The sequence below is a fragment of the Ursus arctos genome, unplaced genomic scaffold (genome assembly GCF_023065955.2).
Source record: "Ursus arctos isolate Adak ecotype North America unplaced genomic scaffold, UrsArc2.0 scaffold_1, whole genome shotgun sequence".
NCBI classification, from domain to species: Eukaryota; Metazoa; Chordata; class Mammalia; order Carnivora; family Ursidae; genus Ursus; species Ursus arctos.
Window position 1 is genome coordinate 100,910,036 of NW_026622763.1, and position 129,969 is coordinate 101,040,004.

Here is a 129,969-nt window from a genome sequence, read left to right on the forward strand (position 1 = left end):
CAAGTCAGTGGCATGGCTCCATGTGGGTTCAAACAAAACAACCCGAGGCACCTAAGGGCAGAGAGCATGTGATCATCCGAGATGTAGTATTTAATCCCAAAGTAAATGCTAACGAGGGCTGGAGCCCTCATGCATGATTGAATGTGTAACTGCCATTCAGACAAGTCTTCCTAAATGTTGTTTAATTCAACCGAATGTTTGCTAAGTATCAACAAGAGTGAGTTTGCGGTCGTGGCTCCGATCTGACAAGGACCCTTAATATTCTATGTTGCCAGTTAAGTGCAGACCTCAATGTTTAAAGAGGCTTCTGAGCTGGGGGCAGGGTTAACAACCACTTCTGAAAGTCAAGGAGTCTGAAAAGAGGTCTCCTCCAGATGTCCCCCCACAGAGGGGGGCCAGGCAGGACCAGGCAGGGTCACTTTGGTTTCATCCTCACACACAAATTCTTAGGCTAGTATTCCTGACCTTTTCAGGTCCAAGAACCATTTTTAATCCACCCCCCTGGAACATGTTTAATAATTATAACTTTGGAACTGGTTGATTGAAGAATATATAAAATAACAGACTTCTTAATAATTATGCATGTAATAAGATATAGGAAAAATTTGTAACTATGTATGGTAACTGATGTTAACTAGAATTATCATGATTATTTTGAAATATATACAAATAGCGAATCATTATGTTGTATACCTGAAACTAATATGTTACATGTCAACTGTACCTCAATAAAGAAGAAAGAGGAAAGAAGGAGAGAAAGAAAGAAAGAAAGAAGGAAAGAAAGAAAGAAAGAAAGAAAGAAAGAAAGAAAGAAAGAAAGAAAGAGCCTAACTACATAGATAAGCAATAAGTGAAGATAAAAATCACCAATATTTTGGCTGCCCAGCCTCTATTCCTCTCTATGGAAGCCAAAGGTGAATCAAATATTCTCTCATTCAGCTTCTTTATAACTAGTACATCATCCTGTAACCTAAAGTTAGCCAATTAGGTGCTCCTGCCAAGGACTTTGAATTGTGAAGGAGTGATGCAAAGGCCCTGTGGTCAATCAGATAATATTCACAGTGACTGCAGCAGAGTTCAGAGTTTAACAGCATAAGCCTAAGGGGCCAGCAGCAATAATGCCAGGTCCACCTTCCCAGACAGACTGTTATTGAGAGGATACTGCCATCAAAGAGGTTTCTCTGATTTCAGCAGAAGGTCCCAGAGTGGCAGAGTGGCTTCTCTGATGTGTCAGTTCACAGCCCCTTGAATTGAATGGAGACTGGGTCCCCTTGAAAAAAAACCATGTGATAACATCAAAAATGTATTCTGCCTATCTTACTCCTGCTTTCCCTATAGGGGATTTGACCACATGTCAGGGAAACTGTGCCCTGGAGAAAGGAATGAATCAGAACTTTCAGGGGATTTGGGACACGGGTCAAACCAACAGTAATCCTAGGGGGACCAGAACACCACCAGGTTGAGTGATAAATGGAGTTTTGGTTGGAGACCTACTCATAGTAGGACTGTTGGAATCCTGGACCCATTATTTCTCCGGTGTCTCGGGGTTGGATTGGAATAGATATTCTAAACCTCAGGCAGAATCCACACATTGGTTCTATGACCCAAAAGTAAGGGCTATTATGATGGGAAAGGCAAGGGAGAAGCCCCTGGAATCCCCCTTCCCAACAAACAGCAGATCTGAAGGGAAATAAAAGCCCAGAAGGGAGTACTGTTATTAGTATCCCTGAGAATGAGTCAAAGGGGTGTGTGTGTGCGTGTGTTTGTGTATGTGTGTGTGCATGTGTGTGTGCGTGTGTTGGAGGGATGATTTCTCTTACAGTCCTACATAACTCTCCCATCGAACCAGTGGAGAAGAAGTGGACACAGCAAGTCTTTCCCATTTTGCTTCTAGACTTTGGGCTGGATGGGCCTTGACCATCTCACTGCCCTATGGGACATCATGGTGGTTCATTGCATTGATGATATTGTGCTTAGACTCAATGAGGTGCCTTAGATGCTCTCATAGTACACGGGTTCACTGAGTTTCCCCAAATATTATCAACAATTCATAGAAAGATATTGATTGTCTTGGCTTTTCCCTCACAATGACAAGATGGCTGCCACAGGTCCAAATATCAAATCCACACAACAGTGTCCCAAACAAGAAGGAAGAGGATGGGCTAAAAAGGACTGTTGGCTTTTCCTATTCAGGAAAGAAAATCTTCCCCAGAAGTCTCTCCAGGGGACTTCCTCTTGTGTTGGAGTGGCTAGAATTGAGTCACACACCCACCCCAAGACCAATCAGCAACGAAGAGGAGTGGGGGTGTCATAGGTGGCTTAATCTACTATTGATTCAACCTCCATCCCTTTGTAACAAACTCAGGGCTCAGTGAGCATGGAGTGGCAGTGAGTCCTGGCTGTTACAGCCAGTACCCTTGTCCTGTCACTGTCTAGTTCAAAACCAACCTAAATTGTCCTTGAAGCCACAGAAATCATCCTTGTAAGAGAATGATGGCATAACTTCCAGATCTGTGCTGCCCAATATGATAGCCACTAACTACCTGTGGCTATTTAAATTTAACTTAAAATTAATTAAAATTAAATAAAAAATTAAAAACAGTGCCTCGGTCACAATAGCCACATATCAAGTGCTCAATAACCATCTATGGCTCATGGTTACCATCCCGGACAGCACAGACTTAAGGTACTTTCTTCATCACAGAAAGTTCTATTGGCAAGCACTGCTTCTGCCGCCAGTGGTTAAGTGATAAGAGGCTTCTTCTAAAGCTATGAGGTGAGGGTTTCACTGTCTCCCCCAGTGTCATGCCACACTCTCAAGTCATTGCAACACCCCCTTGCCTTTGCCCAGCACAGCCTGAGAATGGGGAGCTGAGCAGTCTTGAAGCAGGTAATCACAGAGCTTCCTGACCCGCGGAACCACACTTAACATACAGATCTGGCGAAGAAACCCGAGTTTTGGGGCACTCACTAGGATCCTGATTGAATCCTCCATTCATGTCTCTGGGCAGGAGAGGTGCTGGCCAGGAGCTGATCTGAACAAATAATGTCATCATAAGATTAATATTTAATGGTGACCCTGTCCTACTCCAGGCCCCCTGTAAAGAGCAATCACGAAGTCACCCACTGCACATATCCCCAACACACATTCTTTCTAGATCTCATCAGCCGGGGATGAAGGGGCGGTAGAAGGTGTGCAGAATGAGACATACAGGTACCCGGGCAGGGAGTCCATGGTGAGCGCTGGCTCTCAGGCCCACCGCAGGGACACAGCTGACATTCTACTGGATTGTCTATAAAGGGCTGTGCATGCTGAGCTCTGGCTGAGGAAGTGGGATGCCTCCTGCCATAACCCCCCATCCACTCGAACCTTAAGAGGCCTGACAATTAAGGCGCCAGCTTGAGTGAGGTTGGTACATTCATACCCTGGGGGAGGTGAAGTCCCCATTCAGCTCTCAGAGACCACAGCCACTTCCCGGCCATTCTCAGCCAGTGCCATTCTCCTGCAAGATGGGATCTCGGGAGACTCATGCTCAAACTCTAACTCGCCCTGGCCAGGGGAGTTTTAAGGGAGGACCAGCCTGAGTGGCTTTGAGGTCACCCTACGTCATTGCAGCCCAGGTCAGCTGCCGCTCCCCTCCCTGCTGCGCCAGAGGCTTGGATGCCAACGGATCCCCACAAAGTCACCTTGAGGCCCAGGCCGGGGCAGAAGGTGCAGACAGCCTCTCCGGGGTCACAGGCTGAAGCTGCATTTGGCCAACGTTGCACCAGGGGGAAGATGCAGACACGCTGGCAATGCTCAGGCGAGCTTGTCACCTGCTCCCGGGTGCCAGGCAGAGCTGGCTGGTGTCCCCGCTTTTGCAAGGATGTTCTTTCAGCTGTTACTCCCAGGTCTCCCACCTGTGCCCCAGAAGAGGGGGGGATGGGGTCGGATGCTCGAGCACAGGCTGAGTGCACGTTTCTGCAGATGGAGGATTGCCTTTCTGCCCCCCAATTCCCTCAGCCTGTGCAGGTGTGCCCTGCGGGGGGCTGCCCACCTCCGCTCCTGACGCCACTGACCCATCCTGGGCCCAGCGAGTGTACAGTGGGGATTAGAGCTAGGGCCTTTCTGCCTGGCCATCTTCACAGACCTTCATTAGACCTTCATTTCCCTAAAGTTCAGGTGAAACTGAGCTGCTTGACCCTCATATGAGCACCAGCTGTCACAGAGATCTGCATTCCCAGTACCCCGATAGGAACCATCAGCCAGGTAGGCGATGAGGGGAGCAGAACACATCACCCCAAAATGTGCCACTGTGGCCTGTGGATTGTTTGAGCTGAAGGCAATCAAGATCCAAGACTCAGGAAAAGCCTGACCCAGAAAGAGAGCTATTACCAGAGATCGATCTTTCTTTCTTTCTTCCTTCCTTTCTTTCTTTCTTTCTTTCTTTCTTTCTTTCTTTCTTTCTTTCTCTTTCTTTCTTTCTTTCTTTCTTTCTCTTTCTTTCTTTCTTTCTTTCTTTCTTTCTTTCTTTCTTTCTTTCTTTCTTTCTTTCTTTCATCAGAGAGACTTAACTGCATGGCAGGGCCAACATCTGGTTACCAAACATCTGCTCTTCTCATCTTCCTGTGAATTATCCTCCTCCCTTTGGAGCCCAGGCCCCTGTTCCGTTCTTCAGCTCAGGATGGCATGTGAGCCTCCATTGCCCCGCTGCCTTTGAGTCTTATGTCTTTGCGGGGTGGCAGTATGGATGTAATTAAATTTATTTTGCTCCTGTTAATCTGTCTTATGTCAATTTAATTATTAGACCAGCCAAAGAATCTAGAAGGGAAGAAAGGAAACTGTTCCACCCTTGGGGCATCTATGGTGGCTCAGTCGGTTGGGCTTCTGCCTTCGGCTCAGGTCATGATCCCGGGGTTCTGGGATCGAGCCCATGTCGGGCTCCCTGCTCAGTGGGGAGCCTGCTTCACCCTCTTCCTCTGCCTGCCCTGCCTGCCCTGTCACTACCCCTGCTTATGCTCTCTCTCTCACTCTCTCTGTCAAATGAATAAATAATATCTTAAAAAAAAAAAGGAAATGTTCCACCCCCAAGAACAAGGAAATGAAGTCCGAGTACAGCGGTGCCCTAGGGGTCATCCAGCATCCAGGACTCAGCACAGGGGACGGGGGCTGCTCCACCATCCTGCCCACAGGGCCCTGTCAGACCCAGTCTGGAAACTCCCTCCCACCCCAGACTCGGTCCTCTCTGGGTCCTGGGGACTCCCCCCAGCTTCCTTCCCCTTCATGGTCTTCCTCACACTGAAGATCTTTCTCCCCCTATAGGGCTCCCCGGGAGCCCAAACACTGTCCCCAGGTCCCACCTTCCTCAAAGCTCCAAAAACAATTGTTTTAGTGGAGAAGAGGGAAAAGGAAAGACAGTGAAGGAAGAGCGATGGGAAAGGGGAAAAAGCGAAGGGGCAGGGGAAGGGAGAAGAGGAGTGGAGGGGAGGAGGGGAAGGAGGGAGGGAGGAGGGGAAGGAGGGAGGGAGGAGGGGGTAAAAGGCAGAGGAGAGAAGAGGGAGGGAAAGGTAGAGGGGAGGAGGAAGAAGGAAGAATAGCATGAAAGACCAGGAGAAAAGAAGACAAAGGAGGTACCCAAAACCAAACCGAAATCACTCCTTCTTTTCCAAGTCAGTATGTTTCTGTCACTCTTCCCACCAAGTTCTGCCTGAGGGACCACAGAGAAGCAAATTGTTTCAGAAATCCCAGTTTCACTTTACATCTTCATCAAAAACCAGAGAAATCAGAAAAAGCCTATTTGTTTAATGATATTTTCAAGGGCGTGGGTACAGAGGAGGAAAAAACCCATCTTGGCCTCCTGCCCCCCCCCCTTTTAACGTCTTTGTAGTTTCCTGTTAATTTAATACCTGAACCTTTGCCATGTAAATAACACAGGTAAAGATAAACTGCACCGGCCCTGGACTCCGACCTTTGTTGAACACCCACCCCCTCTCTGATTCATCCTCTATCCCATCATTGGAAAGTTTGAAATTGTTACCTGGAAACTTAAAACCTGGAGAATAAATAGCTCAAGGCAGAGTGTGTTGGTTTTATTTATTATTATTATTATTTTATTTTAATAAGAGAGTGAGCACAAGCAGGGGGAGCTGCAGGCAGAGGGAGAAGCAGGCTCCTCACTGAGCAAGGAGCCCAATGCGGGACTCAATGCCTGGACCGTGGGATCATAACCTGAGCCGAAGGCAGACGCACTGAGCCACCCAGGTGTCCCAGGTGCTGGTTTTAGACAAGCCTTGTGAGACAGTCCAAAACTCAGAGCGGTTCTCTGACCGGCTGCTGTGTCTTCCCCTCTACCTCAAAGAGGTGACCTAGATGGGCTCAATTCCCTTTCCATTCACTTGGGAGGATTCCCAGCAGCTCTGTCACCTCTGCAGCTTGTATGTACCAGGCTGTGCTCTCCCGCCCCTGCCCTGCACCATTTACTCAGACAAGAGCGAGTTAAACAAGTGATTGAATCCCTCTTACTCTCGTTGGGCATGCCTGTATTTCTTTCTTTTCTTGTTGGAGGGCTTCCTCTAACGGTGTTTTTGAAGAGGGGCTTTATGTGAAACACCTTCTGATCCTTAAGTACCTGATAATTTAGCCAGAAATCAAAATCTAGGTTCAAAGTTCTTTCTCTGTAATATTTTAAAATATTATTCAACTATCCTCTTAAATCCAGTGTTACTGTTAAGAAATCTGAGTCAATCTGATTTTTGTTCCTTCTTCAGCCCTCTGCTATCCAGGTGCCTGGAATACAGATGTGATGACTGGTGCTTTCACTGCCAGTTTGGATTATGAAGATGAGATGGGGGAATAGTGATCTGGATTGAAACCTGAGGCCTCAAAGAACTGGTAATACTAGAGTACTCTGTCAGCCATGAACAGTCCACCTCCAGAATTTTACAAAAGGGAAAAATAAATATTCATCGTGTTTGGAGTCCGTTTATTACTAGCTGTTTTTTGGAGTCTGTATTATTGGTATCTGAAATGAATCTTAATTCATGTATTATGTAAATCTGCTTTGTCTTAAACTTTCCAGAATTCTGATTTATTTTCCCAGTGATCTATGTTCTCTGGGGTATCAGCTACCTTGGCTACCTTCAAAGAGGCTAAAGCCTAAATTCTACCTTGTGTCCTCCTGGGGAGCTCTAAGAAGGGGGAAAGGGTGGTGGGGACAGGGGAATTGCCTCTGGCATTACAGCGTAAATTGGGCTACCCCCAGGTGCCTCTGACCCCCCAAAACTTACCAGACACCTTTCTCAGGGAACTTCTGGGCACTCTCCCCTGACCACTAGTCTTCATGAGCTAGTTCATGGGGTTGGAATGCCCTGATCCAGGACGGGGCAAGAAGGGCCAGGACTTCTAGGGGCTGCCGGGTCCAGGCCTTCTATGTTTCTAACCCCAGCGTGATGTTACCGTTCCTGGCTAGTGCAACTATTTTCTGCCTCAGAGCACCATGGCAGTGATGGCGATAAGGCTGGAGCTGGGGGGCTGGGGGGCTGGGGGACTGGGGCTGCGGCTGGGCAATGATCTATCCAAGCCAACGTAGACAGAGAAACGTACATGTTCATTACAAGACACTCACTCAGCCTATCCCCTTCTATAGCACCCAGGCCTCATGTGTGAGGGGCTGCTGTTTACTTCCCAAACTCCATGACCTAACCACCTGCTGCTTCACTGGAGGTAGGATATGGGGGAGGGGGGCAGGTTCTCATGGTTTTTACATTCATTTCTTAATCCTCATCAAAGTCCCTCTTGCTTCTGTGGCATCTTCAGGACTGTACCCACAGGAAGGGACCAGCATCTCCAGTACGTGACCATTTTGTCAGCCACGCATTACTTTTCTCATAGCACCAATCACCAACTGAAGTTGTTATTTGTGTGTTTATTTGTTTGTCTCTCTGTCTCCCAGCGCTCCCTAGAACAACCCCTCCATGAAGGCAGGAATTTGGCGTGTTCCCAGCTGTCTCCTCAGCACTGGGCACAGTACAGGGCAGAAATGTTCAATAAATACAAGACGAGAGCTGGTGTTAGAACCCAACCCTGATTCTGGCACAGGGCTTCTTGCTCCAAATCTGGGGCTTTTCCCACCCAAGCCCCTGGATCTCTGCCCTGAGCAAAGACCATACACAGAAGGAAGAGGTTTATATTAACTAGACTCGCAACAAAGATACAGGGTCCTTACTCCAAACAGTGGCTAAATCACCTGCTGGATAACTAGACTTAGAGCAGTGCTGCTTGTACATCTCCAAGCCCCACTGCTTGCACACAGTAGGTGCTCAAAAAAGGTGTGTTTCTCCAGGAGGAGATATTTCAGCATAATTATAGGGGACAGGAGATAGGGTAACTGAAGAGCAGATTGGAGGTTATATGGAGAAGGAGAGAGCTGAGCATGAATGTGCTCTTGACCCAAAGGGGTCTTGGGTCTATACAGTGTAACAGAGCAGAAGTAAAGAGCTTTGACCAGCACTGCCCAATGCTGCACGCATGAATCACATGCAGCTATTTGCATTTAATTAACATTAAGTCAAATGCAAAATTCAGCTCCTCAGTTGCACTAGCCAGATTTCAAGTAATAATAGCCACACGTGGCTTGTGGCGGCTGCATTGGACAGTATAGATAATATAAAACATTGTCATCATCAAAGAATGATGATGACATCAGACGAAGCTGACCTAGACCCTTAGAATTAAAGGAAACGCATCTCTGCTTCTAACATGGCTTACTGACATCCTCTTGTCACCCCCTTTACCACCAGTTCCCCCCCCCCCCCAGATCTGAGCACCATCAGTGCCCCACATCTGCCTTCCTAAGTTTTCTGCTCTACAGGGAGTAATGCTGTCTGTCTTCTTGGTTTTCACCCCACCCCCCCCAGTGCCCAGGGCACCACCCCGTGGGTAATAAGTATTTGTGGAAATAAGGAGCCCTCGATTAGCTTTTGTTAAATGCTGAAGGGCCAAAAGGTGAATTAAGTGATAGAAGTAAGAGAAGAAATCCCTGCTTCCCCTCTTTTCTCACCTCCCTAATCCTTCTCTGCATTCCCTTTTCTGGTACCCCCCACCAACACTCCAAAGCAGCACAGTTAGAGGCAGCCTCCCCTCGCAGAACTTCCGGTCCCCAAACTACACGGACTCCTCGGAAGTCTCTCTGGGTCTCAAACCGATCTAACCTGTTCGCATAATTTTCTCTCTTCCTTCACCTTTGGCTGCCCTGTACCTAGTAGGTGCTCAATAAGTGTTTGTGGAATGGATGGAGGAACCGGTGGGTGGATGGATGGATGGACGGACGGACGGACGGACGGATGGACGGCTCAGTGTCCCTGCGTCTGCCACAGAGCGCTTGGGGGTAAAGCCCCAGGCCCCCGCCCCACTGCCGGCTGAGGCGAGGAAAGCCCGGCCCGCGGGCCAAGAGTCGGGCGGCGCTTGGCCCTCGGGGGCGTGTCCTCCCGGGCCCCAGCGCCGGCGCCCCGAGAGGCGTGCGGCTGGCGCTGCAGGGCCTGGGAGGCCGCAGAGGACGCGCGGCGACGAGCATGGAGCGCGAGCTGGAGGAGCTGGCGGCGCGTCCCGCGCGCCCGGCAGAGCCGCCCTTCCAGGCGCTGGTGGAGGCGGCGGGCGGCCGCGGGCAGGTGCTGCTGGTGGGCGAGCTGTGGGAGCGCGAGCAGAGCCGCGCACTGCTGCGGGACTTCGCCCGGGCCGTGTTCCCGCCCGAGCAAGCCGCGGGCAAGCCGGGCGGCGCGGGGGCCGGGACGCCCGGGGCCGGGGCGCCGGGGGCGCAGAGGGCGCCCGGGACGGCGGGGGCGCGCGCCATCCGCTCGCCGCTCGTCTTCGTGCTGTGCCGCGCGTCCTCGCTGACCGCCCGGGAGCCGCGGCGCCGCTTGCGGGAGATGCTGCGGGACGTGCGCGGCCGCCGGCGGGCCGGGGCGGCTCTGGTCGGGGTGCTGGTGACCGAGGCCGGGCCCGAGGACACGGTGGCGCCGGGATTGCGGCTCCTGGAGGCGCTGCTGCGCGCAGTGTTCGGCCGCCAGGCGGGGGGCCCGGTGCAGGCGGCCGCCTACTGCCCCGGCCACCCGGCCTCCAGCCTGGCCGTCCAGGCGGCCGCCTGCAGAGCACTACAAGCCGCCGGGCCCGCGCGACCAGGTGAGGCTACGAGGCCCAGGAGGGAGTGGGCGGTGGACGGCTGGGGGGAGGCCCCCAAGTTGGAACTCTTCAGGCCAGCTTCCCTCCTGTGCACCACTGTAAACTGAGGCCCAGAGAGGGGAGGTACCTAGCACTAGGCTTTCCAGCTGGCGTGGAGCGGGCACTGGGCACGGGGTCCAGTCTGTTCCGGAAGGATCCAGAGAGGGTAAGAGACGCAGGGGCTTGGGAAAGCCAAGCAGACCAGCTCAAGGCAGGAAAGTTGGTGGAGAGAGGGTCGGCCTCGGAGAGGGGAGCTGGGGCGAGGGAGAGGAGGTGAGAAAGCTTCAGGAAGCCCAAGTTTCCAGGTGGGAAGGGGAACAGGACTGGGAGCAGGGGTGTGGTGGAGCCAGGAGCTTCTAGGACCCTGCGCAGCTAGGGACGCGTTGGTGGAGGATCAGCGTGGAAGCACCACGGGGTCATAGGAAGGGGGTAAGGAGTAGATGCCAAGACCCGGAGTGTGGGGAAAGGGGTGAGGGACTGAGGGCCCAGAATTTTCTAATCTTTCTTGGCTACCCACTCTGGTTGTGCACCCACTGCTGCGTTTCTCTCCACGTTCTCCGGAAGCGTGGGGAGGGAAGTGAGGGTCTTTCCCAGCCTGGGTTGGGAAAATGCCATCAGCAGAAGTGTCAGAATCTCTTGCACCCAGGAGGGAAGGTTTTACAAGAGCTTTTCAGGATTGAAATACTGACATTAAGTATAGCTGGGTCTGGCAAAGCTGACAGATGCAGGATTGTTCTTTGCACTCCAAGATCCCTTTCTGTCCCCACCTTCCCAGCACGTGCTGCCCTCCAAACCCTCCAGCCTTCCCTTCTTGCTGAAGAGTTAATGAAGGCAGAGACCGTGTTCTGTGTCCCTGGGCATTGGTGTGTTAACCAGAAACCGGGGTGCCAGGCTTGCAGGGGGGCCTTTTCCAGCAAGGAGACCTGGTACCTCTGATGTCACAAATGTCCCAGACCTACCAGCGAGCTTGGCCTGCTTAGGTGAAGGTGAAGGCCCAGCATCTCAGCCCTAGAGCGTGCCCCAACCCCCACCCCCACCCGCACCAACTCCTTTCTGTTGAATCTGTGATCGCCAGCCAAATTTGAAACTCTATAACCAGTATCCTGAAAGACATGGGAAATGTTCTGAGGCGGATTGTGATTGTGATTGTTGATGCCAGTCCTTTCACGGATCCGGCCCCATGGGGGGAAGGAGGGAATTTACACAAACAGATTTTCTGCTGCTAATGAGCTGGTACCTAGAAAATTCTGAGTTCCTACTCTCTTAGCCCTCTCCCATTCTCCAGGAACACCTTCTAATTCCCAGAACCGAGTGTGCTCTGGACTCCTAAGTTTTTGTACACCTTGCAGTTGCCTCCAACGAAAACCTGTTTCTCCCACCCTCCTCTTCACCTGACCAATCCCATCTCTCATCATTTAGGACTGGATTTCCTCCTTCAGGAAGCCTTCCCTGACCCTCTCTCCACACCCACTCGTAAATTTGCAAGTGAAATCCCAGAACTCTTAACCACCGGGTTTTGTCACTTTCCCTTGTGAGTTTAACCACCATTATATCCCCATTTCCCAACACCTTGCCTGGCATGCAGAATCCTTGCCTCCTTTTAAATACCATCACTTAAGAAATCTTAACACTTTGCAAAGGAACCATTCTCTACCGCTTAAGCTTGTTTCTCTTTTATAAAAACATCCTGAACAACATGAAACCTTTCATTGATGACCGGGAGTCATGAGTGTAACTCACTGTCCAGTGGTTTCTTTGGGACTTTTGCAGTGGACAGCACCATGGACTGCTAGCACTAAGCAATCCTGTTGCTAAGATTTTGCTAGCAACTGTATCTGGCTTTTTAAAGTTTCCAATCTCTTTCCTCACTGCCTGATGACTATTCTTAGGCTTTTCGGTTGCCCGGTCTTGGCGGTGGCCTTTTACCTAGTTTCTGCTTAATCCAGTTGAGGATCCGAATCCTAATCCAATAAAGGATCCAGTCTTATTAGGAGTGGGTGCAAATGAAGAGTAAATAGGTCCTGAGTGACGGTTTATGAACAGGACATTCTGTGTTCCATTTGGCTGTATTCCAGGGAGTGGGGGCTCTCAGGCGCTGAGGTGGTATTATAATAAGGAAGCTAGACTCAACATGTAATTGTTTAAAGTAATTATCAAAAAAGATTAAATCTATGCCCATTAAGAAATAGTTTGAACTAAAACTCAGGGGAAATTTCTGCTCGCTCTTTGGGGCTATGTAATTGTTATTAGTTTCATGTCATTTTTGTCACTACAGCTCCCCCAACATAAGTACTTATATCACAGGGTTTTGTGAGGAGAAGTGACAAAATCTATAGCAATCTTTTGGGGGGGGTCAATTTTTTAAAAACAAAAACACCCCACTTTGCAAATCAGAATCTTTGGGGTTTTTTCATCTTTTTTTAAAGATTTTATTTATTTATTTGAGAGAGAGAGCACAAGCGAGGAGAGGAGCAGAGGGAGAAGCAGACTCCCTGCCGAGTTGGGAGCTCGATGTGGGCCTCGATCCCAGGACCCTGAGACCATGACTGGAGCCGAAGGCAGATAGATGCCCAACCGGCTGAGCCACCCAGACACCCCCAGAATCTTTGTTTTTTAATCAAACAGTTGAAACTAGGGCAGTTGATAATTGAAGCTCTCGGTTTGCTGAACAGAAAATCTCTCAGTCCTGTCAAACATACTCACCTGCTGCGTCTGGGACTTTGTGTTCTTTCTAACAGCAGGACCCTGGGAGAGACCGGGCCTTCCAGCACTGCTGGCGTGCTTTTCCTGGGGTCCCTGGAGCCGAGGGAAGGATCCAGATGCCACCTCCCCCAGTGACCCAGCTCAGGGTGAGTGTGCTGCCTTCCTGCCTTCTGGACCCTGAGGGCCAGGTGCTTGGGATTATGGGGGTGATCCTGTACACACAGGGACCTAAGGGATAGAGCTGACCAACATCCATGGAGCACTTGCTGTGTGCAGGGCACGGAGGTGAGTGACGGGAGGTGCTCCTGCCACTGGGCAACAGGCACACGGGCCCCCCAGTAAGGCCCTAGCGCCATGGGTCTGTCACTAGTGAATGCAGGTGGTGTGGGCAGGCCTGTAATGCAGTTGTCCGCCACATGCATCGTGGGGTGCTTGGAGCCGATGCATTCCATCTTCCCCTGAGGATCCAGGGAGCATCAGGAACCCATGACATTGGAGCTAGGGGTTAGAGATTGTCCTAGGCAGAAACGGGAAGACTTGGAGTGGAAGCAGTATGAACACAGGCTCGAAGGCATGATGTCAAGCTCAGAAAAGAAGCCCCTGTCAGGAGTGCCGGGGGTGAGGAACAGGAGACCAGGAGGGCTGAGGCCAAGGAGGAGAGTTGGGACCAAAGCAGGACCCTGGACCCAAGCCTCCCACGAATAGTGAGCTGCTGGCCATTTCTGAGCAGGGGTGTCCAGATTAGGGGCATTTTGGAGAGGTGACAAGGCTGTGGGGCAGGGAGAGACTAGAGGCAGAGCCAGTTAGGAGGGGACTGTCGAGTCCCAGGAGGGACAGTGAGCAGCCTGGACCCAATGCTGGCAGTTTGGGAATGGAGAGGAAGGAACTCAGCCGGAAGCCTCTTCTAGGGTAGGGTCCTCAGGCCGCTAAAGGGAGAAAGGGGTAAAGACAGTTCTTCGAAGTCCACAGGAGCACCCAGTGGGCATTGAGGCTGTTGTGAGAGAGCTAGAAAGTGCTGGGGAAGTAAGTTGTAACCAGCTCAGTGTATGTGACCCACACCCCCAACGCGTACTGAACAGCCCAGCCGTGTTACAGAAGCAACAGGCAGTGTTTTAACACAAACTTTTCTTGTGTCCCTTATGTTTAAAAAAAAATCATTAGGCAAGGTATCAGCCTTCCCTTGGCACGTACAAGTTACCGCAAACTCAGTGCCTTAAAACAACACCCATTAATTCTTCACGATTTCCATGGGTCAGGAGTCTGGGCAGGGCCTCACAAAGCCGCAGCAGAGTGTCAGCCGGGCTGCATTCCTTTCTGGAGCCTGAGTCCTTCACGTCACGTGGCTGTGGGCAGAATTCACGTCTTTGCTGCCTTCTTGGTGGACATTAGCTGGGGCTGTTCTCAGCTCTGACAGCCGTCCCTCTACATGTCTCCCAGCACAGCAGCTGCTTCTTCAAGTAGCAGGAGACTTTCTGGTCTCTGATAATGTCACTCCATCACAGGAGGAATTCGCCCTGTTGTCATACATGGTACCCGCATCAAGGGAGTGACTATCCCATCATAGTCACAGATCCCACCCGCACTGAAAGGGGATGATTACCCTGGGTGAGTACACCGAGGGGTGGGAATCTCGAGGGTCAACTTAGAATTCTGCCTATCACAGGTGAAAGCTCAACGAATTTGAAAAAGGAAAGCAAGTATGAAAATCATTTGCTTAATTCCATCACTCAAAAGTAACTATCGTCTGTATTTTAGCACAGACCATTCTGTCCATCTGTCTGCCTGCCTATCTGTATATCTCCTTGAGCTATTTAAATTGTAATAAATACGCTTCTATCTGGTACGTGAATCACGTGCCAGATGCATGACATGTTTAAGGCATTCCACTGCAAAAATGTTAACTTCAGCCTCTCCGTCATCATTTTGGATATTTCTGGAAACCAAAGGGAAAAAACCATAAAGCAAAGGAATCATAAACATTTTTAAATAAATCTTGGATAACTCCCCTTTCTGTAGCATATAACAATTTTTTTAAAGTTTTATTTATTTAATCTCTACACCCCACGGCGGGGCTCAAACTCACGACTCTGAGATCAAGAGTTGCAGGCTTGGGACGCCTGGGTGGCTCAGTCAGTTTAAGCATCTGCCTTCGGCTCAGGTCAGGATCCCAGGGTCCTGCGATCAAGTCCAGCATGGAACTCCTTGCTGAGCAGGGAGCCTGCTTCCCCCTCTGCCTGCTGCTCCCTCTGCTTGTGCTCTCTCTCTCTCTCTGACAAATAAATAAATAAAATCTTAAAAAAAAAAAAAAAGGGTTGCATGCTCTTCAGACTGAGCCAGCCAGGCATCCCTGTTCAGCATATAACAAATTATTTAATCTCAAGTAGAAGCAAATGTATTAAAATGAAAATTGCATTCAAGGACTATGCCTATGCATTTTAACATACACAATAAAATGGGATTAGACAGACAGACAGACTGTTTTGGTATCTGCTTCCTTCACAATAACATATTGTGAGTGTGCAATATTCCCTGGCAGCAATTACATATCAATAACGTCTTCTCTCTTTCGGGGGAATGGTGGGTAATTGTAGATTCACACGCGGTTGTAAGAAATCGTACAAAGAGATGCTGTGTGTACTTGGCCCAGTTTCCCCCACTGGTAGCATCTTACAGAACTATAGAATAATACCGCGACTGGGATATTGACGTTGAAACCATCCACAGATCTTATTAAGATTCCCCCAGTTTTACTCGTATTTGTTTGTGTGTGTGTTTAGTTCTATGGAATTTTATGCATCTTTTTAAAAAGATTTTATTTATTTGGGAAAGAGACTGCATGGGGGGGGCTAGGAGCAGAGGGAGAGGGAGAAGGAGACTCCCTGCTGAGCAGGGACTATGCATCACTTTTAATGCCCGAATCCCATCACGTGGCTGAGCCCATCACGTGGCTGAGCCGTGGTTAACTCAGCCGGTCCCTTCTCTGGACGTCGCACAGGTTAGGATGCTTTCAGCTGCCGGTAGAGAAACCACGCCTCAAGCAGGCATAGCAGCAAGGGCACTCAGTATCTCACGTGAAAGACAGTCTAGAGGTAGAGTCAGCTTCCGAGCTGATTGGTTCCTGGGGCCCAGTGACCCCATTGAGGACTCCTTCTCTCCGTGTCGCTTCATCCTTGGGCTGGTAGCAAGACGGCAATTCCACTAATTATTCCTAATTATTTCCTTAGGATAAAATCCTAGAAGTGGAATTGCTGGGTCAAAGGGTATGTACATTTTTAAGGTTCTCCATATGTATTTTACTGTGGTTTTTAAGTAGGTATTTACTGGGGCCAACTTCCTCCCTTTCATTCCTAGCGTGCTCATTCCAGAACTTGACCTTCTGATCAGCGATTCCTTCTCTTGTGTTCCAGATCACCTCCAGGACCCTGAGGAGGGGTTGGCACTGACTGCCGTATGTCCCAACGGAGACTGCGAGGACCCCGGGAAGGGGCCGAGAGCCTGTGATGGACTTGTCCATACTCCTGCTGACCCCGCTGGAGACTCGAGATGAAGGCTGGACCGCTGGGCCACCCGCGCTCTAACCTGCACACCGGGGACTGGCTCCTTCTCACTGAGCCCCTTGCCTCCATGTTGACCTTGGAATGGTGGTAACTACAAAGGCCCCGCCTGTCAGAGGGCTGCTGCATCGAACCAGCTAGGAAAACTTATTTTCCTGGAACCTGCCCCCCACCTCACATTTGCTCACAGTGAGGTTAGTTGGTCTTTCTGTAGCTCAGTTTTTCTATGCCATTGGGACAGTTGGCTGTCGACTTTGAGGCTCTGTGGTGCTGTGGCAGCCCATGGTGTGTTTGCGTGAACATCCGTCATTTCAAGTGCAACTGGAAAGAACCCTGGACCAGAAGTCATCAGATCGGGGAGGGATGGGTGGCCTTGGGCATGTCATTGAACCTTTGGAGCTTCTGCTTCTCCAACACATGAGGAGGCTATGAGCCCAGGGGCTCTCAACCAAGAGCCAGGCTGCCGTCCAGGCAGCACTGGAAGCTTGTCTGTGTGTGAGTGTGAGAGTGTGTGTGTGTGTGTGTGTGTGTGTGATTGTGTGTGCGTGTTGTGGGGGAGTTACTGTGACTATGAGGTGCCCCTGGCACCTAGTGGGCTTCTTACAACATACGGGAAATCTCCAACAGCAAAGACTTGTTCCACCCAAATTGCCCATCGTGGCTCCTTCAAGAAACTGGAGGAGCCAATCCCTTCTCCCTGTGAAATTCTAGGAAGAGTCCCCCCCGAGCAGAGAGGGCTGGGCTTCCCGAGACCTTGGCTCCCAGAGCAAGCCAGAATAAAGACTGCACTACTGCCCTGGGGGCCTATTGGGTCAGAGCCAAGAAAGCCCCCTGCTTTGCTTGCCCCCTTTCTTCCTCATGTTGACACTGACTTCCTGTGCCAAATCCTTTGAGAATACGGATGCTGGGAACTGCCCACGTCACCAAACAAGAAAGGTAGGAGTATGGATTACAAGGACATGGGACTTTCTCTCCATCTCAGGCCCTTGTCCAAGGTCAAAGCAGACCCAGCCCAGAGGTGCCAAGTTCCTGGACCCTTTTCTCTGTTTATGAGTCAAGGTTGATGATGATATTCCCTTAAAAGCCAGGAAAGCCATCTGTTCACTCGTAGAAGGCACTCTGCATTACCTCCCTTGCCTTCCTCACCTGCCCCTGGAGAAATGCTGTCTTTGGAATGGCAATAGCAGCTCCTGATTTTCCCTGGTAGGAAGCACTATCTAAGGGAAGTAGCTAAATTCATTCATTCGTGCACGATTGGCTCGGCAGATGTGCAGCTGGGCTACTCTCTGCCCAGGGTTCCACAAGGTGCCGCGTACCTTCCAGTAGTTACTTTGGCTTTCATCTGTGGTACCAAAATGTGGAATTGGAAACCTGTGGCTGAGGGGCTGTGTGATATCAAGGAGGGTCCCCCCTGGCTCTATGCTTCAATGGATTCTTCATAATCAGCAGCCTAATTCCATCCCTTCTCTGCCTTGTGGGGATAGCGTGAGGGCAAGCAGGGTGACATCTTATTTGGGGCTGGTTGCTGCGGGTGTCATTTTAATAATGCAAAGCTGTCTCACCAATGGGTAGACCCAGCTGACCTCCTTCTACACAAGAATGAACTAAATGAATTACCTTTGATTTTGTTTTAAAATGGGAAAACTGGTATTTTCAAAGCTGCTGTATTTTTCTATTTCTCTGTTAATTTCTTTGAAATAATTGGGTCAGAGTTTTATTATTTGGTTGGGGGAGGGAGCTTTTATTAAGGTAGGAAATTATCTAAGGCAGAAGTTACAAGGCACTGCCTCTGCTGTGCTTAAAAACCTTCTGGATTTGTTGCCAATATTTGAAACTTGAGAGATTACACATAAAAAAGCTAGTTTTCTGGGTGGAGGATGGGGCCTGCCATCATGTCCAGGTCGCTGCAACCCCCCCCCCCCATTGGAGCCCTCCTCCCACCCATCTAATCCACCTCTCTACTTCACTCATGCATGCCACCTGCCTCGTCCCGGTGGACATTCGAGTTTGCAAGCCTGTGGGGGTAAAGTGGGGTTTACATATAACTTTTTCATTATTTTCAGTATCTCTGGTGACTAGTTGAAGAGAGGTCTTTCCTGAGATTTGTGTTCTGCTTCCCAGCCAGGAAACCTGGGACTGAGATCCTTTGGGACCCAGGTTGGCTTTCTCGACACACGGCTACATACGATCTTTTTAGGAATAATCTAGTTGGTATTTTCTAGCAGACTGAAGAGTTAGGTACTGGAAGGGATGACCTTGGTGGTAGGTCTCTTGCCCAAGGACTCTCAGAAGGCATGAAGATTGCGGTGGGCCTGTCTGGGGATAGATGCCCCGAATTAGGTCAGTGGTACTGGAAGCCGTTGGCGAGGGTCTCGTCAAGTCACAGTCTGGGCTGGTGGGTATTAATCCTTCTAATGTGGCAGTAGTTGTGCTATTTCTGACTTGAATCAATAATTCCTTATATCTAATAAAACCAAACAGTACCTCATTGCTGCCTAATCAAAACCAGAACGGATCTTCCCCTTTATTCTCAGAAAGTGTTCCTCTCAGGAGCCCTTGGCAGCAGGGCACCTGGGCAAAAGGTGAAAGACTTCCAGACCTGCCCTGGGTGACATCTCCACAACCCTATCGGCTGAAATTGGAAAAAATGCAGCTGGAAAGTAAATGTTTGAAAAGAGATTTTTCCAAAGATAGCGTTTAGCTTGGTGTTGAATAGGATGTGTGTGTTTGTGTGCACATATGAGCATGTTTAATGAGACCAAAATGGCCTTGCCTAAGTCTCAGAGAGCCCTTTATAATATTGCTGTCATGGTTTCTCTCCTTGCAAAGTATTTGACGCCAAGACTTACCACGCAAGAGGAGTCCTTTGGTCGTCAAACCAAGAATAGAGCACGCCTGCAAAGGGGCCAAGGGCCGAGGCCCCCGAACCAGTGTGCTCTCAACAAGCCCCTCTTAGCCCAGGCAGAGAACCCAGGACCCAAGCTCACTGGAAAAGGCGATGACAGCCGTGTTAACCCGATAGTCTACACTTCAAAGTGTAGCAGCACCACGCTGCGGGGCTGGTTCCCCGTGGTCGCGAGGCCTGCACTTTGTCCTGTTTGGATGGCAAACATAACCAACACGGTGGAGAGAGAGCCTTTTGTTTTGTACCCAAGGGCTGCACAACCCCCTTCTGACCTGGTTTTGTGCGTTAGTGGATCGAGGATTGAGACAGCGGTCGCTTGTGTAATCTTAGAGTTCAAAGGAAACGAGGTGCAAGGCAGAGTGGATGACCAGGGTCCTGCATGAATTCTTCAGATGCCTTTGGCCCCTGAGCCAGAGCCCTCAGGTTGCATTATACTTGGGATTGCCTAACTGGGAGCAGAAACAGAGGCTAGCCCCTGGGCCATGCCATGGTTCACAGAGATTCCAAAGGGACCAGGGTGTGGAATTGCTCACGCCCAAAGTTGGCCTGGGCACTAGGGCCACTGTGGGTCCAGGGCTTTGGCAAGGGCAAGAGCCCTGTCTGGCTTCCTCCCTGAGCTCTCTGAGCTCCCTGGCCAGGTCTCCTGATGCAAGGGCAGACCCACACCTAACTGGTGAAATTCAAGTTCAGATTAAGACTAAGTCTTTAGTCTGGCTTGTTGTCCTGTTCTGCAATTATTCGGAGTAGTTAGGCGCTTAGTGCTTGTGACCAAGCCCTCATTTTGAGTCCTGGTTACAAATACTGGGTCTCTTGTCTTGCTGCCCTGCGTTTCTTCTTTCCTTCACTGGTTAATGAGGGCTTCTCAGATCATTACCCCAACTCTAGACTACCCTAGCCACCTGCCATCCCAGGGATATTGCCCGCTCCAGAACCCCTAGCTGCCAGGGCAGCCACTCAGAGCCCCTTGATCCCTGGCAGGACAGGGTCTCACCTTTAGCCTCTGCTCCTCCATCTGGTCTGGTCGGGCACATGCTAGCACCAAAGAGCAGGGCCAGGCCTGAATGGGAGGTCAGATGAAACAAGACCTCTGGGTAGGTCTAGACCAGCCCTGCCTAGGAGAAATCTTAACACCAGACACATAAGTAGGTTTAGATTTTCTAGTAGCCACATTAGGGGAAAAAATTAAACAAATGGAACTAATTTTATTAATATATTTTATTTAGCCCAGTATGTCCAAAATAGTATTATTTCAACTTAAATATAAAACATTTGTAATGAGACATTTTTCATCTTTGAAATCCTGTGAGACTTTTACACTAACAGCTTGATTTAGACACTAAATTTTTATCCAAAATACTTGATCTGTATTTAGATTTCATGAAATTCATAGTTGAAAAAAGAGATTCACGTCTCAAATTGCTCCACATGTACTTAAAAGTTTCCCAATAACTAAATTGAGTGTTAGTCTTTAAATTTTAATGAAATAAAATAAAATTTAATTTAAAAATCAGTTCCAGGATTTGCAATAGCTGCATTTCCAGTGCTCAGTATCACCTGTTGCTAGGGGCTACCTGATGTGAATCAAGAGTCTAGAACACTGGAAACGGGAGTTCTCTGTGGCTCTTCCCACCCCACCCCGCAGACCCTCAGCAAGGGAACGGCAGTGGCTTCCAGCATCAGCTTGCCCGCTTTCCGTTTGCCCAGGATGGGAGCCCTCCTAGACACAGTCCTTAGGGAGAAGAGTCCAGCATCTCAGATGGCTTTGCGGGTCTTTTTGTGCTTCAGTTCACCTAGGGCGATTCTGGCTCCATCCAGGCCTTTCCCTTCCACCAAGTGCCCACCCACCGGAGGCCCGTGTCACCCGATGCGCTTGCGGTTCCGCTCCCATTCTCAAATGCTTTCACTCGAATAGCATGTGCCATGCGTGCTGTACGTGAAGCATCCACCAGCCTCGGGGCCAGGCCCTGTGACATAAGATCTGAGGTTTCTGCTCTATGCCAAATCCTGACTAGAGCACGTCCCCTCACTAGTGGCCCTACCAAGCAGGAGTGCCGGTCCCCTCTGCGCCCGGCTTTGGTGACCGCACGACCACAGCGCCGCTAAGTGGCAAAGCCGGGATTTGATCCCGTGGTTCCCGGCTCCGACGACGCCTGCCCTTATCAACTCAGAACCCTGCAGCTCCAAAAGCAGTCAAGCCCGGTTCTTGGCAGGAGCGGGCTCTCCTAGGACCCCAGGATTCAAATGCCAGGAGGCTGGGCATGGGGGGGTGGTGGGAGAAACGGGTAGGGAGTCGGGGGGAGATGTGGGTGGTCACAGGGCGCTCGCCCCTTGCGGAGTTCTCCGCCTTCTGAGGAGCACTGTGGCCACTAGAGGGCGCCGCGAGGGGCGGGGAGGTGCTCCGGGCAGAGCTAAGCCCTGAGCCCCGAGCCCTATTTAAGGGGGGGGCACACTCGCAAAGAGAGAGCCGGCTCTGGTTTCCTCCCTTCACCTTGACAGACGCCCCGGCCCGGCCAATACCTGTGTGTGCCCACAGATGACCTTGTTTGGACTTTGAGAATTTTTGCGTCACTCCTAAATTTGGAGGCTGGTAGTTGTTTATGAACAGAGCACTGGGGAGGAATTCTTTCTGTGATTTTGGTATGTCCTCAATCTTTGAAGATAAATACATCTCATTATAAAATCTGGGAGAGGGAAAGGGTTTCAGAGACATAGGTGTGAGTTGCAGCATTGTGCCAATAACTGGCCCTGCATTCATCCATTCATGCAACAAACATTTATTAAGCACCTACTGTGTGCCTAACATTATGCCAATTACTATAGGGGATACTGAGATGAATAAGATGTGGCTCTTGCCCTTGAGAAGTTCCTAGTTCAGCTGGGACCTGGACAAGGAGACAGGACAATAGCTGTGTGGAGTAAAGGCTGTAAGGGGCACATAGTGGGGTGATCAAGAAAGGCCTACCCGGAGGAGGACCTGCTTGGTAGCTGGAGGGAGAGGGAGAGGAAGACAGAGAGAAGAGCAAATACCAAGGTCAGAGACGAGGTACGTGCTGCATGACCACTCTGGGAGCCGCAGTGGTTCCAGATGGCTGGAACGTGGCATGCCAGGACAGAGGGTTGGGACGTAAGGATTGAGGATAAGCAGGGTTGGGTGAACATCTTGGAGGAGAGAGTCCTTGTCTTCCTTGTTTTTGATTGTGTTTCTCGTTGGCTGTGAAGGACGGACTGGAGAATCCTGAGATGGTGAGCAGAAAGTCAAAGTTGTTGGAAGCTGTTGCAGCCAGGAAAGAAGAGGGGGAGCCGAGACTGCTGGGAAATGGGAACTGGGCTGATGCGGCAGACATTAGGTACAGACCAGGTGAGTGGAAGTGAATAGTCAAGTGTCCCCGGGCCCTGCTTCAGTAGCTGTTGGGTGCCCTTCACCACACCCAGATCAAGGCAGTAGACAAGCATGGAGCTTTGAGGTTGTTGAGTTAAGGTGTATCAAGCAGAGATGTATGGTAAGCATGTGAACCTGGTGCTCCAGAGAGAGGATGGGGCTGCAGGATACATTTTAGGAGCCACCATTTTGTCCATAGCAATGGGAGGCATTGATCTCTCACAGGGAGAATGGGGAGTGAGACAAAGGCTTTGGACAGAAACTCAGAAGAACAAAACATAAGAATAGAGCCCAGGATGAGGGCTGAGGGTTTCAAGGAGCAGAGGCAGTGGTCAGAGTTGAGTTTTGAAGAGATCACTGTGACTAAACAGTACTCAGTTAAATGGAGAGGAGGAAACCTCAGGCCTGGAACAGCCATCCAAGTGGAAGAGCAGAATCCACAAGAAGAGAGGGGCCCCTCACAGGGTTCCCATGGGGCTTTGTGGAAGTTAAAAGCACAGTATCCAAGCCAGAGACGTGATCATTCTCTCATAGAGAATGTCTTCCCTCTGAAGAGCACACATGGCAATGGGCCTTCTCTTGTTTTAAAACATTTTGAATTAATTCCCAACACTTATTTATTTATTTATTTATTTATTTATTTATTTATTTATTTATTTTAGAGAGAGATTGAGAGTGCATGCAGGGGGGAGGAAGAGAGAGAATCTTAAGCAGGCTCCACACCTAGTGCAGAGCCTGAAGCAGGGCTCGATCCCATGACCCGAGATCATGACCTGAGCCGAAATCAAGAGTCGGATGCTTAACTGACTGAGCCACCCAGGCGCCCCCCCAACATTTTTTTTTATTGAGATATAATTGATACATAACATTGTGTTAGTTTTAGGTGTACAACATAGTGACTTGGTATATCTATATATTGGAAGATGATTACCACAGTACGTTTGGTTAACATCCATCACTGCATCACTACAATTTTTTTTTCTTGTGATTAGAACTTTTAAGATTTGGGGCACCTGGGTGGGTAAGGAGCAGACTCTTGATTACAGCTCAGGTCACGATCTTGGGGTCATGGGATGAAGCCCCATATCTTGCCAGGTCTGCTCTCAGTGGGGAGTCTGCTCGAGATTCTCTCTCTCTCTTCCTCTGCCCCTCCCCCAACCCCCTCATGCGCTCTTTTTCTCTCTCTAAAACAAATATATAAATCTTTTTAAAAAGAACTTTTGGGGCATCTGGGTGGCTCAGTCACTTAAGCGTCTGCCTTCAGCTCAGGTCATGGTTCCAGGGTCCTGGGATCAAGCCCCGTGTTGGTCTCAGCAGGGAGCCTGCTTCTCCCTCTCCCTCTGCAGCTCCTCCTGCTTATGCTCTCTCTCTCTCTGCGTCAAATAAATAAAATATTTTTTTTAAAAAAAGAACTTTTAAGACATTCTCTCTTAGCAACATTCTTATATATGCAATACGATATTATTAACTGTAATCACCATGCTGTACATTACATTCTCAGGACTTTTTTATTTTTAATTGGAGCATAGTTGACACACAATTATACATTAGCCTCAGATGAACAGAACTATTTATCTTATAACTGCATTTATACTTTTTGAAGTTTATACTTTTGACCACCTTCATCCACTTCACCCAAGTTAACCACCATTTAAAATTCAGAAGATTTCACGTAAAATTCTGATTTCTGGCTTTTCTTTGAAAAATCATAAGACTTCACAACAGTAGTCCTACTTTTTTTTTTTTTTTCAAGAGAGAATCTCAACCAGGCGGGGCTCGGTCTCATAACCCTGACATCATGACCTGAGCCAAAATCAAGAGACAGATGCGTAATTGACTGAGCCACCCAGGTGCCCTGGTAGTCCTACAGTTCTGCACAGCAACACTGCAGGAGAGGAGTTTCCACTGCTCTCTTTCAGTGGGGCACTCATTCTTCATTTTGGCACTGTCACCACCACACCCTCCTGCCTCCCTGACACTTAGTTGTCACTCACCATCCTGCTGATCTAGTATTTCCTTACCCTCTGCCTGCTCCACTCATTTCCATCACCTGTTATGTGTGAGTCCTCTAGAAGTTTCAGGCATACAAATGTCTTCATATGAGGGATTGGCCAAATTGCCTCTGTAAAATGATACTCCCAGATATCTGTTTAATTTCGTGCACACCTCCCAGAGCAGTGCCTTTCAATCTGAGCTACAGGTTCTTCAGAAGTGTTTAATAATTATATTTGATATATTTTAACCACCTTAGCTTTAGAATACTAATTTTAAAAAAATTCACACATACACTCCAATGTGTTATCAACAAAATTTTAATTCAACCACAAAATATTGCTTCCACCAGTAGGTAACATTGTTTTCCCAGGGTCTCAGAAATAATCTTATTTTTTTTTTCAGAAATAATCTTTAGTAATTGCTATCCAATCGATGAGTAGCTTGATGGCGCAAGGCTAGTGGCTTAAAAACGCCACCATCTGTCTCTAATCTTTGTCAAGACTTTCTCAATACTGACTATTGAAGTAAATTGGCTATTGAAGCTGGTATACCACTGCAAATGGCCATCACAGCTGTCATTTCAAATTAGATGTATCAAAACCCAAGAGGGGTGGCTGGGTGTCTCAGTTGGTTGGACATTTGCCTTCAGCTCAGGTCACAATCTGGGCTCCTGGGATCCAACCCTACGGAGGGCTCCCGGCTCAGCAGGGAACTTGCTTCTCCCTCTCCTTGTACCCTTACCTCCCACTCGCGCTCACTCTCTCTAGTGCTATTTCTCTCTCTCAAAATAAAATAAAATAAAATAAAATAAAATAAAATAAAATCTTTAGGTAAAAAAAAAGAAAAAGAAAAACCAAGAAGCTGTTGCTGTGGGGGGAAAGAAGAACTAGACAAGTGAAAGGCAAGAATGAGAAGCTCTTTTTTTCCTATGGAACACTTTCACTGTATATAATTTTTTTGAAGATTTTGTTTATTTATTTATTTATTTATTTGAGAGAGAGCGCACAAGTTGGGGAGAGAAGCAGAGGGAGAGGGAGAAGGAGAAGCCGACTCCCCGCTGAGCACGGAGTCCCAGGACTCTGGGATCATGATCTGAGCCGCAGACGTTTAACCGACTGAGCCACGTAGGCGCCCCTCAGTGTCTTTTTACACTTCTTTTAAGCGACATACAGTATTAACTATTCCAAATGTAGAACAAAAATTCTCATTGTTCAATTTTATTATAAACCAGTGATTACTTAGGGTTCACTATGATAATAAAGCATTTCTGTGAGGATTTCTTTTGAAGATGGGTTCTGCTGTTTTAAAAACTTGAAACTCATATTTCTAAGAAAACTCTCTGCCTTACTCCTCCCCCCAAGGTATTTGGCTGGCGGGCGGGCGGGCGGGGAATGGTACAGAGAGACCGCCCAAGCAGCAGGTGGCGCTGCGACCACCACGAGCACCTGCCCGCAAAACCTGTCTCTGAGCAATGGCGGGTGATAATGGGGTCCTCCCTCTGGGGGTGGCTATTTTGAAGCCTGGTCGCAGGTGCCCAGGAGTGTCCGCGCCGCAGCGGGAGAGCAGAACGTCGAGGAGGGTCAGAGGAAACATGGAGCTCTCCGTGCAGCCTTTTGCGAGGGCCGAGGAGGCGGTGGCGGCGCAGAAAACCGCAGGCCGCGGACAGAATTCGCGGCGAGCGGCAGGCGGGGCGGCGGGCAGCCCCGGGGCGGGCGGGGTCCTGGAAGAGAAGCGAGCCGGCGGCCTGAGGAGGCTACTGACTGAGCACCGCACCGGGGGAGCGAGGAGGCGCGGCGGAGCGGACAGGCCCGGAGCTGACAGATACACGGCGCGGCCGGGACGGCGAGCGAGCGGGCGGGCGCGTGCGGGACGCAGCCATGATCACTTCAGCTGGTGAGTGCGACCGGTGCCGGCCCCGAAAGGGAGGAGCCGCCACGCCGGCTTTTAGCTGAGTCAGGGCCGGTGACTGGGCACCTCCCGGCGGAGCGCCGGCCTGCGCGGCCCCTCGCTGCCCACGGCCCACCCCCGGCCCGGGGGCTGGCACTCTGGTCCGGCCTCTCTGAGGGCCCGGCGACGACCTTCGGCTCGGGGGCATCGCGCGGGGTGGGCCGCCTGGGCATCTCTCCCCAGTCACACCCCCGCGCCCGGACCCGAGGGGCTTTTGGGGCCCTTCTCCGAACCCCGGGGAGGGGCTTCCTCAATTCTGTCCCTCCCGAAGTTGGCCCTGTGGGACCGTCTGATCCCAGCGCTTCTTCACAGATGGTTAGGATGGGATGGCCCCCTGTGCGGTCGGCCGGTAAGGCAGCCTGACTACTACATAAGTGCTCAGGACCTGGTCCTAGCTCCATTCTCCTTGGAGTCAGATCTGAAATTACATTTGAGGCGGGTTGTTTCTAGGGCTATTCTAAGAGTATTCAGCTCAAGCGCCCAGAGAACTTTTGTGTTCGGTGAGGACAGCGCCCAGAGACTGCATTATACTGATAATCTATCTATGGTTTGGAAGGCTAGGTGTTCAGTAAATAGTCTGCATTGAAGAAAGAATTCATGGGTGTGCGGAGCAGGTTTAATACACTTAACCATTGCATATGTAGTTTCGGGTAATGACATTTGAAAGGGGATAAGGTGTAAAGATCCAGTGGAGATTTTTTCAGCCCCCCCCCCCCATCGATTTGCATATAGCTGTCCACAGCCTTGGTGTTTTTTTGCTTTCCTGCTCACACACCCTTTTCTCATCCTGTTTTATCTACGCTTGTCCCACAAGTATTTTGTTGTGAACACACTAGTGATCAAACTAACTGGTAAGGAGCTGAAACCCGTGTATTTGTGAGGATTGCTGAAAGGACTTGATGGAGACCCTACAGACATAAAAGCCAAAATTCAAAGCTGTCCACCTGTACCTGGAATTAAACTTTTGTCCCCGAGGAATATAAATGAGATGAATTTTAGTTCAAATAGGAAGGAGGTTTACCAGTCACAGCTCTCTAAAGGTAAAATAAGTATGAAGTTTCTTGCCACTTGTAAATGTAGGCCCCATTCTGTTGCGTATCCAACCATTGCTACAGCTTATTAGCCCAGGCCACTTTATCTTTTGCCTGGGTTTCTGTAACAGCCTCAAGATTTTGTTTTTTTCCACTGTTATCTTCATACAGTCCATTCTTGTTGTAGTCAGAGTAATTTTTTTCAAACTTTAATCACATGTCATTTTTTTTTGCTTAAAATCTCTAGGGATTTCATTTGTGTTTAGAATAAAATCCAAACTTTTAACCAAAGACTTAACATGATTTTAAGTTCCTGCTTTGTCTTATACTACTCTCTTCCTCACTTACTACATCCTATTCATACTGACCTTCTTTCTGTTCCTTGAATATGTCAGTTTCCCTCCTAACCTCAGGATCCTTGCACATCCTGTTCCCTCTTTCTAGACTCTTTTTCCTTAAGTTTTCCCTTAGCTTCTCAATCTTTAGTTCTAGTTCCAATGTTACTCTTTCCTGATCATTTTTTTAAAATATACTGCCTGCCTCTCTTCCCCTTAGTTGTTCCCTCCCTTCATCACAATCCTGTGATCACAGTAATCCTGTGATTACTTTGTTTACTTACCTGATTACTGTCTTTCTGGTACAATTTTGGGCAGCAGACTTGTTGTTTTCATAATTCTTAGAGCACTGTCTAGCAGATAGAAGTTCAAAGTATATTTAGAACGAAGGACTCAACTAATGAAATCAGTAAATTAATCCCTAGAGTATTTTAAGGAGAGGCTGAAAAAGCACTTAGTGGGAATATAATAGAAAGAATTTAAACCTATTGAGAGTGGCAAGACTAATGATCTTTGAGGTCCTACTCTGAGACTCTGTGGAGATTTAGTATATTTGTGGCGAGTGTGTGTATTTGTTATATTTACTGGATTACTTACCAGCCTTTGCTTTTTGTCCTTTTGTCACCTTGTTTCCTGTCCTGTGGCTCACAATGGCTTAGGATCTGTCCCAGGTGCTTAAAAGGCTAGCTTCACAGTTTTGGTGTGGATTCATCAGTTAATTAATTCATTTATTCTCTAGTCACTTGCTAGGCACTAAGAACACAGTGGTGAATAAGGTGAACACGTACTGTTAAGTTTTTCAAAAGATTTGTCCACAAAAGGGAGTGGAGAGATAGAGATAGGTGGTTACAGGAGAGAGATGTGAGATTGAGTGGGTTTTTGTGGTTTTTTTAAAACATAATATAGGCACATAAAGGGAAATTATGCTAAAAAGCTTTAAAATAGTAATCCCCCACTCCTCTTTCCTCTTCCTCATCCCTGGAGACAGCCATTTTCAACTTTTAAGCTGTTTCTTCTGGAACATACTTTCATATTTATAAATAACATCCAAGTATTACTGTAAACTGATTGAACAAGTTTAGATAATGTCTGCTCACTTTTTATTATGGCAGAAGAGATTTTTCTAGCATCCTAAACTTTTCACATTCTTTGTATACCTCCCTCTTCCCCCATCTGAAGGAAAGTTCTATTTTATTTTTAAGATGGGAAATAATTGTGAATGGAGTTTAGAGTATTTGATTTAGTTGTGTTCCATGAAGAAAGGCTGCATCTCTAAGCCAGGTCCATGTAACCATGTAACAAATTAGTCATAAGTAATACCAAACAGGAGAGTGTAAAAAAAATTCATCATCTCTTAAAAAGTAAAAGCAGTTCAGACACACCATTGATTGATGATAGGCAATGGGTGGCATTTTTAGTATGTTCATGAAGTGTTCTGCTGCTTATGATCTGTTCCACATTTAAAGCATCCTTGTCTATCAGCTATTCCGTATCACTAGCTCACCATCCCCCTGACCCCCCATTACATTTTTCAGTCTGTTTTCTCTGCCTTCTGTCAGTTTAGCCTCTTTGTTCTGGACTTGTCATACCAAACTGGAGTACCAAGAAGTTCTTTCTGTCTGCTTTTATGCTTTCAGAATAGTAGTATGCCCTAGCCAACACCATGGTGTAGTTTTGTTGGCTTAATGTATCCTTTCCTGTATGGCTCTTTAAAGACTTCTGGAGCTACTTGGCAAACCTACACTTACCTATTAAAAATGGCTACATCTCCTAAGTAAAGTTGTCTTGACACTTTTTAATCTACTCACAGTTTCTTTTTTTTTTTTTTAAGATTTTATTTATTTATTTATTTATTTGACACACAGAGAGAGCTCAAGCAGGGGGAGCATCAGGCAGAGGGAGAGGGAGAAGTAGGCTCACCTGCCAAGCAAGGAGCCTAGTGCGGGATTTGATCCTGCGACCCTGGGATCATGACCTGAGCTGAAGGCAGACACTTAACCGACTAAGCCACCCAGGCACCCCTCAACTCACAGTTTCAATTCAGTGTTGCAGAATGATGTTAAGAGCTATATGGAAAACATGTATCTGAGAAACAGCTTAGTTTTCTTTGTTTTTTTTGTTTTGTTTTGTTTCTTTTGGGTCTAAGTACAGTAATTTCCCATATATTTTTTCCAATAATCCCCTTGGCATATGACTATATTTCAAGATGTCTTCTTTTGGAGAGGATAGTTTCCTTCACTTTTCAGCGTGTGCTGACACCTCAAGGTCATGTGGGAAACATTGTGCTTGGGTAGTTAGAAGTCAGAACAAGTAAGATTACTCATCATGTAACATACCTTTTAGGTTACTTGTGATGTAAAGGAGGTGCCTTAATATAGGCATCTTGAAAAATTTGATTTTTTTATGCTGTTGAGTTGATGATTACACCCTTTTTTTGGTAAATAATTTTATAACTCTTGGTTTATTTTGTGTGAATAAATGTTTTCTAAAATTATCTGGGAAAGTTTCTCATTTTGATCAGTAAACTAGGTCAAAGATTCTCAAACTGTAGTATCAATATCACAAGGAAAACTTGTCGTCCCATAACTGGACCCCCTCCCCACAGTTTCTAAATCAGTAGATCTAGGACGGGACCAAGAATTTGCGTTTTTAACAAGTTCCCAGATAATGCTAATTCTATGGGTTCAAGGACTGCACTTTGAAAACTATTGAATTTGGCAAATAATGTGATTTTGTGGTGTCATGAGGGTTTGATAGCACAATTTGTAAACTTCCAAATATAAACATTTACAATTTTAAAGAATAATCATTCTTCTAGTGAAATCACTCCTCAAAAAATGCTTGTTTTTTTTCCAATTGTGATGTGTTTTTGACTAAGCAGTATCTTCTATCTTAGCATATGCTTCATAATCATGACACACCTTTTGTCTTATAGCTGGAATTATTTCTCTTCTGGATGAGGAAGAACCACAGCTTAAGGTATGAGTTGAAGAACAATTAACTGGGATTAATGAGTGCTGTGAAACTCTGAATTTAGTCATATTTGTGTATTTTCCATCATTTAAAATAGCTGTCTTACCCAGTCTATACCCATTCAAATCTAGCCCCAAAGGACAGTATTTTGGCAATAGCAGTTGGTTTTCCCTAGAGTTTTACAAAGCGAAGGTAAATAATTCTCAGTATGGCACGAGAACACTCACTGCCCACCCTTGTTTCTTCTGCATCACATATTTTTAAATTATTTGTATTTGACTAAAATTTGGAACATGCTTAAAGTGGCTCTACACACCTGAATTCATTTATATCCGGTAATTAATCTTGTATATACAGAGAAGAAAGATGTTCATTATGATAAGGAATGAACTATGGCTAGTCTGATGTTTTATGATTGAAAACAGAAAGGAAATCTGTAAACCCAAGAGAAAACATAAGTCAGTAATTTTTTGTATTTCTTATAGATTAAAAATTTTAGTAATGATTGAGAACTTGGCCATTGATTTGTCAGAAACTTGTAAAAAATTGTAATGGTAGGTCAAAATCAAATTTTATTTTTATCTTCTACAGGAATTTGCACTACACAAATTGAATGCAGTTGTCAATGACTTCTGGGCAGAAATTTCTGAGTCTGTAGATAAAATGTAAGAAATTATTTTATTTCTATAAATTGGATTAAAGTAGATCAACTAATTCTCTGTGGGTATGGGTCATGTAGCTTGTTGGTTCATTTAGGAATTTGCTGCTATTAAATAGATTTGGGATTTTTAAGGAAGACCAGTTTGAGCTAGGCTTATACTTCCTAATTTCTTTCAGAGAAGTTTTGTATGAAGATGAAGGTTTTCGGAGTCGGCAGTTTGCGGCCTTAGTGGCATCTAAGGTATTTTATCATCTTGGGGCTTTTGAGGAATCTCTGAATTATGCACTTGGAGCTGGTGACCTCTTCAATGTCAATGATAACTCTGAATATGTGGAGACTATTATAGGTAATTATTTTCTATCTGGTAAAGCTTTATCTTGGCTTCTTTCTTGCTATAGTGCATATAACATTTTTTTTCTGAATTCTTGCTGTTGCCAAATTTAATTTTAATTGGAAGTTCACAATCCTATAATCTTGTGCAAGCTGAGTTTTTAGATCTGCCTTCCAGTTTTGTGATTTATTATTTTTTGACATGATGAACAGTAACATTAGTAACAGTAACAGTGAAGACACTCGCCCTCACAAAACAATCTAAGAAATTATTCAGAAACAGCCTAATCAATACAAAGGTAGTTACCTTAGGTTATGGTTATTGTTATTCCAATGAGCATTCTGTCCTATGAAAAAATTAGATTATGAGTAACAAACTAAATGACAGCAATTTATAGAGTTGTTTCTAATACCAGAAACCACTATTGATTATCTCCATTGTGCTAGGCACTGTGCCACTCAATCCTCATGGCATGCCCCGTGAGGAAGGCGCTATCCCTGTGAGGAAGGCGCTATCCCTGTTTTACGAATGATAAAAACTCGGGTTTCGAGATGATAAGAGACACATGACTATTAAATAGGAGGGTCAGAATTTAAAACTCAGGCTTACTTCAAAATTCATATTGTTTCTACTAGCAACCATCATTTTCTCATTTGTTTCTTTATTTTTGAAATGGGGGATAGCATACTGGCAAGACTTTGGGCTTTCTATCTTGTAAATTAAACTGTAACTATGTAAGGTTTTGTTCAAAGATTTGTAGCTTTAAAAAATGTTTGAAAACTCCTGATCTAGTAGGTGAAAGAACGGACTACATACCCTTCAGACAAGTCTGTAGGAATATCAAGCTTTCAGTCATAGTTACAAAGAGCACAAGGGTGTGTTCTCTCAGTGGTGTGCAGTATCGATATTTTTTTGAATTGCTGATTTAGAAGAGGTCTGCATTATTCACCTGAACCCTTAAAAGGAGAAATTTGGTATTGCCTTTCAGAAATTGGGAAGTGCTGCACAGGGTGGTCCAAAGGGATATTTTCAAATGTCTCTGATGTTCTAACTAGAATTCTGCATTAGTGGTTTTAAAGTTTTTGCCGTGGTGGTGTGAAAATGTTGCAAGTAACTTACTGCTGTTGGGGGCTCATTGAATTGGAGTTTTCATCTATGAGTCCTATGGAAAGAACAAGTGGTTTTTAAAGAATGGGCCATAACATTTGAAACATGGAACACTTTCTCTGTATCGAGTTAGGAATGGAGAGTTAAATACACTTAACCTCTCTTCTCTTATTTCAAGGATTTTTTTTTTTTTTTGAAGAATACTGATAATTTTTTCAACAATGATGTGCAAGTGCTTGCATTGCTACTATTTTACAAATCATGTTTTAAACAGGACTGTTGGTCTGTAAGGGGCTATGAGGTGGTAAATGCCTTCCCTCTCTCTAAATGCTGTTTATCATTTTAGCTTGTAGAAGGCAGTTGTTGATAAACAGACCAATTCTGGTTGCTTTTCTTTGTGTGGCAGTGTGGTTCACCCTTCTAGTTTTGTAGGGACTTTTAGAATGGATTGTTTTGGGGGCACCTAACAGGGTTCAGTCAGTTGAGTGTCCGACTCTTGGTTTTGGCTCAGGTCTTGATCTCAGGGTCGTAGGATCAAGCTTGAGCGTGGAGCCTGCTTGAGAATCTTTCTCCCTCTTCCCCTCCCCCTTCACCACCTTTGCCTGCGCTTGCGCGCGCTCTCTCTCTCTCTCAAATAAATAAATAAAATCTTTAAAAAAGAATGGATTGTTTTGAAGGCTAGTGAAATTTGTGAGGGGATACACAAAATGGAATCTGGGAAAGGCTTCCTAGGATCTTAATGAATATTATACATCCAGAAAATTCAAGACTCGTAAATTTTGTCTCTGTTCTAAAAGGACTTCAGCTGGGAATGAGACTAGATTCTGGGATATAGTTATGATATAAACCTGGTAAGTGAAAGCATGAATCTCATTTGAAGCCTGGGAGGTATATTTTTTCCCCTTCATTTACAATTTAAGGAGAATTCCCCAGTTGTTAAAATTCTGAAGTTCCTTTCTGATAGGGTAGGTTTCCTATGTTTCCTCCCTCAACTACATTTGGTTTTAAAAGCTCATATTAGGGCCTGGTAAAGATTTTCTGCAACCAGAATTGTTTAAGGCCTACTTCGTGAGTGCCACTTTATCCTTATTAACTGCATGTAAACCTGCATAGTTCTTTCTGGATGGACCCTGACTGTGATATATTCCAATTTATAAAAGGATTCTGTTTCCTCCAAAATACAGATCCATTTAGCTTGGGCCATCTGGTGGGCCAGTAATTCTTTATGCTAGTTCAAATCATTTGTTTCCCAGGGCTATAGTTTGCAACTAATTAATCTTGCCTGTGACCCTTTCTTCTCTTTAAAAGGGAGAGAGACAAGTCAATGAGTTATAGAGAGTATAACTATTTTATGTCATTCACTTGGGTAGCTGTTTATCTTCCTTATGAAGGTGGAAGAAGGCTTAGGGGAATTCCCATTATTGGTTATTCCTAATAAGTTTAAAGTGTGATTGTAAAGTAGTGTGAATTGTAAAACAACTTAAATATTTCTCAACAAGTATGCTATTGGCCCCCTTCAGTATGTTGCCCTATCCTCCCCATGCAGCCAAATCATTGTGTAATGTGAAAGCCAAATCATGCATGTATATACCACTGTGTGAAATTTAAGGCTGGCAATGGCAGTGGGGGTGAGGATTTCACCCACCTTACTTTGCGAGAGTGTTTCAACAGATTTGCTACAGTTGCTGGAAATTACAGTTGCTTGTTTTTTGTTTTTTTTAAAGATTTTATTTATTTATTTGACAGAGAGGGAGATAGCCATCGAGAGAGGGAACACAAGCAGGGGGAGTGGGAGAGGAAGAAGAAGGCTCCCAGTGGAGCAGGGAGCCTGATGCGGGGCTCGATCCCAGGACCCTGGGATCACACCCTGAGCTGAAGGCAGACACTTAACGACTAAGCCACCCAGGCGCCCCATTGGAAAGGTTTTTGGAAATCTTTGGAATTGCCTTTAGAACCTGCAGCACATTTCAGGTCATTCACCAGTATTTTACAAGGATGATTTAGACATGGCCTCTACTGTCAGTGAGCTAATAGTTTAGCTAATTTGAAGAAGTCTAATAATTTGTTGCTCTGTGATCATTGTTACAAGAGGTCTTTTTTAATATCCTTAGTAATGGCAAGTATTTGTTTTTGAAAGTGAAACAGTAGCTATTTGTAGCCAACTCTAATAAGCAATCCAGTTGAGTAATATAATTTTGGTCAAAATATAATACAAAGTAGAAATGTTTTGAATACTGTCAGCCTCATTGGAATTAGTATGTCAGCCCTCCAGTACAACTGTTATGAAGGGAATAGTATTAATTTGAATGTATAACTTCTAGAATTTAAAAAGTTTGAAATTTGCTTATTATTACTCTATAGTTATTCCATAAGTTTTTATGATTAAAAAATGGAGGCATTTGTCTTTTCTAGTAGTTTAGCCCTATTTATAAGGTGATTCGTTATTTTATTTTCCTCATAGCAAAATGCATTGATCACTACACCAAACAATGTGTGGAAAATGCAGATTTGCCAGAAGGAGAAAAAAAACCAATTGACCAGAGATTGGAAGGCATTGTAAATAAAATGTTCCAGCGCTGTCTAGACGATCACAAGTATAAGCAGGCTATTGGTATTGCTCTGGAGACACGAAGACTGGATGTCTTTGAGAAGACTATACTGGAGTCGGTAGGTAGATGACGTGATTTTAGAGATTGTTATTGATGGGGAATTGGCAAGGCAAGTTATTAAAACTAAAAACCATGGGTAGTGAAGAGAAAATCTAATTTAATAATAAGGTGCTCTTTTGCCAGATTTTATTTTCATGTTTATATATGAACCTTGGCTGTATTTTGTGGTCATTAAATCCCTGCTTTTATCTTACCACATTCATTCCTTTGAAGTCTTGCATGGGGAAGTTGTTTTAATTATCCTGCCCTTTTTAAAAGCCTATACTGATAAATTATTTTAATGCATTTATTATGGCTAAAACTATAGACTAGATTCTTGGTTTGGGGGTGTTTTGCAATAATTATGACAGTTGTAGTAAGTCAGTGTAAGGAAGTGGTCAGGAAGGTACAAGACTGAGTTAAATGGACATTTGAGCTTCATGCCCATTTTGCCTGCCTCACCACCTGTCTATGAGCTGGCTCTCAGTACTGCGGCCTCGCCTCAGTTCCTAGATGTACCCTGCTCCATTCCCCTTACCAGAAATACTCTTTCCTTTCTTTACCTGCTTTATTCGTGTTCAGGATTGAGAGTTCAGCTCAGCAGTTACTTGTTTACAGATCCATCGATTCCCAGCACCCATACCCTCCTCTACCCCTACTGTAAAGATTAGGTCCAAATCTTCTGTTAATCTCTTGGAGCCTTATGTTTTTTCATAGGGTTTACCACTATAGTGATTAATGTGTTATTTGGTAGTTAACATCTGCGTTTAGCAACAGTGATAAGATTTAAATGAGTAAATAAATAAGTGACCTAATTGATAGAATTGGACCTTGTTTTACTCGGTTTCATTTTTGGGCAGTTGTAGCCTCTCCTTATCTTCATGTGAATAGAAATAAAATACTTGTTTTCATTCACTCAAATATTTTTTGAGTGGCTATGTCAGACACTGTTCTAGACTTTGGAGCTCTAGTGGCAAACAACACCAACAAAGTTCCTTCCCAAATGGAACAATCCGCTGGAGAAATAGGCAGTTGAGCAAAGAAAAATATAAAGTGAAAGGGTGACAAATATTCAAAAAAAGAACAAAGCAGAGTAAGAAATGCATCTTAGTTTGCATCCCAGAGCACATGGTATAACTTAAGTTTTATGAAACAGTACCTACCTTTGCTACTTCTGATGTAACTGATATTTTAAAATTGTATTTCTTCAAAAATGCTGGTCCCATAAAGTTGATTTCACTAATGGGTCACAACTTGTTTTTTTGAGAAATACTGCCGTAGCTCTTCAATATACTTGTTTATGTTGAAGAACTTTAATAGGTTGGTATCCCAGATATTGAATACACTTGGGAGAACTGCAAGATACACATAGTCTGGAGTCAAAATTTCCTCAGGAGGAGCACCAGCTAGATGTGACAGTGCTTAAAGCTTGAGAATAGTTTCAGTAGTTTCAATAGTTTCACTCAGAGCTGGAGAATAATTCTATCATACCATGTTCCTGGCTATCAAGTATAGGCAAGGCAGGAAGACATAAGGACTAGCAAGATTGGAAGCAGAAGGATGAAGGACTTCAGTAGTCAGTTTTCAGTTTTATGGAAAACATAGCCATTTGGTATATGGACAGTTGCATGTATCGTTTTTTTATTTTTTTTTATTTTTTTATTTTATTATTATTTTTTTTGTATCGTTTTTTTAATAATTAATAGCACCACTCTTTTATAGTATTCTGTGTTCACATAGTGAGGATTCAGGATCATCATTAACTATTGTTTTCAACCCATTTTTCATGAAAACAGGCAAATAGGTAACTTTCTTTTAAGATTTTTATCTAAAACGTTGATTTTTAAGTTCTGTTATTTAAGTTGCAGATAAATCTTCGGCTGCTTAAAAATAATTAAAGAATGTAGATTAAAATAATTTGATTTCTAAATAAATGCAGTGGTTCAGTAACTAGATAATGATGCATCTTGAAATTATCTCTTTCAGAATGATGTCCCAGGAATGCTAGCTTATAGCCTCAAGCTCTGCATGTCTTTAATGCAGAATAAACAGTTTCGGAATAAGGTACTAAGGGTTCTAGTTAAAATCTACATGAACTTGGAGAAACCTGATTTCATCAATGTTTGTCAGGTACTGACATTACATTATGTTACTCTCATGGTTTCATACATGTATCTCAGTTGATCTTCACCGCGGCCTGTGACGATTAAGATGTACACTTACGTTCTTTTTTACTGTTAAGAAACAATCTTACAAAACTAAAAAACTGTTTTTTGTTAATAATGCATCCTATGTATTCTTTTTACATTTTGAAAGTATTCCAAACATTTAAAGAAATTTTAGAAACTAGGTTAAAAAAAAATAAAAGGTAGAAGAGATAAAAACAGTATTATGTTGTGTCATTCTAAAAAGAGTTTCGGGTGTAAAAATGATCTTTGGTTTTATTACCCAACCACAACCAAAACATGTGGGTATATTTTATCTCTTTTCATGTATGAATTCGCTTGCACATTTTTAAAAATTAAGGTGTTCCAAAAAATGCAAAGTGTATCTTTCCCTTTCTCTAGGCCTTTTTTCAAAGATAATGCATAGGTGTTTTTCTTTCATTTATTAGCACATGTCTTTTTAATGGTTACATTGTATTTTGTTGACTGAAAGTGCATAAGTTTGCTTTTTAACAATTATACTGTACAAATTTTTGTATTCTGCTTAGAGCATAGCATTGTATCACAGGTTTTGTTACTTTTTCACTATGATATGTTCTCATGTATTTTCTTCTGTACATTTTTAAAATTTAGAGTAATGCGTCCTTTTTTAAATGATTTTTGAAGCAAGTTTGAAACATAGAAAAGGCTGGAAGAAAAATCATTTATATCACCAAAAGTCAACATTTTAGTGTATTTTTTTTTTTCACTTTTCTCTATATACCTTTTTGGAGTTTTGTTTGCTTCTAAATATTCTAAATAGTTTTTAATAGGTTTTTTTTTTTGATAGTTGTGTTTTAAAACTTATATGAAAAACAGTAGTCCTCTGCTCACCTGTGTATTTCAATTTTATTCCTCAGAGGCAATTTTATTTCTTTTTAGCTGTTTCATTTCTTGTCCCTTCAAAACTTTTTAAAACTTCTACATTTTAAAATATATTTTTTTGAACAGGTAATAGTACATTCTTGTGATTCCAAAATTTTAAAAGAACCAAAGGGTATATAGTGAAAAGTCTTTCCACTCCTTAACTCCTCTAAGTTCCTTTCTCCAGAGGCAAACTATATCAGTTATATACGTCCTTCCAATTTTTAACATTTTCCCATGTTCTAAGTCTTCACAAACTCTTGTTCAAACTCTTTCTTGACTGTGCGGTAGTCATTTAGTGATTGTACTTTGCCTTACTTAACCATTTCCCTGTTATTGGTCATTTATTTTGTTTCCATTATTTCCTATTCTTAATTTGTAATAACTTTGATTAATGTGTTCATTTTGAAATTAGCTACTAGCTACTTTAAGGAAACAAAATTTAAATTGAATTCTTAAAAAATAAAAATCCTAAATTTATTGGATAGTCTTGTTAAAACATATGACCGATCATAAGAGTGATAAGAGAAATATTTTAAAATGGTCATTTTAGTGCCTTTTATTCTGGCCCAGCATGATACAATGTGTGTTAAATGAATGAATGACTCCTACAATTTATGGTTAAGCAGAAAATTCAAATTAAGGAACACTTAAGAATAAAACAGAGATAAGATTTGAAGAAGCGAAGATTCATTCACCTACCAGTTATTGAGTACTGCTCATTGCCAGGCATAGTGTTAGGAGCTGTGAGTATAATCTGTATGGGTTTTCTTGTGGAAGGCAGATGTCATTTTAAGGAAAACTTTGTCTAGTGCCAGGATCAGAATTGGAGTGCTAGAATTGGAATTAAAATTTAAAATTAATTTTTTTTAAAAAAGAAAGAAATGGAGTGCTAGAACAGTTTGTCTACCCCAGTTTGTCTGTGCTTATATTTTAAGGTTTCCTATATTATTAACTGTTTGTCACTAAGTATTTTGTAGACACAGTTTTCAATTACTATTTAATTAATTGTTCTTTATCTGCATTTCAGTGCTTAATTTTCCTAGATGATCCTCAGGCTGTGAGTGATATCTTAGAAAAACTGGTAAAGGAAGACAACCTTCTGATGGCTTATCAGATTTGTTTTGATTTGTATGAAAGTGCTAGCCAGCAGTTTTTGTCATCTGTAATCCAGAATCTTCGAACTGTTGGCACCCCTATTGCTTCTGTGCCTGGATCCACCAATACGGGTACAGTTCCAGGATCAGAGAAAGACAGGTATAAGTATCTTTTTCTGCATCAGAGCTCACTGAACAATGTTTATTTCATTTTGCAAACGTGGAATATTCATAGACCACATAGTCTAAGAATTAATTCCAGAATTAGCTTTCTTAGATTGTAATGTCTTACTAAGGCTGTTTCTCTGTTTTGCAGTCTGCTGGGAACATTAAAGAAATCAAAGGAAAGGGACCTTTCTAGAAAGAAATGGAAGTGATTGATAGGGAGGGCCAATTGCATATGTGCTATCTAACCAAGTAAATTAAAAATTTCAGATGGGTGGGGCGCCTTGGTGGCTTAGTTGGTTAAGCATCCGATTCTTGATCTCAGCTCAGGTCTTGATCTCCGTTTCATGAGTTCAAGCCCCATGTTGGGCTCCACACCCAGCGTGGAGCCTACTTAAATAAAAAGCTCAGATGGGATAGGTGGGCTAGATTTCAGGTATTTGGAAAGTAAGAAACATTTCCAGCTTTTTGTGCTTTTATTAAAACTACATATACATTTATCTTAGGCTAACACAGTATTAGATTTTATTTTCCTGTTTTTTCTTACATATTTAGACCACTTAACAAAATGGGTTAAGTGTGCGACTCTTCACTTCCTCTCAGGTCATGATGTCAGAGTCATGAGATTAAGTCCCATGCTGGGTTCCACACTGGGCGTGGAGCCCTCTCTCTCTCTCTCTCTCTCTCTCTCAAAAAAAAAAGAAGTGTCTTTGTTATACCGCCTTTTTCCTTTTAAAGTTATTTACCCAGCAGTGAGAGTTATTTTTCTGAAACCTAAATGTCACTACCCTCTCAACTTCCAATGCTTTACAAACACATTTTATATAAAATTCTAAATCTCGAATATGGCCTGCAAGGTTATACATGATGTGTCCTCTCCATACCCCTCAACTCAACTCTTGCTGCTTTCTTCCTTACTTACTGCTTTCAGATTTCACTGGCCTTTTTTTTTTTTTTTAAAGATTTTATTTATTTATTCGACAGAGATAGAGACAGTCAGCGAGAGAGGGAACACAAGCAGGGGGAGTGGGAGAGGAAGAAGCAGGCTCCTAGTGGAGGAGCCTGAGGTGGGGCTCGATCCCATAACGCCGGGATCACGCCCTGAGCCCAAGGCAGACGCTTAAGCGCCGTGCCACCCAGACACCCCTGGATTTCACTGGCCTTCTAACTTGTCCTCAAAAACACCAGAAATAGCCCTGCCTCAGTGAGGTTTTCTTGAATTTTAGTTTTTATTTATTTATTTATTTATTTATTTAAAGATTTTATTTATTTGACAGAGACAGCCAGCGAGAGAGGGAACACAAGCAGGGGGAGTGGGAGAGGAAGAAGCAGGCTCCTAGTGGAGGAGCCTGAGGTGGGGCTCGATCCCAGAACGCCGGGATCACACCCTGAGCCGAAGGCAGCCTATTAACGACGGTGCCACCCAGGCGCCCCTGAATTTTAGTTTTTAGTATTTGTTTTCTTCCCTTTATTTTTCTTTTTGGGGGCCTATTGTTATATGTAAGTTAGATTTTCTTTGCCCCTCTTCTGTATTTCTCACTTTCTTTTGATCTTTTTCAGCTCTTCAGTTCTTTCTGTTAATTCAATAGTATTTTATATACTATAAAATGCACATATCCTGATGATACAGTTCAGTGAGTTCTGACAGTATAAACAACCATATAACCATCACCTCTATTATCATCCCAGAAACTCCCTCTATACCCTTCGAGGTCAAGCCCCTGCCCCTGAGGCAACCCCTGGTTTGATTTCTATCAACATAGATTAGTTTTGCCAGTTCTTGAACTTCATAAAAATGGATCATATAGTGTGTATTCTTTTGTTTCTGCTTTTTTTGCTAAACATGTTTGTGATGTGTATCTGTTTTTTTGGGTGAATCAATAACTGCTTTTCATTATTAAGCAGCATTTCATTGTATGAATATACCACAGTTTGTTTATTCATTCATATATTGATGAACATTTGGGTTGTTTCAGAACAGGACTATTAGGAACATTCCTGTACAAGTGTTTTTCTGGACAGATGTTTTCATTTTTCTTGGGTAGATACATAGGATTAGAATAGCTGGGTCACAGGGTATATGTTTAACTTGGTAAGAATCTGCCAGACTATTTTCCAGCGTGGTTGCCCATTTTACTCTCCCAGCAGCAATGTGTTAGCATTCTATTTGTTTGTATGCCAACATTAGATGTTATCAGTTTCTTTAATATTACTCATTCTAGTGGTATAAAGTCATGTTTTGTTATAATTTTTTTAAAGATTTTATTTATTTGAGAGAGAGAGCACAAGCCAGGGGGAGGCAGAGGGAGAAGCAGACTCCCTGCTGAGCAGGGAGCCCAGTGTGGGGCTCGATCCCAGAATCCTGACATCATGACCTGAGCTGAAGGCAGATGCTTAACTGACTGAGCCACCCAGGCGCCCCATGTTTTGTTATAATTTTAATACAATTACTTTGTCAGGTATATTGTTGTGAATATTTTCTCCCAGTCTTTGGCTTATCTTTTCATTTTATTGCTGGTATTTTTGATGAACAAAAGTTTTTATTTTTGATAATCCAGTTTTCCATTTTGTATCCCAATCTAAGAAATTCTTTGCCTACCTCATGATTGTAAAGATACTTTGCTACACTTTTTTCTAGAAGCTATGTAGTTTTAGGTTTTATGTTTAGGTATGTGCAAGAACTCAGCTTAACGCTTTGTATGTGGTACAAAGTACGAGTAGAATTTGTTTAAATACAGGGATGTCTAGTAATTCCATTACCATTTGTTTAAAAGACTGTCTTTCCCTATTGAATTGCCTTGGAGCCTTTCACATGTGATATGTTGATAGATTTCTCTGTTCTTTTCTATTTATCTATTCATCTTTCCTTATACCAGTACCACAATATCTTTATTACTAAAGCTTATAGTCTTGAAATTAGGTCAGTGGAAGACCTGTAGTTTTGACCTCCCCCCTTTCCCGCTCACCGCCAAGATTGTTTTGGGTCTCTTGCATTCTGTAAGTCTGGGAGGATTCTGATTGGGATTGTGTTGAATCTCTTCAATTTGAAACAAATTGAAACCCTTAACAATATTGGTTTTATAATCTATAAGCATAGTATTGTTCTTCATTTATTTAGATTTTCTTTAATTTTTCTCAGCATTTTATAGATTTTATTTCAGAGATTTTATACATTTTTTTCTTAAATTCATTCCTAAGTATACTTTTTGATGCTATTGTAAGTGGTATGTTAAATTTCAATTTCTAATTGTTGCTAATAGGTAGAAATACAGTCGATTTTTTATATTAATGTTGACTCCCGCAGCCTTGCTTAGATCACTTATTAGGTATAGTAAATTTTTTTATAGATCTTTCTATAGAATTTCTACATAGGAATCATGTCATCTGAATAGAAACAATTTTACTTCTTCCTTTATAACTTTCATGCCTTTTTCCCCCCTTGTTTTTCTGCATTGGGTAGGATTTCCAGTGTTTTGGGTAGACCTTAGAGTGAACATCCTTCATTCCTGATCTTAGGGGAATAGCATTTGGTTTATTTCTTGTTAATTTAAAAATTTTCTTTCTTGCCTTCTCCTTTATTCATGTTGTGTTTATTCGCCCCTCTGAGTTAATCTTCCGAAATTATTATTTTTCTTCATTTTTAATTTTTCTCTTGTTTGATCATTTCATTTCTGAGTTTCCTAATTCTGATATACTTTATTCTTTATGTCTTGTGTGATTTTCTTAATTTTTTCTTTTCTTTTTTTTTTTAAGAGAGAATGTGAGCAGAGCGATGGGGGCGGGGAGGGACAGAGGGAGAGGGAAAGAGAAAATCCTAAACAGGCTCCACACTCAGCCCTGAGCCCAACATGGGGCTCGATCTTACAACCCTGAGATCATGACCAGAGCAGAAATCGAGTCAGACGCTTAACTGACTAAGCCACTCAGGCACCCCATAATTTTTCTTTTCTAATATTGTATGGAATTTTACTTCGATCCTTTTCTGTAGCTTATGTTTACTGAAATTAGCTTTCCTAAATTTTTGCAAGGAAGCTTATTTAGGATAGTTTTTCTAATTTCACTGCTCTCTGGAACTTCCTCTTCTGTTGTGTTATGGAGTTTTAACAAAACGGTGACTTACAATCTGAGATCTCCTAACTCTGTTTAGTTTCTCACTTTTATTTGGGCTTTCATTTTCCTTTGTTTCTGCCATATTAATTTGGATTCTGTGCCCAGTATTTTCTCCTCAGTAAAGTGCTTTGACCTAGAAGGGAGTGTTGGTTTTAAGAGCTGTTGGGACCCCAACTGCTTCACTTCAAACTGGTGTAGCTGGTGATGGTGTATCTCTAGCTGACTGTGTTTTGGGAGTTTGGAGGATGCTTTCTCACCTGGTTTTGTTGTATGCTAACCTGGTTAGTTGCTTTGTGTGTTTTTATGAATTTATTTGGAAGAAATTAAATCAGTGGGCTGCCTCCATCTTAATAGAATCTTGTGTGAAATACTTAAGTAATTAAATATTTTTTCCTTGCAGAATATTTAATTTGAACATGATTCAGACCTTCATTTTGATAACAAAAATGTATCACCCATACATACTATTCAAAAAAGATTTATCAGATTAGTAACTGTTGGTTCTCTTCATTTTAGTGAGTCAATGGAAACAGAAGAAAAGACAGGTAGTGTACTTGTAGGAAAGACACCAGAAGTGGTAAGTGTGCTTTTTGAAGTTGTGGTTATCATTTAACATATATTCCCACGGTATACTGTAAGTTATTTTAAAGTGATATATTTGCCTTTATGGAAGTTTAATATCAGAGTTATTTTATAAAAATAAGTCTTCTGTAAAAAAGTAAAATTTTAAGGACTGACCCTAGAAAGCATTTAATTTAGAAGAAATCAAATCCTTAGATGCTTACAAAAGATTGAATTCTATCTAGAATAACTGAATTACTTGTCATAGGGTGAGAAAAAAGTATGGCCTCTAACAAATAAACGGCACCTTATCATGGGGGGGCACTTTTAGTTGACTTTGTTGTTTTTAATATTCATGGTGTATGGAAGAATGAGGTAAGTATTAGAACAGTAGTCTGTTGGATGTAAATGTTCCCTCCAGCAAGACTTTTAATTTTTGATACTCAGGTATATAAACTTCAACTGTTCTTTACTTGGATGGCTTGTTAGTTCATGAGATCATATATATGTGTTGATTAAATGTGCTTTTGATTTTCTAGTTTGGAGTAGGGAGTTTCTCAACTATGAGTTGGTTCTGTATAAAAGAGTTTTCCTTGCATATCATCAGTAATCAGTTATTTTACGTTTTGGGTTTTTTTTTAATATTAAAATGTTTTACATTGGAAGCTTGTTCAGAATGAATTGCATTCTTCCATCAAACTGGTATCGTACCTCAATGGTAGCTTTTAATGAAATAAATCATTCTTTCTCTCAAATAAATGATCCATGAGTTTTCTAGATCCTACAATTAAAATACAAGTTTCGTTGTGTGTGTGGACTGTGAATTTCACTGATCTAGGGCTATTAAAATACAGTTGGCTTAGTGGATTTCAGTAATATATGACTTTTCACTCTCATTTGTTTATTTATTTTAGCAGAGTCCAGAGCCCAAGGACCAGACTTTGAAAATGATTAAAATTTTAAGTGGTGAAATGGCTATTGAGTTACATCTACAGTTTTTAATACGAAATAATAACACAGATCTCATGATTCTAAAAAACACAAAGGTAGGTAATTCATCTGATAATGGAAGCTTTCTTCTTGTATTTCTTTCTTTGTTGAATATTAATACAAATACTTATTTCTTATTGAATACTTCATTGCATTTTATTTTGATCAAGAAAATAACTTTTAAAAAAAATAACAAAGGGAGAAACCCTTGAACTTGTTGAGAAGAAAGGGAATTAATATTGATTGAGCTTCTGTTTTTGTGTTCATCTTCATTGGGAAGTTTAGTGGTGTTTTGTTTTATTTTCGTTTTTTTAGTTACGTTTTTATTTTAAAACATATATGTAGCACTTGGACAAATGGCACAATCAGAACGTTAATATAGTTTGTTTGTGTCTTTTTTCCCACTGAACTTTGAACTCCTTGAGTGCAGAGGTTCTTACCTTGATCTTTTATAACCTTTGTTGAGATATTGATCCTAACAATTACTAGTATTAATTTTAATCTTTGACCAGGTAATATATTTACCTGGTGCAAAAAATCTTTTAATATGAAAAGATTTATAGTATGAAAAATTTTCTTCATTTTCCTGCCTTGACTACCCAGTACCGTTTGACAAAGTCATTTATTCTTTTGTAGCTATATATTATTTCATTACTACATCGTTATTTGACTGAAACACGTAATCGTACTTCTCAAACTTCTAATAATTACAGATGGCAAATAGACACAGAATCACACAATGTGTATTTATAACAGTTATTTGAAGCTAATCTTTATAATATATTTTCATTATAAATAGAATCACTTTGGTGACTGCCAGAGGTGCAGAGTGAGAAGAGGTGGGGCACAGCTCTTCATGTTACCCTAATACCTTGGAGACTGTAGACAAGATGCTGAAGAGAAATGGCAAATTGAACTATTCAAAAATAGAAAATCTACTACCTAAATTTCTACCTAAAATCTGATCTCAAGACCACAGCTAAGACTCTGACTTGATTGTTTTTATAAACTACCTAGTCTTTATAAAGAAGTATCCAAGGTTCACAGTTTAAATATCAGTTCAGTTTATTAAAATTTTCTTCACAAAACAGGGTCTCTGATTGTATGTCTGCATGCAACCTTACATATGTATAAATACTTTATTATGATAAAAATCTGTTTGTTTTTGTAGGATGCAGTACGGAATTCTGTATGTCATACAGCAACCGTTATAGCAAACTCTTTTATGCACTGTGGGACTACTAGTGACCAGTTTCTTAGGTAAATATTCTTGAAGGTTTCCACTTTGGTTTAAAATCATCTTTAGTAGGGACTCTGTTGACATTGTTACATGGATGTTGGAGAGCTTCCGTTACCTGCTTGTCCTGAATTTTAAATTCTATTTTTGTTATTTTATACATTTTTTTCCCAAAGATGTATTTACTTACTATTTTAGAGGGAGAGAGGGCATACACGTGCGCAAGTTGGGGGAGGGGCAGAGAGAGGGGCAGAGGGGGAGAGAGAGGGAATCCTGAGCCGACTCCCTGCTGAGCACAGAGACCAACGCAGGGCTCAATCCCACAACCCTGAGATCATGACCTGAACTGAAATCAAGAGTCAGACACTCAACTGACTGAGCCACCCAGGCACCCCTATACATTTTTTATTGCACATGCATGCTTCTTTTAAGGTAAAATTCCCTTCATTAGTTGGCTTGAATGTAGGCTTTGGCATGAAATATATTAATATAACTCTGCTTTTGTTCATAATGAAATTACATATCATGCATTTTTTAAAGTCTTCAAATACTAAGAACTTAGGAGATAAAAATAGAATCAGCAGTAACTTGAGCTCCATAAACTAAAATGATTTGTAATAATTGAAGGTAAAATCTCAATGCTTTGACTTTAGTGTTATAAAAAGCCTTATGGAATTCATTTCAATAGTATTGCTGAATTTTCTTTTCTTACAGAGATAACTTGGAATGGTTGGCCAGGGCCACTAACTGGGCAAAATTTACAGCTACAGCCAGTCTGGGTGTAATTCATAAGGTAATATGCACTGATCAGTATGTACCGAAGCAATTTTTCTGGAGTTAAAAAAATAAAAGTTTACTGTAATTTATTCACAAGTACATTTTGTTAGATCAGTCCTCTTACAGGAAAAAATAAAGTAAATAAGAAAATCCCTATGTGTTTGTTTTTAATAAAATGGTGGAAATCCTTTTCCTATGAAGACTAAGACGTTTCTCAAAGGATGAATTGAAATAAGTTATTTGCATGGTCGAAGATGAATTTGGAGAAATGTTATAAAACAAGGGAAAAAATTGAAGCATTTGTTTCTAACAAGGATGTGATTGGATCTCTTAAAATTCTCCTCTCATTTGAGTTACAAAGTTGTCTAGGAGAGAGACGCATTTCCTCCTCTTTTAGAAAGTGAATTTTCTGGAGAGAAGACACTAGTCATAGAAAATATATATGTTTTCTCTCACTTTCTCTTAAACCTTTGTTGTGGTTCAAATTTACAGGGTCATGAGAAGGAAGCATTACAGTTAATGGCAACATATCTTCCCAAGGACACCTCTCCAGGATCAGCCTATCAGGAAGGTGGAGGTCTCTATGCATTAGGTCTCATTCATGCCAATCATGGTGGTGATATAATTGACTATCTGCTTAACCAGCTTAAGAATGCCAGCAATGATGTGAGTATTGGAATGAAAAACTAATTTCTGTTACTTAAGAGTCCAGGAAAACATTGTATTTGCCAAATTATTTTAGTGAATACAGATTTTGTAGGATTTCAAAATTCCAAAAATAGAACTATTCTTAAAGAATTATTTTTTAAGGTAATTTTCTTTCCTTCTCTATAAACTAAAATTGTGCTTCTCAGTCCTTTAAACCTTGGATGTGACAAGCAAAATGAAGTACCATATATTTGTAAAATATGTATTGTATTTGCACACTTAAGAGTCTTGGAATGTTATAACTATATGTGACTTTAGTGATCATTTAGTCTGATTTTATTATTTTATAGGAAACTAAGTCCCAAAGAAATGCGTAACTCTCAGGAATCAGAATTCTTGCTTATTTGCTATTTTATAATTTTTTAAATCTAATTCTTTTGGAAACTTATTAATTTATCTAATCTAATAGATAATAATCTAATTCTTTTAGAAACTTTTAAAAACTTATTAAGCAGCTTGTTCTTACTTTACGGAACCTTGAAATAGGATTTTAGACTTTAGCTTTTATGTTAGAGTAGACTTTTTTAGAAGGCTATTAGGAGAGTAGCTAAGTAAGCCAGACAACTTTGTCCTTCTATTTCAGTGAAAAGATTGAGGCCAGTAGGATCATCTCTCTTCGCTAATAAGCTCCTCATCCACAAATATTATGTACATTTATTTATATCTTTGCCTCGTGTCCTCTGGTCTCAGGTAAAAATTTTCTTACCAGACAAAGCTCTTTGGTTGCCAGCAATAGAAACTTCTGCTGACTGACTTAAAACAAGGAGTTTACTGGAAGTAGCTTATGTAATTAAAGAAAAAGCGGATAAACCAATTCTCAAAAAGCGAAAGTTAAGAGCCAGGGCAGTTCTAGGGATCTAGATAGCAGGAACTAATGGAATCATCTCTCTAGGGCTCTACTGTCAGTTTGAATGAACTTGAAATGTTTTTGGGTCATTTCACTGTAGAAAGATTAAAATTTCAGAGAAAGAGCATCTGAGTGGTCTGTTTTGGGTCACAGTCCCACACTTTGAGTTAGGGGAAGGTAGGTGCTTATTAAATGGCAATCGCACCAAGACTAACCAATGGGAGAAGAATATTTTCCAGGCAAGATTGGGGTGCTATCACCTGTAAAAGGAGACTGTGCACTCAAAAATGACACATGACCACTAAAGTGTCCCTCTTGAAATTAAGACCAACTTTTGCCCTTGACCCCATTTTTGTCCCACTTCTTCCCACTTCCTTACAGCCGTGTTCTGTTAGATACCCTTTTCTCCTCTCTTCAGGCTCCTTCCCCTCAGCCCATAAGCATATTCAGGTCTCACCTATCCTAAAAAAAGTCTGTCTTTGACCCTTGCTTCTCCCTCTTAGTTATCTCCCCTTCTCGTGTAAACTTATTGAAAGAGAGCTGTACCCTCTCCCTCCACTTTCTTATCTTTCATTCACTTCTTAACTTACTGTTATTTTGCATCAGCAAGCACCATTCTTTTGAAACTGAAATTGCTGAGATTACCACTGGCTGTCTGCTTCTCAAATACTTTGATCATTCTCAGTAGGTCAACTGTTCTGTGTGTTTAATATCACAATATATTTTTAAATTAGAATAGAAGCTTGGACTTGTAAGTACAGTGTTCCAAATCAGAACCCATGCTTTTTCCCTAGATTGTTCGACATGGTGGCAGTCTGGGCCTTGGTTTGGCTGCCATGGGGACTGCGCGCCAGGATGTGTATGATCTGCTAAAAACAAACCTTTATCAGGATGATGCTGTGACAGGTAAGTGATTCTTTCCAGAGAAAACAAACTTTAGGATTAACTAGTAACTTTCTATTTATATTTTGTAGCCCCTCAGAAATCTAATAGATTACTTGTAGAGGGAGTGGATTTTGCCCTGTTCGTCAAATTCGTAAACATAGGTTTTGTGATATATAGGTTTTAAAAATGATATATCCTGTGTATCTGTCTATATAACTGACTTTTGCAAGTAGAAATTAGAGTGATCTACTTGAATCTCAGAGCTATCTATACTGCTTGGTGATAATGTAGAATGATGTTATGTCGCCTTTGAAATCATTGTAGGATGCAATGATGCATTCTGTCAAGATTTAAAAGGAAAATAGCTGTAAATATATGGTTGTACTCTTTATCAGATGGTTTGAAAAAATGCTACCAGAAGCTAATTGTTGTTTTGATAGTTGATGATAAATGCCACTTCCAATAGGATATGTTTTATTGATTTTACATACATGATTTTTATTTTTTAATGTTTTACTTTTTACTCACTAGGTGAAGCAGCTGGCCTGGCCCTAGGTTTGGTTATGTTGGGCTCTAAAAATGCCCAGGCTATTGAGGACATGGTAGGCTATGCACAGGAAACTCAACATGAGAAGATTCTGCGTGGTCTTGCAGTCGGCATAGCATTAGTGATGTATGGGAGGATGGAGGAGGCTGATGCTCTCATTGAATCTCTGTGCCGTGATAAGGTGAGATGATACATTTTTTATCCTTTTCTCCCTGCACTTCATCACACCCTGTTTATCACCAGCATTTAGAGAAACACTTCATTAGAAATTATCTCTATTCCCCTCAGAACACCTAGCTACACTTGTTGATGAAACTACTTGCAAGATATATAAGGCCTAATGGAGGGGTGCCTGGGTGGCTTAGTCGTCAAGCGTCTGCCTTCGGCTCAGGGTGCGATCCCGGCGTTCTGTAATTGAGCCCCACATCAGGCTCCTCCGCTAGGATCCTGCTTCTGAATCCTCTCCCACTCCCCCTGCTTGTGTTCCCTCTCTCGCTGGCTGTCTCTCTCTCTGTCAAATAAATAAATAAATACAATCTTTAAAAAAAAAAAAAAAAAGCCTAATGGAATGTAGAAAAGGAGAGCACTGATTAGAACAGGTGAGGGGCACCTGGGTGGCACAGCGGTTAAGCATCTGCCTTCGGCTCAGGGCGTGATCCCGGCGTTATGGGATCGAGCCCCACATCAGGCTCCTCTGCTATGAGCCTGCTTCTTCCTCTCCCACTCCCCCTGCTTGTGTTCCCTCTCTCGCTGGCTGTCTCTATCTCTGTCGAATAAATAAAATCTAAAAAAAAAAAAAAAAAAGAACAGGTGAATAGGACTAATTTGAGAATTTTAATTTAATCAAGACTTCAGATCAGTAGTTTTTGGATAAGCAGATCCAGAAAAGTTCTTTAGAAATTTACAGTTGATTGCTTTTAGAAATAACATTTTTGGAATCACTTTATAATCATTTAATAAGATATAAAGTCTACCTCATTGTTTTTTCATCAAAAACCAGTGCCATCTCTATGCTTATTTACCTGGGTGAATTTTTTTCATTGCTTTTGTTTTGTTTTATTTTATTTTGACAGTGGTATTGTGTGTGGTGGGTAATCAGTGGTAGCTAATGCTGTCCTCTGTAGTCTGATAAAAAGAACCACTGTTAGTAGTTAAGTGATAAAACTGCTAATTGTTTTGCTCAGCTCTCAGACACCGTATCTGTTCCACTCAGTGCTCAAGAGTTAAGTAAGCAGGGGCGCCTGGGTGGCACAGCGGTTAAGCGTCTGCCTTCAGCTCAGGGCGTGATCCCAGCGTTATGGGATCGAGCTCCGCATCAGGCTCCTCCACTATGAGCCTGCTTCTTCCTCTCCCACTCCCCCTGCTTGTGTTCCCTCTCTCACTGGCTGTCTCTATCTCTGTCGAATAAATAAATAAAATCTTAAAAAAAAAAAGTAAGCAAGTTACAATGTTGAATTAGAAGCGAGCTTCTTTGTTATTTGTTTAATAAATGAAAGCTGAGTATCAGAGGGTAGTGAGTTGGTATTGGACTTGAGTTGATATAGTCAGTGTAAGGCAGTGCAGCCACGTTGCATAGAGCGTTGAGAATTAAAAGGAGTTAATTCCTCCTGTATTAGAGTCTGTATTTCCACATTCATTTAGAAAGTTACCAACTGCAAAATCGTTCTCCTTAAGCTTCTTGTTTCTTACCTGAAACCAACTCCCTGGTGGATGCAGCTGTGCCAGTTAGATTGTAGAAGTCACTGTTTGAAATGATAACTTGTCAATTGATGTAGATTATTCTTCTTAGGACCCAATTCTTCGACGATCTGGAATGTACACTGTAGCCATGGCCTATTGTGGCTCGGGTAACAACAAAGCTATTCGACGCCTGCTACATGTTGCTGTAAGTACTCTTTCTTGGGTAGAGGTGGAAAGGAAGGTTTGCAGATTGACATTAAATGTCTGGGTTGCTGCAGCATCCACACTGCATGACCACCACGAGTGATCTCAGGTTCAGAGTCTCACTCACTGAACACAGTCAGCTATAACCTAAGCACCAGGTATAGAACAGGATAACAATATGTCAGTACAAATAGAAGTCCTTAAAATAATTCAGGGGCAACTTCTGAAAACCTACTCCAAGGGGCACCGTCATTTATAAGGGACAAGACCACGTGAGTATGTGCAACAACCCTAGGATAGGGAAATCTATTGAACAATAAAAACCACTTCTTTTTACAGCCTGTGAATTTAGCTTCCAGGTACCTCTAGGGAACATGCTCTATTACAAGAGATACCTTGCACAGGAAAGCCAGCGCCCATGTTTTCCAACAGGCTTTTCCCATTCCTAGTCCTCCCAATCCAGATAAAGTTTATAAACAATAATGTTGCCTGATAACATAGTGGACATTGCACATATGTCTTAACTTAGTAGGTTTCTACCATCTTGGTTCCAGGAGAAGGTAAACCTCAGGTCATCTTCCCATGCAGAAAAGGTTTAGAACTACTAATGAATCATCGAGCCTTACATCGAAAACCGGGGATGTACTGTATGGTGACTAACATAATATAATAAAAAATCATTATTAATAAAAAAAAAAAAAAAAGAAAGAAAAGGTTTAGAACTATTATTATCTTTTTCCGAGAGATACTCACATCCCATAGTATTTATTATTAATTTATCTTTTATCAGTGAAGTATGTGGTATGTTGTAAATTGTAAATGTTTGTATTTTGCTTGAATTTAGGACACACTTTTTTGAAAACAACATTGAAGGAATGGTTAGATTTTCAGTGTAGCCCAGAAAAGCTATAGTGCAGCTGAAATAATCTTTAGAAGTAGCCCTGATTCTTAAACTTCACCAACCTTAAAAGGCTTGTAAACCCTGAAACAGAGTATTTCATTTGGGTTTTTCCTAAATTGAGGGAACACATTCTAATTAAAGAGTAATATATTAATAAGGTCTAATTTACATTTGAATGATGTGAGCCTCTCATATGAGTTAATTCTAGTAATAGAATGTATGGTATAATGTAATCATCCTTTCAAATTTGTCCTAGGTAAGCGATGTCAATGACGATGTCCGGAGGGCAGCAGTAGAATCACTTGGGTTCATTCTATTCAGGTAATAATTTCTAATCTCTGGTTCTCTTTAGAGTCCTTTTTTTTTTTTTTTTAAATAGTCAATAACTAAACGGAAACTAAATATCTGAGGGATATATCTAGGTTCAGAGTGAAAACTGTTTAACAAGATTAGTACTGGTGATCTGAAAAAGAAGCACGTGTGTCTTGAGAGTCCAAAAACCTATTTGAAAAGTAGTAAAATGACTTTACTATTTCTGTTTATTTGTTTCATAGCATTCTGTGTACTTGCTTAAATTTCTAAGTCCAAATAATGTGTTTATTACTCCTCTTTCCATACACATTGGCAATTCAAATAGGATGTTGTTCTTACATAGGGTTGTAGAGTTCTTGAAGCTCTTTAATGAGAATAAAAGGTAATAGACTTTGTTTCAGTGCAGAGGGGTGAAAAATTTGCAGATTTAAGAAAATTATTTTGGACTTGAGATTTGAAGATGCCCTTGACATAGGATAGTTGTGATTAAGAGGACATACTCTGAAACCGATCTGCCGGGACTGAATCCTGGCTCTTCCATTTAAAAGCTGAGTGACTTTGGGCTTGTTAGCCTTTTTGAGCCTCTAATTTCTCATCTGTAAAATGGGTGTAATAATAGTACCTATTTAAGAAGTGTGCTTTTGGGGTACCTGGGTGGCTCAGTCGGTTAAATGGCAGACTCTTGATTTCAACTCAGGTCATGATCCCAGGGTCCTGGGATTGAGTCCTGAGTAGGGCTTCCTGCTTCTCCCTCTCCTTCTGCCCTTCTCCCTGCTTGTGCTATTTCTCCCTCTGTCTCAAATAAATGAATAAATCTTGGAAGAAAAAAAAAAAGTGTGTGTTTGGATGAGTAACTGAATCAATATCTAAAGCCCTTAGAACAGCGTCTGGCACTACTAACTGTTATTTAAGCATATGATAGTAGTGGTAACTCTAACAGTGGTGGCAGATGCTGTAGTACTTCTTGCAATTCTTACTGCCTGCTTATCTCCAATCTCAAGTACCATTGTTTCTTTTGGCTAAGATACTTTATATTAAAATCCAGCAAAGGCAAATTAAAAGTACTTCTTTTAGCTCTATTTGGACACTGCTTATTGTAGTTCATTTGTGATGGAATCATAAAAAAAAAGTTCCCAAGGTACATGTTAGATGAGTCCGTTAGATGAGACTCACTCATGTCCTTTTAATCTCTGGTGTAGATTTTCTCCCAAGTTCCTGGGAGTGAACCTTTGTTGTAAAGGTCATAATATAATGCAGTAAATATTGAACATTGTGAACTGGTTATAGGAACTTCTTCATAACGTCTTAGACAGGAAGTTATTCCATTTATCAAGAGTTATCTGGATGGGCTGTAAAATATTTTACTCCTATGTGGATAAAAATGTTGAACAAAACAGCAAAGTACAGACCCATATAACATAGTAATCAGGTTTCTCCTTACACCAGGCAGTTTTGTTGAATAAGGTTGTTCAGCCACATGCTAACCTCCTTCATTGTGTTGTCCTCTAGCCCTCATTGTTCAGCTTGTTCACAGAGACACTGGAGACCCTTCACTAAATCTAAAGACAGTATTTATACAGATCTACTAGTCTGATACCTCCAAAATAGGATATGTGATTAGTTGGTTATTATTGTTTTTAGTAATCCATTGAAGTGCCAGATAATCATTGATTCTTTTTCTAAGGTATGACAAAACCTATGTGCATTAAGCTATTCTACATTTTTTTGAAAAGATCTGCAGTAGACTCCACACTTAGTTTCTTGAGTCCTCTTTCTCTTTTTGAATATAGAATATTTATCCACTTAGTAGTCTTTTTGTACTTTTGCCATTTTCTGTTTTTTTCTCAAATTTGTCAGCAGTGGTTCCGTAATTACAACCACAACTTCTCTTTCAGGTGATTCATTTAGCTTACAGAGTTGAACTCTGTAAGGCAGCCAGTCTTGGCACCTCTTTTACATTTTAAAACAAATTTTATTTATTTATTTGAGAGAGAGAAAGCATGAGAGGAGCAAGAAAGAGAGAGAATCTGAAGCAGACTCCGTGTGGAGCTGGAGCCCGATGCAGGGCTTGTTCTCACAACCCTGAGACCACAACGTGAGCTGAAACCAAAAGTCGGCAGCTTAATCAACTGCACCCCCCCCCCCCGGTGCCCCTCACCTGTTTTATGTTTTGATCAATCTTTACAACATTACTTTTTATCTTTCTTTTTTTTTTAATTTTAAAGATTTTATTTATTTATTCAACAGAGATAGAGACAGCCAGTGAGAGAGGGAACACAAGCAGGGGAAGTGGGAGAGGAAGAAGCAGGCTCATAGCGGAGAAGCCTGATGTGGGGCTCGATCCCATAACGCTGGGATCACGCTCTGAGCTGAAGGCAGACGCTTAACCGCTGTGCCACCCAGGCGCCCCTACTTTTTATCTTTCTGGTCCAAAAATCATTCTCCTGAGGGGGGCAAAAAATGGAAGCAAAAATAGAAGTTGGATAATTCTATTTTCTCCCTGTCCATTTTTGGTGTATTATTTTAGCCAAGCTGTGACCCTAACCTTTCACTGGTTTTGCTCTAGAGTTTAGATGCTGGGGCAGGGAGGGGGGCATTTGAGGGGGGGTGTGTTATTGCCATCCAGAGAGGGGTTTTTGTTTTGTTTTAATTCTTATCAGGGAACTAGATAATTTTGATTTGGAAAGTATATTTTTCTAGGGGTACCTTTAGTAATTGTTGGTTTGTGTAAACAATCCTGCTCAAATAATGGTCTCTTCCTTTGTCTTGTTTCTTTGTCATCAGTTGTTGATTCTTCCCAGTGATTTTATATTTTATATCCTATAAGTCAATGGCCTGGTGTGTATATTCTGCTACATAGGAAGTTGAGCTTCGTGAAAACTGTTCTTCTTCCCTTTTTAACCTGACAGCGCTTTGCTCTCCAATTAACATCAACTTCTGCCTTTGCATTTTCCTGTAGCTCACGCTCATGCTAAATGCCCAGTTTCGGCAGCAGATGTCTCCCATGAGCTGCTTTTAGGCTTTGCTAAGCATTTTACTACCTAGGATAGTCAGATACCACTAATGAGTGGTTCTATGTCCTTGTTATTTTTAAGGGACCATTCTGAGTTTTGTTTTCATAATATGACTCTTTATAAGTAGAAGAAACTGGAAATGACTTTAGAGATGATTTTGTCTGAAAGTTACTTTATAGGTGAAGAAAATTAAATGTAATCAACTTAAGGAATTGCAGTTGAAACCAAATTCTCAAAGTTTTAGATTAGTGCCATTTTCCTAGAGTGAGAATTTTTAAAGGTGAAGGAAACTTAGAAAAATTTTTTTAAGGAGAAGGAAGTTGAATTTCAAAATAGTTAATAAAATTTCTCGTTGTCATAGAACTAAACGGTAGAACTAAAATTCAAAACAACTCATTATAGACTAATGCTTTCTACAACATGCCTTCCCTTCAGAGTACTGTTTTCCTAAGCGACTCTCATAGAACAGTTTTTTTTTTAAAGATTTTATTTATTTATTTGACAGAAAGACAGCCAGAGAGAGAGAGGGAACACAAGCAGGGGGAGTGGGAGAGGAAGAAGCAGGCTCCCAGTGGAGGAGCCTGATGCGGGGCTCGATCCCATAACGCCGGGATCATGCCCTGAGCCGAAGGCAGACGCTTAACAATTGAGCCACCCAGGCGCCCTTCTCATAGAATATTTTTATTCTCAAATTTCCTTATTACCTTTAATATTTGGAAAGTTTCTGTCCTGTCTCCTAAGAATGCACCATCATTTACTTTCTTAGAATGTGCTCCATTTTATCATTTCTTCCCTTTTAGATGTTATGTATTACTTTTAAAATAACTGCAGACATTTGACCTTCTTGAACTATATTTTAAGAATTTATTTCTTCCTAATTTTTTAATTCTTCTTTTAATCCAGTAAGTGTACTTACTGGACAAACAGCTCTAGTTCCGAGATCCTGTTACTTTGTGTGATACCCAGCTACTATCCTCCCTACCTCTTCCATCAAGACAAGTTTCTAGATCAAAGCAAAATCATGACTACATTTAACTGAGCCAGACTGTAATGACAATCTTAGCTTACCTCCAGAAGCAATCATTTTATGCACTTTTTAGTCTTCTGTTCCCTGTCACTGTTGTTCTGTGTTATGCCTTATGTTTTTAAGGCTTTGAGGAGGTTAATGCTTTTTTGTCTTGTTTTGTTTCATTCTTAGCACAGCTTTGCGTACAATTAGGAACTAAACAAATTCTTATAATGACATTGTTTATTTTTAAGACCAAAACTTACTGATTTATTTAATTTTATTTTCATTTGAATACCTTAACACTTAGCCACACACTGCTGGATTATTTTTGTTTGCAGCTGTACAAAATAATTTTTTTCGTGGAGTAGCTTTGTCCAAATAAAGAAAGTTCTATAATCTTAATAGATAACTCTTACTTTAAAGAGATGATTTGATACATGACATAAAATTATTCTTTATATAATTCTTGTTCCATTTATATCTGCCTCATCACCTTACTCATCGTTATATTAATTACATGAAAACTGACATTCCTTCTATACATAACTGACTTGCTCCTCAGTTTTGTCACCTTCATTTTCTGTGAGGAGAAGTGTATCTAGTAGAATGATTGAGGAAGCCTGAATGTTTGAGCTGCGGAGCCTCATTGGGCTCTGGTACATGGCAGGGTTAATCCCATTTCGCGTTCCATGTTTCATGAAAAACTTTGAGTTCTCTGCCATTGGATTTCGGAAATAGATATTGCTGGAGCATTTTCTGATAGTTTTTACTGATTTCGTGGCCCGGTAATTGCAGGTGATATATCGGCCAAATGCATTTCGAAATGTCTTATTGAAGAGGGTGTAGACCAAAGGATTCACCCCTGAGGAAACATAGCCTATCCATACAAATACCTCTAGGAGCATTTTGAGAGTAGTCTGATTGCAGGAATCACATAAAACTAAAGTTATATTTGTAATAAAAAAGGGGCACCACATGAGCAAAAAGAGAAAAAAAACAATCCCTAGAACCTTGGAGGCTCTCTGTTCATTGGAAATGGTCTGCACGGACTTTTTTCCAACTGTGGACATTCTTCGCCTAAGTATGTCATCACTTGAGTTGGACAGAGTTTTGTGCTTGTGGGAACCATCCAGCATTGCCACCTTTTCAGGTGATGAGCAAGGTGTTTCATCCCTTTGGAAAACTGTAGACACAGCCAGCCATGTTAGGCGTTGAGGTGGCTTGTTTTTGACCAAGTAAGCTTTCTTCTGTAAAGCATGGATAGTGAGAAAGTAGGTGACAATCATGATTGCTAGGGGTGCGAAGAAGGCAGCCAGTGAGCCAAAGAGCATGAAGTTGCCAAAACGATCCTTCGTCAGCACACAGGTGATGTTGCTTGGGTTACCCACATCAGTTTCTATCCCTCTAATAGGTACTGGAATGGCAATGCCTAAGGAAGAGGAAACAAGATAAATTGAGTTAATTTTATGACCTTTTACTCTTATATTAGGTCCTTTTAGAGTTTATCTTTTTTTTTTTTTTTTTTAAGATTTTATTTATTTATTTGACAGAGAAAGAGACAGCCAGCAAGAGAGGGAACACAAGCAGGGGGAGTGGGAGAGGAAGAAGCAGGCTCCTAGCAGAGCAGGGAACCCCGATGCAGGGCTGGATCCCAGGACCTGATCCCAGGACCTTGGGATCACGCCCTGAGCCAAAGGCAGACGCTTAAAGACTGAGCCACCCAGGTGCCCGCCTTTTAGAGTTTATCTTAGTGACTTTATGTGGTTAGTGTACTGTCATTCCTAGTACATTGAATGCAGAATCTGTCAAAGCATTTAATTAAAGGAAGATTTAACAAATAGAACCCAAATAAGCAAACCTGATGTTTTTAAACAGAGATTGATTAGTGATTTCAAGTTTATAATTTAAGCTTCCCTAAATCTGTAGTATGTCCACAAAATAGGAGAGAATGTCTTCGCTTACTCTCCATTTCTCATAATCTGTTTGTGTTTTGTTGATCTGTCCCAGGTTAAGGAAAAGGAGTTCAGAAGAGCATTTGCTTTATTTTTATATCCATTGTAGTTGATTTGAAGAGACCTCAGAGTACATTCATGCAGTATCTTAATTCTAGATAGATACCTATTATCTTTGAGGCTACACAGTTTCATTTAACAGACATTTTCATTTTTTGGAAATTTATGAATGTCTTAATCTTTTCCTCTGACGACTTAGGGAAAACTAAGGGGAGTTCATTGTTTTTTTTAAAAATGCTACTTAAATATTTGAGATCATATGAATCATAAATTTTATTTTCAAGTTGAGAGTTCCTCTAACAGATACGAAAGAAATGTATCTCATGCTGATTTTCTAATACTTTAAATACTATGAAGTGGGTATTTAAATACGATCTTGCCTAGTGAAGTAGCTTATTAGAAAGACAAGTACACAAGTGTCATCCTGAATTATTTCCCTTTGAAACAGCAGATTCTTAAAAAGAAGTTTTAATTAACTGATCTTCAGAAACCTCTAGAATCCTTGTGTTTTTTATGGATCTGAAAGTACTTCGTCATGTACACAGCCTTTTTATGGTAAACTGAAGAGCCCTTGACAAAAATATTTTCCTCAAATCCTTTGTAACAGGGAGGCTATTGCTTTTTCTACTTTTCCTCAAATCCTTTGTAACAGGGAGGCTACTGCTTTTTCTACTTTTCCTCAACTATGCCACCAGAAGGCAGATTCTGTATACTTCTACACTAGGGGTCAGCACACTACAGCTTGAGCACCAAATCTGGCCTGCATTCTGTTTTTCTAAATAAAATTTTTTTGGAACACAGGCATCCCCATTTGTTAAGAAATTGCTGCTTTACTCTCCTGCTGCAGAGTTGAGTAGAAACCATTAGAGCCTGCAAGCCCAAAATATTTACTATCTTGCCCTTTACAGGAAAAGTTGGCTGACCTCTACTGTACCGTTATTTCTAAGTGATTGTTCCACTGTTCTTTCTCCCTAAAACCCTTCCCTTTTGAAGTCTATTTATAATCTGCTTACAGCACTCTGTTCTCCATCCAGGTCATCTACCAACCTCCAGGACATCTGTCCATCTTCCTCAGTAGATTCAGCACCTTGCTAAAGCCGTCCTCTCTACTGCTCCATTGTTGTTACTTTCCATGACTTGATCTCATTGATGACCCTTCTGACATCTTCATTTTGTGTCTGTTGAACTCCACTCTAATTTCTTTTATTATTTTTAAAAAATTCCAGTGTAGTTATTATATTAGTTTCAAGTGTATCAACCCTCATTATTATTATTATTTGTACTCCTGAAGGCATCCATAAGCCCTCTTCAAGCTGTCCCATATCTAAAACCATGAACTTTGTGTGATATTTCCCTTTCTTGTCCTGCTACTCTTCATTACTGTGGGACTTCTTTTTACAGTTATCTTGACCTTTAGTCCATTCGCCCTTCTCTATTTTCACATTCCATTAACCTCCTTCAAGGCTCACATTACCTTCTCAACCAGTTTGGTGGTCAATAACGTAAGTTTTCGCTGATACTTTTTATACCCTTATCCCCTTATTCTTTCATACCTTACTATTTGCCAGGTCTTACCTAGGATAACTAAGTCCAGAAGAAAGTGAGCTCTTTTCAGCATTTTGCAGAATTTAAAAACTGAACTAGGGGCGCCTGGGTGGCACAGCGGTTAAGCGTCTGCCTTCGGCTCAGGGCGTGATCCCGGCGTTATGGGATCAAGCCCCACGTCAGGCTCCTCCACTGTGAGCCTGCTTCTTCCTCTCCCATTCCCCCTGCTTGTGTTCCCTCTCTCGCTGGCTGTCTCTATCTCTGTCAAATAAATAAATAAAATCTTTAAAAAAAAATAAAATAAAATAAAAACTGAACTAACCCTATCATCTGCTTTTTCTTCTACAAAGTTAGTAAACTGTCAGTGGTCCTACAAAATGAAGTGTGATGAAATAAACACAGCATTGATCTTGGCCTTGGTGCTGAAAAGCTGTTAACAGTCTTTAAGCCAACTATTTAAAACTTCTAGGTTTCGAGGCGCCTGGGTGGCACAGCGGTTAAGCGTCTGCCTTCGGCTCAGGGTGTGATCCCAGCGTTCTGGGTTCGAGCCCCACATCAGGCTCCTCTGCTAGGAGCCTGCTTCTTCCTCTCCCACTCCCCTGCTTGTGTTCCCTCTCTCACTGGCTGTCTCTATCTCTGTTAAATAAATAAATAAAATCTTAAAAAAAAAAAAAAAAAACCTCTAGGTTTCGGGGCACCTGGGTGGCTCAGTCGGTTAAGTGTCTGCCTTCGGCGCAGGTCATGATCCCAGGGTACTGGAATTGAGCCCGCCGTTGGGCTCCCTGCTCAGCAGGGAGCCTGCTTCTCCCTCTGCGCCTCCCCCTCCTTCTGCTCCTCCCCTCCTGCTCATGCACTCGTTCTCTCTCTCAATAAGTAAATAAAATATTTAAAAAAAAAATAAAACCTCTAGGTTTCTTTTCTCATCTGTAAAAGGAAAAAGTGAATTTATAAGATCCCTTCCAAAGCTATAAAGAGTCTTCTTTTTATTCTTTTCCACCTGAATACTTAACACTTTGTATTAGTCTAATTTGTTTATTATCTGCCTTCCTTGAAAATAAAGGCTCTTTTGATTTATCTTTGTATTCTTGATATCTTTTTTTTTTAAAGATTTTTTATTATTTAGTCACCATACAGTACATCCCCGATTTCCAATGTAAGGCTCGATGATTCATTAGTTGCGTATAACACCCAGTGCACCATGCAATACGTGCCCTCCTTACTACCCATCACCGGTCTATCCCATTCCCCCACCCCCCTCCCCTCTGAGGCCCTCAGTTTGTTTCTCATAGTCCATAGTCTCTCATGTTTCATTCCCCCTTCTGATTACCCCCCTTTCTTTATCCCTTTCTTCCCCTACTGATCATCCTAGTTCTTATGTTCCATAGATGAGAGAAATCATATGATAGTTGTCTTTCTCTGCTTGACTTATTTCACTTAGCATTATCTCCTCCAGTGCCGTCCATGTTGCAGCAAATGTTGAGAACTCGTTCTTTCTGATAGCTGAGTAATATTCCATTGTATATATGGACCACAACTTCTTAATCCAGTCATCTGTTGCAGGGCATCTCGGCTCCTTCCACGATTTAGCTATTGTGGACATTGCTGCTATGAACATTGGGGTGCATATGGCCCTTCTCTTTACTACGTCTGTATCTTTGGGGTAAACACCCAGTAGTGCAATGGCTGGATCATGTATTCTTGATATCTAGTATATCATAGGTACTCAACAGAGATGTGATCTGTTTATGGATTCATGTGAACCAGCCTTAATTGGGGTATCACTTCTAACAGTAGACTGTTTATTAGATTGATCATATTTCATGGTTTCAAATGTTTTAATTCTTCTTAAGGATCATTTCTCCTGTTTTCTCCCTGCCTTTGCCCCATTTCCTCCACCTTACCCCAAAATACACATACCTCACACTGTCTCCCCCATCCTCTCCCTTATTGCAGTGAGTTTACCAAAAAGATGTGGGACTTCTGGCATGAGCTACTATAGTTTCCCTCCTTTCCACTTAAAATTTTGATGACTTTTACCCATTATCTCCCATGCCCTCTCACTAGCTTCTTTTGGGGGGCCTTTCTACTCTGTCAATTAGCGTCTGTCTTCAAAACTAGCCTCACTGCTTGTAAACCTGTCCATTCTGAATAGACGTTTCCTTGACCCTACTTTCTTCACAAGCCAGAGGAGTAATACTCCTTATTTTTTCCTCCAAACTTTTCAAAAGAGGTTTGGCCCTGGTATTATTTCAGGAATGTAAAGGTCACTTTCATTATCTTACTTTCTCACTTTTTTGCCCAGGGCTAATTCTGATAGAGAACGACCATGTCTTTTTCTTGTTTTCCTGTTAGCATTCCAGATCTCTCTTAATTTTTTTCCTTATTTATTTATTTGCTAAGAAGAAGTGAATCTTCCAGTGAGATTATCGATGATCATAGTAATTGTGAATCTGTTTTTCGGATATTAACTTATAGGAGGTTTGAATTATTTATGATGTACTTCATGCTAGGATACTCTATTATAGCAGCTATCTTTGAGCATTAAAGATGGGCACAAGGGCATAAGACAGTTTAGAAGAAATATTATTTTCTTCTGTAAATCTTTTCTAAATATCACTAGCATCTCTCTTAAAACCTCTGATTGAACATATATCCAAAACACTTATGTAGACACTTACTGCCTTTATTCTGTACACATATTGGCTTCCAAGATTAATTTATGGTCTTTAATACCTGCATACAAAATGTTTGGGTTTTTTTCCGTTTTCTCTTTTCCTGTTTATCTTCTTAAGTGTGACTGAAGATGCATTTTATTTTTTTGTTACTTTAATATTCATTTTGAGATTCTGTGTGCTGCCTAGACCTTAATGATTTGTTGACAAAAACAAAAACTGTTTTCAGACTTAGTCTTCCTGCATGTCAAAATCAAAGCAGGAAGATATCTCAGTAAACATTGCGAAGATGGTTCTTTCTGAGGACATGAACTTTTTACTTTTTCACACATGTTGCTGATAGTGTGGTTTAGAAACTATATGATGACGTGACATAAAGAGCTTGTGTTGGTATATCAGTAGTATATCAGTAGTCTGTCTTGACCTCTCTTGCTAAGTTTCACAGCCTACCAGGCCTGGTATATTTCTTACCCAAAAGAAACCAAAAGTTATTTATTTTTACCACCCCACACCCTGACATTCCCCACATACCTACTGAAATTAACCATACCACTGTAATCTTGATGAATGCTGTGGCTCGCGAGTTATATTGATTGGCCTGGATTGGCTTTTTGATGGCTATATAACGATCCACAGAAATGGCACAGAGATGCATGATGGATGCAGTAGAAAAAAGAACGTCAAGAAATAACCAGACAGGACATAGAACAAGTGGGAGGGGCCACATAGCCTCTGAAAAGCAAAACAAAAACATATTCTCTTACAAAATGGCAGTCTTCAATCTGCAATTTCTTTTTAAAGTGATACATATTTTTAAACTTTTTTTGTTATTCATCTGAAATTTTAAGAGTTAATCTCCACAAGATGTCTAACTTAATGGAGTCAATAATATTAAGTATATTTCTGTAAATAGTACCTTTTAAATAAATTTTCTATTTTGTATAATAATCACAACACCCTTTTTCAAAATCAGCAGTTTAGCATTTTTAGCATTCATTTGACTGCAGTTGCTCTTTTGTCTGTTCCTTTTGTGATCTTTTAAAAATTTCCACAGTGTGGCAACTGGAACTTAACCTTGCTAGTCAAATAAAATTAATTTTTAAGCTGCTTTTGTGTAAAAAGAATATATTTTACCATATAGAGGAAGCAATATAATGTGGCAAAAAGAGTATTAGAATGGGAGTCTCAGTGAGACCTAGGGTTTGGCTCATTTCTAGCAATAACCAGCTGCATGATCTTTGTTTATAGCAAACTCTCATTTGATGAAATAGTTAAGTGAAATGATTTGAGTTTTCTTTTTGAAAGAAGTAGTTCTTGAGTAAAGTTTGCAAAAGGAAGAGCTTCAGATTATTCTGAAGAAAAATGGATTGTTATCCTTCCATAGTCCATCATTCACTCCAGGCACTGGGGACTTACGGTTTAAAAAGAAAGTCTCAAGATTAAACATAGTACTTAATTTATGTAACAAACTCTTATAAAAAGAGCATTTACTGTGTACCTCATACAGTCTTAAGCACTTGACAAATACTAACTTTGAAAAATTTCAGTTTTTGGATATGATAACTGAATATCCTACTTAGCTTTCCAATAAATTTACTGAGACAAGTACCTATACACATATGGGTTGATACATTATATATTATACATACACCCGGTTTATATATACTTGCAGTTCCAAAACACCTAAAATTTATTTTAGGGTTAGCCCTAGAATATTTCAGTTGGAATCCACTTTTCTAACACACACACACACACACACACACACACACACACACACACACAGATTTTAGACCTTGCTATAAAAGCACATTACTTCTGTAGAACAAATGTCATATATATGAGATTATCTAAATCCTTTTTACAGTTTAATTGTTGTGTGTCCACTGACAAAATATAAACTACTTTTCCTGGTTTTTGCATGATTATCTGACTTTGACAGATAAATGGTATAATTGAAAAGGAAAACCAAGATATATTTTAGTATTTCAGAGCACCAAGAAACTCTTCAGTTGTGAACCGTTTAAATTCAAGAAGCCTGGGGGTGGAGAGAGGTTAGCATCCCAGACCCCCCCCCCCCAAAAAAAGACTATCATTTAGGGAAAGAGTTTTGAGATAGACTTGAATATGTCTTTTTCAAAAGTATACAAATTAATGTTTGAGAAGCAGTGTTTTAGAAGACTCTGGGAAACATTGTGTTTTGGGTCTTAAAAGATCCACCTACATTTGTTCGCTGGTGTAGGATAGGTGCTCAAAATGCCTCATAGGAAGGAATTGTTGGGAGACATCTCAAAATAAATCAAGTATGGCAGAGAAATCTGTATTTAGCGAGAACCTAATCAGTTAGATTTTTCTCCCTCTTAGTCATAGTATTCAGATTTCTGTTAATAAGTAGGAGAGGACTTCGGACAGTGAGAGGCAGCAATGGACCTCAGCTTAAGTAAACTAACAGTTCAAGTAGAGTGAAAATAATCATATATAATTGAAAGCATTTTATAGTGGAAACTACTTGAAATGATGCTACATTCTGAACTGTCCTGAAGTTCTACATTTAGGACTGAGTGAAGATAGAAAAATACTCAAATCTAGAACTACAACAAGAGATACTGATCATAGTTTTAAACTTGTCTATTTAGCTTTTCTTTCTTTTTTTTTTTAAAGATTTTATTTATTTATTTGGCAGAGACAGAGACAGCCAGCGAGAGAGGGAACACAAGCAGGGGTAGTGGGAGAGGAAGAAGCAGGCTCATAGCGAAGGAGCCTGATGTGGGGCTCGACCCCATAACGCAGGGCTCACGCCCCGAGCCGAAGGCAGACGCTTAACCGCTGTGCCACCCAGGTGCCCCTATTTAGCTTTTCTAATTATGGGTTATATGTTTTTAAATTAAGATCTGGAAAATTATAGTCATAAATCTAGTAGCCAGGAGCGGGAAGCCACAATAGGATTCTCATGTAAAAAGTACAAGTCTTTGGAAAATAGACAATTTGACTCACATATTCCTAATTGTGGGCTAAAAGAGAAAGCTCTTTAGTGCTCCTGTGAAGCCTTGTTGTTGGAAAGCTCACTTTCCAACAGAATGAATTTATTTTATAAACTCCAGTTTTGGCAGCGCCCGGGTGGCTTAGTAGGTTAAGCATCTGCCTTCGGTTCAGGTCATGATCCTGGGATCCTGGCATTCAGCCTTGCGTTGGCTCCCTGCTCAGCAGGGAGTCTGCTTCTCCCTCTCCCCATCCCCTTACCCCCGCTCGTGTTCTCTCTCACTATTTCTTTCTGTCTCAAATAAATAAATAAAATCCTTAAAAAATAAACTCCAATTTTGGTACACAAAGCAGATATTAAAGTTAATGCAGATTGCAATAATTTTATTTCAGTCAGTACTGAGTACTAACAGTAGGAATACTGAGGCATGATAGAGAATTTTCTTTAAGGAGACTATGATATGAGGTTTAGGATTGAGAGAGATGGATCTTTATTATTAACCTTTATAATTGAAAGTTTCATGAAGGTACTAGTCAATAGGCTTTTTATGAAATGAACATAAAAGTAACGACTGCATTAAATTAATAGAAATCTTTTATATAAAGCAAAAAAAGTCTTGTCTGCTTAAATAGATTCAAGTAACTAAGAATTTGTACAAATTAAAAACAGTTCTAGACATTCTCAGGTTATAAAGGGAGTTTCCCTAGTCCAGATACTTTCATTTCTAAAATTGTCTTTTCAGTTAGTATTAAGTTGATAGGCTCAAGGTCAGAAAAGTTTCTTACTATTCAGAGTAACTAAAAAAAGGTTAAGTTGGTTTGGTGTGGGGTAGATAAACTATTCCAAAACTTTATATGTTATTTTTATTAGGAGTTTTAATTTGTTTTAAGGATTTATAATTTCATTTATTTGTTATAATGTGTTATGTCCAGCTTATTTCCATAAGAACTTATATACTATTTCAAGTGAACCAGTTATAGATTTGTATTTTTAAAAAAGTATATATAAGTCAATATAAGGGAAATAAGTTATCAGGTACTTGAACTAAATTAATTACTTCTATTCTAGGGCTCTAAACTTGTCTTTTTCATAAAAGCTAAGACAGAAGAAGGAAAACTTTTAAGTTGTATAGTATTTGTTGTCTCACAAAAAGTGCACAAAATTTCTTTGAAAAACCTACCTCTTCCTCCAGCTGCTCCCAAATTAATCTGAAAGAGGAATTTTTTTTTTAATGATTTTATTTATTTGACACAGAGAGAGACAGCCAGCGAGAGAGGGAACACAAGCAGGGGGAGTGGGAGAGGAAGAAGCAGGCTCCCAGCGGAGGAGCCTGATGTGGGGCTCGATCCCAAAACGCCGGGATCACGCCCTGAGCCGAAGGCAGACACTTAACCGCTATGCCACCCAGGGGCCCCGAGGAATTTAATTTCAATAAGGTTTGAATAAAGGCACTTCTGTGGATGCCTGAAATAACAGATTGGTAATTATAGGAGCAAAAGAAATCTTGTGAGTCGTGGATTATAGTTTGTTATTTATCTAAAAATATTAATAGCGCAAATATTTTGTTGTTTAAAATGAAGCCTTGCATGCCTCAAATACCACCATACATAAGGGGTGGTAGAATTGCCATTCAGTTACATCAGTTTCTGTTTGTCTCCAGACAAGGTTCAGCAACTTCATAGGTGTGGGCCTAGGTCTAATATCTTCCTCAGAAAAGAGATCTGGCGATCATCTCAAAGATTCACACAAGTATGTTTGAGACCCAAGTGTTCTGTATCATGTAATATGAAATATAACTTTAAAAAAATATTGGGTTCTGCCTTGTCCCTAGAGAAAACTATATGGCTATCTTGTTAGGTAGGGTTATTTAAGATGTAAATGTTGGCTATTTGTCAAATATGACTGTTTTGGTTGACATAATTTCTCATTTCATTTGAGAAAGCAGTGTGAAAGAGTAAGTTAAGACTGAATTCTGGAGTCCGTTTGCTGGGGTTCAAATCATGTCTCTGCCATTTATGTATTCCTCTGTCCTCTCTTGTAAAATGGGGATAATGATGGTGATACCAATTTTATAGGATTGCTTTGAAGATTAAATGCAGTAATACATGTAAAGTGTTTAGAACAACGTCTGGCATAGAGAAAGCACTCCATAAATGTTAGTTCTTATTACTATTACTGTTTGACAGAAACTAGCCAACTAGCCTGCCCATTAAAACACTCCTACTTAGAAATGTTAAGTCGTATCATCACTGTAAAATCAGTATGTTTGTCCTCCTGCCTGCTGTAGCAAGAGTACATGTATCCAATTGAACTTATGGCTTTTTTAAAAAAAGGCATGAGAACGTGTTTAACTTTGTCATGAAAGTATGCCTTTTACTCTCTCTATATACATATTTATATGTATGTATATATATAAATAGCAAACATAAATAATCTATATGTATTGCCATGGATGGCTATTTATTTATTTTGCTTTCTTTTTAACTGGTATAAAAACCTGAGGTTTTTAAACCAGAAACTCCATTTCTTGGTGAGATGGACTCATTTGATCTGAAACCTGCCTACTCTTTCGGCAAGTTTTTAGTTTAGAAAGCTGAGTTACATGATTAATAAAGAAAAATAATTCAAATTAGTCTATAAATCTGAGACATAAAATATTTGCCTTTTGAAGATTTTAAATGACTACTTTTAAAGCTATCCCAAGGGGACTGTGCCTATAGAGTTTACCAAGGTAAATAGTTCATGAGTATATTGGAGTAGGACAGATCCTAAATCCAAAAGGACACGGTTCTCAAAGTACCCATTTTTTATTCTCAGAAATTCTTATGTTTCTATCTTTATTTTTCAGAAAAGAAAGACATAGATCAGTGCTTCAATTTTTATTATGAAGCTTCTGTTTTATTTTGTCATTTTCCCACTACATTTGAACATATGAAATATTCTGGGATTAGATGTCTAATATGATAGTGTTTTAGATGTTTCAAGTGATTAATACTTACAAAATTTTTTTCTTGTTTTTTAAATTTCCACTTTCCAAAAAGAAGTGTCTTTAATTGCTTTGCCCCTCATTTAAGACTTGGGTAGAACAGTATTTCACTGCATAAATATTGGGGGATTTTCTTTTTCTTTTATTTCATCTCTGGTCAGACTCACATCTAAACTAAATCACATATTTAAGTATATAAACTCTTCTCATACTCTGCTAATACTTGCCAGTTATTGGTGCCTGTAATGTGCTGGGCCTTTGTTGGCCATTTCACAAGATACCTGCAATGTAAGATTTAGCATATCCATTTTCCAGACTAGGTGATTGAACTGATGTGTTAAGTGACTTGCCTAAACCAACACGGGAGAACCAGGATTCAAAGCCTGGGGCGTCTTGCTTCAGATCCCTATCTTTCAGCCATTTTATTTTATACACCCTCTTCCAGCTGTACCACAGATACTGTTTCAACTTTAATTGTGAGACATGGATTAAAACTTAAGTTACAAATAAACCAATAATGACCAATGAATGACCAAACTCTGTTTTTTCTCCTTTACATTTTTAATCATTTATTTAATGAGAGAAGGGAAAGTTCAGAGAAGTTCTTAAAGTGTGAACATCCTGTCTTTATTTATATTGGCATATGATGTTCTATTTTCCTTTGCATCCTACTCAAGTATTTCTAAATGCCTTCTAAGTAGGCATTTTCAAGCCTTATGTTATAAGCTACTGACTTATGATCATGGATTTTGGGAATTACACACAAAACAGTCAAAACTAGACCTACAAAGCAAAGGTTAAGTCTAGTGCTCCCAGAGTGGAAGAAGTGGCAGAAAAATTGACATAGGTATCAGTTCATTTGAGAGACCATGTTAGGCCAGTCATCATAATCTTAGTAAAATAGAAATTCTGTTAAAAAAAAAGAGCAAGTAATATTATATAATCAAATATTACATAAATCTTTAGTTGAATAACATACTCCTCAGCATAAGAGTCAGTTTTTAAAGTTTCACTGCTCTCCTTTTTTCAAAACTTAAATTATTAGAACATTAACTAATGTAAAGTTTCTTTTGTTACTTTGTTAAATTTCCCTGAGATAATTAAAATCACTCATACCACTCAGTGGTAGTTAATTTTTTATGTTTACAGAATCAGGGACACTTTGTACAGACTTCAGAAGTTCGGAAGATTATTCCTATAATGAGAAAAATACACAAAATCTACTCCTGCCTTTAAAGTTATCAGAAATTCTTATAAGGGGTGCCTGGGTGGCTCATCCATTAAGCGTCTGCCTTCGGCTCAGGTCATGATCCGCGGGGAGCCTGCTTCTTTCTCTCCCACTCCCCTTGCTTGTGTTCCCTCTCTCACTCTCTGTCAAATAAATAAAATCTTAAAAAAAAAAAAGAAATTCTTACAAATGCATTAATTTAGAAAGTCTTTGTATTTGTTAACATGTGATAGGCTATAAAAATCTTAGTATTTGAAGTCAGGTCCCAATTTGTAATATGTGCAGTTTCCAATTTATGAGTGCATCCTTTTGAAGCTTTTTAGAGGGCAAAGCATGCATTTTCTCATATACTTTCTCATAGAAATAGAGTAATGTTTTTAATAATGAATTTAATGCAATAATTTTTAAATAGGGTTTAAGTTCCCAGGTTAGTATTTTTTTTTTTAAATCTAATCCCCCTGTAGAGCTTAATTACTGATAGTGAAAGTGTTTGGGACTATGAAAGATTTTATTTTGTAATTAAAGGTGAACAAGCATTTGAAAGAATGAAATGTGGTTAAAACATACATCATAATTATTTAGGACATAAATAGGAAGACATTCCATATATTTTATGTTAAAATATGTTGGGTTTTCTGCTAACATTTATTGCCAAGAATATCTTGGGCCCCCAAAATTTGAATATAAGCTTAGTTGTCAGCTGCAGATACCTACTATTTTCCTGTGAACTACGTGGAATTATCTCTCTTATCTGTTTTTGTGTTTTATCAGGTCGCTTTAATACTATGGAACTTACCTTTTTAAGATTCCTTAACTATTTAGCTGATAATTTGAGTATCTACCACAGTAATTTGCATATAGTAGATGTTTGATATGGACTTACGGACTTTAAAGTTAAAATTCAGTTCTGTGTAACTCATTCAATCTCATTTATTCAAAATATGTATCAGTTAAATTTTATGATAGTATAAGATGAGCATTGTAACACTTTTTGTATGTCTAGCAAAAGCATTTAAAGGGTGTGATACTACAGTTAAATTACTATTGTGTGTACAGTTAAATTACTATTGTGTGTGGAGATAAGAGCCTTGAATCAAATATCTGTAGTCTTTCCCAAATATACCTAAATGTTTCTACATAATCCTTATCTACTTTCTTTTTAAACTTTATTCAGAATTAAGATCCTTTAAGTTCTCCTTTAGAGTAAGATTTCTTAATTACTTTCCATGGTTACATGTTGTACTAAAATATTTAAAAGGTTACAAATTTATAAAAGAGAAGGGGATAGGTAGATATTATTAATGATTAGAGAGTCCATTAAAGCAGTAGGACCTTACTTATTTTACTGCTTGCCCTGCTACAGAATTTAAAGCCTCGGTTAGATGTTAGTTTAGAATGGAAAGTTTCAGCTTGTCACCATCTGATATTTGGGGGATCAAATACTTTTTTTTTTTTTTTAAGATTTTATTTATTTATTTGACAGAGATAGAGACAGCCAGCGAGAGAGGGAACACAAGCAGGGGGAGTGGGAGAGGAAGAAGCAGGCTCACAGCAGAGGAGCCTGATGTGGGGCTCGATCCCATAACGCCAGGATCACGCCCTGAGCCGAAGGCAGATGCTTAACGACTGAGCCACCCAGGCGCCCCTGGGGGATCAAATACTTAATTTTAGATATCTTTCTGTAATTACTTAAAAATGTAACATTTAAACCTAAATATAACAGTTTAAATTGGAGTTTTTATTCTCCTAATATGTATTCTAGTTAAAGTTTACTTCTATAACCTGAAATATTTTTCTCCTCACCATATAAACATAATTTCAAGAAGTCCTATCTGCTGCAAATAATCATTTTTCTTAAGCAGTTAATGAGTGGAATATCAGTTTATGCCAAGCACTGAACAAGTTAAGTATCCTCCTAATGCTGATTCTTAGAAGCCCTAATAATTTATCAAAAGAATTATTTGTATTTACCCAAATTCTATAACTAGAGATGATAGATGTAAATGAAAACTACTTCATTTTAGTATCGTTATCTTTTTTATTATAACAAACTAATATTCTAATATCAAGTTATATTATTATTGTAATAACTCAGGTTTTGGTCACTTGTTTTAATCGTTTAATTTTAATAATTTTTAATAAAATTTTAATATTTAATTTTCTTTTAAGTCAGATTTTTCTTACGTGTATCAAGGACATGGATGGTTAGAAATCATAAAAGTTAAACAGATGAATCATCTCTTAGGACACTGAGCCAGACCATTTCCTTTAGCAACTAAGCATAATATTTTCTTAACATGCCACATGTGTAAGAATTATGTTTAAGTCTGAAGTACACAAACGATTAAGAAATATAACAAGAATTTTTAGAACAACTCCAATTTTAAATTGGTGTTTAGTGATTCAAATTGGAATTGAGTGATTTAAAGATTTTATCATTAATAAATAACCCAGCACATAACTAATAACTAACTGTCACAGAAGTGTCCTAGCTGTTGCTTTGTCGAGGGAGAAAAGTATTAATAATGGGAAAGTTAAAGTATAGGTCTGTTCTTCACTATCATTTTTAGGTGATGAATGCAGAATCTATGAATATTGCTAGTAACTTGGATGACTTTAAATGATTAGATGGCTGATTAGACTTTTATTAGATGCCCGGGGAAGGAGTAGAATTGTTTCTAAGAAATTATTTTTTGCTCTTTAAAACTGATTATCAACCGTAGAGAATGATGGAAATGAGGGACTGTTTACTCACTGTATCTTTAAATGGTCCAAGTCCATCTTTAAAGACTGAGTATCCATTTCTCTGATAGTATATCATAGTTCTGTGGTTTGATGCCAGGAACAAAGTGAAATACTTACCAAACATTATTGTCAAGAGGGCAATCGGCATCACAAACAATCCAACCAGCAAATCAGCCACTGCCAAGGACATTAGAAAATAATTGGTAGCATACTGCAGCTTTTTCTCCCTTGAAACAGCCAGAATAACCAGGATGTTCCCACCGATTGTGGGTATTATCACCGTGAGTATCAGAAGAGCTGCCCAGCGCGGTTTATTTCCCTGTTGCTCACCAATCTGTTTCATTTCCTCTGGTATCGATTCTGTCTGTAATCCAGACCAGTTAGCAAAGATTAAGTGATGAAAGGAACTCTGCAAAATGTGCTCAGGAATTGTGCTCTGTTCTGATATTCTGTAGGAGAAGGCCATTTGCTGTTTTTGTGTGATGTGATCCAATTCTGGACAATGGTCAGCATGGTCGATAGCTAAGCTGGTCATCTGCTTTTTAAAGGCATTGTACCTAGGCCAAACACTCAAAGCCAAAGTTGACTCCTTCCTTTGAAAAAAAAATTTTCAGGTTCTCGAAAATGAGAGTGTACACGCTTCTGTCCATTTCTGTAGGTGAGGCCCAAGGGTTTAGTCTTCTGCAGAGGCTCAGATTTCGGAAGGCTTAGTGAAAGAAACTGATAGCTGTGAAAGAAAGACTGTTTATTAGTTTCTCTCTTCTCTCTCTCTCTCTCTGCTGTAGCAGTAGACTCGTGTTTGAATTTGAATGCCAATGAGTTCCAAGAGTTCCCCCTAGATATAAAATACGTAGATTGCATTATTCTGTTTTGTTATTTTAACAAAACAGAAAATACTCTTGAACTTAGTAGCCCTTTCCATCTCAATAGGTCTCTTGTGCGTTTGTGACAGTGCAGCCGATTTCCACAGTCAGGTTCCTGATATGCATTGGGTTACGAAACAGGAGATGCATTAATTTTTTCAGCGGTTACAAAAAAAGGCTAGATGTTTCCTGACCCTTGAATGTTTTTTTACCTTTACCATAGAATATGTACGGAAGAACAGAAACATCAAAGCACTAAAACAGTCCTGAATAGAACTTTTTGGTACACACTGGTTACCCACCTAGAAATTCTTCAAGCCCACCTAAGGCCCAAATAAATGATTTACCAGCTAGGAGTCCTTATTTGTAATTGGGTTTTATCTGATCAGGTTTATCTTAATACTGATATAATTGCCATTTTTATGCAAAATGTTAAAATTCCTTTAGTTTGAGAGAAGGAAAAAAAATAGGTATTAGTAGGATACAAATAATTGTTTTTAATAACTTCATCTTTCAAAGAAAGCCCATTCTTTACTGGCACAAATATTTTCCAAATTTATCACTTTATGCCAGATTTGAAACGGTGCTTTTTTTAAGTAGTCGTTGTTTCCCTTAACCTCCCCAGTTTCCTCAGGAAGGAGGCTAAGCTAAGAGAAAGGTTAAACCATTTATTCATAGAATCTGTAAATCCTGGAGCACCTGCGTGGCTCAGTCTGTTGAGCGTTTGCCTTCGGTTCAGGTCATGATCCCAGCGTCTTGGGATCGAGCCCCGCATCAGGGCCCCCTGCTTCTCCCTCTCCTCCCCACTTGTGCTCTCTATCTCTCTTCCTCTCAAATAAATAAATAAGATCTGTAAATCCTATATTAAATCTCTCTCCTGTAACATTGGTAAAATTTTCATTTTGGTTTTTAAGCCACTGAATAGAAGTGAAAGCTATAATAGCAGTTCTTTTGAAGAAAGAAATCTTTAGATTAATTCTATATTTATTTGTAAAATACTTACCTCTTCTTGTTAATCTCCCAAGCATGTCATCTGATCTGCTCACTAGACCTGCTTGCTGCTCTGACTGAAGTCCTCCCATTGACTTATTCAGAGCCTCCCGCACTGGCGCTTGAAAGCAATGAAACAAATGTGTTGTATAGCTGCAAGCATGCCAAGGAGGTTACTTCCTCTTTGAGATATTCATTTTTAGAAAGCAACATTCATTATAATTCATAAAACTACCAGTTAAGTATGTTGAACCAGTTCATGACCCTATTCATATTGTATTCTTAAGAGCTCTCTTTGATATTTGAGGGACTGAAATATGAAATAAACTCTGTCATTTTAGCTTAAGATAGTTTGTTTTGGATTAACACTAGCTGTTTTTCCCATTTCAAAAAAATAAGATATAGTCTAGAGATTTTAGAGCTTTCATTCTGTGAAGAGTATACCCTGTGAGCCTTACAGTGATTTCCAGAGTTCGAATTTCAGAACAAGATTCTTATTCAGCTTTTATGTGTTTGCTGTGGAACACAATTAATTCTCTCTGGTTGCAGCCTTATATAGAAAAGCACAGAAAGGTCTGAATTCTACATGTATGCATGGGTTTTAGCAGAAACTTTCATTGCTCATTTTTAAATAGATGGCCTCTGGATTGGAGGGGTTGGTTCATTGACAGTTTGTTTTTTTTTTCCCACAGATATATTGGGGAGAGTATACAGTATGTAATGAAAATAATTTTCTGCCTTATTTCAGAAAATTGGTTTAAAAATTTTAATAGCTATGCTGTTTTTTCTAGACTGTAAGACTAGCTTAGCATTAGAACTTGAGCATTCTCAAAGTTTCCTTTTTAAAAGATATAGATCACTCATTTTTAAAGTATTTAATTCTAGGTCAGCCATAACATTTGTGCCCTTTTTCTGTTTCAAATTTATATTCCTTAGCTTGTGTGAAAGTATTGGAAAATATTTGGTTCATTTCAGTTCTGTCGAGCGCTTCAGATTTTATTCAGTATTTGCTGCCTTTTTTTTTTTTTTTTTTTTTTTTTTTTTTTTTGACAGAGAGAGAGAGAGACAGCAAGAAAGGGAACACAAGCAGGGGGAGTGGTAGAGGGAGAAGCAGGCTTCCTGCTGAGCAGGGAACCCGATGCGGGGCTCAGACCTGAGCCAAAGGCAGACACTTAACGACTGAGCCACCCAGGCGCCCCAGTATTTGCTGCTTTTTTTTTAACTCAAAATTCAGTATTTTTGAAAAATTATTTGCTGTAGATTTTGGATGAAAACATATAATACTCAAGAGCAATCAAATGGGTTTTAATGTGCCAGGATTCTCTTTAGGAATATAGAAATGTTCTGAAATACTGCTTTGTTGTAAATCACAATTTGGCACCTGTACTTATACAAGCAGATAGGAGTCTGCAAAACAAATAATGTCAGATTGAAAGTAGCACCATTATATTCAATGAAAAGATTGGTAGGAAACAAACCTTCATAGATTTGTGGTTATAGGTTAAAAAAATTTTTTAAATATTCACGGATTATAAAAATGCCGACCATTATTACTATTATACTTTGCCAATGCTAACTAACCCTCTCGCCCACATTCACTTTTTCTTTTTTTTTTTTTAAAGATTTTATTTATTTGAGAGAGCGAGCGAGCACAAGAAGGGAGAGAGGGAGAGGGAGAAGCAGGCTTCTGCTGAACAAGCAGCCTGATGTGGGGCTCAATCCCAAGACCCCAAGATCATGACCCAAGCTGAAGGCAGATGCTTAACCAACTGAGCCACCCAGGCACCCCTCACTTACTTTTTTAAAAATCTTAATTATAAGTAGTTAAAATTGGTGGTTTTATTATAAGCGGTTAAAATTATTTTTGTTTTTCTATTTTTGCATTAGTTTAATAGCTAAGGAACACAGCTAGTTAAAACTGCTTATTTGGCAACTTTGTGCTATGGCTGCTTGATGGACTTTGGGGAGGGTATGTGTTGCAGTGAGCGCTGTGTATTGTGTAAGACTAATGAATCACAGACCTGTACCCCTGAAACAATATACAGTATGTAATGCAAATAATTTATGTTAATAATAGAATAATAAAAATAATTTTAAAAAGCATAGCTGAGAATCAAAGAAAGCAAAATAATAAAGAAATAGATGAAAGAGTAGATAAGTCTTTCAGTTGGCAAATAACTAAACTGTGCTCTAAAACCTCATGCACGTTAGATGGAAGGCAGCTTCTAAGTCCCCACTCCAGATCTGTACACTCACTCACAGAAACATGTCTCTCTCCTCTCTTTAATAAAAATACCATTTGTACATGGTGGTAAATCTAAATAATACAAAAGAATGTTTAGTGATAAATTCACTTTTGAGACAGTTTTAACAAACACATTTCCCTGCCTACTCCAGAGTAGACTAACAAATTAACAGGTGGACAAGCACTTTGATAATATCAAACTGGGTCCACAGAAGAAACAGGAAGTAAAAAAAGTATAGTCATGTAGGTCTACTCAGAATAGAGCCTTGTAGTTCTCCTATAACCCAGGCCTTCACAATTTTATGTGGTATAATGATACCAGGGTGATGACTTCCACATATTTAAGAAAAGATTAAATCTTTATTCGGCTCTGTTTTGGATGGCAGGAATACATGAAATGCATTTTTTAAAAGATCGCCATCCAAAATGATAAATATATAAAAGTATGATTCTTTTTTTTTAATAATAATTTTTTATTATGTTATGTTAGTCACCATATAGTACATCCTTAGTTTTTGATGTAAAGGTCCATGATTCGTTGTTTGCGTATAACACCCAGTGCTCCATGCAATACGTGCCCTCCTTAATACCCATCACCGGCCTATCCCAGTCCCCAACCCTCCTCCCCTCTGAAGCCCTCAGTTTGTTTCCCAGAGTCCACAGTCTCTCATGGTTCATTCCCCCTTCTGTTTACCCCCCTTCATTCTTCCCTTTCTTCTCCTACCGATCTTCCCATTTCTTATGTTCCATAAATGAGTGAAACTATATGATAATTGTCTTTCTCTGCTTGACTTATTTCACTTAGCATAATCTCCTCCAGTCCCGTCCATGTTGCTGCAAATGTTGTGTAATCGTTCTTTCTGATGGCTAATATTCCATTGTATATATGGACCACATCCTTCTTAATCCAGTCATCTGTTGAAGGGCATCTCGGCTCCTTCCACAGTTTGGCTATTGTGGACAATGCTGCTATGAACATTGGTGTTTTTTGTTTTTTTTTTAAAAGATTTTATTTATTTATTCGACAGAGATAGAGACAGCCAGCGAGAGAGGGAACACAAGCAGGGGGAGTGGGAGAGGAAGAAGCAGGCTCATAGCGGAAGAGCCTGATGTGGGGCTCGATCCCATAACGCCGGGATCACGCCCTGAGCTGAAGGCAGACGCTCAACCGCTGTGCCACCCAGGCGCCCCTGAACATTGGGGTCTTAACAGTAGAATTAAATTTCAAATATGTGGAAACTTCATTTGTGTAAAATATCTCATTTACCAAGAACTCCAGATAAATTCTTACTAAAGTAGCTTAAAGTTCAGACTCAGCCTCTAATTTGACCATAACCAAAAAAACTTAATTTGTGCATTTTTTCCAAACTAATGAATTTTGTGCCTGATGCCTTTTTAATTTATTGAACAGATTCTATTTTTTACTTAAAAGGGCAGTCTAAATAAGGGTCTAAGAAAACAAATATCAGGAGCGCCTGGGTGGCACAGCGGTTGGGCGTCTGCCTTTGGCTCAGGGCATGATCCCGGCGTTGTGGGGTCGGGCCCCACATTGGGCTCCTCCGCTATGAGCCTGCTTCTTCCTCTCCCACTCCCCCTGCTTGTGTTCCCTCTCTCGCTGGCTGTCTCTATCTCTGTCAAATAAATAAATAAAATCTTTAAAAAAAAAAAAAAAAAGAAAACAAATATCAGCCAAGAACATTTTTTACCTCTCAGTCATAATTATCTGTCAAACACTAGCCATTAAAGAATTTTGGGCAATAAAGGGATTGTGTCCAGTACATATTCATTTATTTGTGAAGTATTCATTGAGTTCGTTTGCTCGTGGCAATATAGAGATGAACAAGATGAACATTTTCTGCCCTTGTGTAATATGTCATGGGTGGATACAAGCAAGTATATTGATAATTATAATACAGACATGGTAGCTAAAACTAGCTCACTCTTAACAGGTTCCACAGCGCAGCTCAAATATATTCAGGCTTTTTTTTTTTTTCATTCCTTTACTCGTTCTCATTGACAGTATCAATGAAAGAGCTAAAATTCTAAAAGTAGCTCTTCCAAATTTAATCTGTTCTTCTTAGACTCTACTCACTCTCCCCTGATGACTGATTTTACCTCCATTTTAATGAAAGATTTAGACCAATCTGAAAGTGCTATCACCTTTTATCTTCTCAAAATGTCTGCCTTCTCATCCCTCCTATCCTTTGGGATCACATTGACATTACTCTTTTTTTTTTTTTTTTAAGACTTTACTTATTTATTTGACAGAGAGACAGCCAGCGAGAGGGGGAACACAAATAGGGGGAGGGGGAGTGGAAGAGGAAGAAGCAGGCTCCCAGCAAAGCAGGGACCCTGGGATCACGCCCTGAGCCAAAGGCTGACGCTCAACGACTGAGCCACCCAGCCGCCCCAGCATTGACATTACTCTTTTCCACAACTTCCACTTAAGTTCTTCATCCCAACTCTTAATTCTTTGCAATTTTGCTGAATAAGGTATCTTTTTCACACATAGAATCCATGCCTTGAATATTCAGTTCCTCAGTTCTAACTTCTTTCTTGCAGACATGCTCAGGTTTCTGGTTAATGAAAACTAAACATTTCATTATCCCTTGAATCTCTTTCCTTCATCATCAAACTTCTTTAATTCTTTAATTGCCTGTTTTTCTTCTCATCACTCACCTAGTCTATAATCCTTATAATCAGATTTTTATCTCCAACATTCTTCTAAAACAACTCTTAGAAAGTCTGTTATTAACACCAGTTATAGATTGTGTGCACTATTCAGCACTGTGGGCTAAGCATTTCTTCTTAAAGCTTGTATCTTTTTCCTGCCTTCGAAGACCTCCCATCCTGGTTGTATTTCTTAAAGAATCTTTTTTTTTTTTTTTTTTAAGATTCTATTTATTTATTTGACAGAGATAGAGACAGCCAGCGAGAGAGGGAACACAAGCAGGGGGAGTGGGAGAGGAAGAAGCAGGCTCATAGTGGAAGAGCCTGATGTGGGGCTCGATCCCATAACGCCGGGATCACGCCCTGAGCCGAAGGCAGACGCTCAACCGCCGTGCCACCCAGGCGCCCCTGGATTTCACTGGCCTTCTAACTTGTCCTCAAAAACACCAGAAATAGCCCTGCCTCAGTGAGGTTCTCTTGAATTTTAGTTTTTATTTATTTATTTAAAGATTTTATTTATTTGACAGAGACAGCCAGTGAGAGAGGGAACACAAGCAGGGGGAGTGGGAGAGGAAGAAGCAGGCTCCTAGTGGAGGAGCCTGAGGTGGGGCTCGATCCCAGAATGCCGGGATCACACCCTGAGCCGAAGGCAGACGCTTAACCACTGTGCCACCCAGGCGCCCCTAAAGAATCTTTTCTAACTCTTATTCTACCCTCCCAGGTTCCTGTCCTCTGTTGACCTCATCTCCCTCTTCATTGTCTTCCTCCATTCACCCATGGTTTCCATTAACTTATTAAAGAAAGCCCCTAAAACTGAAACTCTATTTCCAGCCTAATGGCTATGATTTGTGGTCATGAAAGTAGACAGGCAGAATTCCTAAGGGTTAGGAGACCTTTCTCTGAGCTTTGATTGTCTGCATTTATAAAAAGGTGATGTAACCTGCTCTGCCTATTCACAGCAACAATTGACCCAGTTGATCATTCCCCTTCTGTAAAATAGCTTCTTCACTTGGCTTCTGCTAGATCACACTCTAATGGATGTTCTCCTGCCTCACTGGCTATTCCTTTTTAGTTTCCTTGTTCTGTTTCATCTCCTCAACCTCTCAATCTTCAGCCTTCTTGGGGGTTCATTTCTGGATCTCTTCTCTCCTCTGTACTTGGTGTCTTATATACATTTATGGCTTTAAATACCATCTATATACTGAAACTCCCAAACTTATATCTCTAGCCTAGACTTTTCCTTCAGACTCCAGACTCATGTTCGATCACCTACTCAATATTTCCCTTAGATATCTAAAAAACTTCTCAAACTCAGATCGTCTAAAACTGAACTCATACTCTTTCCCTCCAGATCTGCTCTATGTATTAGTTTCTTTATCTCAGGTAAAGGCAGTTGTATCTTTCCAGACTCTTTATCTCACATTCTCCATTTTATCAGGAAATCTTGTTGGTTCTACCTTCAATATATATACCAAATCCATATATTCCAAATCCCCCCCCCCCCCCCCCACACACACACAAATCTACTGCTACCATCTTACCTAAGTCACCATCATATCTTGACTGGATTTCTAGGTAGCCTCTTAACCAGTCTTCTTTCTTCTACCTTTGCACTCTGTTGTCAATAAAGCAGCCAAAATGACTCTTTTTAAACAAGGCAGATCATATCATTCCTTTGCTCAGAATCTTCCAGTGGCCCTTTATTTGACTCATAGTAAAAGCCAAAGTTCCACTAATCCCCTGGCCTATAAATTTTCTATAAAGCTTATATGATTTGGCCATAGTTTCAGCTATTCTTCCCCTTCTTCACTACACTCAAACCATTGGCCTCTGCTGCTCCTCAAACATGCCTGGCATTGTTTTATCATAGGGTTTGCATGCACTGTTTCCTCTGCCTAATACGTAATACACTCTTCCCCTACATAGCCACTTGACTTGCTTCCTTACTGCCTTTTTCCTGTCTTTGCTTAAATATCACGTTATCATTGAAGCCTACCCTGACTACCCTAACTAATACTGTGAAACCTTCTTCTGTCTCTTCCAGTACCCCTTACCTTGATTTACCTTTCTTAGTTCTCCTTAGTACTTCACCTTTTTACTTAGTTTTTTATTTTTGATTGTAAGTCTCCCACTAAGATGTAGTCTTTGTCTTCTTTGTTCATCAGTCTCTGAGTTTATCCTGCTTAGAGTTTGTTGAGTTTCTAGTCTTTTATCAAAATTTGGGAAGTTTGGGCCATTATTTCTTCAAATGTTCTTTCTACCCCTCTCTCCCTCTCATCTCCCTCTAGGATTCCCATTATGCCTATGTTCGTATTTATGCCTATGTCGGTATGCTTAATGGTGTCCCACCGGTTTTTAAGTGTTCATTTTTTAAAATTCTTTTTCTCCTCAGATTAGATAATCTCAATCCACCTAACATAATTCTCTATTAATCTATCTAATATAGTCAATTTACCTAACTTGATTCTTCTCCCTGCCCAGTTCTGCTACTGAACCCTCTCTAGTGAATTTTTCATTTCACTTATACTTTTCAGTTCCAGAATTTGTTTGGTTTTGTGTGTGTGTGTGTATATATATATAATTTCTATTTATTGATTTTTCTTGAGTTGATGAGGCATTGTTCTGTTTTCCTTAATTATTTGCCTTTCTTTTTTTTTCTCTTTGAATATATTTAAGATCATTTAAGCCCAATACCTGGGCTTACTTAGGGACTGATTCTGTTAATTCCTTTTTTTTCCTGTGAATGGGCTGTATGTACTTCCTTATTTCTTTGCATGACTCTTAATTTTTTGTTGAAAACTGGATGTTTTGGGACGCCTGGGTGGCTCAGTCAGTTAAGCATCTGCCTTCGGTTCAGGTCATGGGATCGAGTCCTGCATCGGGGTCCTTACTCAGCAGGGAGCCTACTTTTACTCTCTCTCTGAAAAATAAATAAATAAAATCTTAAAAAAAAAAAAGAAAGAAAGAAAGAAGAAAACTGGATGTTTTTAATATTATAGTGTGGCAACAAAGGAAATCAGATTCTCCCCCCCCCAGGGGTTTGTTATTGCTGTTTATTGTGGATTGTTTGGTGACTTTTTTAAAAGTTAGTTTCTTAAAGTCTTTCTCATGAATGGCCACTGAAGTCTGTGTTACATTAGCCTAGTGGTCAGCTAGTGTTTTTTGACAGAGTTCCTTAAATGCCTGGAGCCGAGAGAAGGAAAAAAAGGGAAAAGGAAAAAGACTCCCAGTCTTTGCAAATTGGCTCTGTGTTGGGACACTCTAGCTCTTATTTATTTAGCCCAGTTACTCTGCCTTAGCTTTTGCTTCCTGCTTGTGCAGAGCCTAAAGTGAAAGTTTAGAGTCTTCTTAGGCCTTTCCCAAGCGTGTGTCTAACCCTGAGTGTACACATGGTATTCTCAATTCCCCCGGTATATGCGGCAACTTTTAAAGCCTTTATTAACCCCACATATCTCTTTTCCCAGCCTCTTTCTTTCCAAGCTTCTCCATCTGTTTATTGCCTAGCTTGTCTATTAACCCTTGCCCTTGGCTCCCATGGCCGGTACTTTTGCCTTTACGTGTTTTCAACAAATGTGACCTTGCAAGTTGCTCCAGGCCCAGGAGTACTCTGAGTTTGGTGAAACAGAGGCAGGCTGTTGCACTGGTGCTTCAAGGAGCCACCAGACAGGTTGAAACAATTTATTCTCAATTCCGTGAGAATAAAGTCTGTCTTGCTCCGTCTCATTAACACCTGTACTTTGACACAGGCTGCCCGCTCCACTGACACCACCAGTCCCGGGAGTACAGGTGGTAGATGGGCAGTTTACAATATCACAGCACTCTCTTACAACAGTGCTTCATTAAGCTGACCCCTGGTTGTTGTAAGTTTTTGACTAGATTGCAGAGTTCTATAAAAGTTCATTCTGATGGTTTTTGCCAGGTTGTTACTGCCAGAGAGAGCTGCTTATGACCGTATCCACTTTTGTCAAGAACAAAAGAATAAGATATTTTTTTAAATATCAGTGAAACTCTATAGAACAACTTGATGTCATGAAAATGACAGTGTCCTTTAATCAGAAGAATTCTTATATCTAGAATTATAGTTGATGATCATAAAAAACCCAAATATTTGATGTAGATTTGCTCAGCTCTACAAGTCTTCAGTAATCACTGTAATCACTATTAGAAGTAGACTTTTATCATCAGGACACTTATTTAAATACCAGAAATGAATTAAACTTTCTGAGAATTGAAGTATATTTATGTTCATTTTTATAAAATCATATTTATAAAATAATAGTTTATTAATCTACAAGTATATAGCATCTCACTCATACTGTAAGACTTTCCTTGGTTTGCTTATTTTAAGGGATGGTGGGAATGTGCTAATAAGACTATAACTTTTTGAATATTATGCTTGAATATTACAGATTTCTCTAGGTCCAGGAATGCAATTTGATATTTTTAAGAGCCATTTTCTTACTGTGGTGAAGTAGAATTCTTTGTATAAATCTTACCAATCTACTTTCTTCTCATCTTTTGAGATATTTTTGCCCTATTTTGGTAGCACCTGAAAGAAACAATCTGGAAATAAAGCAAAAGCTTATCTAAAACTATAGCTATTTTTAATTATCTGAAATCTACTAAAATGATTTAAACGTATATATATATTAAAGATAAGACTAAATTTGTACGATTTAGGGCAGGATCTGTGTAATTTTATTTTTTATGATACTTCACACGTTGTAGATATATCTTAACTGATAAAGTGAAAATCCACAAATAGCAGCAGCTTGGAATACAGAGATTATGGGATAAAAGTATGCTGGGGAAACAAAACTGCTTTCTTCTTTCTCAGTTATTTTCCTGATAATGAATATTTGATGCATTTCTTTTATATTGTAATGAAAATAAAATTCAAAAAATACATCTCTGCCTGCTTTTTTTTTTTTTTAAGATTTTATTTATCCATTTGATAGAGCACGCATAAGCAGGAGGGAGCTGCAGAGGGAGAGGGAGAAGCAAGCTCCCTGCTGAGCAGGGAGCCCAAAGGGGCCGGGTGGGGGTGGGGCTGTATCCCAGGACCCTGGGAACATGACCTGAGCCGAAGGCAGATGCTTAACCAACTGAGCCACCCAGGCACCCCCTCCCCATTTTTTAACCTAATGATATTCTCTTTTTTATTTTTATAAACTAGCCAAAAAATAAAGAAGGAGAACAAGAAAAGTTGCTACAGTTCCCACCACATGTAGCTCCATAGTTATAAACAAATGCAGCTAGCACATTTATAACTGTCCGAGTAAATATACTTTTAAATTTAACATAACAAAATATAAATGAAAAAGCTGTCATACATAACACATTTTATGCTAATACAGTGGTTTCCAAACTATTGAATTCCTTGCTCTCTACTTCCCCCACTCAATAAAACAAAATCCACTATTTTCCTGTGACTTGATAATTTCTAGACATTTGTTTTTCTAAATATGTTCATGGAGGGGCGCCTGGGTGGCTCAGTAGGTTGAGTGTCCAACTCTTGGCTTTGGCTCCACTCATGGTCTGGGGTCATGGGGGGTTGAGCCCCACACCCGGCTCGCGCACAGCGGGGAGTCTACGTGTCCCTCTCCTGCCTCTCCCCTTGTTCACACATGCCCCCCCATCAATCAATCAAATCTATTTAAAAAATAAATAAATATGTTTATGAAGACACAGATGAGTTTTTATTGCTAATCGGGGATTAGTCATTTAAATACTTTGTTATAAATGCTGATCTAAGGGGATTATGTCAAACAACAGGAATTATTTTGTGATGTTATCTAAGCGATAAACGTTTGTAGAAAAGCTAAGATTCAAGTAGTGTTAGAATTATCTAAAATAAGTGAAAGAAAGCCTGTGGACTATTATTAAAGATTTTGTGTATTTTCTTTTAATCTCTCACCATCTGTTGCCTTTCCTCCCCTCTCTCTTTTTGTTTCCACCTTGCAGTTTATTTGTTGAAGAAACCAGGTTATTATAACTGTCAAGGTTGCACAATATGGATTTTGCTAATTGCATCCTGCATCCTATGTGTAATAAAAAAAATTTTTTTGGTCTTATGTATTTCCTGTAAATTGACAGTTGGATCTTGAGGCTTGGTCGCATTGAGGTTCAATTTCTCTCTCTCTTTCTCCGTCTCTTTTTTGGAGGGGCAGGGCTGGCAATGTACATTAGGTTGATTTGTTTCTATTTTTATGATGTTAGCGGTCATTGATTAAATTATGCTGAGGTCCATTAATTCATTCCAAGCCTCAAAGTGATGGTGATATTTGTTTTACCATTTATTTATTAACTGTGACTTTAAAGTTTTTATATTTATACATACATTTTATGTGTGTTATATGCTCAGACAAAGATTAATGTGCCGAAGTTTTGCTTTCAGCAAGTATTTACATTCCAGTCATTGCTTAGAAGGATTCTTTTGTCCTTTTAGAGCTACTTGCTAAAAATTAAAATAAACATGGAATATTCTGGTTTTATTTTACTCTTGAAGGGACTGAATGTCTAAGCTAATTTAATAAAGAATGTATCATTTCTTGTCCTAACACTTTACTGAAGAATGTATCCGCGTTGGAACTGTTACAGACTGAGAAACTTAACAAGAATTTTTTTTATGTTCTTTGAGTTTATAGCCCTCAACCTATTTTAGTCTTTATGGTAATCAACTAGGTAAAGCTCTACATTAAGCTCCCAGTATTTATATTCACTGGCAAAATTTTCTCTGAACCTCATGAAACTGTTAATATCCTATTCTAAGTATAATACTTTTTTAGCAAGTGAGCGTCATAAAATAAATGAAGTTTTAAGATACATTTAGAATAAGCTCTTTGGTGTCAGTTTTCCCTGGAATGTCCTGCCCTTGCTGCAGCTGAGGGACAAGTGGGTAAATGTTCTGTGTGCCCTTAGCTGCTTAAAAAGCTGGTGAGGAGATCTGGAAGTCAGGACTCTGAATACAACCAGCTTTCTAGGTTCAGTATCCAATTCACTTTATATTATTTTGAATGAATGTTTGGACATGAGTTACCTCCCCTTTTTGTACAAATAAGAACCCAAACTACAGCTAGGGTGGCCAGATTCCTGGTTTTGATCCAAAGGCAATTTCTGGTAATGCATTTAGATTTCAGTGATTGTAGTATAGTATTCTACTCTACCATACTACCAACTTTCTCCAGCATGAATAAGGTGGAACAGATACCATTTTATGGATAATGCAGTTAAGTCTCAGAGAGATTTAGTGATTGCCACTCTGTTATTAAATGACTGCACTGGAATTGGAATTCAAGTCTTTCTGATTCCAAGCCACAGCAAAATGAAGGCAAGAGGAGAAGAAGGCAGAGCAATTAATTAAGGAGTCACTATTATTTCCAGTGACAGTTGATTGGGGCCTAAAACAGGCAATGGGAATAAATAAAATTTAAGGGTTTCACTTGATTTGGTGGCAGATAAGATGTGGGGGATGAGGGAAAAGAATGATTAAAAAAGATGTGAATTTCCTGGGTATGTAAATGAACTGTCATGGTGGGAGAAGTAGTGTAGGGGAGGGGTGCCCCTTATTCCTCTTTCTGTGTGGACTGCTGTATGTTGATTGAGGTGTTTGTGGTTATATTTGAAGACATTCAGTAGGTACTTGGAAATTCAGGATACTACTCTGATTTAGTCTTTTGATAGGGAATGCAAGGAAGCTCAGCAGAGGGTGTATTCTTAATTCCTTTATCATGTGTTAATCCTATGGCATTTACCTAGTGAGAATCATAAATTCACAGTTCTACCAAGGGGACTACCCTGTGGTTTATGGCCTCACCAAATTCCCTCTGTGATGGACCCCATGTGCCTAGGTCAGTGTTTCTGCCTATATACATATATTGCTGTATTTTTCCTTTTCTAGTGAAGATAGATTAGAAAAAAGACATCAGATGAAAGCATCTGATTTATAACAGGATTTAATGTTGAGGTTATACAGAATATTTAGTAAAGAAACAGTAGTTAATAGCCAGTGTGTTGAAAGAAAGGAGTTCATATTTGCAGTTTACGGTCAGATGATATGGCACTGATTTGTGCATATACCCTTGCACAGTTCCTGCTCTGTGGAAGGTTTGTACAGATAGAAAAGTTGGCAAGTTGACTGTTAGCTACAAGCCAAGAAATTTTATTGAAACAACAAATTAGAATTAAGTACCTATTTTGGAGGTGTTTCAGTCCTTACCTATGTGATCTCCCTACTGAGAACTTCAAAGCACATAAAATTAAAAGACACTCAGTTAGCCCTTATGAAGCAACACAGGTACTTGTTAACTCCCCCCCCCTTTTTTTTATTATGTAAGCTAAATTGTAAACTTAAGGGGGCAGGGGAACAGGGAAGGGCTTGATTCCCCCCCACCCAGAGGTTTACCTTTAGACCCTGAACCTAGTAGAAAATACTTATTGGTTAAGTCTCTAAATGTAAATTTAGTTTGGCTCCCTTTGTCATTTACTGAATAATAAAAGTTATTTTATCTTTAGTATCTAGCACCGTGCTGCTAATAATTTATGGAAAATAAAAAATATAGAAAACACAGCCTTGGCCCTTGGGATATGTGTGCACTCTTGAGTTGGTGTTATTTGTAATTAACTTGGTGACAAAATGCTTGAGTTTGTCAGAGGATTTGAGTATCAAGTGTTATGGACAGAGCTTTAAGTTCTTTGCCTAACAGGAGCACAAAATAAAAGTTAAATGATGGTACTGTCAACTACAAGTTGCAGAATGATTCTTCAGCAGCCTCTTTGATGTAATATCACTTTAAATTCCATAGGAATATTTCTCATCAAAGAAATGTCCTGTAACAATGAACATTGATTTAAAACCTTTGATGGTTAGTTCTTTTTTTTTTTTTTTTTTTTTAAGATTTTATTTACTTACTTGAGAGTGTTCATGAGCAGGGGAATCAGGAGAGGGAGAGGAAGACAATCTCAAGCAGACCTCTTGCTGAGCATAGAGCCTGATACATGGTTTGATCTCACAACCCTGAGATCATCACCTGAGCCAAAATCAACAGTGGGATGCCTAACTGACTGAGCCACCCAGGCGCCCTGGTTGGTTCATTTTTAAAAGTCATAGAACTGGGGACATCTGGGTGGCTCAGTTAAACGTCTGCCTTCAGCTCAGGTCATGATCCCAGCAGTGGGTTTCTTGCTCAGTGGGGAGCCTGCTTCTCCCTCTACCTGCCATTCCCCCTGCTTGTGCTCTCTGCCTCTCTCTCTGACAAATAAATAAATAAAATCTTTTAAAAAAGAAAAAGCCATAGAATTATAAAGTAGGAAAGACATTATGGAACTTCTAGTCCCATTCCTTCATTTTTTGTACATAGAAAGGGATCCCAGAGGGTTTGGTTCATTGACCTTTGTCTAAATTATCCCAGCTATTTAGAGGCAAGACAGGAACTGGAACGTGCGTTTTTGACTTCATGGCTTCCTCTTATATAATGTATTGTTTATGTCAGTATGCATTAACTGAAGGTATATATATATTATTACTGTATCTTCAGTTATTTACTCATTTTGGGGTTTTTTTGGTTTTTTTTTTTTTAAGATTTTATTTATTTATTTGACAGAGATAGAGACAGCCAGCAAAAGAGGGAACACAAGCAGGGGGAGTGGGAGAGGAAGAAGCAGGCTCATAGCGGAGGAGCCCGATGTGGGGCTCGATCCCATAACGCCGGGATCACGCCCGGAGCTGAAGGCAGACGCCTAACCGCTATGCCACCCAGGCGCCCCTCATTTTGTTTTTTATATTATTCCAGCAAAAGAAAAGCCATCTCTAATTACAAAAATAAAAGAAAGTCACTTGCCTTAATGTCACATGCCAAGAAATTAGCAAAACTAGAACTAGAACCCAGATCCTCTGTTTCCTAGTACATCGCGTCTTTCACAATACCAAGCTTTTTCTCCATATTGTTGCCGTTAGTATTATTTACAGATTATTCCTACTAGGAAGCTTAGTCAAACTGGGAACATTTTCAAGAAAGAGTGATAGACTTTGTTTCTCTTGTAGCAAAATTTCACTTTTCTGGATAGTTTTCACAAATTTGGCTCTACTCCATTTGAAATCTGAATTTACCACTTACTCGAATTTGAGACTGGAGGACAATTCCAACAGAGAGTTATGGATTTGAATTGGTCTGTAGGTAGTAACTGCTTTTATTCACAACAAAGTAATGTTTAAATTTTTTTTTTAAAAAAAACCTTTATTGAATGTAGTTATATGGATAGCCTTTTTAAGTTTTTATTGCAGTGTAATATACATCCAAAAACATGCACATAATTAGCCTACAGCTTGATGAATTTTTACAACTGAACACACACTGTAACCAGCACCCAGTTTGAGATCATTATCAGCTGCCCAGATACTCCCCTACATTCTCTTCTAGTTACTACCCCCATCCTGCTGCCCCTAAAGACTAACCACTATAAAGATGAGGTCAGGTATTTCATTACTCAGGGCCGTCCTGTTTTTTTTTCCTTGCTGAAATATGAAGAGGTTGAGAAAAGAACGATTTCTAGGGCACCTGGGTGGCTCAGTCGGTTGAGCATCCAACTCTTGATTTTGGTCCAGGTCATGGGATCAAGCTCCATGTCGGACTCTGCTCAGCTCTGCTCCTCCCCACACTCTGTTCCTCCTCACACTTGCTCTCCCTTTCTTTGTCTCAAATAAATAAATAAAATCTTTTTTTTTTTAAAGAACAGTTTTCTGTCCTTTCAACACAACAATAATTGCTAAAGGAAAAAAAAAACCAGAATTTTTTCATTATCAAGGCATATTTACCAATTTGATATTCAATCAGAGTTATACTGGGCGATTCAGATCTTCTGTGCAGCTTTGGAAACATCCCAGAGTCTCTTTAACAGCTTTAGTCTTCTGATACAAAACACGAAATAAGCAAGAAAGATAAGAATTGATGTAGAGCATTGTGTGCCCCCCGCACCCTCATGGTTATTACCCACTATGGAGGAGACACAAAGGAATGACTGTAAGGCTCTAATACAGAGTTATGGTTGAGGAATCACTGATAAGTTCTGCTTTCTTTGTGTATATTCTCTGAATACTGAAGATAGATTTTTAATATCAATAATTAGAATTCCGTGGGCAATTTTTTTTTTATGTATTTATTTGACAGAGACAGCCAGCGAGAGAGGGAACACAAGCAGGGGGAGTGGGAGAGGAAGAAGCAGGCTCCCAGAGGAGAAGCCTGATGTGGGGCTTAATCCCAGAACGCCAGGATCATGCCCTGAGCCAAAGGCAGACGCTCAACGACTGAGCCACCCAGGCGCCCCCGTGGGCAATTTTTAATTCTCCAACTTCCGTGCGAAATATAACTGTTGTTTCCCATAAGTTTTAAAAAAAATGATTAAAATTCTTCCATCTTGCTTTAAAATATTTCACCTATAGCACTGTCTTCACTTCCTCTGTTTCTTATCAGGACCCCCGAACAGTGCCCCAGCGTTGTTTCATTGTTGTCGGAGAGTTACAATCCTCACGTGCGTTATGGAGCTGCTATGGCCCTGGGCATCTGCTGTGCTGGTACAGGAAACAAGGTAAAGCCCAAAGCTGGTGGGGTCAGTTCTTTCCTGGCACCGGGCTGTTTTCCCTCACAGAAACGTCTGTACAACCACCGTAAAAAGGCAAGTGTGGTGTGATCTATAAGAGTTAACTTGTCTCACAGAGCTTCCCAGAACTTCCTTCCTCTCTTTACCATGCTGGGTTGCTCAAAGCCAGTTAAGAACAAACCACCACACTGCGTGGGTGACCAAACAATGCTGTTGAATTTCTTTTTGAAAACATTGATTTCTTAAAAAAAAAAAAAAGAAAAGAAAAAGATAAAATATTCTTTTTCTTAAAAGAATTACTCTGGTCACTTTACATGGTAATTCATATGTTTAATTAGCATGATTAGTATTGTGGAAATCAAGGTTCTTGTATGAGACCACCAAAAGAAGCTAACTTTGATTCTTTTTTTTTGTTTTTGTTTTAAGCAAATCACTTAACTGCTATTTTCCTGATTCTCCTCACAAATGTAATAGGTAACGTGATATTTGTTAAATCCTCAAAAGTGACAATATAAAGAGTTGAGTTAGGCAAGCAGATGACTGTAAAATATAGTTCATCATGAGATTCATAAAGAAATGCCCTGTTGCTTAAACAAGTGTTCTTTATTCACAGCAATGACACAATCATCACATTTTTGCCTTTCGAAGCACAAACACACACACCTTAACCACCCCCAAAACATGAACTTTTCTTTTAATGGAGTCCGTGCATGCATAAGGGGGTGTGTGTGTGTGAGAGAGAGAGAACACAAACATGATGAGAATGAAAACATAAAGAACAAGAATATAGCTAGATTATGCTCCCAATGTCTTTACATTAGAGGAGGAGTCATTTTTTTTAATCCTCTTTTGTCCACAATAAAATAAAACAGTTGATTGAGTCCAGATTGATTGAATCCAGGAATTAAATTTTAATTTGCTCCACTTTTTCTCTAATAAAGAGTATTAGTATTGGATACAAATAACTTTTTCTAGTTACATAAAACATTACTGAAGCTAGGAATTAAAATGGGCATTTTCAATATGTGATAAAAATTGCATAAAAATTTTTATAGAGAGACGTCCCCTTCCAGTATTCTCATTCATCTCCTTACCCTGCTTTATTTTTTCTTCATAGGACTTATCACCACCTGACATATTTTTACACCTATTTATTTATTATCTGTCTCCTCTGCCCTGAAATGTAAGGTCCCTAAGAACAAAATGTTCACTGCTAGAACCTAAAGTCAGACCTGGCACATAGTAGGCATTCAGTAAATATTTGTCAAATCAGTGACAGAGGGGAAGATCCTTTAAGGATATGATGGTGAACAAGTTGAGCATAGTCTCTGTCCTCACAGAGATTTGTCTTTAAAGTGTTTTCTTTTGGGGGAGAATTTCTTACATGAGAATGTATCTCCAGTTTTATTATAGAAATATCATTGGGTTTATAAAATACAGTTTATAGAAATTGGCCTTCATTTTTTTTCTGGAACACATCTGTTCCATAAACAAAGGAAAATTATAGTTGGATGTTTTATGAAGTATTTTCCCCCTCAGGTCTTCAGTAGACATTTATGTCAAGCCTCATAAGTTAAATGTATATTAGATTTTTTTTCTTTCCAGATTATTATAAACTTAATATGATATCTAGGAGCAAATGTTTTTTGAGACACAGCATCTGACAAGTTAATTCCATGAAAAATTTTTATTACTCATACTAAGCAAGTCTGCTTTATTTCTAAATAGTTTGTGTGGTCTGTATAATAATACCTATCTGACCAAGGTTTGGTGCTTTATTTTTATTTCTTAAAAACTGAAAAACTTTTTTATCCTAAAATACATCTTTGAGGTTATATCACATACCTCAAAGACCAAGTTAGTGTCTTTTAACTTATAAGTTGGAAATTTGGTTATATTTTTGTCATGACTACCTCATAAATGGTATTGACAATACTATGAGTAGTGTTTGAAAAACTCTGCACGATGTCACCATGTTTTTCAGTGAAATGGAGAGAAAGAATGCGTTTATCTGGTATGTATATTATCTGTTAACAGCTCTGATTTTTAAAATAAATGAATCCACATGTAAAGAAATCTGAAGTTTTCTTAAAAAAAAAAAAGAATTCAACTTTTTCTTTCTTTCCTTGGCCTTGAAACAAAGGATATTTAAGGAATGGCATACTGTATTAAGAAATAAATTTGATAATTTTGTAAACCCATTGCTTTGTTCCTCTGGATTTATACCTACCAAGACCTTATAAGGAATGTTATAAAGTGGCACTTAACAGAGTTCCTGCACGTTGTTAACAGTGAAAGGGTGTTAAGGGTGAAAGAGTTCTTGGTCAAATACCGTGAACAAATGCTGGGATAAGCAAAGTTCGAGTGATTTCTTTAATAAGGCTCTGGATGTTTTGGTATGATATCCGTAGGGTATTTGATAAGCTGCAGGAGGAGGTGTTATGTAGTGCTCAGGAACTACCAGCTTACTTCCCCCGGGAATCCTTTTTTCATAGAACTGATTATTCTGATGAATATGATACTGGGGAAATCCTATTAAACATCGATTTAATTTTTTATGTTAGGTCTTATAAGATCATCAAAGTCATTACCTTACCCTAGCATTTGAACGAAATTGGATACTTAATCCAGGTTTTGGGGTCAGACTGGCCTGAGTGCTCTACTTGTTTGACTTTCGGCGAATTTCTTAACCCCGGTTTCTTTGTTTATAAAGATTATTTTATGTTGTTGTTATTTTTGTTTTTGTTTTAGGATTAATAGAATTATATGGGATAACATATATAAAATACTGTTTTGCCTGGTAAATAATAGGTGTTTATCACACGTTAATCTCATTTTCTATTACCTTCTTTCTGACGACTTTGACCTCAAGACAGGAGCACGCATTCTACAAGCTTCCTTCTCACTTGCCATCAATTATATTGAAACTTAAAGCATACTCAGTTGCAAGTAGTCTAACTCACTACAATGTTAGGTGAAATACCAGCTTAATTTAAAGTTGTTTTTAATGCTTTCAGGAAGCAATTAATTTGTTAGAACCGATGACAAATGACCCTGTGAACTATGTGAGGCAAGGAGCTCTGATAGCTTCGGCTCTCATCATGATCCAGCAGACTGAAATCACTTGTCCAAAGGTGAGCAAACAAAAAAATTCTCCAGAAGAGAGCTAGTTCAGGTTTTTCTTTAGTACTTATCTTCTTTTAAAGACATTTTTACCTCAAATCTAGTGGACACTAAACTCAAAGGAGGTAAAAAAGGTGGGTAAGAAATACCTTTAATTATATAATACTCTTTAAATGCGTTTTTTACAGATTTATAGTCACTTTGTTAATTAAACTACTTAGCCGTACTTGAAAAATTAGCACTTGTAGGTTGATGAAATCATAAAAAGGAACTTTAATTTTTGCCTCCTACTGTCCTTTTAAAATGTGTTTAGTAGGATAACTTGTTCCTCTGATACAGGATGCAAACTCAGGCAGTCCATGACTTTTTGATCTTTTGGAGGTAATAAAAAGTCCTACATTCATTTTATATGCTATATGCAATCTCAGTTTAGAAATGAGTATATCTAGATTCTCTGTTAGAATGTCACTGCCCCCCTAACTGCACCTCCCCTAACAGAGATCTTTTGGGCAGGGTTTCACATGGCTTCAGGACGGCCTTTTTTCCTTCCTGACCCACATCCGTTCACAGAACCAGTCCTGCATATTTTGACCTTGTAGCTAGGAGTGTAGTATATGATTCTCAGTGTAGCTTTGCTACACAAATTTAACCTCTCCTTCCTCCTCTTTGTCTTCTCCCTCTTCTTCTCCATCTCCCTCACCCTCTTTGCTAGTACCTCCGTGGATAGCTAATGCCTCTTAACTTTTCGTGTCAGATGTCCGTCCACAGTGACCACTGATCTTATTAAGCTCTTCACGTGGTCCCTCTGAAGCCTATCTTTAGGCTTGGAGTGAGGGTCAAAGACCCACAGCTCAGCTTTTCCCACAGAAATCCTCCTCACACATCCTCCTGCAGTCCACTTCTCATAGATACCCTGTGGATGGCCCCCAGCACAGATCTGAGACATTTATTTTAAAATTTCCTCGTGACAATCTCCCAGACATCATGTTAGATTATGATATCTAATGTATCTTGGCACCTCAGCCAGAATTTCTCATTTTGTTGAGAAAAATGCACAGATCTTATGCACGTGTACTAAAAATTCACTTTTGATATATTAAACAGGTATGTATAGCTTATGCAATAATTTTAGAACTTCTTATTCTTAACTTGAAATTAGGGCATTTAATTCCATATTAATTTTGCTTCTATTTGAGAAACAGTCGAAAAATTGACAACTGGAAAAACCATTGGTGTACTGCCTTCTGCCTCAACATCCTCATTTTCAGCAAAGTAGATTGATGGGGTGAGGGAGGGTAGAGAAGAGAAAAGTTTCCAGAACTCATTGATTATTCATTCTCATTTTATAGAACTTTGTTTAATAGATTCCCATTTCTAAGCAGTTGCTGTTGTTTTTATTTCATTTATCCAGTGCTGCTCTCTCTCTGTCAGAATCATTTGTAAGACTTCCAAAAATTGGATTATTGCAACACGAGAATCCCAACTTCTCATTCTGTTTTAATAATATATTACTGCATATATTATATCTTCTAAAACATAAACATCTTTTCAAAGAGTCCACTTTTTTTTTTGGCTTTTGTTTTTAAATATAGCAGTTACAATATGAATAGCTTTTGCATCTTTTATTTCTGCTTTTGATCTTCAGAGCTTTATCAGCTGGGGGTTATCCAATTGAGTAATGTTGTTGAAGAAGTAGTTTAGGCCATGGACTGCACCTCCCCTAACAGTAATGTATAGATACTTACTCACTTTGGCCTCACATGTTGCTTTCATGTTATTTGTCTTGTGAACAAGACAAATGTTTTACTATCTTTTCATCCTCTGCTGTAGGATTTTGTTGATTTTTCAACCATAAACTCTCCACCAACACTGGCAGGGTCCTCTGGAGTGGGGGTGGAGTAGGGTAGGCTGTGTAGTTTGAAAAAGCATTCAACTGTTTATCCTAATAAATAAAACTTTTTCACATTTAGAAAAAGTGAAAAAATACAGAATTTAAATAATTAGTATTTTTTAATCATTCAGTAAAATGCCATTGAACCAAATCTTAGCCGATGTGAATACATGGGGAGCACTTCCATCTTCAGGTTGTATCAGAATCTTGACTATTAATTAAGAATGTTGAAATGCAGTTAGAGCTACTAGCTGTTGCCATTAATGTAAACTCTGTGGGGAAAGTTAAATGTGTACCCTACCGACTATGAAAGCAAAGCTGTGTATGCCGATGTAAAGCTCTAGTATTTTTTCAGGAAACACTATTCCTTAGAGGGAAATTGTTAACTCAGCTCATGAATTCTTAAAGTTCAAGTTCTATTTCACTGTTTTCTGCTATTAAGCATGCAATAAAGACTTCTCTGGACTGTCGTTTGTATCATCTCTCTTTTATCTGATAATTGCTAACAAGACAACTTGATATTCTTTTGGAATGGTATGTGACATTTTGCTGAAAAGAAAAAGCTGTTAAAAAGCTTGAAGAGGGGTGCCTGGGTGGTCAGTCTGTTAAGCGTCTGACTCTTGGTTTTGGCTCAGGTCCTGATCTCGTAGTCATGGGATCGAGCCCCACTTTGGGCTCTGTGCTCAGCACGGAGTTGGCTTCAGATTCTCTCTCCCTCTCCCTCCTCCTCTGCCCCTCCATGCACACACGCACTCTCCCTCTCTCTCTTTCAAATAAATAAATAAAATCTTAAAAAAAAAGTTTAAAGAGAAGTAAATTCTCAAGACTACAGAGTTCTAATCACAAGGTTGAAAACTGGTGCACAAAATCAATTGGAAGTAAAATGGAGATGAAGTGCTGATTTCATCAAGACTGTAACCATTCCTCAGAGGAATCCAGAAGGGACATTTGTCAGATAGTTTGTGAAATACACAATGGAAAGTTCCAAAGGAAGTATTTTATGTAAGCATGATATATATCACATCTTTTTGCAGAATGCTGTGTTATGCTTAGTTCTATACACTGTGGTCTCGGTTTACGTAATTCCAGTGCATCTTTGCTTTTTTCTTCTGCCAGTTTTTTTTTGCTCACTCATTCTCAACAATGTAGACCCAGAAACATGTTATATACTCCTGGGTGATTACAAACAAAGTTTAGAAAGCCCTTAGACCAGAGATTCAAAACCATTGAACTAGAATAATGTACTTTTTATAGGTCCTTGGAACTATTTTCACTCAAGAACCCAGCTCTACTCTTTATGAAGGATCTATCTTTTGTTTTCCTTGTTAAATGAAGTCCACCTTTAGCGTTTTTGCACATGTACATAACTAACATGTATAGAATCGGAGGAAAATATTACAGTGTAAAAATAAAATCTCTGGTGCTCCTCCTTGCCTAATATCATCTGCCCTAAGGTTACCTGCTGTGGGTAAGTAACCACAACTGACAGGTACTCTTTTGGCAGTAGGATCATGTTTGGCCAAGCTTGATAAGCTTTTGCAGTTCTAAAATCACAATTTGAGTAGATCAGGCTTTTGTAACCCATCATGGTGACCTAGAAGTATTTCTATGGAGAAATCTTCAAATTTCTTTTTTTTTTTTTTTTAAAGATTGTACTTATTTGACAGAGAGAGAGAGCCAGCGAGAGAGGGAACACAAGCAGGGGGAGTGGGAGAGGAAGAAGCAGGCTCCCAGTGGAGGAGCCTGATGTGAGGCTTGATCCCAGAACGCCGGGATCACGCCCTGAGCCGAAGGCAGACGCTTAACGACTGAGCCACCCAGGCGCCCCTGAAATCTTTGAATTTCTATAAGATGAAATGATAAGAATGAAATTTTGTATTATAAGGTGATAGTTTATAGCATAACACATTTATAAATGGTAATCTATATTACCATACTATTGCCTTAAGGTAGGAACTTGGACTGTATTATCACAGTGTCAGTGATAATATAAAGAAAGGGCTACAAGCCACTACCATAAACAAAATAATACTCATAAAACTGAGAAGGGAGCTAAAAACATCATTTGGTATATTGATAATGGGGAAATCATGATAACATTGACAATATCTTAAAAGAAGAATAAAGATAATTTTCATTTTAGGCATGTTGAGTTTGAGATGATAGCAAGTCAGCTGGAAATAAGATGAGAGCAAAGGAAAAAAGTCAGAACTGATCACAGGATTGCCTAGAATTGAATTGCCTTTTCTGTGAGACTATCATAATATAAAATGGGAAATAAATGTTTTTCTCCCACAAATTGTACTTTATATGGGGGTACCATAGTGTTCATAACAGTGAAATTGAACCAGCAAATCATGATCCTCACCATGATTGCAGTTAGTTGTTTGATCACAGTCATTTCACCTATCTTACTTCAGTTTCCCATCTGTAAGTACAGTGAGTACATGATCTCAAACTTGCCTTCAAATTTAAGATACTGTCCTAACCTACTAAAATAAGAATTCTTTACGAAGAATCATAAACATGAGAAAATACTGTTCCATAAGTAATAAAATGTGAAGAAAAGAATTTTTAAGTGATAAACAAGAAATAGCTCTTTGAAGTAGTCTATTTAATTGGATAATCCTATTACATATTTGTTTTGATTTTTTTTTAATCCATCTTTTAGTTCCACTGAATGTTTGATTTCCTATTGTTTGGGCACAATTTTATATTTAAATTCTTCCTCATAATGTACATACAGTGCTTTGTCCAGTGTTACTTTTTATAAGTTCATGACATATTTCATAAACCTTTAAGCACATAAAATTTCCATCCTATATAAGGTAATGTAAGTGTTCATGTAAAATAAGTTCAGAATCAAAGGAATTTGACCTGTTGAACCAGAGTAAAAGCATCAAACTTTAGGATTTTTAAAACTAGAAGGGAAGTTTATGATGATCTAGCCATGCTGGTTTTATAGTTAGAGAACATAAGACCTAAGAAGTAAGCGGCTCATTAATGGTTCCATGCTAGGTAATGGCAGAGTGAGTGAGTTCATTGTTTTTCCCATCACATTTTGTTAGCAGTATTAGGTCGCAGAGATAAACTGTGAAGATAGGTCGTACAATCCCTGTAGGGATGAAGAGACCAAAACAAAAAAAAAGCTAAGTAACTTCCCTAAACAGCTTAGTGAAGTAGAGATATTTATAAGCCAGGGTCGTCTGATTCTATATTACCCTGCACTGCACAACGTGGCCTCCGAGACCAAGGCCAGTGAAGAGGGGAAGAGATTCTGAGAGAATATGTCATGCAAGTAAGGTTATTATATTAGGAAACTCAAATTTGATATTTTCTGCTTTGAGCAGATTTGGGAAGCTCCATGATCATGTGCTTCTTGAACAAGCAGACATCTTCCTGGGTGTCTACCCCTTGAAAAGCACTGGTGGGAAAACAGAGAAGTGTTTTAAGACATGGAGGAAGCATAAAATAGTTCCCTTATTGTCTAACAGTCTTAAAGCATTCATAAATATATTGATAATATGTATTTTATAAATTTTATTTTCTAATTGTAGAAGTAATATATATTAGTTTTAGGAATACAGAAAAGAATAAAGAAACAAAAATTACCAGTAATCCCACCCTAAGTGAGTTAGCACATATTCCATTTTGGTGTGTTTTTTTGACAAGACTAATTATCATGACATGTTCTCAAAAAATTAATATGTGTGCATAATGAAAATCTTGACTAAATCCAAAATATGCCTCACACATCTTCGGTAAAGGGTAGTTTACTTGAAGATAGAATTGAAGGATTATGCCTGCTAGGAGATCTGTAAGGGTGATGGTAAGCAAAGTAGCTGTTACTCACAGTACAATGAAAACCTCAGTGTTTGCTTGAACTGTTTAAGTCTGCTAACAGTAGTGCGATACGAAATCGCATTGTTCCCATGAGTCTGAATCATCTGCTGTGGAATGAGGATTGAAAAGAGAACTGGTGCTCCCACACCAGAAAAGTCATAACACCCATGATTTCAAACATGGAACTTTTCTGCCTTGAAATCTGGTTTATATCTCTCTTTTTTTGAATGTTGTGAATTTCAGAGTTCAAGTTTCATTATAATTTTTTTTTTTTTTAGAAATTTTATTTGTTTGACAGAGAGAGACATAGCAAGAGAGGAAACACAAGTAGGGGAACTGAGAGAGGGAGAAGCAGGCTTCCCGCTGGCAGGGAGCCCAATGCGGGGCTCAATCCCAGGACCCTGGGATCACGACCTGAGCCAAAGGCAGACACTTAACAACTGAGCCACTCAGGCACCCCAAGTTTCATTATAATTTGAACAATCTATTCCCTGGTCTGAAATGACATCACAAATTAATATGATATGACTATAATTCTTTTGTGTGTTCCTTCAGGTGAATCAATTCAGACAGCTGTATTCCAAAGTCATCAATGATAAACATGATGATGTCATGGCCAAGTTTGGCGCTATTTTGGCGCAGGGCATACTGGATGCAGGTAAATGTTAACTCTTCCAGATGTATTTATCTATCTAAACTAAATCTGATGAAGTAACTGTCTGCTCTAACTATATGACATAGTAGAAGTTGGGGAAATTATTTGAGGAATTATTGGGGAAATTTTCTGGGGGGAAATTATAAATTATCCCTGGAGAAAATGTGGAGCCTATAGTTCATAGAACTTGACACTGAATTGGCTGGGTTTTATCAGTCCCTAGTTACATTCAGGTTCACTTTCTATGGATTTTGACAAATCCATAAATATATATCCACCATTACATCATAGGCAGTAGTTTCACTGCCCTAAAAATCCTCTGTGTGCCACCTTTTCATCTCTCCCTCCTTCCCCACAATCCTCTGGCAACCACTGATCTTTTTATTGTGTCTATAACTCTAGTTTTCCCCTTTCCAGATTATTATACAGCTGGAATCATACAGTATGTAGCCATGTGAGATTGACTACTTTAGGTAATTGGTTTTTAAATAGGATTTAGGAGTAACATTTTACTCTTCCATATAGCTGCCAGTTTTTGACGTTTGTAGTTTTACTTACAACCCTTTAGTTGTTCATTCAGTACTACTACAGTTTTTTGCTGGTTTCTGCTATATTATTTGTTAACAATTAGGGAAGGATACTTCTCTGTTTCAGCTTTATTCTACCATCTTTACTAGAGAAGTCCTCTTTCTCCCTCTCTTCCTTCCCTTTTCAGCCCGTCTCCCTTCACTGCCTTTTGTATCTCTTTGAATTGTCGTGGACCAGTCAAGCTTTGATGTTTCTTTCCACGTTTCTCTTTTTATTTATTATGTTTTTTGCCTTACTTATTTTAGTGTTATTTAGTACATAAAAGTTCTGTGCTGTCGTGTTCACTATTACAGGCAGAATTATTCTCTCAATCCTTTTCACTTTTTCAGTATCCTGTCCTCCTACAAACTATGCTGCAACTGCATTAGAAAAAACGTGCAGTCCTGCAGCCTGGCTGTCAGAAGTTAGTGTTAGTGGAGGGACTCTCGAGGACAACTTCAAAGGAATGAGTGAAGTTGAAGTTTATGAGAATTCACTCGATTTGATCTCTTCAGGAAGAAGAGCCAAAGATTAAGGTTTATGATTGAAGTTTGCAGAACTGTGTAAACACTACCAACAGGATAAACTCTTTCTTGTTTTGTATTAGATCTCAGACTGTTAGAACAAAAGGCTAGTTTAGTTTCTAAGTCTGAAGAAAATGGGTTTCATTGAAATAAAGGGAATTCAGCTTCAAAACTTAAAATAAGTATCATGTTCTCTGAGCAGCCTTCCTCTCTCCTCTGCACTACCCAGCCTTCACCCTGGGTTAGGTGTCGTGCTTAGTTGTATGGCCTCAGTAGTGCCCAGGGTTTGATCTCATAATGCTTATATACCCTAGTTTAATTATCTAGTTATTTGTCTTCTCCACTAGACTAGAGGCTCCTTGGGACCTCTTTTCAGTATTTTGTTCAAAATTCTCAATAATGTAGTAACCTTGGGGCGCCTGGGTGGCGCAGTCGTTAAGCGTCTGCCTTCGGCTCAGGGCGTGATCCAGGTATTGTGGGATCGAGCCCCACATCAGGCTCCTCCGCTATGAGCCTGCTTCTTCCTCTCCCACTCCCCCTGCCTGTGTTCCCTCTCTCGCTGGCTGTCTCTATCTCTGTCGAATAAATAAATAAAATCTTTAAAAAATAATAATACTAATAATGTAGTAACCATCTGGTGACTGTGGAGGTTAAAGTAAGGAAGAGCACAAGCAGACAATAAATGCATATAACTCATCCCTGTTGGAAAAACCAAATTAAAGGATACCTGATTTTTTTCCAAATAAAATCTAGATTATTTGGTTATTACAAAAAATTAAAGTGCTTTTTTAGTTTAGTAAAATTAGTACTCCCTTCCTGACTCTTAATGTAACAGCATCTGGGAGAGACTGAGGTTAAAAGAAGTGAAATGTGAGCAATAGGGATCCAGAATTGGAATTCATATTAGGATGGTGACTAGGCGCAGACAAGCTCCATTTTTTAGGGTATCTTTTTTTTTTTTTTTTTAATTTTATTTATTTGAGAGAGTGAGAGAGATCACAAGCACAGGGGAGGGACAGAGGGAGAAGCAGACGCCCTGCTGAGCAGGGAGCCCAATACGGAACTCAATCCCAGGACCCTGGGATCACGGCCTGAGCCAAAGGCAGACACTCAACTGACTGAGCCACCTAGGCACCCTTTTTAGGGTATCTTATATAAACTAAAAGATCAGTGTCTCAGAGTTCTGGGGCCCAACACTAACACTGTGATATAGACCAAAGGCTGCAACAAAGCAGCCCATGGGCCAAATTGGATTTAAACATATTTGCCTGCCTAACAAAATGTGCAAAATTTTGGACAAAATCCAGATTAGAGTCTACTTTTAAAAATAGAATTACCTAGTGACCCTTGGGCCCACACCCTTAGTAACATGTCCTCTTTAAATACAACATGAACTTTCCAGTTGCTTCAATTCCCCATTGCCTCCAGTCCAGATTTTCTCATTCGTTTGCCTCACTGGTTCCTAAAGGCATTCAAGTTTGCAACCCTTAATAGCCTCCTAGAATCTCTGCCTTTATAGGGCCCAGTAAGATCCAGCTAACTGATTCTTGGATCTTAGTTCTTGTTCACTAGTTTTCAGGCTGTGTTTCTCTGCACTCCATCAAGGGATAGTCTAGGGGATGTGGCCAGAAGTGGGTGAGCCATTCAGCCTCTTAACAGCCCAAACTTCTGATTAAATAGGATTAGCTTTGATTTCATTGTTTCACATATTGTGATTCCTCAAAAAAATTTCATTTGAATCAATGATTGGAGATTAAAGGTTTTCTTTTGTTAATGGTAGAGCTCTAGTTTAAGTGCTCAAGTCCAAACCCTCATTTTGCCAATGGGAAAAGAGACTTTTAGAGGTAAAGTGATTTGTCCCCAAGCTCGCAAGGCTAGTTAATGTCGGAGCTGCCTACATTCAGACATAACTAAAACAGAAAGAGTAAAACTAAGCAAACAATATCTACCTCTTGCCTCTTTGCTATCATTTGCAAATATGATGTGTACTGAAATTTTACTTTTTGTTAGTACATTAAAACCCCAGTGTATAATATAGATTAATATTTAATTTAGCATTCAGTTTATCCTTTAGGCTTTGTTTTTGGAAAATTCCTGCTTATGTAGAAAAAAGGTCTAGTTTACCGTGATTCCAATTAAAATACAGCACTTCCAGTTTTGAAGACCCTAGATAGTTCACTGGCTAACAAATTCCAGCTATTCTATATTAAATTTTATGAACTGTATTCTTAAAATAATCACCAAATGCTTCCCTAGTGCAGTACTTAGAAGTCTTTATTATGCTACTGAATTCATGTTCATGGTTTCTCCCTTTTTCTACAGGTGGTCATAATGTCACAATCTCCTTGCAGTCCAGGACTGGGCACACCCATATGCCTTCTGTAGTTGGCGTCCTTGTCTTTACCCAGTTCTGGTTCTGGTTTCCTCTTTCACACTTCCTGTCATTGGCTTATACCCCTACCTGTGTCATTGGCCTTAACAAGGACTTAAAGGTATGTTTGTGAGACCTCAGTTTTATAGTGTATCTTCTTCACTGTATCCTAACCACCCACTCACAAGAATTTTCATGAAATTTTAAAGATGAGTTGGCATCTCACCGATATTGTATTTCCCCTTTAAATTGAGTCATCACCTTGCTGAGTGGAGTGTATCAGTGGAAGTTTTGAAAATTAGATCTCCTTACTAACTGTGTAACCTTGGATGAATCAGTTGAGAAGGAATGGTAAGGGAGGGGGCAAATATAAAAATATGAAAAGGCTTTATAAATCACTCATCAATTTTGTTCAGTACTGAAGTTCTTCGGGAGCTATTGAAGGATTTCATGCAGATAAATGGCATGATGAGCTTTACATTCTAGAAACATCATTCTGGTATCAGTGGAAATCCATTACAGTGAATGCTATTGCAGTAATCTGGGCAAGGAAGAAAGGTGACCTGAACTAAATCTTAGTAAGGAGTGAAGGTTTGAGACAGGGCCATGTGTCAGAGTTGTGTGATGCTAGAGTATTTGATGGAAGAAAGGATTACTACTAAAGGGAAAAGCAAAATGGGAGGACATCTCTCTGGTAATGTCAGAAAACGAGGCCAACGTTGAGGAGCCAAGGAATCTGACAGAAACCGGTCATGTGACTCAAGGACTGAAGGTGCTATATCCCCTGTCATCACACCATCCTTTTTTTTTTTTAATGGGGTTTGTGCTTAGGTCTTTCTCAATTCTGTGGCCTAATGACTCACCTGTCCTCCTATCTTCTCAGAGGCCTTTGACCTTAAAATCACTCTTGTATCTGGTCATCACTTCTGTTAAAATGCTCTATTAAATTTTCAAAGTATAAAAATTGGGGGCCAGAAAATGGCTGATAAAGATTGAGTATTTCATCCAGTTGACTTTTTTTTCCAGCATAGCTATACAGCCTTTTATCCTTTGTTTGAGTATAAAACTACTCACATTTATAAATATTGAGCAGTTTTATCTTTCAAAATATAATCTTTAGGTTTCCCAATTTCTATCCTTTAAAACACTGTAGTTAAACATCCTGTATAATCTATAGGGACTTTTTACTCTAACACACAATTTTCTGATCTCTATTTCCATTCTTTACAAGAAAAGTGGAATGAAAAAGACAAGATTCCTTATCCTAGTGAATGTGATGCCTATTACCATTCTCTGTCAGTGTAAATTGGGGAAATAGAGAAAAATTCAGACCAGTGAATTTAACACCTAGTCAGTAAGTAACGTGAAGCTGACTTTTCATTAGGCTCATGTTAGACTCTTGTAAGGAGGGATTATGTGGTATAGAAACTGTACAGACGTGTATAGGTTGTTGGAGTGGTATAAGGAAGGTACATGGCAGTTAGGTATGCAGGTTAGATAATCAGCACTTTACAAAGGAGGTAACAGTTGACCTGGTGCTCACACCATGGGTGGGACTTAACCCACTGAAGCAGGGTGCATGGCAGTAAAGATGAGATCAAGGGGTGCCTGTGAACAGGCATAGAGCTTCAGGAAAGTATAGAGAACTGCAGGTAGTTCGTTGAAGCACTTCAAAACAAATTCAGCGTAAGAAGACATACCTATAAGGGAGTACTGTAAGAGAGCATTTAGCCTGGATTGAAACTTTTGACTTTGTATTGTATGCTTGCTAGGAGCCTAAAATTCCTAAATTGATTTGGGTTATTTTAACCTAAGGGGGGAAATTCTTGTATTTCTTCAGATGCCGAAAGTTCAGTATAAATCAAACTGTAAACCGTCCACATTTGCATATCCTGCCCCTCTGGAAGTACCAAAAGAAAAAGAAAAGGAAAAGGTAGGTTCTTTGTTCCACTGAGCAGCATTTATACTTATATATAGAAGCTACTTGGTGTTTTACTTGGGTTTGTTTTAAATATTTTTATGTTTTAGATTAGATATTTTCAAAGTGTTACTTCTTATGGTAAAATGTAACATTGCACAAGAATGTGAAGTAAAAACCCTTTTTCTCTCCTGGGCATCCAAGTCCCATGTTGCAGGAATCATAATTTGAATCCCTCCAGATGTTTTCTCCATACATATCCATACTTTTTACACCAAGATAGAATTATTTTTGACATACTGTTCTGTACCTTATTGTTTTTACTTAAACAATTAATCTTTAAGGGGCGTCTACCTGATTCAGTCAGTAGAGTATGCAACTCTTGATCTCAGGGTCATGAGTTCAAGCCCCACATTGGGCATGGAGCCTACTTAAAATAAAACAAAAAATAATAATCTTTAAGAATTTCAATGTATGTGGATCTCATTTTTTGCTACAGAGCAATCCCTTAACGTGTATATACCATTATTTGTCTTCTCAGTTCCTCATCAGATGGACATTTTAAGGTGATTTCTAATTAATCACTATTACAAATGAGACTAGAGTAAGAGTCTTTATACACGTATATTTGTGAACTTGTACAAGTGTATCTGTAGGTTAGGATATTAGATGTGATTGATTAAAAGTAATGTATATTATTTATTTTCATAGGTATTAACTAAACTTCCTTTCAAAATGGATATAACCAACTTATATTCCTCTATCAGCAGTGTATGAGAGCACTCACTGATGTGTGTTGAATCGAACTATAGTGAATTAGAGAGCTGCACTTGACCCTGACATTTTCTCAGTAAAATTATCCTTTCTGATACCTTATATTTAGGAAAATGCTTGTTTTCCTCTCAAGGTGGTGTTCCATATTAGCCAGTTGTTGGTTATTTGCTATAAACTTTGTGTGTAAGTGGGGATATTTATATAATTGACCAAATTTGAGGGTGGTGGGTAATGATTATCCTTTGACAACAACATCTTGTCTCATTTCATCAGCTCTGTTTCAAACCCCCAGCTTTTGGATGAGAAACAAAATCAGCTTTATACTAATACTACCAGCCTTTCAAAGTCTTTTCCACCTTCAATTTCAGTGAGACCCATCAGGAAGGGTAATTCTAGGCTAACCACTCACCCACTGTGTATTACAATTGTAGGACATCTGATTCAGTAAGAATATCTTTATGACCAGGTTTGGAGGAAATTTTTATGTTTTCTCGTGCTTTCCCTTTAAAGTAAAAAAGGGTGCAGCACCCAGATATCTCAGAATCTCATGATAGCAAATCTATATCTAAGGTAGGCTACAGATTTAAAAAAAAAAAAAAATAGAGTTATATTGGACACAAGCCTCCAGGAACTAAAGAGTCACCTGAGGACCATAGTAGTAAATAATGTGAATAAACGTGCTGCTTGCTTTTCCCATTTATTCCCTAATGATTTGATTTTTTATGATACTGCCAGGAAACAAAGTAGTACTGTAGAACCGAGTTCTCTTTGGGCTTTGTATGTAGGTAAGGGATTATGACTTACCCTGTTCACCTCCTCTAGGTTTCCACTGCTGTGTTATCTATTACCGCCAAGGCTAAAAAGAAGGAAAAAGAAAAGGAGAAAAAAGAGGAGGAGAAAATGGAAGTGGTAGGTATAATTTGGTGGTCATGTGGGTTGATATATATATATCTCTGTCATGGTCCAGATTCTTCCTTAAGTGAACATAACCATACCTTGCTCTTGGCTTCCCTTAAATAATTATCCTGTTCCAAGCACAGACTTGAAACTTGAGTTCTTGGAGAAAGATACTTGAGTTCTTAGAGAAAATGACAACTAAAGTGGGTTTTGAAGGGCAGTGTAGAATTTTCAGACAATGAGATGATGGAGGGAGGGAATAAAGGCCCTTTCAAGCAAGGAGAATATCATTTGTTTAAAAAGATCCTCTTTTTCTGGTCTCTCCTGGTAGAAAAACCTCATCCTTTAAAACCAAGTTACGTAGCATACTTACCCCTCAGCAGTTAGTCTCTTCATCCTTTGAGTCTAGTATGACTTTGGTTGTACTTTCATTATATCTAATCCTAACTACCTTTTGTATCTAAGAGTTGCTCAGGAAACTTATCAAACATTATTCGGTGATATGAAAGAGAAGTGAACCTTTGTTGGGCTATTTTTTAATATTTTCCAGGATGAAGCAGAAAAAAAGGAAGAAAAAGAGAAGAAAAAAGAACCTGAGCCAAACTTCCAGTTATTGGATAACCCAGCCCGAGTTATGCCTGCCCAGCTTAAGGTCCTGACCATGCCAGAGACCTGTAGATACCAGCCTTTCAAACCAGTAAGTTATTGATGGCCTTTAGCGATATACCAGTGGGATATTAATTCATGGAACAGTGGTATATTGACAGAGGAGGATAAATCTCCCAAGCATTGGAGAAAGCTCTTAGTACAAATCGCTTAGCAAAAGAGAGAACGTTCCCTCCCATTTCATATAGATTTTGGGAGAGATTTTTTTTTCCTTTGTGTAACCCTACAAACATCCTTCCTCTACCAGAAGCTTACACTATAGAAGTTCCTAACACATGGAGCATAGACTCTGGGACCAGACATCCTGAGTTTGAATCCTGATTCTACCACTTACAGCCTTTGTAACCTTAGGTCTAGTACTAAACCTTTCTCTTCCTCAGTTTCCTCTACTGTAAAATAAGAATTATACCTAACTCAGAAATGTGGCAAAGAGTGAACAGGGTAGTGAACCGCCTGGGTGGCACAGCGGTTAAGCGTCTGCCTTCGGCTCAGGGCGTGATCCCGGCATTATGGGATCGAGCCCCACATCAGGCTCTTCTGCTATGAGCCTGCTTCTTCCTCTCCCACTCCCCCTGCTTGTGTTCCCTCTCTCGCTGGCTGTCTCTATCTCTGTCAAATAAATAAATAAAAATCTTAAAAAAAAAAAAAAAGAGTGAACAGGGTAAGTTAATACACAGGTACTTAGATAAGCATTGAATTTTACAATTTGAAAGGGATCTTCCTGCCATTTAATTTATTCCAAGGAAGAATGTTTCAGGTTAGAAACAAATGCTAATCAGTAATTTGAGCATGATAATGTCTTTTTTTTCTATGTTCTTGAAACCGGAAAACTAGAAAGCCATTAGTAGACACGTTTAATACATCCAGATCTTGGGCCTGCCTAAAATGTCATATATGAGATTTCTAAAAAATGTAAACTCATTCTCATCAACCCGAAAGTGGTCCCTGATGGTGGTGAGTGGAAGGCATCTCTTACCTACACTTGTGAGCCAGGATCTTACCTGACTAGATTATCAGCTAGAGGAGACAAGGACAGGAATGGAAGATGGCTATATTTAGTGGTAAAGAGTTAGAATTCGTAGAACTAAGTTTATATTCCAGCTCGGCCATTTCTTAGCTGTATAACTGAGACAAGTCATTTAATCTTTTCATGTTTCAATTTCCTCATCTGTTAAATGAGGAATATTGTACTATCCACCTCCTAGGAATGTTGTAAAGATTAAATAGGTCATTATGTGTAAAATACCTAGAACAATGTCTGGCACATGGGAAATCCTCAATAAATATTACTTGGTGGTGGTTATAAGTCACGAGACATCTGTAGGTAGCAAGACAATCAGGCCAGGAGGCAGGAATAGCTTGAAGATCTTTTCCCACCCTGTGTTATTATTAGGACCTAATACTACTTGGTTTGTAGTGTTCTCTGAATGAATTGATAGAACTACCAACGGACACTTTAAATGCAGTCACTATCTACTCTGCAGCCTAGTTCATCTAAGTGGAGTGTTTACAGAGAATGTATTCTAACAGCATCTAGAAACTGCTGTTGCCAGTTGAAGTGGGATATATCACAAATGATATTAGTGTGCAACTAGTGAATACTTTAAGCATGTAAGATACTGGCGTTTTTGACAATTATAAAGAATTAAGGACAGCAAAGTATATGCTCCATATCATGAGGCCATATGAGACTGGTGTGTTTTGGTTGGAAATTAAATGTTAAGCTTTGCTCAGAATAAGACAACGCTGCAGTAGTTGCCCATCTATGAGTCAAAAGACTGCCTTTGTGCACAAAGAAGTGAAGGCTAAGGAAGAGTTGCCAGCTGCCTGGCTGACTGTTGGAGGTATGCTGCGCTGATACACACACAGCCCCTCAGCAAAGACTGGGAGACCTTTTTGTTCCAGGTGTTCACGGAAATCCCTGTCCAGTCATAGGTGACCACTCAGTTGAGTAGAGACTTCAGTGGTCACATACAGTGGAAAATATTGACTTTATACAAGAAGTTCAGAAAAGTTGCAAAACAAACCAACAGCAACAGCAAACCCTGGGGAAGGGAGAGAATCTGATTTTCAGAGTCGCCACACTATTATTTTAACGTCCAGTTTCAACAAAAAATTACAAGACATACAAAGAAATAAATACCTCGACATCATAGGCAGGCTAAATCATCTATTGACAATGTGTTCAAAGGCCTAAAGGAACAGTGTCTAAAGAACTAAAGGAAAGTATGAGAATGATGTCTGAACAAATAGTTAATCAGTAAAGAGATAGAAATCATAAAAATAATCAAGTAGAAATTGTGGAGTTATAAAATACAGTAACTGAAATGAAAATTGTTAAAGGAGCTCAGCAGCTGATTTGAGCAGACTTGGGCAACCTTGAAGATTGGTTGGTTGAGGAACAACCTAAAAAGAAGGGTGAGGAGAAATGAGCAGAGCCTCAGAGACCTATGGAACAATATCAGGCATACCACGCTACATAAAATGGGATCATGGGAATCCCAAAAAAGAGAAAAGTGTAAAAGAATATTTGAAGAAATAATGGCTGAAAACTTCCCAGATCTTATGAATAATATTAATCTACACATCCAAAATGTTCAGTGGATCCAAGTATGATAAATTCAAAGAGATCCACCGGTAGGCTTATCGTGATCAAATTGTTGAAAACAGGGACTCTTGAGAAGAGCAGCTCATCATGTGCTGGGATCCTAAATAGGATTAACAGCTGATTTGTCGCCAGAAACGATGGAGGCCAGAAGGCAGTAGGATGGCATGTTTGTAGTGCGGAAAGACGAGACTCAACCAGAAATTCTCTATCCAGCGAAACTACCCTGTAAAAATGAAGGTGAAATTGAGACATCCCCCAATAAAAACTAAGAGAATTTGTTGCTAGCTAACCTGCCATACAAGAAATACTAAAGTGAATGCTTCAGGTTGAAATGAAAGGATACTAGACAATAATTTGAATCCACATGAAAAAATAGAGAGTACTGATAAATGTAACTACATAGGTAAAGCTATATGAAGGATAGTATAAATGTATTTTTGTTTGTAACTCTTCTGTCTGGTTTAAAAGACAAGTGTATAAAGCAATCATAAGTTGATGTGCACACACTGTATGAAAGTGTAAAGTTAAGATATGCATTAAATATGTCAAGTTTCTGGCTTCTATAGCAGATTGCCACCTACCATTTAAAACTGAATGATTTAAACAAATTCTCACAGTTCTAGGGCCTAGAAGTCCATGATTAGGGTGCCAGCATGATTGGGTTCTTAGTAAAGGCCCTCATCCTACTTTACAAATAACCCTCTTCTCACTGTTTGTTCATATGGCAGAGAGAGGAAACTAGCTCTCTTCCTGTCTCTCCTTATAATGGCACTGATTTCATTATTAATGAGTTCTGCACCCTGGTGACCTAGTTGCTTCCTAAAGGCCCACATCCTAATACTATCATTTTGGGGGTTAGGATTTCAACGTATGAATGGCAGACATTCAGTACATAACGCAAAGCAGTAGGGAAATACCAGTATATTGAAGTGTAGTTTTTGTATACTATTGAAATTAAGTTACTATTTTTCAGTGAGATTAAGATGTTAATTGCAACCCTGAAGGCGACCACCAGACGAAATAACTCTTAAAGTAGCCTAAAAGAAACTAAAAGAAAATTAAAAGACTAAAAGAAACTAAAGAAAATCAAACTTAGTACACTAGAAAATATCTATTTAATACCAAAGAAGCCAGCAGTAGAAGAATTGAGGAACAAAGATATATAAGCCATACCAAAAAAAACAGCAAAATGGCAGGAGCAAATCTTAGTAATCACATGAGATGTCTTTTTTTTTTTTTTTTTTTCTTTTAAGATAAGCTCTAGGCCCAACATGGGCCTAGAACTCACGACCGCAAGATCAAGAGTCTCATGCTCTACCAACTGAGCCAGCCAGGGACCCCTAATCACATGAGATATAAACGGATTAACCATACCAGTTAAAGCGCAGAGATCAGCCAAATGGCTAAAAAAGAAAATGAACCGACTGTATGCTCTCTACCAGAGACATGCTTTATGGGACACCTGGCTGGCTTAGCAGAGCATGCAGCTCCTCATCTCAGGGTTGTAAGTTTGAGCCCCACCCTTGGGTGTAGAGATTACTTAAAAAATAAAATCTTAAAACATACACTTTAGATCCAAAGACTGAAGTAGATTAAAAGCAAATGGATGGGAAGATATCCCATGCAAACAAGTAATTAAAAGAGAGCTGGAGCAACTGTACTAACATCAGACAAAATATACTTTAAAAGAAAAATTGTTGGGGCAGCTGGGTGGCTCGGTCATTTAAGTGTCTGCCCTCAGCTCAGGTCACAATCCCCCGGTCCTGGAATCAAGTCCCGCATTGGGCTCCCTGCTCAGCTCTCCCTCTGCCTGCAGCTCCCCCTGCTTGTGCACGCTCTGTCTGTCAAATAAATAAATAAAATCTTTAAAAAATATAAAGAAAGAAAAAGAAAAGAAAAAAGAAAAACTGTTGCTGGAGACAAAGAACATTTTACAGTAGTAAAAAGGTCATGAGCACCTGGCTGACTCAGTCAGTAGATCATGCAACTCTTGACCTCGGGGATGTAGGTTCAAGCCCCACATTGGGTGTAGAGATTACTTTTTTAAAAAATAAAATAAACCTAAACCACATTGCTCTAAGGCTCTTTCCTTATGTTGTTTATATTGCAGGATTTGAGTTGGAGTATCTCATTCCAGTTGAGCTTGAAATAGTACAGTTATAACCTGGAGCCATCTGTTTCCCAAATTTAGGGAGTCGTTTTTGTGAACCTAAGAATTTTCTTGTTTGGTAGATGATTTATCTTCATTTGGTCTTTTAGAAGGCTCAGGTAAACTTCTAGACTATGGAGCATTAGGACAGTGGCTTTGTACTATGATTATTCTTGGGTGCATATTGGTAGTAAGGCCAGGGTCCATTCATAAAATGGCTCTCTTCGGGGAAAGCAGACTTTCTAAGGAAAAGAGTTAGAAAATAACGTGCATGAATATGTGTGCTGAGAGAAGGGAAATAGTGCAGAAATTCAGGAAGGCACACCAGTTTTATAGCATGGCAGGGCAGGGTTCCAATGAGTAAAAATCAGATTAGGTTGAACTGCAGAGCTATTTGTATATATGTGAATCATCTGACTAATGTGCTTGTGCTTCTTTTCCTTCCCAGTAATTTGCTTTGGTAGAAATAATGTTTTTCCAGATGTGCCCTGCCACTGTTGACTGATTTAATTACAAAGAGCAGCTCTCCATTTCCTTTGACACAGGCAAGCAAATAGAATAAGAATAGCACACAGAGATGGGTGAAGAGTTGGGTGTGTGAATTTACTTCTGCTGATACGTTTGGGAGAGAGCTAATAAAATTGCTTCTACTCTCTAGTTCTTTTCTGTTTCCCATCTACTACGTCCTCTTCTGTTGCAAGGATTTGTAGACTAAAGTGAAAAACGTTCAGTGTATCTGTGATATTTACGTTGTTCACGCTGTCGTTCTGCGATCACTTGAGAGAAATTGGCTTTTCATTTGTAGATTGTCTTTTGTGTCCAAAATGATATTTCTCACATGTCATAAAGTATCTGTTAGAGTAGTGTGCTCCACAAACTTTACTGTGCAGATGTATCACCCGGGGATCTTGTTAAAATGCAGATTCTGTAGATCCAGGTCGGGCTATGTTTTCTGCATTTCTAACAAACTCCCAGGTGATAATGATGCTACTGGTCCAGGACCACGTGTTGAGTAGCAAGGCATCAGAATGCCGTATTTGGACAGTAAACTTTCTCTACGGTGAGACCGAGGCAGTGCTGGAGGTACTGCTCTTCAGTTGGGTCTCATCGTCTAAATAGAACAGTACCACATGTTCTGCCATGGGTTAGTCCCGACAGATGAGAGATTTCTGTATCCTTTGTAGTGGACATTGACTGTTGCTTTCCTCGTTTAGTCCTCAGACTAACTGTGGGAATGTTAGAGGAAGATCTTATTAGCCACTTCTTGCAGTTGAACAGTGTGTCACAGGTGTAGTGTCACACGGGCACTCATGCCCGGGTTTCCTGGCTCTTGCCTGGTGAAGTGTAGTTCTCTTCCAGTTCTTTACTTCCAAATCATCCAGGTAGTCGTAAGGTCTCATTTAACAAATACGTGCTCTAGACTCTGGAGCAGTCTGAAAATATGAGTGGAATTTGTGCTTCTTCATTCCATGCTCTGTGTTTACAGCTGTCCATTGGAGGCATCATCATCCTGAAGGATACCAGTGAAGACATTGAAGAACTGGTAGAACCTGTGGCAGCCCATGGCCCAAAAATCGAGGAAGAAGAACAAGAGCCAGAACCTCCAGAACCATTTGAGTATATCGATGATTAAGGACCAGAGGCACGTGTGGAATAAAATTGTATATCGAGGGAAATCTGTTTCTCAATACGTCTTAAATATTTTCAGCAGAGACATCGTGTCACTTTTTCCATTCCTTTTGTGCTTAATCCCTGTTTACCTACATGGTTTTAAAATTCCCCCTCTTTTTGGCTTCTTCGGCATACATAACCCCCAACTCCTTTTTCTTTCTCCTTTGACTCTCTCTACCCTCTGGTGTTTGACCAGTGCTATTCAGAGTGGCTAATAACTGCTCTCATAAGTCCATGGCGACGTAGGGAGCTTGCTTCAGAATGTCAATCTGTTCAATACTTCTTTCATTTAAAAAGCCTTGCTTACCCCCTCACCCCAAAAAAAGTCAACTGAACTGACAGTTTGATCATGATAGAGTTGATTTACACTTGATGTGAGCCCCTTATTACAGATCAGTTACAGTTGACGGCCAGCACTGGTTCATGGATCACTGATTTGTCTCTCTCTCTCTCTCTCTCTCCCTTTCCTTTGGTGATACTTTTGGCACGAAGAGCCTTAATATTCATTTACTCACTGAAGCTATCGAACATCTAATGTGTGTAACAGACACGGTGCTTAAAGGTACTTTGGAGTCAGTTTAGACTATATACCACAAAGCTTTGTCCAGTTGAAAAAGATTATTATGCCAGTGTTCTAACAGTGCTGAAGTAGGTCTTTAGATGCAAAAAATTGGAATAATCTAATGTCACGATCCCCCATTTTTTGAGTAGTCATCATATATTTGAAGATGCATATAAACTATATAATCAAGGTTTTCTCATTCCACCCTAGTACAATACATTGTTAGACAAATAAGAATTTACTTTTTTTCTATTCTTTAAAGAAAATAAGAGTAGTATCATTTATGACATTATGACAAAAGAAAAGTACATGTAAATGCCAAGCTGTAAATCTAGCACCATGAGTGTTACACACGGACTAGCGATTAATGAAAGCTTTTACAGAAATCTCAGATAAATATTAAGGCAGAAACCCTGCCATTAGTAGGAAAATATATTCAAGCCCCCAAAAGTGTTTGGACTTTTGATGAGAGAGAGATTTACAATAACTTCCTGTCTGTGTAAAATTGCTTTGAAAATTATATTTGGGCCTTTGATGGTTTCCTCCGCTTTACCCCACCAGCACGTGGCGGTATTGATACCATAAGCACCCAGTCTCTGTGTGGAACTGAACAGACTCACCTTAGCCCCCTTAAGCCTTTCACCACACCTTACTGAAAACCCCCCGATTAAGTCTTTCAAGGCATTTAACTACAAGATGGCGTAGAAGTTTTTAGTGAGAAATTGGATTTTTTTAAGTAAACTCTAAACCCAATGGGGACTGAAACTCACAGTCCTGAGATTGAGTCACATGCTCTACCAACCGAGCCAGCCAGCCACCCACCCCAGAAATTGGATTCTTAATATTTTCCAAAGGATAAAACATTCAGTCTAATAGTGTAAAAACTGGAGTCTATCTTAGCGAAAACTGGCATATTAGGACCACATTGGCAGGGTTAGGGGTAGTTTTAGACTTCGACAGCTAGTGGTACAAAAATAAAATTTTTCTTTTAAAGAATAACCCTAGCTTTTCCCCTTACGCCCTTCTTTAGGATCTCGTCTGAGGAAGATTGTCCAGGCCCGTATTGGAGATGCTTGTGAAGAAATCCATGCTGAGACCTGCTCCTCACCGCATGTACCATTGCCTCTGTGCTGACCCGAAGAACCTTGTCTCCAAGTCTTTGGTGAAGAGAAGATATATGACTATTTAGTGTGCTCTTTCACAGAACTTGGTTTTCAAATAAATATATTAAAATCTCCAGATTGGACAAAGACTTTTTAATTTGTTTGTTTTTCAGCCTCGATTTTAAATAAAGGACCTAATACCCTTCCCACCCCACCATGAAATGCCTAAACTCAGAGATCTAAATCCTTGATTGCTAGGATGAGTATGCATGATTTTCATATTGATGAAAGAGTTAAACTGGTTTATAGATTATTTGAAAAATAATGGGAAAAAATAAGAAAAAAGATATCAACCCTTGTTCTTCATTCCAAGAATTCTCTGCAGTTTTTTTTTAAATCAGGTTGAGGGTATGGGGTACCATCATTGACTGAAGTCCCTTTAGTGGTCCAAGGGAAATGTCTGTTTAGGCAGCTCAGAGCATTATTTAAAAGAAAGCTTTGCCTGTTATTTCCTGCTTTTGACCCTGCTGAGGACAATAGATACAAAATCATTTGGCCACAGGATTTAATAATGTACTCTTTTTTTCCCTCTCTTTCTACCCTTTTTTGCCATGTGCTTCTTAATTTGAGGTATAATTTAAATATAATAATGTAGAAATTTGAAGTGTATACAATTTGATGAGTTTTGACAAGTGCAATTTTGATTTCTATATTATCAGGCCTTAGATGTTGGGCTCTTGAAATAAGCAGACATGGTCATTATTCTGACAACCACCCCTTCTCATGTTCTTGGCATATGAAAGAGGACCTCTGATACACTAGGACATAGCAATAAGAGCTAGGTTTGGGGGTTTGGTGGGTTTTTTTGTGTTTGGTCTTCAATCATGTAAAATAAAAGTAGGTTATTTCCAGCATTTATATATGAATGGTTCCTCGTTCCAATCTTGATCCTTATACTTTTTAATTTAGGATATAGCCGCCTGAGTCTGGGGGTGGGCGGAAACTATCATTAGAGGAAACCAGCGCCCAGGTAGATCAGCCCTACTACAATCATCCACCACAGCTTTGTTGCTAGGTCCAGGTTTAAAGGTTACTAATCCCAAAGGATGGCTCCGTTCATTGGTTAATTTCATTGTATCCCCTCCTTTGTAAATTCCTGTTTCCTCAATATCAAATGATTCTATAAAAGAGATTATCTCATTTCCTAGCCTCTCATTAGCTATGTCCTTCCTGTTCAAGCTCCTAACATTGCTTGCATTTCAGACAGAGTTATCTCTAACATTTCCCTTAATATATGAAATGTTTATAAAACAGAAGTCTCTCAATGATGTCACTGTCTAAAATTGAGTAGTCTGGGAGAGGTGGTACATTCACCGGCCTCTGACCAAAGTCATTAAATTCCTTCCAGACTAGTAGATTGAACTTCAGGGAGCAGTCAGCACTAGTTCCTGGTAAGCAGTGCAATTTAGGATTTGTAACTTGTCTTAAATATTGAGGTTATAGCTCTAAAAAAATGTAAGCTATAAAGTAAAATGGCCACTTCGATCAGGTTATGATGAGACTGTATCTGTTTTCCTGATGGCTTTTGTTACCCTAGAAGATTTCCTAGATATGCATGGCACTGAGAGATAACAGAGGAGGAAATGAACAGGGTGAAATAAAGTCGTGTGTGAAGACAGGATAGGAGCTAGGACTGGCATGTTCGCCAGAACAGAAGGGAGGGTGGCAGCAGTTACTCCCAGGTGATGTCGTTGTGACACACTTTCAGACTTGAAGGCAGGTGGGCTGCACAGCAAGGAAACCAAATGGAAGGAAATTGATTTCTGAGATTGGGCTTAATACTAGAATCCGGTCTTTCTCCTACCTCTCTGCAGTTAAATGATTGCTGAGTCCAGCTTCTTCTCTTTGGCATCAATAGCAGTCTTTTCCTCCTGTCTCTGACCGATCTCTTCATTTAACATATATTGAAAAAATAGTTAATTTGAGCATTTCTTTGTGTAGGTATTCTTGGGCTCTTCGGCAGGTCTCACTCCCTCTGTTGGCTTTTGAGCTCCAGCCTTCCTCAGAATTGGGTCTTTGGTCTTCTCAGTTGGCCCACTCTCTAAGCAACCCCATCTATCGCACGCCTTCATCCACTGTCTTTGTGCAGATGATCCCCTATTCACATCCCTCCCACCCCTTTCATCTGAGCTCCTGGTATACACATCCAGCCACTCACTGGGCATCCCCATTCGGGAGCCTCACAGGCACTTGAAAGAGTATATCCAAAGCACATCCAGCCTTCTCTCCGTGGAGCCAATGACAACCCCTCCATCTGGTGGTTCACACCAGAAACTAATGCTTCACCCTTGACTCGGTGTTTAGCCTCAAGTATCTCTCCAGTTCATCCACCCTCCTCCCCCACTGGTCACTACCCCAGGTTCAAGCACTTAACTCTCTATCAGCCTCTAGACCTAGTTCATTCTAATACACTCTCCAAATTGATGTTTCTACAATGCAAATCATATTCGTCTCCTGCTTAAAATTTCTCAGTAGTTCTTTGCTGAATAATGCCCAAATGCTTTAGTCGGTGTATAAAACTATACAAGGCTTTAGCTACGGCTCGCCTCTTCAGCCCCTCATCTCTTGACTCCTCCCACCTCATGGTGAGAACCACTTTCACTTTCTCCAAAGATCCAGGCTGTCATCTCCTAGCTTTTGCACATATCAGTCCCTCTTCGTGAAATACCCTTCTCTCTTCACTCCCACATCTCCCTCTAGGTCTGGTGAATCTACTAATTAGTTCTTAATTTATAGATAGTTGCTTCAAGAAACCCACCCCAGTTTCCCTCACCAGAGCCAGACTAGGTTCTTCCTTCTGCTTCCCCAGTGCCCAGTGTTGACCCCTGTTGTCCTTATCACACCATCATTCATTGCCTGGTTGACTTGTTTATTTCCCCCCTCATTTGTCTTGCTTGCCTTTATAATATACCTCAACACATAGAGCGTGATCATATATTCATTGACTGCCTGTATGGAGAATGATAAGAGCCACAACCGAGCACTAACAGGACAATTGGGAAAGAGTCCACGGGCACATAAGAGGTGATTAATTCACTGGAGTGTTCGGTGATTAATTCATCTGTCTAGGAGCTGCCTTCTCAGGTATCTATAAATGTCTCTTCTCATTCCTCTCCTGCAGTGATTAAATGTTCCTGCTAGGGACTGTTTTTCAATTGTTTTATTCTTGGAACCCCTGGGCTTTTCTTTGTGTGTGTAGGCAAGGTGGTGTTTGAAATCTATCATTGTCATGAGATGAGAAGAAATGAGCCTAGGCAAAGAAGCTTTTGTGGCCTTTTCCCAAATCACTCCCCAACCTCCTTATCTTCATCATAAATGAAACAACACTTCTACTTTCCACAGAAAATCCCTTAGAAGGTGCTTAGCTTGATTGTTTCTGAAGTTCAAACTCCTTTTCTGCCCTCTCCTTTGTTACCACTAAAAGACATAAGAGCCTTTCCAAGCCAAACTGCATAATGGGAAGATCGTGGACTCGGGCCTCAGACTGGTTCATATCCTGATCTTGTCCCTTAGTGGTTTCCTTATCTGTACAAAAGAAATAATGTTCACCTCGAGGTTGTTCCAGGCATTAAATGATAATGGCTAATTATTACCTCCTTACTATGCCCCAGACCCTGCTAAGCATCACAGGTATTGATGTACTCATTCCTCACAAGCACCCTGGGAGATAGATGCTGTTGTCTTGAGATCTTCCATATTAAAGAGCCTAGCACTTAAGTTGGCCTTAACTAAATTTTAGTTGAATCAGAACAGTATGGCCTAACACTTCATTTTACACATGAGGACACTCATAACAGTGACATGACCCGTTCAACATCAAGAGCCATTTGTACAGTCGTGTCTCCAGTTCACCTTTTCCATTAGCTGGTCTCTGGCCTATTAATTTTCTGGCCTTATGTGATCCAAAGGGTCAACAGACAAATGGCAAATAGCCGTTTCTTGGTCTATCCTAAATCCAGACTCTGCCCCTAGTTTATGTCCTCCTCCATATTCTTAAGCCATTACACCTTTTCAGAAAGGGATTGTCAACAAAAGCAGTACTTTTTTTTAAAGTTTTTATTTAAATTCCAGTTACCATACAGTGTAATATTAGTTTTAAATGTATAATATAGCGCTTCAACATTTCCATACAACTCCTGGTGATCATCACAAGATATCCTTAATCCCCATTACCTATTTCCCCCCTTTTTCCCACCCAACTTCCCCCTGGTAACCATCAGATTGTTCTCTATAATTAAGAGTCTGTTTATTGGTTTGCCTCTCTTTTTTTCCTCCCTTTGTTCATTTGTTTTGTTTCTTAAAGTCCACATATGGTGAAATCATATAATTGTCTTTCTCTGACTGACTTATTTTACTTAGCATAATACCCTTCAGTTCCACCCATGTCGTTGCAAATGGCAAGATTTAATTATCCTTTATGGCTGAGTAATATTCCATTGTATATAGACATCACATCTTCTTTGTCCACTCATCAATTGATGAACACTTGGGCTGCTTCCATAATTTGGCTGTTGTAGATAATGCTGCTGTAAACATCAGGGCGCATGGATTCCTTTGAATTAGTATTTTTGTTTCTTTGGTCAAATACCTAGTAGTGCAATTGCTGGGTCATAGGGTAGCTCTATTTTGAATTTTTGAGGACACTCCATACTGTTTTCCAGAGTGGCTGCCCCAGTTTTCATTCCCATCAACAGTGCAAGAGGGTTCCCCTTTCTCCGCATCCTCACCAACATCTGTTGTTTCCTGTGCTGTTAATTTTAGCCATTCTGATAAGTGGGAGGTGATATCTCATTATAGTTCTGATTCATATTTCCCTGATGATGAGTGATGTCAAACATCTTTTCATCTGTCTGTTGGCCATCTGGATGTCTTCCAAAAGTAGCATTTTCTAATACCCAGAGCCTCTACGACACAGCCCACTGTTGATGGGCACTTCCCATCTGTTTGCTGGAATCTGGGCAGCTCCTTTGGTGCACGCACTCAGTGTTTTCCAAATCAGTGGGTTATTTATTGATAATAAAATTGCATCCGGGAGATAATTACCTTCAAAGATCTCGGGCATTACGTAGAGTGGGACAGAGATAAAGAGTTTCCCAACAAGTCATATTCCCATGACCTGGTGTGAGCAGCCTCTGACTCTTGTGCCATGATCTCTCAGAAACCCTGATTCATGTTCTAAAGATGTAAGAGGTTTACAAGCATCAAAGGCTTTCTGCTTATGATGGGTATAAATTAGGCTGTCCAAAATAAGGGCTGGTGATGGGTCCCCAAGAAAATTCCTTCCTCAGTTCTTGGATTAGAAGCCTGTGGGGTGGGAGGAGGGGTTATTCATGGACACCTCCCTGCCAGCACCAGCAATCAGGCTCCTCCAAGCAGCTCTCAGGCACGTCCAGCACAAGGTTAGCAAGGCGATTCCTCGTTCTCCCGTGGTTTCCTGTGTTTGTAGGATGTTCGTTTCTCAGCCAGTCCATAAATAAGCTCCTTAACAGCAAGCAGCAAAGTATGTCCCAAAGTCCCTGTCACAGTGTTTGATAAATAACGCTTATTGGCTTCCGATTGAATAGTTCTTTAATTATAATTGCTTTAGCTTGGGGAGTCTGGTGATTCTGACTACTTTTTCTCCATGGCACTTACACATGATTCGCATGTAAACTTCGTGAGGACAGGGAGCTTGTTTTTGCTGATCGCTGTGTTCTTGGTGCCTCGAACAGTTCCTGGTTCCCCGCAGGCGCTCAGTAAGTAGTAGATGGATGTGTGGATAGACAGAGGGGCAGACAGCGGCAAAGCCGTATTTTACGCCCGTGTGCCAGGCACTATATTTAGCACTTCATTCACCTTGCCATTTTTTAATCCTCACAATTCTATTATGCGGTAACTATATTACTCTCCCCAGGAAATGGGGCTTAGAGGGGGTCAGGCGCGTCATAAGCTGAGAGACTAGAATTCAAACACAGATCTGTCTCTTTTGTTGTTGCTTCTGCTTTTGCTTATATTTTAGTCACTGTGGCAGTGATTCAGAAGATCTGGAGTCCGACTCAGAATTCGGCAAGTCTGGCTCAGGCTCAGATGATTGTGATGCCAACGGACCTGGAACCACACTAAGAAACATGTCCTTTTGGGTTGCTCTTTGTAGTACAAGTGCTATGTGGCCCCAGGCCCACTGGCTTCCCTATCTCCAGGCTCTCCTATACACACCATTGTCATGGCTATTCATCAAAAAGGACTTGGGGTTTGTCGAACTCTGGCAGCAGCCCATTTTATGAGATGCTTTCTCTCTTTCCTAGAGCCTTTGAGACGGCCATATTGAGGAGCCCAGAGGCCACGATGTACCACTTATCCTGGGAAGTACCCCACTGCGGCCCCCTGGCCTGAGAGAGCGGCTTGTGGTGACCTGACAGTGCCTATGAGTAGACGCCATCCGGGCGGTCCTGGCCCTGGATTCTCCAGGCCGTGCGTCGGCCCCACAGTGGCCTGAACACAGGTTCCCCAGCGTCTCCTCTCTCGAGTGCTCTCCGGGGCTCTGCGATCAGTCAGTGCTCTAACACCTCAGCCAGCGGCCAGGGGAAAGCAAGAGGAGTTCCAGGGTCAGGGAAGGACAGCAGCACCAGATTTCCCATCTCAGGCTGGAGCCGGCATAGCCAAGGCCCAGGACAAAATAATTCCATTTTTCTTAAAATAATTTGATCAACATGTAGTTGAAATAGTCTTTATGGGAAAAATTCATACAGTGTTAGACTTCCTTCCATTTATTTTGTGGCTTAGAAATGTTTTTATTTTTAACAGGGGCAAAGAAGGGGGTGAGTGAAAGCATGACAATCTTTTTAGTGCCTAAAGTCTGTAAAGGTCTAATCCAGGCACAAACGGGGACCTGTAGTCTGTGCTTGGTCCCTTCATGTTCTCCAGCCTCTGCTGCACAACAGCCGTGCTCTGGTGGTGGAGGTGACACTAATAAGGGATCTGGAAAAGCGCTACACGGGGAGGAAGCCAGTGCCCAAATCCAGCTGTGGAAATTCTACCTGGAAATGACCGGATTTAGCTCACACTTCTACACCACATTAGAGAAGATCGGAGAAGCTCATTCCCTCATTTATTGCCCATCCTCTAGGGAACTTCTCTAAGCTTTGCAGCCCAGCCACCATTTGCATTCCTTCTGGTAACTGATGCCTGTATCTTCATTCCTCCTTGAGGCTAGGGCTCAGCCCAGACGAGAGTCAGCACCCTCCATCCACAGGCCATGGTGACTGAGGGAAGAAGCCATGACTCACGTCAGGCCAATCCCAGCCAAGAAGACTCAAGCCTGTTCCAGAACTGGGAACCACTCTCTCTTCCACTTCTGCTGTGGCCTGAGTATGACGCCCACCCCGAGGAAGCCGGGCTGAGAGATGGCTCCAGGTGGCACTGGGTGATTCCTGAATCTGGCTGTGCCTCTCCTTCCAGACTTCAAAGCTCCATGAGCAACAAGTTCTCTTCTTGTGCGTAAGCAAAAAGCAAGCCACTTGGAGTTGAATTTTGGGCATTTGCTACCAAAACAGTACTTGAAGAGGAGCAATGTTCTTGCCACACCAGGTTTTAGCCCCGGGGGCTGGACTCGGTCAATTCACATTCCTATGCCGTCCACTCCCAGGGCCTGGAGCAGTGGGGTTCAGAGTAGGAGTACAACTACCCGGAGGAGGGAGGCATTTCACACGTTGGTGGGGCCACTTTTGTTTCCACAGCAATCAGGGAACCCAAGAGGGAAGACAGCACAATCTTGCACCACAATCGGGGAACCCCAGAGGCATTCCTGGTGGGAGCCTACAACACCCGACGAGTGTGGCAGGGAGAAGACTGGTCTTGGTCCAGTTCAGAACTTTACCAAGAGCTGTTCTTCATTTTGCAACCTCATGTCAAAGATGGCCACACCGGCAGCAATACTAAGGTGCGCGCCTGGGCCCGTCGCGTGGTGGTGGCCACCCTCAGGCCACACTCATCAGAATTCTTCTAATGTCTCCTGGTGTAGCCAGCCCAAGTGCTTACATGTGGAAATAGATATATTTTTTTATAAATGGCATTCCTTTGATTTCTTCTTTTTATTACAGTTAGGGCATTATAATGATTATTTTAAAATCATGTGGTAAGTAGGTTTTATTATCTGGAAATTTCATTTTAGGGCAGGAAGGAGGATATTACAGAACCTGTGAGTCAAGAGGGAGTCTGGGAAGACACTCACCAGCCAGGGCAGCTGGGCATCCTCAGCGGGGAGCCCCTCGGAGGCCTCCCTGTCTGTTCCTCCCTCGTCTGCAACCTCTACCCTACAAGGACATGTGAGGGCTTAGCAGGCAGAGAAAATGAATGGGCTCTTCTGGCTGGCGCCTGCAGCTCTCACAGCTTCCCGGAGCAAGTGAGTGGGGGCTATGGAGGGAGGGGGGCCAGGCGGCCTCCCAGGGGAGGGCTCCTCCCAGAGCTTGGGCTCCACTGGGCCCCCGCCCTGGGAGCCCCTGGTTGGAGGATCCAGAGCCAGCCAGACTTCCAAGTGCAAGTAAAGGACATTGGCTGTCTACAACCCCTGTTACTTACCTCCAAATAGGTACACACACATTTCCATGACATAGATGGTTCTAGAAAATGTGAGTCAGGACAGACCAGAGTCCTGAGGGCTCTTGGAGCCGAGATGGTGGGGTGGGGTAGGGGGTTGGGGCAAGGAGGGAAATCTGTCCCTGTCTTAGCTCCTTCCCCAGACCTGCGTTCTGGGTTTGGTGCCGTGGGTGGTCATGGCAAAAGGCTTGCTTAGGAAGTTGTGTAGCCACAGCTGGCCTGGCCTGAGACCTGGCCTTCCAAAGACCTGGACAGCTGAGACTCGAGGGGCTTTGGGATCCAGACCAAGGCACACTTCAGGGCAGGGCTGCCACAGTGCACCACCACCCAGGAGTACCCTGGATTCAGTGGTGGGTCAGCCAGTACCCCCACCTTCCCAGAGGGAGGCCCACTCCCCAGACCCCAGCACTCCATCCGCACTTCTGGGCTAGCTCCAGGCAGAAGGCTGAGAAGAAGCTGCCCCTGCACCTCCTTCCCCAGCTGTTCTTGGAAGCAAAAATGCTTATTTCCCAGCCGTATGGTAGTTCCTCCAGGGAGGGATTTCACAGCCAGGTGGAAGGGGGAAATGGAGGCACGGGACAGCTTGCACCTCCTTGCCCAGCCCTACTGCATGTGGAAGCCCAGGTCCGGATCATGTCAAAGTGACCCTTGGTTCCAGCAGTCACCGGGGCCACCCTCACCCTCCGCCCCCTGCTAAGTGCTCCCAAAGATGCGGCCCTGAGCCTAGCCCTGCAGCCACCAGAGAAATAGGGATCCGCGGGTCTTCGCTGGACCACCTCGAGGTATGCCTTGACCTTGGGTCAAGACAGCAGGACAGACATGACCGGCAGAGTCCGACTGCCAGTTCCATGCTTGCAGCTCATGCAGAGCTGCCCCGGACAGTGCTGGGCACTGTCCACGCAGAGTGCAGTGGACGGGCGGTGTGGGCCCGCTCCCCTCTCGCTAAGCTGGTCTGTGTGACTGGACGGGCAGGGCGCACACTGCTGCCCGCTGGCCCCCTGAGAGCCTGGGATGAGGCCAGGGGCCTTGAATCTCTGTGTGCCCCAGGGTCATGCGTGGAGAAGGTCCAAGAACGGTGTGGGGTCATGTGGACCGGGGTGGGCAGCAGAGACGGAACTAAGAGACTCCAGAGCTGCTGCACCTCCAGGGCAGCCGGGTCCTTGAGCAGTGCCAGCCTCCTGATGCTCCCAGCTCCCAGGACAACCCCTCCCCGGACGCCACCCCTGGGACCCGCCCCCTGGATGCCTGACTCCTTCGCCAGTCCTCCCACAGCCCAGCACTCAGCGCAGAAGGCGCTGCTCGGAGGGCACGACACCCACATCCGCACGCCAGCGGCTCCTCCCCCTCGGGCTCCCGCACCCCGACTCTCTGGGCGTTTCTCCCTGTGCCCAACTCTAAAGAGAGCTCAGCTTCCCTTCAAGTGCCCCATCCTTGAGTCTCCCCACAGAAATGTGCAGATGGCACGAGGGTTCTGAGGGGCCATATTAGATTTGACCACCCATCTCGGAACAATCGAGGTGACAGTAGCTCCAACAAGAGAGGTGCTTCTTTCCCTCTGTTCATCGCGTCTGTAGGTAGGTAGTGCAGGGCCGGCCTGGGGCACCTCAGTGTCAGGGCCCCATCTTCCTTCTCTCTTGCTGTGCTGTGTCCTGGGCTGGATAGCCTCCCCCACAAAATTCATGCCCCCCCCGAACCTCAGAATGTAACCTTATTTGGAAATAGGATCCTTGCAGAGGTAACTAGTTAAGATGAGGTCAAACTGGAGAAAGGGGAGGCCTTCAACCCAATGGTGTCCTTATAAGACGAGAAGAGGGCACACAGAGCCACAGAGGGAAGATCACATGATGACAGAGGCAGAGACGAGTGAGGGATGCGTCTACAAGCTGAGGAGTGCCAAGGATGGCCGGCCACAACCAGAAGCTAGGCAAAAATTTTCCAGAAGGAACCAGCCCTGCCAACACCTTGATTTCAGACTTCTGGCATCCTGAACTGTGAGAGAATATACTTCTGAGAGACAGAATAGGTTTCCATTGTTTTCAGCTGCCCAGTTTGTAATAATTTGTTATGGTGGTCCCACCAAACTAATATGGCTACTATGTATGGATTCCTTTTCCAAGGTCACCTTAAGGTCCCACGTGGTGTCTGTGCTTCAAACAATCCATCTGCATTCCAGCCATCAGGAAGGAGAAAGGAAGAAGGAAACAAAGAAGACACAACTTTCCCCTGACTGACACATCCCAGATGTTGGACACATCATTTCTGCTCTCATCCCTTTGGCCATAGTTGAAACACCAAGCAGCACGTGGCCAGCTAAAAATGCTCGCTTTTATTACTGTGGAAAAAGGGGGAAGGATCATGGGGCACAGTATTGCTCATTCCACAAACAAACAACCTGCCTGCATTTGCCTCCATTAGATGTTTCCGGTCCCCAGATGTCCTGCTGATGGAGCCAGCAGCACCGTCCTTTCCCAGACCGGCACCCCACCCTGCTGGCTCTCTTCCTCCCCAGCTCCAAATCCCCTACGCTGCCAGGGCACTTCAGGTGAGCCCCAGCTTCCCCTTGAACAGCACAGTCCACATCCACCGCAGGACTCAGAGGCAAAGGCCCTGGGGCCAGCACTAGATTACTGGGAAGGCAAAACACTGAGACCGGGGCTCCTGTCTTCTCCTTACCCCACAGGCACCCTGAAGGACTTATCCAAGTATTTCTTCCAAATGAGTCCAGTGCTCAGCCTACCAGAAAATCTGGAGAAAGAAATTTTCTTCATCTCCATACAAATGGGACTGTGTCATCTTTCTAGCCTGGCTGTGGTCCCAGCCCGGCCATGCAACCTCCAAATTCAAAGCATCTCCCCTCCCAGCCGTCAGCCAACAGGCCGGGGTAAGGAAGCAGCTGGACCCAAGCGACTCACTCTTCCCCAGCCCACCCGGGTGTTCGGAGGGGGTGGACCGAAGCGTCCCTTGACAGCAGGCGGTCCCCCTCCCATGGACTTCTCTCACTCTTCCTGTGTTTTTCATGTGGTCCTGTTGGCTCCAGAGCCCCTGCTCAGCAGTCCCAGAGAGCTCGGGCTCCGAGACTCCGGGACTCTGGTGTTAAAAGAGCGTCTCGGAGCCGGGGCCTGCTGTACCCCGTAGCTGGCGGAACTGGAAGGTGGCTGCCAAGTGTCACCTACAAAGTGGACAGCACAGTCTTGACGTGTTAGTCTCGACTGCTGGGCTGCTGAGGGGCACAGAGAGCAGCTGTAATTTGACAATGCTGCCCCTTCTGTTTGCACCCCGTGCTCTGGGGTCAGCTTCCTGGAGCTCCCTCTGTCAGCTCTGCCCTGGGCCCTCGGGTGCGCCGTACGTACCTGAGCCCAAGGGATGGACAAGGTTCATATCACTTTTCCCGGGCAGCTTTTCAGCCCCTAGGGGCTGCAAATACTCAGGGGGAAGGGGTGACTTAATTCTATTCACCAGAAACTTCTGAGCCCAGACAAGATGCTGCTATACTGCACGATACTCCAACTCTCCGCCTACTCGGACCGCCCTCCCCCACCCAGGATCTTGACAGGCCCTCCTGGCACCTGGTCCAGGCCTGGAGTCAGAGAACCAGGCCACTCCCCTGAC

General features: G+C 40.7%; 3 protein-coding genes across 6 annotated transcripts; 2 read left to right on the forward strand and 1 right to left on the reverse strand.

The window, feature by feature from the left end:
* Positions 1-9,541: 9,541 nt before the first annotated feature.
* CUNH2orf72 (chromosome unknown C2orf72 homolog) lies at positions 9,542-19,145 on the forward strand. 2 transcript variants are annotated; one of them, XM_044380874.3, is made up of 3 exons: positions 9,542-10,156; positions 12,934-13,044; positions 16,306-19,145. In XM_044380874.3, exons 1-3 carry the CDS (start codon positions 9,550-9,552, stop codon positions 16,443-16,445), a joined length of 858 nt encoding a protein of 285 aa, XP_044236809.1. In that variant the 5' UTR covers positions 9,542-9,549; the 3' UTR covers positions 16,446-19,145. The 2 variants fall into 2 exon arrangements, with proteins under 2 accessions (XP_044236809.1, XP_044236810.1); XM_044380875.3 differs by lacking the exon at positions 16,306-19,145 and adding an exon at positions 14,401-14,497.
* Positions 19,146-26,437: 7,292 nt separating this feature from the next.
* Positions 26,438-117,862, forward strand: PSMD1 (proteasome 26S subunit, non-ATPase 1). 2 transcript variants are annotated; one of them, XM_026491717.4, is made up of 25 exons: positions 26,438-26,624; positions 30,980-31,023; positions 31,609-31,682; positions 31,855-32,024; positions 35,578-35,783; positions 37,751-37,894; positions 39,863-40,089; positions 44,721-44,781; positions 45,680-45,811; positions 46,927-47,015; positions 47,707-47,785; positions 48,262-48,435; positions 50,119-50,230; positions 50,741-50,937; positions 52,546-52,641; positions 53,798-53,862; positions 92,278-92,392; positions 95,422-95,538; positions 101,817-101,919; positions 105,330-105,499; positions 107,219-107,311; positions 108,893-108,979; positions 109,518-109,664; positions 115,877-116,032; positions 117,654-117,862. In XM_026491717.4, exons 1-24 carry the CDS (start codon positions 26,609-26,611, stop codon positions 116,021-116,023), a joined length of 2,865 nt encoding a protein of 954 aa, XP_026347502.1. In that variant the 5' UTR covers positions 26,438-26,608; the 3' UTR covers positions 116,024-116,032; positions 117,654-117,862. The 2 variants fall into 2 exon arrangements, with proteins under 2 accessions (XP_026347502.1, XP_026347503.1); XM_026491718.4 differs by having other exon boundaries at positions 45,683-45,811.
* Positions 56,675-76,043, reverse strand: HTR2B (5-hydroxytryptamine receptor 2B). Of its 2 annotated transcripts, XM_026491719.4 has the most exons (4): positions 75,908-76,043; positions 74,159-74,768; positions 64,637-64,837; positions 56,675-59,305 (listed from the first exon to the last, which is right to left on the reverse strand). In XM_026491719.4, exons 2-4 carry the CDS (start codon positions 74,574-74,576, stop codon positions 58,413-58,415), a joined length of 1,512 nt encoding a protein of 503 aa, XP_026347504.2. In that variant the 5' UTR covers positions 74,577-74,768; positions 75,908-76,043; the 3' UTR covers positions 56,675-58,412. The 2 variants fall into 2 exon arrangements, with proteins under 2 accessions (XP_026347504.2, XP_057161519.1); XM_057305536.1 differs by lacking the exons at positions 64,637-64,837; positions 75,908-76,043 and having other exon boundaries at positions 74,159-75,002.
* Positions 117,863-129,969: the final 12,107 nt, after the last annotated feature.

Excerpts from the sequence above, each read along its gene's own strand:
- HTR2B (XM_026491719.4), bottom strand. The coding sequence starts at position 74,576 with ATGACCAGCTTAGCTATCGACCATGCTGACCATTGTCCAGAATTGGAT. Across the intron at positions 64,838-74,158 it reads CCTCTTGACAATAATGTTTG|AGGCTATGTGGCCCCTCCCA; the intron begins GTAAGTATTTCA and ends TTTGCTTTTCAG. Across the intron at positions 59,306-64,636 it reads GGTATGGTTAATTTCAGTAG|GCATTGCCATTCCAGTACCT; the intron begins GTATGTGGGGAA and ends CCTCTTCCTTAG.
- PSMD1 (XM_026491717.4), top strand. Across the intron at positions 44,782-45,679 it reads TAGGAAAGACACCAGAAGTG|CAGAGTCCAGAGCCCAAGGA; the intron begins GTAAGTGTGCTT and ends TATTTATTTTAG. Across the intron at positions 105,500-107,218 it reads GCCTTAACAAGGACTTAAAG|ATGCCGAAAGTTCAGTATAA; the intron begins GTATGTTTGTGA and ends GTATTTCTTCAG.
- CUNH2orf72 (XM_044380874.3), top strand. The coding sequence starts at position 9,550 with ATGGAGCGCGAGCTGGAGGAGCTGGCGGCGCGTCCCGCGCGCCCGGCA. Across the intron at positions 10,157-12,933 it reads CGCCGGGCCCGCGCGACCAG|CAGGACCCTGGGAGAGACCG; the intron begins GTGAGGCTACGA and ends TCTTTCTAACAG. Across the intron at positions 13,045-16,305 it reads CCCCAGTGACCCAGCTCAGG|ATCACCTCCAGGACCCTGAG; the intron begins GTGAGTGTGCTG and ends CTTGTGTTCCAG.